Here is a 121,019-nt window from a genome sequence, read left to right as displayed (position 1 = left end):
TTATAAATTTTAAATGCTTTAATTAATAAGAGATTTTAAAATGTAGAAGGTTAATTAGACTGGATGAATTATAATCGCAATTAGCCTAATAAATCTTCAAAATATATAGTAAATTTTTAATTGTACTAAAAATCTTATTACAGTTTTAGTAAATACAAACAGAATTTCTATTAATTATAAGCTCATTTGCCTAATTTACTTAACATTACCCATTCATTAACTAGGTATATCCTATAGGTACTGTACGTCCAAGTGATTATAAAGTAATATCTACTGTATTTCATTATGTAGTAATGAGTTTTCATTTTCACGTGCCCTGTCACGTGACAGAAGATGGGCGGAACTACTTAAAAACCTATTTGGAATTTCAAAAGTTGCGATTCGGCAGGGTCCACAATGAGAAAGTCCGGATAATGAGGGACGAGAGTGACCGGACAAACAGTTTACCGAGACAGACCACCCACGAAAAATTCTTGAGATCTCTGACCTAGACTCGAAAGCAGGTCCTTCAGAACAACAGGCCAACGTCTTTATCACTAGTCATCTTTTTAAAAGTGAAAATTTTTAAAATTTCAACTCATAATTTTAAATTATAATTTGATTGGATGAGCAGTTAAAACGAAGTTTCTTCAAATGTATTTAAAATTCTTATATTTTTGGTACTGTATCATAAAAAGTTAACTTTTATAAATGATAATTATAATGATTATTTTGTGCTTTTTCACATTCGTTTCTCTATATTCATCCGCGCATTTATATAAACAAACAATAAGAAAAAGCTTCGAAATTCTCTGCGAACATGATACTCAAAATAAACGTGTAATGGATAAATAATGGAAAAAATATTGATTAAGGACAAGTGATAGTATGACTACTAATACGAGTAATTTTCACATAACTTCATAATGGAGGAAATAAATTATTTCTTGAAAAAATAGCGATTACAATTTTTGCAAAAATGTTTTCAAAAGTTTAGTATCATAGAATTGAACGAATGAAAGAAATCTATGAGTATCTAGACCATATGGAGTAGCGGGTTATGTTCTTTTGAGGCCCTAGACACAATTTTGTTATAAGGCACTTTATGTAAAAGTTTTTTAATATTAAAAACAGAATAAAATCTTTAAATAATAAAATGTTTTTAAAAGCTTTTTAAACGTTCACTAAATTTTTAGAGGCATATTATCTTTTTGCCAAGTAATTTTCGCGGCCCTCGAGACGAAAGGCACTAGGCGCACGCTTTGGATAACACGCCACTGACCGAAGGTCTGGGTGCTCAGGAGGTCGTCCTTTGATGCTTTAAGGCATGTACAGTCTTTTGAAGCCTTATAAAATAGAAAATAGTATGAAAAAAATAAGTTTTGAGCACTTATTTTATTCACTTTTCAGATAAATTGACTAAAAAACAACGTACTAACAAGTAGTTATAATAATTTTACTTTATTATTAATTATAAAACCCATTGTTAATGTATTCTAAACGTATGTATTATACTTGTACCCGTACAACCTGCAATACAACATTTGGCCTAAAGTGTCAAATTTCAGAGCTTGAGGCCTGAAGGCCTTGAAATAAAACGTTGCCTTTCAATTAAAACAGGTTTCTCACTTCTGATCTACATAAATTTGCTTCAAAATATCGCAGATGATCTCCAGCATTACTAACTTTATGCTTTGGATTTAACTCAATGGAAACGAAAATTATTGTAAATAGAAATTTTAAAAATACATGCAACATATCTATATTAAGTTGCAGTGTAATATTTTAAAATTTTATAAATTACATGTAATGAATGTAAATTAGAATTCCAAGAAAAATATTTAATCAGCATCTTCCGTTTTACTATAATTAAAAAATAAAAATAAAAAAAAATTGCGTAAAGTTAACGAGAATTATATACCCATGAAAATGAAATTCAATACTAAGAAATGAAGATGATATCATTACAAGTATAAATATAAATTTTTGATTACTCATTATTTGTTTCCTCAAACATAAGTTGACAGTTTAATATATATAATAATGAAATATTTTTACAAACTCACCTACTGTAATGGTTTTAATTTGTCACATTAAATATATAATGAATTAAAGCCTCTAACAGTATTATATTTCAATGCAGTTAAAAGTATAGTCGAAAACATACATTTATATGAATATTATTATATTTTTTCAGATGTAGATTAGATTAGAATTCTCCAAAAATAATAAAATAGCAAAAAAATTCTATTTAGGAAATTAGCGCGAAATTTGAAATATTACACAGTTTTGTAACATTGTATAAAAAGTATAGTTATTCCACTTATATTACATTAATAAGTATAATGTGATATGTATCGTAGCATCACAATTCTAATGGTGAGGTCGAAAATTCTAATTCTAAGGTCGAAAAGTTTTAGATATTAACAATATCTCCGAAAAAAAAATTATTAGTGTTATCTATAACTACGTAATCTCAAATAAAGCAATACAAATTCATTTGAAATGAAATATAGCGAAAATATTTGTCGAAATGATTAATTTCCGTTGTAACGAAGTGCTGTAACGATAACCTTCGCTTTAATCGTTCGATAATCGTAAAATATTCATTTTTTAAAATAATTAATAGATAAAAAATTAAATTTTAAACGATTATTTAAAATAATTCTAGATATCAACATAATATTTTCTTTCAACAGCATCAGATTAATGTAAAAGTAATCCTTATTCGCTCTTTCGATCTTAATTAAAGTTTGAAAACAATTTATAAGCAAAATCTTGGATTGATTCCATTAAACGTGTTCTTTTTTTCATTTTGAAAATGGCAAAAGTTAAAAATTTTCTTAAAATATGGTTTGAAAGCGTAAAGGTCGCTCTTTTCTATCCTACATTGGCTCCGTTTCACTTTACACGTGGGTGCTATATTAATCTTAAATGCATTTAAAATAAGATGTAGAATAAAAAATATTATTTAAGCGTAATAATAATATGAATGCAAACTAATAGAATCAGTAACGGAAATTTTTTTATTTATTAAAATACAACTTTTATATATATAAATACATATAAAATATATATTGTATATTGATTTTCTTCAATAGTTGATACTCGCCAACAGAGGGCATTATTTTGATGTCTATTGAAAACTTTGTGATCTGTGAAGCGAAATATCGAAAATAACAGAAATAAAATGATTACGAATAACGAATAATTTAATTATTTATTATCGTAAAACGTTTGTATGTAATTATAATACAGGTAAGGTATTTAAATATGTTATAATTTAAATTAGTAGTAATTTTAACCATTTATTAGCTTTTTAATGTCATAAATATGTTTAAATGTTGTAATAATTCATTTTAATTAATATAAAATAATATTTTATAACTCGTATAGAATTAATATTATTTTTAATGCTTTACGAACGTGTCCGCTGAGGAATTTTATTTTCGTAAAAAAAAAAGGAAAAAAACATTAAAAATTCGAAAATATAATTTTTTTCGTATTTATTTAAAATACTTTATATTATTTTAGCAATATTTAAACATATTTTTACTTTTTATTAACTTTTAAATAACATGTGTCGGAATACAATGTGGCTTATTGATTTTTAAAATATAATTTAAAACGAAAATAATTTTTTAAATTGTATAAAAATACAATAATAATAATAACAAAGAATACATAAAAAATTATTTAAATAAACTTTAAAAAAGTCCGGAAAATAAACTTCCTCTAATTATACATTTACTTTGACTTGTTCTGTTTCCGTTTCCTGTTTAAATTTAATATTTTGTAACGAAAGTTAATAAATAAATAAACGTGTAAAACTATTTTACACGAAAAAATGAAACTTGTTGATCGAGTATAATGCGAATTTTATTTTATTTTTTTTCTCATGCGAGTATAATTTGCATGAAATAAATATTCATTACAAATATAGAAAAGTTCTCATTCGTTCGACTGTTGAATATTGCCTTTAGTCATGTAATCATTTGTCCAAGTTGTATTTCGGTAAGTTGTGGCTTTTAAATATCCGAAATTATTTTAAATTGTTAATCTCGAACCAGAAAACAAATATGGCGTTTAATGTAAAACACTATAAATTTATAAAAATACAAAAAGAAAAGACTCTTTAAACTCATTTTTTTTCCATAATATAATTTTAGATGAAGTTTCGTTGAAATAATTGTTAATATTTACATTATCGATGTTACAGTTTCTTATCACACGTGGTCATGTTTTTGATCGATCGATTTATGATCTTGATCGATCTTTGAATGCTTTGATTGAAATGAATAAATAACATTTTTGCTGATTCGAAGTAAATTTATTATTATGTAATGTAGTTTATATAAACGGTAATTTGAGATAAAGGGTCTATTATAAGAATATGAACTAGATTTTTGAAATAATTATACAAAATTATGTATAAAATATAGAAATGTATTTATGAGATCAATTAGTATGAGTAACATGAGACTAACTAGTATGAATTTTATCTATATCTCTTGTATGCATGCTTGGAAATTCTTGTGCTTCCATGTAGCTTTGCCTGAATTAGATGTCTACTATTTGTATATGTAAATAAATATCATTTTATTTGATCAAATGAAACTACATGTCAGTGCTGTAGATCAATATTAATATAATTGTTACATTTTTTCAAACTAAACTAAGTGCAATATCAGATATAGAATTATTATATGTAGCAGGTGATTATACATGTATTATAAATGGCAACATACTCATATTTTCAAGTTAAGGGAAGTGAATAACAACTAAGTCTTGGCACTTGATTTACAGATCACTTAGAAAAGTCATGTATGTTCCACAATTGACTTGATTGAGAATTAGAAACATATTGAGCATGGATTTTTAAAAAACACAAATGTAAAGAAAAATTGCAAGGTAAAATACAAGTGTGTCGACTTCAATAAGTTTGTCTCAAGCATAACAGCTGTGCATAGTGAATACTCAAGCAGAACCCGAAAACTTCATTCTTATTTTATTACTTATTTTTTGTAGCTTTTGAAACTTATTCTATAAATGACTTGTGTTTACAACTCTGTTAATTTATTTAGAATAAATAGAGTAAAAAATTTATTCACTTTTGTGTTTAGGAGCAGCATCACTTTTGAAGCACTTAGTGATGAGATGAATTTTATGAATAACTTTGTATAGGCTTCAGCCTATAGCCAAGTTTTAGAATACTGTAATGTAACTAATTATATTCAAAAATTTTTTACAAAATATTTAACATTTTTTTTAGAAATATAATTTTTTGATTTTTTCTTAAGAGGAAAAAGCATAAAAATTATAACTATTTTTAATCGTAAAGTTTATATGCATTTTAAATAAACATAATTTTTAAACATGATGTACAGTACAGGTATATAAATATGATATGAGATGAATTTGGAGAACTTTAAATTGAAATATTTTGAAGTTAAGCTAAATTTTTGAATGTGTAACTTTTTATTATTTATATTGTATTGATATTTATAATGCAAATATCCACTAGGAATTTGACAGACTTGGTGATTTTTCTCCATCTAAAATATAAAAATATATTTTAGATGGAGAAACTGAAATATTATTTCTGTAAATGTATTTTAACAATTTTGTTCAACAGCTTATGAATGAAATTATTAAAAATTTAAATTTATTGCAAAATTATTAGTATAGAATTTAATTATTGTGGTCAAAAATATTAATAATATAAAAATATAATAATAATATCTACTTACATATAAACTTTTACTTTTGTTTTCATTTTTTCAAATCTCACAAATGTAATTAACATATTCTAGACATAAAATTGTCATAATACAAACAACATACTTAGGTATGACTTTTTAAAACATTAGGATATATGAGTAATAAAATTTTGTCGTGCATCTTAACTTCTATTATCGATAGCATATATAATCTTGTTTGTAATTATACAATTAATTTATAAAACAAAAAGAAAATAAATGCAAAAATTTGTTATAAAAATGCTTGTGTATATCATTGAAAAAATAATAAAACATTGACATTGAGATTGTAATGAAGATATTCAGGTAGTGTCGAATAGACTTTCATCAGATAAAAAAGTTGCATCCACTTTGTTGAGAGATTCAGATTCAGACTGATATTAACTGGAAGTATTGGAAACATTTTTCATTATAGGAAGATATTTAAGTAAAGCATATCCTTGCATAATTTAAAATAAAAGACTATATGTATATTTGAATATTTGACTCATTAATAATATAATCACTATTTTATGTAAATTACATTATTAACAATATTAAATCAAATCCTTGTATTCTATCAACGACCTAGAAAGGAAATATTTCAGAATTTATAATGAGCTTAATCTAGTTAATTCTGATATTATAAAATTAGATGTACTTAAAGTTATATTATTCTGTTATTAATTTACAGTTTTTTTAGATAAGATATGTGTATATTTTACTTATTGAAATAATTAAACTTTAATTATACATATCACACCCCGGCAAGAAAAGTGACACAACTCAAGAAATGGCAGTTTTGAGATTATGTCATTGAAAAATATGTATGAAGTATTCACAACAAGTGTCACATTCCAATATTCACAACAAGTGTCACATCTCTATCTTGAAAAATAACAAAGTTATGTCACTTTTCTTGCTTTTCTAATAACTCAAAGACCTCATATATATTTAATTAAGATCCAATTGTTGCTATATTTCAATTTGTGCCTTTCTATTATTGTCGGGTATGGTATTAATGTCTAGTAGTATCAGGGATAGAGATTGTAAAGACATCCTACATAAGAAGATCCTGTATTTGGCTACATGAATTAAAGGTTCTTATTTTACTAAACTTAGTTTCTTTGTCTATATACCAGACGCACATATCTTAACAAGTTAATAAGAATGTTTGTTGTTAATTATTTGATCCCTTAATATCAAAGTGTAATGTTTTATATACAAATGTCTAACAATAAATTCAGAAAATTGCATCTTTCTTAAAAAGTATTATTGGAAGTTACTGAGTTAAAGTCATGTTGTGTTTAAATTTTTTATCTAAATCAAAATAATATTTGTAAGAATAGTTTGATATAAATTTTGAAAAATTCTAAAATTAATAATAGAGACTGACTTTTAGATAAGAGACAGTTATAACTTTATTTCATTGACTATAAAATATATTTAATAGTTTTTAGAGATTGACATATTAAAATAATATAATTTTGTTTGTATGTATGGATAAATACGAGTTTTTACAATAGAACATTTAGTAAATTTATATACAAATTGCAAAATAAAGTGCAAATTATAATTAATTAAAACATGTTATAGTTATAAGTAATTTTGATTTATTTCTAGAATTTATTTTAATCTGAAATTTTTACTAATAGATTGAATTATGTTTTTAATATTTAAATATCTTGAGTTTATTTTGATAATATATATAATTAATTATTTATTTAAAATTCCAAATTAGTGTTTTAAATTAAAATGGAACAGAAGAAGATAAATGAAAAATCAACTATTTCTATTCTTTTCGTTTCCTTAATAATTGATTTACTTGGTTTTACTGTTATTTTACCTCTTCTGCCTTCATTATTGGAATATTACAGTCAACATGATAAGGTAGGTTATAGATTAATTTTATTAATATTTATGTATAATTATTATTTTAAAATTTCAATAATTTAAAACAAATAAATATACAGGGTGGTCACAAAGTTCTGTACATATTGTAAAATAATATAACAGTAAAGATAATTCATCTAATATGATTCAGATTGTGGTAGGGTAGATGTACCGGTTATGGCCAGAAAACAAATTTAACTTAAAAATATAATCACTACATATTCAAATCTGTCCAATGAAACAAACTTTTATTGTTAACTGTTTACACAGTTAACAATAAAAGTTTGTTTCATTTGTGATTATATTTTTAAGTTAAATTTGTTTTCTGGCCAGAGCTGGTACTACACTGGCTAAAACTGGTACATATACTCTAATAGAAAAACAACTAAAACAGCTTTTATTCAGATTTCAATAGACCTGTACATGAGCACCATTAGTAGCTTGCAACAGATCCAATTGACATTCAGTTGCAAGCCTTACATTATTGAGCATGTTTGAATTTGATAATTAGTATGGCATTAGCAATTTTGTTTTTCTGAACAGCTAAATGGGGACCTGTACAATACTTGCCGGGATGAGATGGAGAAAATCTATCTCAAAACGTCGACCAACTTTTCGTTGTTGAACAGCAACCAAAATCCAAAAGTGGAGCACTCCAAAACTAAGAACCAAGAACTTAATAACTGAGAACGTCACATCCTTTTTCTGACGGTTTTTATACGTTTCTTTTGAGTCCCAGATCGAACATTCCGATAGGTCGATGCCGACTTGTCCCCGCTCTCCAATTGGTCCCCCCCTCGTTACGAATTGTAACAAGATCGGAACCCAGATCGTGGGATGAGTCAACACTGACTGAAAATTTGATTCCTATCAAAGATGTTCAATCCAAATACTCAAATTCATCTATTGTTTCAACCTGAGAAGTCTGACTTTCTCGGAAATTTCTACAAACATCCTTTTGTGGACATAAAATATTCATTTTTTGTTTTTCCTATTTTTTTTCTCGTTTGACGGTTTCTTTTTACAACATAAAATTATTTTAATTATTATTATTATTAGTTTCTATTTAAAAACAAAAGAAAATTTTCTTTTTCTTTTTTTTGCACAAATTCTAGACCCATTTTCGAAGCTTCACAATTGTTTGGAAACTGCCTGAAAGTTTGGCCCATTTAAAAAAAATGTTATAAACAGAAATGTTTTCACGTATTGTGAGACCAGAAAACTGTCTTTAAAATAAAACTCTGTTTAGATATTTAAATTTTTATTTCAATATCTAAAAAAGTTCATAAAAACTCATGAATTCAAAAAATTATACACATTTCAACTATTTTTTTTTTAACAATTTTTATTATAAGTATCCAAAAAAAAAAAAAGCTGGACCCCCTTGCTCTGAAAGTGTAATTACAACACTGACATTCATTTTGGAATATAACAAGATTTCAATTAAATTGCACTTCCTGAAATTGTGGAACAATAAACCAAGTCCAACTCAAATTGAGCATTTTCATTGACTGTTTTTTTGCAAAAAAAAAGAGGCAGTGATTTTGTTGTGAAGCAATCCATATTAGATATCCACCTTTGGTCTATTACAAATATGTTCATGTATCATGTGAGAATTTGTAGTGTCTAGGAAGTACTGAAATAATCCCGACCTTAAGTGGGGTAAGAGTGTCTGAGGACCTTACAATATAACACACCTGAAAGCCAATAGATGGATGAAACAATTTATAGCAGTCAAGATACATGTACAGTACATACAGCAATTAACAGATGATAGCATCTTGATAGTTATCGGTCAAGTATTGATTAATAATGCCAAAAAAATTAATAACATCATACTCACTTACTAACTAATTACAGGTCCAATAGTTATTTTGCAATTACAGTAGAGTGTCATTTATCCGAAAGCCAGTTAACCGAAAGCTTGAGTTGTTTGTCTGTTGTAAATTACAATCACAAACTTGCACTTATGGATCAGTGGCTGCTTCCAAAGGAACTGGGTAAATGGTGGGGTGGGTTATGTAAAGGCTTTATTTCTATATATTTATTTTGTTTCTACAAAATAAAGAAATAATTTTTAACGATACAATAGCCTTGATTATTATTATAAAAATTTTCGTTAGGCTTAAAATCGACGAAAATTCAACACGAAGCAACACGCAATGGAGAAAAATTTCAACATTGGATAGGTTAATATATTTTTTCATACATAATCGGTTATCCGAAAATTAGTTATCTGAACAACCCCAGTCCCCAATTGTATGTTCGATTGTTTTGTTAGTTGACTGATTCGTGCAACTACAGTCATTCATTGTTCAATGTAAAATTTTCAACATAGCTTCAACATAGCTGTCTTTGGAATGTATATTTCTAATGATGAGCCCATCAACCTAATTTTTCAGGGTTGTGTTGGTAGGCTTAATGCATTTGCTCTATACTCTCAGATGACACAGATGATCAGCCACTGCAAGAGTGATCAGTAACCAATTCTGTCTCATTAAAATTCTACAACCAGCTCTTAATGGAATTAATGCACAGAAGATCTTTTTCATATTCTCTCCTATATTATCTCTGGATAGTAACCACTGATTTTTGTCTCAGACAATTGCCCCATTTCCTGTAATGTCACCATTTTGCTTTCAGATGGCTTTTGACACCCTATGTTAATAAACCTGAAAAACTGAATTATTCTTCTCTTGCTGCCAACTGTATCATCTTAGGTCAATTAATTTTTCTCATATATTGTTTCAATATGTGTGAAGGACTTTGTGATTACCTTGTATATATTATCATTATTAACATTACATTACTTTTTAAATAGTAAATTTTTAAAATTGTTTATTTGATTTAATTGTATAGCAAGGTTTATATCATTGGATAGATGAAAAATTAAGAATTTTTCAAGATTACGTAGGTTTGCCTAATGAATTTAATAAAGTATTATTTGGAGGTTAGTATCAGTAATTTAATTATATCATATTGCATTGTGTATTATGTTCAATTCTTAAATGTATATCAGAAAAATATAATTTATGAAACAATTTATAGCAGTCAAGATACATGTACAGTACATACAGCAATTAACAGATGATAGCATCTTGATAGTTATCGGTCAAGTATTGATTAATAATGCCAAAAAAATTAATAACATCATACTCACTTACTAACTAATTACAGGTCCAATAGTTATTTTGCAATTACAGTAGAGTGTCATTTATCCGAAAGCCAGTTAACCGAAAGCTTGAGTTGTTTGTCTGTTGTAAATTACAATCACAAACTTGCACTTATGGATCAGTGGCTGCTTCCAAAGGAACTGGGTAAATGGTGGGGTGGGTTATGTAAAGGCTTTATTTCTATTCTAGCAAACTAAATGGTTCTTCTAGGAATCTTTTAAAAATCTGGTTAGTAGAAGTTTATATATCCAAATGTCTTCATTTTAAAATCTTTTTTTCATGCTTATAACCCACAGGTTATCTGTATTTAAAAGTCAATTTATGGGATGTTAGGTTATGTGATGGGATGAGTTGTTTGTCTGTTGTAAATTACAATCACAAACTTGCACTTATGGATCAATGGCTGCTTCCAAAGGAACTGGGTAAATGGTGGGGTGGGTTATGTAAAGGCTTTATTTCTATTTTAGCAATTTTCTGCAGGTTATATGTCACCATGGGGTTATATGCCTGAAAATGCAATAACAGGATTATAAATTCTCCATGTTCCTCAATTTTGGAAATTTCTGAATTAAATGCTATAAGTATCAATATTATTAATTTTTGTTTGTGTGGCAGTACATCTATATTTTTTTCTGTATGTATGTTTCCTTTTTTTCTGCTCCTGTATTTTCAGTCGGAATAGCTTGTTTGTTCCTGTTTCTTTGTGTAACTATAACTCTGGGTTGGCTCCCCTTTTCTTGTCTGATTGTGAAGGACTGGTTGGACGAGTTTTGGAGTAGCCCTGGAAAACAGAGATGAAAGGACAGGACACCTTTGATTGTGTGCTCGAGGAGAAAGGACCTTTTGGACAAGAGATAAGCCTGGTTGAATGTGAGTTCCCTCTCTTAGGAAGAGAAGAATTCCGTGGGCCAGCGAATAAGATTGTTGAAGAAAAGCACATGTGTATGTTATGTTCATCAGAGCCATAACATGCACATGGAGGATGAAGACAAAGAATCACTACAGAGCTAGTGGAACTGCGTTGAGCGCCACCTGTACGCAGGCAAAGGAAACTTTTTCGGGAAAACACGAGCGTCTTTGGGTTAGATACGTAGTGAGACGCGGTGCTTGTTTTCTGCCTGTGATAATGAACCACAGCTTTCTGCCACACAAAACTTCAAAAAATAACTGTTGTGTGGTCGGTTGTAGTGTTACCTTTATTACTGCGCTGCCAGGTACAAAGTTTTATTTGTTCCTGCATGAATAATAGGCCTACCCCGGGACGAAAGAGAAATGGCTGACTGCAATTTAATTCCTGAAGTTAATTACATAATGATGTGTTGCATTCTAACCAATCTCCAATCTCCTGTTAACCTTAGTTGGCTCTATTTTAAATTTAGTTCTCTAATGTAAAGTTTAGTAATTTTCTTTTTTTATGTTATTTTGTTAATCTGACAGATATTAATTGGCATATGATGTGATATTTGAATTTACAAGATCTGTGGAAGAAAGGAGTAAGAAGCAAAATTAGTATTTTAAGGAAATGAGGATAAGAATTTCCCTGTTAATATAATACTATTAGCTATTGCTATGGTCCTTATTGAAGTTCGTAACCTCTTTTCTAACCTTTGTATCCGGTACTTCTTTTACTGTCCAACAACAAACGTTTTTGGCCTCACTCGAGGTCTGCTTCAGGTTAATCGAACAAAAGAACACACAAGAATTGGCTTCCAGATTATTTGAATTAATCCTCGAGGAACTTTTAGAATATATTCGAATCTAATTTTGAATATACGCATGCGCTATGTGGCGTTGCCGTTTTTGTATTCTTCGCATACGTAACGCCATGCGTATGAAAGGGCGTTGCCGTCAAGGACAACGTCCTTTCATCTAACCGTCAAGGACTCCACGGAACTAATAGACCTATTAAGGCAAACGCAGCTAACAGATGGGGCACACATCACAGTGTTGGACTTTGTCTCATTATACCCATCGATAAAGTTAGAACCATGTTTCTGCGCTCCGAGGGATCTCCTCTTGACCAAATGCAGAACACCAACACATCGTAAGCAAGCCCTCGAGCTGGCACATCTCGTGTAATAACTCCATATTTCAGTTCAACAACAGAGCATATATACAGAAATGTGGGGTACCTATGGGCAGCCCGCTTTCAGGCGACTTATGTGAACTGGTCATACGTAAATTGGAACAAACCGTCATACCACAATATAGGTCCAATATAGTTATATATAAAAGATATGTGGATGACGTATTTATCCTGTGGAAAACGGAAATGAACATCAATGATTTTTTAAGTCGCATGAACAACAATCCATACGGGTTGACCGTTAAAATGGACCAAATATCTACCACCAATGCCCACTTCTTGGATATCAACATTAGACTAAATGAAAGAAGGATTGAAACAGGTATATACTTATAAACCTGGCTACATCCCATGGTTTATTCCAGCAAAATCAGCCGACCTGTACACATATTTTAAAATTGCAGCTTTCCGCGCTTTAGTTAGAAGGGCATATACACACCCTTCCAAATTGGAGGATACTAGGATGGAGCTACAGAAGATAGAACGCATCGCGATAGCACATGGGTACCAAAAAGAACTGATACGAAAGCTAGCACGAGTCTATTCCAGACCACGGGATACGCAGGGTACAACCATTACGCAGGCGGATCGGATTCAGGAACCGGCCAGCCGATACACGGTGGTAGAATACAATCGGCGGTTACAGTCCTTATATAAGGAAATGGCAACCAAAACTGGTACCAGAGGGGCGTACAAAAGGTCCCAAGATATATATAAATTATTGTGCAACGCCAAGGACAAAATGAACCCGCTTCGAGCTCCAGGTGTATACAGTATTCCAGTGAGAGATGACAGATTTGGGCGTGAATTGGTATACATTGGCTCCACTAAACGTTCCATCCAACAGAGAGTCAAGGAGCACAGATACAATATAAACCATGCTCGTTGCACCACCGCCTTATCCACCTACGCCACCGATCCAGAAGTCCACGCGGACCTATCCAACGCCAGGCTGATAAATAGAGCCTTTCAAACGGAGGACATCAGGGCCCTCGAAGCCCTGGAAAAATATACAGGGCCGGCCGAGTAGGGAAATGCATAAACTTTAAAGACAGCAATGCCCTTTCATATGCATGGCGTTACGTATGCAAAGAATACGAAAACGGCAACGCCACATAGCGCATGCGTATATTCAAAATTAGATTCGAATATATTCTAAAAGTTCCTCGAGGATTAATTCAAATAATCTGGAAGCCAATTCTCGTGTGTTCTTTTGTTCGATTAACCTGAAGCAGACCTCGAGTGAGGCCGAAAACGTTTGTTGTTGGACAGTAAAAGAAGTACCGGATACAAAGGTTAGAAAAGAGGTTATGGATTAAATAAACCGGTAGTCAGACTAGTAGATTGGGTGGCTTATTGAAGTTCCTTTATATATATGATTAGTTACAAATTTCATTATTTACCATGAAATAGATATATAGTTTACTTCTTCCACACCACCCTTTAAACTGTACAAAATTAAGAGTATAATAAATATCAGAATATTAATACTGCTCAGTCCCAATGATCTACAGTCACTTCTCAAGTTACGACCATTCGCACTTATGATGAAAAAGTTTATTAAAAAATTTTTAAAATGTATCAATTTTTTATAGGTTTTGTGGAATATATATCATATGCATATATATCTTGCACGCTTTTGGCGATTGATTGCGTCTCTTTCGTTTTGTTGTGTAGTCAGTTACCCTTTGCGTGTGCTTGTGTAAGATGGCTAAATGTTTTGTTGAAGTACAGTCACTTCTTGACTTACGACCATTTCGACTTACGTCCGAAGTTGCGGAACCGAACCCCGTCGTAAGTCGAGAAGTGACTGTATTGACTAATGCAGGCATTACTTTGACCTTAAACTGCAGAATGTATGTATATATTATTAATTAATATATACTTATAAATAATATATAAATTTAGAATTTATCAAATTTCTATTTATTAAAATATAAATAGTTTTACATGTAACATACAAAATTCATACAGGATAAATTCATATGTTGCGAGAATGCTATTATTCCTCAACGACAATCAAATGAACAAAATGACGAAACAAAAGTAACTGAAGTACTGAACTTTAAAATTATCACATTGAAAAATCACTGTTAAGATCGTCATCATCAGAATCTTCCTCACTAGAATGTTTTTGTATGGTTGAAGCAGATGATGGTTTCCAAGTGTAACATTTTATCATTGTTGCTTTTAAGAACTCGATTTTGTAGTTTAATTTTTATTAAATTTAATTGCAAAAAACTATGTTCAACTGCTGCACTTGAATGAGGAAGCAATAAAAACATCTATTTACTGCCAAAGTAAAGTAGAAAAATATAGAAATATAGAATTAAAACGAATGTTTTGAAAGGTACTAAATTGAAAGAAAAGATATTAGGATTTCATAAATAGTACTAGGAAAATGGTGTTGGGTATCTTGGTACTGAAACAAGTAAAAAGATATTAGATTAGTACAAAAGTACTAGGTGAAACAACACTGGTGCTGCCTTTGTAGTTCCGATTCTGTTACCCGGTGTCGCCGCTAGAGGCGCCTCAATCTAGTTTTGCCGTTCCTTCCACTAGCTCTATTGAGGACTAGAAAGGAAATCAACAAAGATATTCTACCTTTCAGCTGGGTATTAGAGATCTGGAATGTCTTTTCTGGTGCAAATACTTCTCTGACTAGAGGAATGTTTCTATCTGTTGTTGTCCAGAACTGTTCTCACAGTATTGTCTAAGTTGCCATCTCCTGGTACTGGTTGTTTTTGTACTAGTTGTATGTTTGATAGTAACATTTAATTTTAGTTTAGTATTAATAAATAGGGTAAGCTTATTTATATTAATAAAGTGGTTGTGTATATCAAGTTTGAGTTTGTTAATCACAGTTAGTAATTTCAGTCCTAGATGAGTTATTTGGTTGAAATCACTGCTGGCTGACATCCCAGATCTTGTAGAGTATTTTTGTATGTGTTTTGTTGTTTTTAATAAATTTCTTGTATTTTGTGTACAAGAGTGTATTAATTCTTTGTCCACAACCTGTTATGAACTAACTTAATGTTTCACACGTGAATCTAAGCAACAATCTCAAAACTTTATTTAAAGACTTTATCTTCATCTTTGAATATATAAATATAAAAAATATGTAGTCAATAAAATATTATAGTCAAAAAAGTTAGAGCTACTTTATTTTTAAGCTATGATTGCAAATTAAGATAGACTTTTCTGTAATATGTTCCATATTTTGTTAAAAATACTGCTTAAACTATTAATAATACTAAGAAATAACAAGAAATATTTTTCTGTTTTTCATTGATTCTCATTATTATTTATTTAAACCTATTACATAGGTTAAATGAATAGGAAATTCAATGTCTCCTTTTTAATTATACTGTTTATTATTTATTAACAATTCCTAACATTTATTTGAATTTTTTATATTTTATTAACTTTTAAATTAAATGTATCAAAGATTTTAAATATTTGACTTATTTAATTTGAAAAAAAAATATAATCTATATGCTTATAATCTAAAATTATTAGATTGATACATGACTTTTACTTTCCCAGCTGTTATAACAGCAAAGAAACATAACATAACATGGGAAATCATCTCAAATTTTTACTTTCCTATTACTTCCCTGGCCGTTTTAATGTATCATGGATTACATGGGTATTCCTGGCTGTTATAACTTAATATTATAATCACATAGTCTGAACTGATTATGGTGTGCAGATAAACAAAACAAACAAAAACAAATGTTTTTGAATGCCTACGTGATTAACTATATTCTGGGGGTGTGGTGAGTGGTTGTTTAATATTGTAATCATGTTGTATTTGACCCTCTGGGTTTTTCAGTGGTGTGTCGTGACATTTGATGATAGGGAAACTGTGTTTCTGTAAGAAGCTGACTTCCAGGGGCAATCAGTTAATTGCACATCAGGTTGGAAAACACTGCTCTAGAGCAGTTTTTCCCAATTTTTTTTGTGCTATGTCCCACCTTTCTAAAATTTCCTTTCTAAAAAAGCCTTTCTAAAATTCTTATCCCCCAACATATATGTTGAACTCTTTTGGAAGGTCTCTTGTTGTCGTGTTCGTTGAAGTTTTTCTTGCACTTAATTGCCACACTGTTTTATTGTAATCACGATAAAACCCAATCCTTTCATCAAAGTCTTTTGCACTTTCCAGTCATTGCCAAACGTGACATGGAACACCACAACTCACATCTGCCCACTTTGAGGTCCTTTCTCCTCTTTCACCAGCCTCAGGGCCTTGTTCATCTCTTTGTTCACAGTGGTTCCCAGAATTGTTAATCCCACCCCAAGGGAAAAGGGTTATAAAGGGAAGTTCTAGAAGGAAAGGGAAACAAAGAACAAATAAAATTAAAACTAACTTAAATCAATATTTACAATAAATATGGCATACAGTGGCTATACGGTTAACTTAAACTCTGGATGAATCCATTTTCGAATTGCCCCCCTTAACAATCAAATTGCCCCTCTGTGGGGCGTGGGCCCCATGTTGGGAAACACTGGTCTAGAGTCCATTCGTATTTGTTTGTTCAATAAGCCAGTAAAAACCATAGATTTCTCTAAATGTATTTTAATAGATTACCTGATGTACTTAATAAAAAGTTCAATGTAATTACCTGTTATTAGATTCAATAGATTCCCTATGCCCTCTAAATACCAATTTTTGCTTTGATAAAAAATGATTTGATAAATGATGGTAAAATTGTTAATTCTGGTGATTAAGTCCCAACTCTGTATATTTGTAACATATTTCACTTTTAAATGTGTATCCTGTACGGTTATAACTTTTAATAATATTGTATGTGTACCCCACATTGTCAACACATGTGACCACTCCCCCAAGTCAACTGACATCTGGCAACCATCCTTACTGTTATATAATGTTTACAATTTGTGTCCACTTGGATAATGGTTTGTGATGAGGAAGGTTGATCCTTCCACACCCTACTTGTAGCATTACTTCATAATTTACATTGAAGTGCATTGTAAGTGTTTTACGTTTTTATATTATTGTTTAAGGTATACCATTGTCATGTTTTTAATTCTGTTTTATTTGAACTAGCACTGATGAGGGCTTGCAAATACACTGTGCCAACCCAAAATGCATTTGTAGTTTGTTCGAAAAAATAAAAATAGTTTGCTGACCAGTCTGCTGTGAGATAAGTCTACCAGTCTACACGGTTTATAGAGACTAATCCACATTATGGTAACATATAACATCTATTAATTCAGATATATCTATTAGTCGTAACTATTTTCGTATAATTTTCAATACTTATTTTATATTATTTACTAATGTTAAATTCTATTTTGCTTTGATTTCCAAATTGCTTCAATTTTACGAAAGAATCGATGTGACATTTATGATTTTCATGTCTTTTGCCAGCTTTACTCAAATTATTTAAATCATCAAACCCATTCTTATTCCATACACTAATTTCATTTGAAAATAGGCAAGGCCAACAAAACAATTTTTGCATTTTTATGCATTCACAAAGCCATTTTATGTCTTCATAAATTTTGAAAATGTTGAACAAATTTTTTTGTTGAAGTATTTATATTTAATTTAGGCATTGGTCTTTCTCTTTTAATAATGTTTTCTTTTTCATTATATGGTCTTGAGCCAAAACTTTTTAAAATAAATTTTTAATATCACAATTACATTCTAAATCACAAACCTTGATATAAGGGCTAAAATTAAAAATAAAATTATAAAAACTTACTTGGTGAAATAAAATGTGTGGTGGATATACATGCCTGGTACAAAATATTCTTCAATTGTATGAATATACTTTTAAAGAAAATTATAATTAAATATTGTTTTGTAAAGAAATGCACATAAAAATAACATAAAATCTTCTTTACTTTTTAAATCTTAAAACAATCCACTTAGTCAAATAGTGTGCCTCCCTATGAGTGGCTAATGATGGAATCAGAGATGGTCCTGTAGGTGTGCAGTGCATGTAAATTTTAAATGTTTCTCATCATAGCTGTAAAAATCTAAATATGTTAAACTTAATAGATTGTCTGTCATTTGTTTTCTAACTAATTCGTTTTAGGATGGAAATTTCTAAAATTTACAACTTTTTAGTCACTCTCATTGAACTGGAAAAACTTGTCTTTATTACATCTAATATTACCAAGAAATCAGTCCCCACTGTATTTGGCTATTGATTGTTTCAGTTAAGCTTTTAAGTGAAATTCTGGCTCTTTCAGCAGGATTTTATTTATGTCCCTAATTCCCTAATCTCTTAATCATTTAACTACTTCTTAAGTAGAAATAAGTTGAAACTGGTTACTTTGTACTTGAATATTTTTAGTCTTGGAAAAAAGTGGGGAGACATTTTTATGACAACAGATACATAAATTTAAGGAATATAAATTCTACAGCTTTTTTGTACCTTCTGCATCTCATTCATTAAATTTGGTTGTAAATGATGTTGCCAAAGTAACAGTTAATTTTTTAACATTGTATAAGAATTGTACACATTTTTTTTTCTGCATCTGCAAGGGTCTGAAGCCCTCCTTTCTCTTTTATAGTAGTATCGCTCTTTTTATAAACCTCTTAATTGTATGTAAGAATTTTAAGGAGGCTTTCCAAGGTCAACAACCGCAACGATCTCTTCGAAATAATTGTTAAAATATATTTCATCAAGAAAGAAACAATTGTTTGTATTACGGTAACTCAATAGACGATAGAGTCAACAAGACGGGAATGGGCGATGTTCTTCATCCCTCCTTTGGTTGCACGTGACACGTGGCTACAGCATTAAATCACCTAGCTCAACTGACCTAGCTTGTCATCGAGAGTGACATTTGACATAAACAGTACCGAGATTGTTGACCAAATTGAAGAAATTATCGTCAACTAGATGCTAATTGATGGGTGAGAGCTGTCAAATCTATAGAAATTTATATTTTAAATTCACCTCTGCAAAGTACTTCAGTCTATAATTTAAACAAACATCTCAATTGCCGGCGTCTGTACTAGCTAGATCCAGACATGAACACAAAACAGGTGTGCGTATAAATCCTGACAGTATGACAGTTCTCACCCCCTTGAATTTGATATAAAAAGGGCACGCACCCCAATTAGAGAGGATGATGTCAGAGACCCCAGACCAGGACTGACCAACTTTCATCCTCCGTCTCTTCGACACTAATTGACGCTGACGACAACAGATAGCGAGGTAATTCGTGACTTATTAAGTAGAATCAGTTGATCTAGGTATAATTTAGAATAGATAGAGAAAGGGGATTAAAAGCCTTTCTCTGATCACGAATACGTATGGCGTAACCCCACTAACCGCTTTATTAGAAATTCTGTTAAGGAATATTGTCCTTGCTATTATCTCTATTATTATTATTATTATTACTAGTATATGTATCCTTTATATGGTTAGTATCTTAAATATGTGTGGTTACTCAAACACGGCTGACATCTTATTGACTTATCCATGACCTCCCACTCGAGACGTTCCTTTTTTTTTTTTTTTGCCCTCCTAAATTGCCATCCACTGACCCTGTGAGCGGGACTCACCTTCCCGTCATCGGAAACTGGGTAAGCCTCGTCACTTAACTCCCGATTCTCATAAATTCCCTTATAGATGGGACATACTAAATTGTAATATCACTAGTTTAACCTTGAAATTGAATAAAAGCAGAATAAATATATCAAATATTTTAATGGATTTTTTTTAAAACTCCTGTCAACTATACAGAATTATCATAAAAACATACCAGTAAATTCTTATCAGTTGGGTTAAGTTATAAATCTACTCACGATTCATATAATGGGGCGAGGGTGGCCAGATATCTAGCAGGCAGGCGGCTAACAGCCCAGAACCGGTCCTGAATAGAATCATTGGAAGTGTTATACGATATTTTGGTGTGTAGCTTCCACTAGTTAAACCATGTGAGGTTGGTGCTCTGTAAAGTACATGCACAAATGCCTATAATCTAGCTGTTTTACACCATTCAAATATTTTTGCCATGGAAGCTGTCTGTATTCAACAATATGGTGCATCCATTGGGAATATCTATATATGAATTTATATTCAAATATATAATAGCAATCTTATTGTTTTTCTCACATATAGCATAGAAATAATGTGGTTATAATCAAATATAAATTTTAATTAATTCAAAGTACATTCAAATATGAAAATAATTGTACAATGTATATTTATATTTTAGAAAATACAAGGAAAGCGGCACTTCCACTGCTTCCAAGGATGGCACGCCACTGGGGTTTTTTGAATTATGATGTTTTGCAACCTCTTAATCCAAAAAAAATAAAAAAACTGATATCCAACACATTGTGTTTGTGTTGGTACCTATTTCGTTTAATATCTCAGGATGGAGTAAAGATTAAGAAACAAAATATGCATGGCAACTTGTATATAAGGGCATTGATGCTATTAAGTTTTGGTGGTTAAAGGTTAAGAGAATGGGGAGATAAAGGGGGTCATGTCATATCTCAAGTGGAGTCATATTTCATGCAGATTTTACTCATTATTATCATTTACAATTTTTTATAAAACTCATCCCTACCCTTAAAATTAAGCTTTTTGCCATTTTGTAATAATTAATATTATAAAAAGCTTTTTATAACAAAATCTTATAACAGATGGCACCACACACAATTTCATTTATTATAATTAATGATACAAAGGTTATATTTTTAATAAAATCTCATAACAGTCAGGAAAGTTATGCAACTCATTACTGGATTTTTTTGAAATTTAGTTATAAAAGTGAATTACATTTGCTTATTTGAATTTAATTCACATTTTATTTTCATTTTTAATAGGATTTATTGGATCAATGTTTTCTTGTCTGCAATTTTTTTCTGCTCCAATTATGGGTGCTTTATCAGATGTTTATGGTCGTAAGCCAATTTTGTTACTCAGCATGGTATGTATATTTTTGGTACTTTTTGAAAACTTTAAAGATTAAATTTTATTATTAGATGCAGGCCTTATTCTAAGGATATTTTCCTATTTCACAAATATCAGTTTTGTTTTGGCCAAGTCAATAAATTATGACCGCAGGGTCGGCACCTCTTTGATGCCTTGTCAGGACTGACACCACCATGTCTTTCGGACACAAATTTCGATGGCCGTTACATTATTTATCACACAAGTGGTCGTGTTTGCATAATTCCGGATTTAGAATGGAGATAGATGGAAATGACCAGAAGTAGTACACTCCACAACACTTAACAAAAATACCCATTTATTGATGGATATTATTTACAAATTCTACGACAACATTTCACAAGCTTAGCACAATTGCTAAAAAGAGAGGGATAAACCTATTGCGACTCTGACCGAGAGAGAGAACTCAGTAAGTTTGCGAGATGATAAATACCTTAAAATATTCGTAAGTCCTAGACGTATCAATGCGACGTAGTGAAAGTTCAGCAACTCAGTTCGGAGAGTAATCCCTTTTTGTCTTCTTGGGCAGTGGCGAGCAACAACAGCTGGAACAGCAGGTTGGAACACACACACTTTAGGAAAAGGTTGATGACGACTGCTGCGGATTGTCATTACCCCTTCCCTTTTATTTGGGAGGCTCCTCCTGGGTTTTTTCCATGACTTGGTTAAGATTTTTAGTATTTTAGGACCAATAGTCAAATGTTCACTCGGTTCCAGGTGACACATTGAATGTGTTACCTTCGATAGGGAAGTAAGTCCGTGGGAAACAGTTTAATTGTCTTTAGAATAAGTGTTGTTTGAATAAATTTTTGTCAGGCCTGGGCTCACATCATCCTAGCATTAATAAACCTGTTTTAAAAGACATAAATGAAAAATAAGGACAGCAAACTATTATATATTGTGACATTGTCAAAATGCCAGGCTGCAATTTTTCATCACAGTTTTCTCAATTTTAGTAGTATCTTGCCCATCTATCATACTTTTCCTGTTTAACAATAGAGTAATGCAGGTAATCTAACTTTATTCAGGAGAAAATTTTTGAATTGAAATAACATGACTTCTGGTCCAAACCAGAAGTTTGTATATAGTTAATTGAAGCCTCCTGCCACTAAGCTTTCCACATCTGATCTTGACTTTCATCTATCTAACTCCGTTCTGGAGTTTAAAGAAGAATGAACAGATACAGATGGATGGATGCCAGTGGAAATTTATAGGTCTTCAATTTTTGAAAATTGCAGCTCAATAATACAAATCTTATATCTGTATAATTATTTATTAATTTTAATCATTGTTCAATTTTAATTATTACACATGAGCAGTAACACTGTGCACCTGCATGTGATATAATTTACAATACAATTAATGCTTGGTTGTGGATTACAGATTTAAATGATAATATTGATGTGGCTGCATAAAAAACACCTATTGTATATATTTGATACAAACGGTAAATCCTATCAATGTTCCTTATGTAGTGCTTTTTTGTGGACTAAATAATATATACACTGTAATTTAGGTAAATATTTTTACTTTCATATAACCAGAAGAAAGAAATACTTATAAAACCCAGAATTGGACAGCACAAATACTCCCGACTGAACAATTTGAAATTCCATTACATGTTTTTGTCTAGTTGCACATTAGACTTAGGTGTATACACACACAACACCTAATATTAATAAAATTTTAGTTATATTTATAACTAGCAGGTAAGCCCAGCATTGCCTTGGAAAACATAACAAACTTTAAGTTTTATTAGATTATTTTGTACTTCTAACCCTTCTATTATATTAGATTATAGTATTTAACCTTTATAATTATATAAATCATTTTATTAAGAGTTTGTCACATCAAGTGACCAATATAACATATTTAAAAAATTCTTTAAATTGTGTACAGTAGAGAAATAAAGAATTTTTAAAATGTGTTAGATTGGTCATTTGGTGTGATAACCCTACATAAGATAACTTTTGTAGTTATATAAATTAAATACTATAATATATATGGTTTTCACTTTAATGTTTGTTAAAGATTTTGGTCATTTTAGCCTACTGTTGTCATGTTTATCATGATACTCATATGGTATGAAATGGCACACTTTCAATGGTCAAGTAACAGGAATTGAAAATATGATATCTTAAATTTTTTATAATGTTAACTTTAAGAAACTGCACCATTCACAGCCAAATACATAATTCAAATAGTAATTTGCAACAAATCAAATTTTGCAAAAAGGACCAAATATTTAAACTCAGCACCGTCAAAAACCACTTAAAACATATTTTGTGCTTGCTGGTCCTTTTAAAACTTTTTATTATGTAATTTTCATATTCGAATGCCACCATACCACTGGGTCCAATGGAAAGAAGGGATTGTTGCAGAAGAGGGTTGAAGTAATTCAACCAAATGTAGTTGTTGACCTCCTCTCAGAAGAGAGGATGGTCAATGACTAGTAATTACTATTGGTAATGATTCATGTTGGATAAGTTCTGATGGCTCTGCATGTGATCAAAGTTGCTAACCTTAACATTCAAAAGATTTCATATGACTTGTTTAAATAAAAAAAATATTATAAAAATGTAAAAGTAATAGCTTTTATGTGATAATGAAGTGTTTATATTTTTTCAACAGATTGTATAAACTATGCAGGAAGTATGTCCTCATAAATATCATGTTTATAGAAAAATTATTAGAATTAGTTTGGTTTATTTGGTTATGGCAACTTGACATGTGAGCAATGTGAAGTTCAGAGTTACTTGAATGACGACAGGATATAATACAAAGAACAAAACTTTATTATTGAGTACGAACATAAGATATTTTAGAATGATACAGGTTCCAACTCTGAGGCAAGTCCCAAAAAAAAAGTTTTTTTATGACAAATATATTCAAAATTCATAATAAAAATCTTCATTACAGTGCTTTAGACATCCAGAGTTACCCAATATACTGGTTTCGAATTATGGTTTGGAGCATTATCCATCAGTAATAGAGCTTTTGGTTCAATTTTTTAAAATTCACAGTAACATTTTACAGATGGACAATTTTGAAAAATGTCTCTAGTAATCCAATATTTCTTACTAAATTCCCAAATCACAAGTAAACTAGATCTTAAAATTTCTTTCATGGCTCTTGGAATTTGGAATGATACACAAACGGTGGTTTTAATTTAAAATCACCATTGGTGTTACTACTCAGAAGAAGAGTGAAACAGTCTTTTGCAACTTTGAATTCTGGTGCTTGCTTTTGTTTGCATGATATAAATGTGTGCTTTGGCATTCTCTTCCATCTTGTCAACATTAATAACTAGTTCTAGACGATAATTCCCTCTTTCAATTATGGCTTTTAAAGTTGCTGGAAAAGCTGAAGCAGCTGCAATATCTGCACCTGCTGCTTCTCTTTCGTGATTTGAACGTTATGGAGGTTGCTTCTTTTTTTAAATTTATCAAACCAACCAGGAAATGGAGAAACATTTTTACATTTGGATTGATGATGAAATCGAATGTAAGATGCCACTAAATCAGCATTAATCATGCAAAAGGCCATGAGTATTTTAATCACATTCAAAATCAAAGAGAGAATATGAATGAAAACTTTCCAGCTAGCAGAGCTGGAAAGTTTTCATCATCAATCCAAAAGTAAAAATGTTTCTCCATTTCCTCTAAAACATTTCTTCTGGATTCAATTATCTTTGTTACAAAAGAAGTTGTGGTTGTGATTGCTGACAACTTAATTTTCTACTTGTTTTTTTAAAATGGTTTGTATAGTAGAAGTAGACAAATTTAAAGTGGTTTCAATGTCAACTTGAAAACTGTTTTCCAATTGCCTCAGCATCTGCAATTTAATGTTGAGCAAAATGCTTTTTTGTGTCATTTTTGTTTTAACTGTATTATCTTTACACCCACTCATTTTCAATAATTTGAAAAATTGTAATACATTACAAATACATTAATGAAACTGAACTAAATTGAATATACCATATTTACTTGCATATAAGACAAGGTTTTTATTCATTTATCACAGCTTCAAAATCTTAGATCGTCCTATACGTGCGATTCTTTGCATTTTTGCAAATAATTTTTGTGAACCGTGTATTCTCATTTCTTATTGGATGCTTATTCTCTTGTATTTAAAAACAAGTATTTTATCTGGGTCGTTTGAATCATTCTTATGTATGTTGTCGGGAATAAAGATGAATAGCAATAGGAAAAGCAAAGCTTTTGAATTGAATTTCAGATTGAAATTCCAAAATCACACGAGAGCACAATATAAGTTTTAATCCATTCCCATGTGAAAACATGATTATTCAGAAATCAGAATTTGGAGAAACTCGCGTGTAATTGACGAAGAGTGGATTTGACTGTTAAGAATTGGCAAAAAAAGGTTCCTGATTGCCCAGCTTTATGTGAACAAATTATGTTGTTGATTTTACAAGATTTTTCCTTAAAGTTTAAAATGCTAGTAATTTTTGTGGGACAATGTGTGCATTTATGTTCATTTGATGTTTTATTTGTGATTAAAAGAAATAAAATTAGAATTGTATTAATAAAACTAATTTTTTTTTGTTTTGATCTTTAAAGTCACACCTTGTCCTATATGCAAGGTCATCTTATATTCAAGTAAATACAGTATATTAAAATTTGTACGAGGATTAATTTTTAATGAACAAATAGAATTTTTATTGATTTCCTTACATAATAATGTTGATGATTACAGCACATAAATTAATAATGTTTTATGCAGCATTCCAAATCATATTGACAGCTTGGACACTGTTTCGCTGCTAATGAACACAATGTATGAAAACAAATGCACCAAACAATCAGATTTAGGGGAAGTACAGTGCCACAAAAAATTGCCACCTTATGTGATTGGTTTATATTTGGGAATAATCATATACTGTATATACAAATGAATGAATGAAATGCAGCAATAATTTGAATTACATAAATTTTTAGCTTTTTTTTTTTTACACTTTGAGCAGACTGCATTAAATTAAATCAGCGTTAATCAAGGATGTGCTAAATGAGAACTTACTGTACCATATATGTGCACTGCTGATTAAGCTGAAAGAGCTAAACCACCTCATAGCTCCCAGTAGCCATGGCTCTGTATAAATGTAGTTATTGAACTTGTCATATTCTCTGTGGGATAAAGAACAATCATGATAACACAAAAAATGCTAGGTTTTTTATTTTTTGAGTTAATTTATTTTTGCTTCAGACATAAGAGTTTTATCACTTTTAGAAAAATAACCATGAAATACATACTACCAAAATTGAAAAGAATCGTTGATATGTTTCTATTCTAATTTTTGACTGTTGTCTGATTTTTAATTTTTGCTATTTCATGATTTTGTTTCTGTATTGAATAAAATGTATTTAATTGTTTATGATTTTTAATTTTCTCCATTATAAAACCTAATATAAAATACTATCAAATTTTAATATTTCAGTTTGGCATTGCAGTTTCCTATGCAGTTTGGTCATGCTCTAATAACTTTGGGCTATTTGTTTTAGCAAGAATTATTGGGGGTTTGAGTAAAGGAAATATCACTTTAAGTGCTGCTATAGTAGCAGATGTTTCTGACTCCAAATCAAGAGCTAAAGGAATGGTGAGTTTAAAATTTATTTTTATTTAATTTTTTCTTTCATACTATAGACATAAACCTTAAATTTTCAATGAAAATGTTTTATAGGAGTTAATATAATTGAAATAACAAACATCAGAATACGAATGTGTAGAAATCACACTCTATGCAATCTAATTTGATTATTAAAGCTTTCTTTCTGATGACAAGCTATACTCAAAAGCATCTAAATATGGCTTAATTTCTCTTGTTTGCTATTTCAATTGTATTAACTCCTATAAAGTATTTTTCATTGAAATTTTATTTTTGTGAAGTTTTGTTTTTTTAAGCAAGTTAAGTTTAGATAAATTAAAGAATATATTTATTTTAATCAACAAATAATTTTCTGAAATATTTTGTAGGCATTAATTGGAATTGCATTTGCAATTGGTTTTGTGATTGGACCTATGATTGGAGCAGCATTTTCCATTTGGATTGGACATCAGGATAAAAAATTTTTTGTGATTCCTGCATTATTTGCATTAATACTTGCAGTTTTGGATATTATATTTATAGCAATATTTTTTGAAGAATCTCTTCCTGAAGATAAAAGGGTATGACAATATATTACATAATAAAGATTTACAATTGTTCTAGTGATTCTATAATGTGCAGGTTTTTATAAAGATGATAACATAAAACTATTAAACTTATTAAAATAGTGAAAGACCTTTATGACAAGATGTGTGGTAATCCAATTCCAATCTGATCTAAATTTTTTGATTTTTCATGGAAAAAATTGATAAATTATTCCTCATCTTCATTTATACTGATTGTTTCAAGTAGATATCTATTAATAATAATCAAAAACTGATGTATTTGTTGGATTACTATGCTTTAGTATTTTTGTAATAAATGAATTTAATCAATAAGTTGCATACTCATGAAGAAAAAATACCAAACGTGTGCGTGTGCATGTGCACACACGTTTGGTGTTTTTTCTTCATGTGCACACACAACTTACATACATATATATAGGATATCCAGAATTTTCAAATAGTCATATCTCCATTATTTATCATCCACTTGTAGTTGTTCAAATGCCATTTTGTTTCAATGGCTATTGCTGCATCAAGTGTATAAAATTGGCTTAAAACTGACAACTTAAAAACTAAAATTTTATTTCAAAAAATATCCAATTAACAATCCATGGTGTCAATGGAAAATTGTTCATGAAGACAAAATAAACCTAAAATAGCAAAAATTTTTACTAAAATGTGTGGATAATAAGACCAGTTTTGACCTTAAAAAGAGATACTCTATTAAGTGGCCCAAGTGTTCAATGTACAATGCAGGAAAAATGCATTTTAGAGGTTAACCTCAATCTGATATTGCTAAAAACAGAGATACTGTGAAGGCATCAAACTGCTTGTGTCATTGCATACTTACATTTTGCAAGGATTTTCCCATAGAAAACACGATCCTAGGACCGTGTCTTCCCAAATCTCACATCACACATTTATTGACTACTACCACTGATGATTTGTTTCATACAAAGTGACAATAGACAGTGACATGTGTTAGGAATGCTTTATGTAGCACCCTTAGTGAACTTGGCATGATCAATCTGTAAAATTCTTGAGACAAAATGTTCATCTAATGAGAGAAATTTAGTGTTCTCTGAGCATCACCACTCAATAGACTCTGCTGCCTGAGCACTTGATACAGATGGTAATGGTGTTGTTTAAGCATCTCCCAGATTGATGCCAGAGATGGCAGCCAGAGAAAATGCAGATTTTGGACAATTGCATTTTCTCTGGCTGCCATCCTGACAGTTATCAGATGTATTCAGATTATGTCAGAATAGCTTCCTTGTTCATAAATGCTGGAATATGATAAATGTTAATAGGTATGTCTCCAGAAATTGCCCAATTCTTCTGAGATTCTCAATCACTTTAAGAATCACATGAGGACAGGGTTGTGGAACATCATAGTATGAGAGCCTAGCATTCTGCCTGTTGCTCTTATATTGTGTCTACATGTATCATACATAGTAATTTGAGTATATGTGGCATAATATAGAACTATAGTATTGTATTGATTTGCAGATTGCTAGTCTAGTTATTTTTTTTCTGCTCCTGCATAGCACTAACAGCTTAAACTCTACCCCTATCGTACTGTCAATGCCAGGACAAATCATAGTTTTGTGAGATACTCAGGATCATTTTATCAACAATGGAATACAGATTTTTTGCTATATTCATTGCACATGGTGCCTCAGTTGTTTATTGATGTGTATCTTACTGTTGTCTGGCAATACAATCTTTTTGCATGTGTCAGCCTGAAGTTATCTCTGAAATGTCATTGTACATTGAACTCACAAGCAAGTTAATGGGCAACTCCATTTGGGACCATAAATTGACCTTATTATCCACATTTTAGTCAAAATTTTTGCCACTTTGGGTTTTTTTTTTTTTTTTGAACAACTCTCCCATTGATATCATGGGATGTTAATTAGGCACTTTTTTAAGATAAAATTTTTATTTTTTAAGGGACCAGTTTTACACTTGATTCAGCAGTAGCCTTCACCATTGAAACAAAATGGCATTTGAATAACCACAACCAGATAAAAATAATGGAGATATGTGACTGTATTTGGAATTCTGGACACCTTGTATCATGATATCTATATAATTATTGCACATATGGCATATCCATTCATACACACAGGCAGTTCATTTTTAAATGTTTATATTCTTGCAAAAAAATCACTTTGAAACAAAAAATGAAATTATAAAGCAAAGTATAAGATATTCCAATAAACCACTTTATTATTGAAGAAAAATACAGTTGAATCTGTTTACCTCAAATCTCATGGAAATGAGAAAAAAAATTCAAAATAAACAAGGTCTCACGATGTAGAATAAACAGTAATATGTTAATAGGTTTGATTGGAGGTATTGGAGGTATGGTATTTTATTAATACAACAGTAAGTATGATACATATCTGTATTAGGTATAAATGAAATATTTTTGACAGGCCTTAACAGAAATAGTTTGTCAATAGTTTCTGATTCTTGACTTTCTTCATCCAATAAGAAGCAAGCTAAATTTGTATCCAATTAGAGAAAAGCAACATTAATTACAACTATGTACTGTATTGCAAGAGACGTTTCTCAATTTATACTATTAAAATGTAGTTGCTGAACATTGAATTTGTAATTGACACTTCATAGTTTGATAGTCCATAGTTTGAGATAGAGGTTTTGGAGAAAAGTATTTGAGATAAACATGGAAAATATATTGAATTTAGGCTGTAAATGTAGGGAAAAAAATAAATTTTGAGGTAAAGAGGTTTTGAAATAAACATGTTTTGAGATAGACAGGATCGGCTGTATATGAAATAAATGTAACAATGAATGTGATAGAATATGATTATAAAAACATTGCAGGAAAAGCAGTGTTTTCTCTAAAAGTTTTTGAAATGATAACACATTTATAAAATTATAAATATACACCCATATAACATATGTCCATGAATATAAATATAATATATATGTAGGGACATGTCTTTTATGATATTTCAGTATGATTGTCACTTCAAATAGGATGACAAATATAAATCTTTACAGTTACATAAAACATTTACAGATATTTCAATATCAATATTCAGCAAGGATATATAAATATATATATATTGATATATATTATTTTTTTACAGGATAATTTATAATAGTGAAAAAATAAAAATTTATTTTATATATTTGTTCAAATAATCATATTTGAAATGTAATTTAACTTACATATAATCTTTGGAATGTATTTAAAATTGTGAACTTGTTTAACACAAACTGTATATATGCTATACATGTATAAAACTTTGATCAAAATAAATAGCAGTATGCTTTTAAATTTACTAAGAATTTTTTATCAGGATTCTCACTCCCTAATTAAAATAGACTTTCTGGTCACAGATTATAATTTTGCAGTTTTCCAGTGTTAATAGTGAATAATAATGAAAAATTAATTTTATCTATTGAACAATTTTAGAATTTTTAAAATTTTATATAGAACTTTTCTTCATTACTGTACTTATCATTTTACTCAATTCAATTAGCTTCCTTTGGCTTAATAATAATAAAATTACACTTTAATAATGATTTATTCCAATACAGAGATGATTTAAGACAATTGCCTATATTTGTGCACTAGATGAAGCATTTAAATAAAAATACAATTTTAAACAGTATTTTATGAAAAGGAATTGAAATGCATAGCTTGCAATACGTTGGAACAGCAATGTAGTTAAATTTTATCATATGCATCCTCTCTAATAAAATATATGAAAATATTTCAGATTTAAATTTTAAAGGTTTTTCTGTTTGTAGAGTTAGATATTTATATTTTTCATTCAGTGTAAGAAATTACAAATGAAGTAAAAATATTATTTTTGTATTAAAAACTGTTAGATTATGCTGTTATTATATACATTAAGTGTGATTAGATAAAAATAATAATTTTTAAAATTATATTGTTTTTAAATAATAAATAATAAAATTTGAAAATTTTCAGTAATTGTTACATGTTTTAATAGGCCAAAAATATTGGGAGTGGAATTATGGAGGCTTATAATTACATATCTCCATCATCATTATTTACTTTTAAACCTGTACAAAACATCAAAATTGAAGGTAATATTAGATAGTTTTTCAAAAATAATACTTAATATTTTCAATATATAATATGTGTAATTTTAATAATTAGATTAAAATTTTATCATTTATGATATTTTAATAATATATTTAATGTAAGAGTTATAGAATGTATTCATTAATTTTCCACATAGATCCTATATTCATATCTTGTTAACCTTTTGTAGCTTTGCAAAAATTTAACGTACCACAAATGTTTTCGGTCCACCCTAGGACCTTCTTCAGGTAGAATTCTATTAGAGATCCTTTTTCTGTGTGTTTCCACTCTATTTCCATTCCCGATGCGTTCCAATTTTCTTTCGAACTTTCTTTTGAATTTAAACTTATAACGATGTGCGTGTGCGTCGGCAACTATAATGCCGGGTCATACATAGCCCGCCACGCCCTCGAGATTTGCTTTTCATCCTTAAAATTGATTGAAAGACCTTGGTGTTCTGCTTTAAAGATTTCCAATGCCTCCAAATTTCTAAGCTGGTGAATCTGCTGAGTTTGCCGGATTACGGTCGCCTAATGTAATTCGGGTGTAATGCCGTTTTCACTGGCATATATAGCTAAGGCAGTATTGTTTTTCTTCTCAATATCGGTTTTATGCTCACAGAGGCGTTGCCTGAGCATTCGTCTTGTAGATCCGATATATACAAGATCTGTATCAAATTGATCATCTTTGAGCGGAATTTTATACACCCCCAGCACTCTTTTGATGTCTGCTCGATCTTTCCCTTTCCTTAGCATGGTGAATATATCTGGTTTATGCCTGTAGGCTATTTTTGAATCAGTATATGCCTCAATTTCTCGATATAAGGAGTGCATATGATGCTCATACGTTATAGTAATACAATGGGGAGACGTATCTCGCTATGGACCATTTTCTGGAGCTCTACCCAATTGATCTTCGAGTCGGTTTTCTTGCTTGTCTGCTATTTTAAATATTAACTTTTTGTTGTAGCCATGGTTTTCAGCAACTTCTGCTATTCTTTTTATTTCCCTCTGCTTGTCTTGTTCTTCATTACAGTGTGTGTGTGTGTGTGTGTGTGTGTGTGGATTCTTCTAGTAAGTGCTCTAAAGGCTGCCATTTTGTAGTCATACGGATCATTAGAGTCGGCTGGGATGTACATCGAGATAGCGCTCGGTTTACGGTATACCTTAGTATCATATCTGTTGCCATTAAAGGTGATACTAATGTCTAAAAAGTGAGGTTATTTATTGCTTATTTGTTCTAACTCAATCCTAAGACCATATGGATTGTTGTTCGTACAGCGCATACATTCTTTGATGTTTGGCTTTGTTTTCCAGATGATGCATACATCATTAATGTATCTTTTATATATTTCGATAATAGAAAGGAACTTAGGGATGATTTTGGCTTCTAAAAGACATACCACAATTTCAGCCAAGTCCTCGAATAAGAGACTACCCATAGGTATTCCTCTTTTTTGAAGGAACATCTTCCCTTCCAATTTGTTACATCTCTTGCTTTCAGTTGGATGGGAACGTTCCCGTTCAACCTAGCAACTAGCCCTATTACTATATTTTACGAGGTAGGAGCAATTTTGCTTCCAAGTTACAGCAACGAATAAAACACGCCCACCAAACAGCACAACAGTATTAGGAGCAAGCGGCAGAAACAAGACAAGCACAACACCGGCAACAGAATAAACCTCTGCATTATAACATAGGAGACAGAGTGTTATTGAAGGAAGTTGTCACATCCCAAGGACTAAAACGGAAGTTAGCGCCCAGGTGGTCTGGACCGCATCGTGCCATCGAGGTGCTGGGTCCCATCAATTTTACAATTGAAAATATACAAACCAAGTGGAAATTAAATGTGCATGCCAATCACATCAAGCCAACAATCGCTAGAAAGGAATTCCATCTCCATGAAGCATTGTTACTCAATCAATCCGACTTACCGTCACCACCTGAGCCTATTACTACTGAAGTTCAGCAAACCCTGTCGATTGACCCTTGGGATGAATTTATTTTGAACTCGATACCGATTCAGCCAGCAGAACTTTTAGAGATGGAGAGTGAGAGTGAGGTTTCCGAAATGGAAACGGAGGGAGAACATGAGATTATGCCCCCTTATGCCCTCCAAAGCCAAGGGCTAGTCATGGATCAACCTTGGGTTATGCCTCGGCCTAGCTGAAGTTGAATACCTAGATTTATTTCTTCCATCATGAGTTGATCGTTCTCCCCTTAAGCCTCGAATTAACTATTCACCTTAGCGATAACACTGTAATGATGTACCGAGCATGGAAATAGGACAGTCGGAATCAATCCGTAAACTGATATCCTTATACATAAGTAATCTACTCCTAATTTGACCCTCAAATAGGAGAACTATTGCATCCCTCTCCCAACAATCTTGATGTTAATAACAATATTTCCCTGTTCTAGGGAAAGAAAATCGGCTGTAGAAAACATACTCTCTCCAAGCAACAACCCTCTACTCTTTAAGCTCCTCCTCCACCCAAACGAGATAATTTTCCTCTGACTTATTGTCATTTTTCTGAGCTTCCACTGTACAACCTTGGAGGACCCCCTCTGAACCTCAGAAATTCACCAAAGGCGTGATTTTCATCCACCAGGAAAATTATTTAATGATCACGAGCCACTGGACTCTAGTTAATGATTTCACCTTCGATCATATCGAAAGACAAATCCAATTCATCTCGCAATCTCTTGACTATTTAGAGGCCCTAAGCAAACGCCCTCTTCCAAACAACGATTCCCACCTAGCTGAATGGAAATTCCCTACCGGAGGATTCGATTTAGTCAAAACTACCTTCTTCAATTACCTTCGCAATTATCGGGAGCTTGTTGCACTAGTCACCTTAAAAAGCAATCCTAATAGGAAATGGGACTTGGTAGATTTTGGAGGAAAGGCTCTTAAATTCCTCTTTGGAATAGCTACCTCCAAGGAAGTTGAAGCCTTAAATGTCAAAATTGAAGCTATAAAATGACGCAATGAGGGAATAGTTCATTTACTATGATCATAAACTACCCTTCTAAATGAACATCCTTCTATATTGAACATCAGCAAAAACAATCGCCACCAGATTTTCATTCTATACAGACGCGTAGAAAACTTTGGCGAACTAATGAACGTCTATCATTATAATCTCACTTATGAAATTATTTTACAGACCATTGAATCCTTTGTCCAGGAATTACATTTTTGTGAGGACCGGAACCTGGTCCCGAACACAACTTGTATTATTTCGCACAATATGGCCTCCCATGAGAAATGTTAGAAAAACTTAAAATATAGACAGGATATTCATCCTTCCTCCTTCAGAGAGGGCTTCCTGTCTCTCTGGATTCAAACCCTGAGTCACGGAGAGTTAATCATCCCCCTTTATGATTGGTGCTTGACTATAATGTGATCCAGGGTATATAAAGGAGGTAAGAACAGCAAACGAGGTTGCTGAAGGAAAAGAGGAAACGCTCGTCTCGAGCCAGCAAGATCAAGAACCAAGGGCCAAAATCTGCTGCCGCCAAAGCCCACCAATGTGCCGCCATCGACCTCTCCTCCTGCCGTTATCTCTGACCAGTCAGACGACCTGTTTGAAGTCCAATTCGAAGACCTGAACAATCTATTACAATGAGATATCAATACTAGGAAGAGGTATGACCCCGAAAGCTGTAAACTCTCTCTCTTAGCCCCGCTGTTAGGAACCGGACTATTTGTATTAAGCACTATCTCCAATAAACCGTTGTTTTGTTTACATGGAGTTGATTATTTGAATATCGCCTTGATCTTATCAACTAACCCACATGCTTCCTCCACTCGACCTGACAATTAATTACTTAATCAGAATATCAGACAAAATTAGCCATCTGCGACAGTGGGCGGATCTCTCCCCAACCTGTGGGCCGACAGAAAGGAGGTACGACTCCGTCTACCTCCCGGCATACCCACATTTTCAATTAGTGGAACTACGCAAAGCAATTAATATTTTAGAACAGGGACGATTAAGTACCTAATTTATTCCTCGCGAAATTATGATACATATGCTCTGGGATATACAAACTCAACTTCCGGAAGGTTATGCTATGATCGAACGCATCCAGCCAGATACTTTATTCAAATATTATCACTGGATTACTACAATCGCTATAGCACTCCCACGCAAACTGAGGGTCTTTACTAAGATACTGTTAATCAACCCTAGCGGACCTTTTGATATGTACGAAACTGAATTTTCCCATGTATATCCCCGCATTAAACACTTACATACAATTCAAGACCAAACATCCTGTTATTGCCATATCTATGGACCGACAATCTTATATGCTATTACAACACCATGAACTAACCACTTGTAAAATCACTCACCTCCCTATGTGTTCCTTGGATAGCCCTATACTATGAGACCCACAGCAAAGCTGCAAATATTTGCTATTTAGTGGCAATGAAAACAAGGTCAAGGACCTTTGCACTCAACAAATAGTCCCACATTTTACCCCAATCTTCAAGAAAATAGACCAACAAGGGACCTGGATTTATTCCACTCCTAAACCTCTTACTCTAACCATTAGATGTCCCACTAGATGCCAGAAATCATACTTTTTGTCAACCACCAGTAAACTAAATGATATGGGAACTATTACTCTCCTTAATGCATGTACAGGCTATTTACCGGGGATTATCCTTACCTCCCACTTCCACTTCCAAAAAGAATCAACCTTACAAGTTGATATAGGCCATCAATTAGTCGTCCCCCAAATCAAACAAATTAGCAACCAAACAGAAGTCTTACTCCTCCAAAAATGTCTTAGGGAACCGCCAACCCAAGAAACATTCAAGTTAACTTCCGAGGATTTCAAAGAAGTAGACTGTGCCTTATCTAATGTCCAATATGATCTTGACCATTTATTGCATGCAACAGCGGACTCCTCTCCAACAAACTCTTCCCCCTCATTAATTATTCTACTTACCAGCTGTTTTGGCATTACGCTATTATCAGTATGTTTTATATACAGTTGTCGCTTTTATTTATGACACCACTGAGGATGCCTAGCCACCCACTATACTCAAAGGATTAAGACCAAAGAGCACCCCCTCGACAAAATAACAGTAGAAAGTCAACCTCCTGGGACATCAACCTCAGACCCCTTGCCACCGTGAGTAGTACCAAATCAAACCAAACAAACCCAACCCAAACGATCACCTATTGTACAATCTTATTAAAGGTCCATCCATATCCACCTTAATTGAAGTGTTTATACCTATATATAGTAATTTTCTTTTAATCGCGCTTCTTTTATAATTGCCCGGCTACAACCTTATTTACTTTACTTATAAAGTTAAGACATTATTATTTGCTAATCTAGGTGCATCACCTCACGTAACTTTTTCCCTTTCAGACATGATGGCCTCCCTCAAACACAATGATACGTTAACTGCTCTCCTAAGTTGTCCTATCTGCTACAACTTGGTCCAATCGCCCGTCTTCCAATGCTCTAATGGACACATTGTTTGCTTGGCCTGCAGAGCGTGTATCGACACTTGCCCTACCTGCTGAGAACCTCTTGGCCACATTTGCAGTCTGGTCATCAAGCAAATAGCTTCATCCGTAAGAATTCCATGTGTCTATAAAATTTTCCGGATGTCCCATGTGGACACCTATTCATCTTAAGGAGGACCATCAACAAACCTGCCAATTCAAGCCTTTGGAGTGCCCGTTCCTAGAAACGAATTGTTGTTGGGAAGGAGAATGAACTGAGCTTGTCTCCCACATCAAACAATCTCATCCCCTGGTTCAGCGCTTTTCGCGATCCTCCCTCTTTTTCTTAGGAGTCCATATAACCCAATCTGCCCCTCAAACATGGGCATCTATCTTGGCTTGTCATAACCAGCACTTCCTACTCTGTGTCGTTCATCGACCTAAGGAGGTCCCTACATATCTCATTCACCTCCACCGCTTAACCCCCCCCCCCGAAACTACTTTCTCTTACTATCTCGCATTCCGACAAGGCCCCTATTTTTTGCAATGGACCTTCTCCGATATCCCTGTCTACAGCAACAATACCACCCTCCTCTCCACCCCGTCCCACCCTCCACTAGAACTTCAGACTAATATAGTACACTCGTTTTGCACACAATAATTTCAAATTTTTCTTGTCTATCAGTTCTGAATAACCTAACCCATCTGTTTTACAGATGACTGCCCCGATGATTGGTGAGAACCCAGAATGTCCCCATCACCTCCACCCCACCAGGCTGACCAGAAGTCGATTCGGCAGCACTTTGAGCTGCCCTTAACTTTGCTCAAGCCCAACGATTGAAGAATGCAACCCCGGCCACGATTGTCCTTCCAGTTGGACACCAATGTCCACCCGATCTAAGGCTAACTCTTCACAACGAAGTGGCGCTAACCAAAGCATATTATCAAAACCAAAACCCCACCATTACTCCCTATTCCAACCAAACACCTCCACTTCCGGCCTCAGATGTGGCACCACATACTCAACTGCCTCACTCTCGTCATAACTGATGATCACGACCCTAACTCAACATTCTTTTTTCCCCTTTTATAACATATTATATTCCTTTTGTCGTATATATTTCATTTATTGTTATTCCCAAACTTCAATTATATACAGGTAACCCCCATATAACACGGCACTTCTATAGCACGGATTTGCTGTAACATAGTTCTAGAATTGGGACCATCCCCCGTATAACACGGCACTTCCATAGCACGGGTTCACTCTAACATGGTTCGGGAATTAGGTAAAACCTTTGTACAACATGAAATGTAATAAAAACTGTTACCAGCTGATGATGCTCAAGCTGAGATCATCATATAGGATGAATAATCCTCTGGTAAAATATTTACTTAAATAATAAATAAGTATTTTAGCCATGAAAAAAATCTACTGTATAAAGCTGATAAACCGGATTCTATCAATGTATGCCAAAAATGGCCACTAGGGACGCCCCTAGCAAGTATTTAAATTAATTTAAATTAACAATATAAATTATTTTATATTTATTTTATATTTTTACAGTATAATATTCAGTATATTGTTATTTTTATTTGTAATTTTGTATGCCCCGATGCCTGGCATTGGGCCTTTCAACTTGTAAATAATAAATCCAATTTAAAGAAGGATTTAACAGCATGTTTCTTAATTCTTGGAACCTAACCCCCCCTTTTCGCACTAGTTCTTTGTTTCATATAACACGGATTCGCATAACACGGCAATTTTTTGGAACGAAACTCCCGTGTTATACGAGGGTTACTTGTATATATTATATATTTTTTTATGTTATCCAACTTGTTATTATATATCTATGTATCATTTTTTTCAAATAATATAAACAAATTGCATTTATTCTCAATGACTTTCCATAGTTTCTTTAATTATTTTAACAGGTTATAATAAGCAACCCTCTTGCATACGCGTTCCTATTCCCGAGAGATAGTATTCTAATCTATGTATGTAATCCCATACCTCAACCCTCCAGGCCCATGAACTTTAATCAATTTACTTTCTATTTTAATACCTATTTTTAAATACCAAGACAGTGCTAATTCCTAAACTCAATGGAAGGATGTAGCCTCCCACAACACTACCATTGTTCACCCGAAGACTGATATCCCCAAGATTTCCTCAATTCACTCAACAATAATATTACCTAGACTTAGTAAACACTAGTATTGTGTGTTTTCCAAAGACACTTGGCAAGTTTTCTATCAAATATCTTTATTCATTCTAGTTCAACTAGAATGAATAAAGATATTTGATAGAAAACTTGCCAAGTGTCTTTGGAAGTCACTAATACACACAATACTAAGTCTAAATTATAGAACGAGACACGGTTTCATCAAACAGAATAATATTACCACCATCCTACTTCACATCACCGAACGTTCCGAACTTACCTGAGAGACATTCGCTGACCTCGAAAATAATCCTCTACCATCAAAAATCTAACAATGTACCTTCGGCCAACAGACCAACTTCTTCCGTAAAACAAAGGAAGTTTACAACCACGTATTTCCTTGAAAGAAGAACTCTTAACCTCTCACCCAGGACGACCAATCAAGCAACATTAACTACTACTCAACAAGAAGAACGAGAGTACACTGGACTCTTATAAACCAAACCACATTTTTGTTAATACTATTATTAAATAAATATCTTCCTCTATGTCACTATAATTACAAAAAAAATTGTTCCGCGTTTGATCAACTGGTCTATGTTAATACTATTATGTTTGATCCAACCAAATCTTTTAAATTTATTCCATTCAATATTAATAATATAATAAACTTACCCTATTTCCTAATAAACTTTATTAAAGAGAGAGTAGTAATCCCAGCAAGAAAATCGAACCCATACCTTAGAGTACAAGTTTGATTTAGAAAGGCCGATGTGATGTGAGGGGCCAAACCGAACAAACCCCAAACCTCGGGATGGACAGACCCTCAACAAACCCCGAACCTCGGGATGGACAGACTCTCAACAAATCACCTCGGTAAGAATCCATATCAGAAACCTGATCGAAAATAAAACGGATGTTCATCCTTCCTTCTCCGGATGTCGCTTCCTTTCTCAGCAAATCTTAAACCTGAGTCACGGAGAACTAATCATCAATAATCGCTATTGACGACAACGAATCACGTGACTTAAGGTATAAAAAGGTGGTGATGAGTAAATAACGGGGTCATCTGATCATCAGTTTGAAGTGCCCACCACTATCGAAGTTCTGCCACCACTTACAACAATACTCTTCAAAAGCCGACGATCTTTCAAGAGAATATTCCAATGCCAGGACGAGGTATGACAACCAAATTTCTGTAAACTCTCTCTTGGAACCCCCGGTTAGGCGCTGCCAATTAATAGATATCGATGTTAGAATTATATTCATCTATTTTGTCACTTAATAAATCTTGTTTTATTGTTTAAATGGTGTCATTTATTCGAATATCGCTGCTGCCTTATTGATGAGTCCACTCACTTCCGCCACTTGAATGAACAAACAGTTAAACCCGACATCTCGGGACAATTCAACTCCAGACCAGAAACCACTATCCTTGACAGTGGGCAGATCTCACTGACCTGTTAGCTGAGAAAAGGAGGTACAACTTTGTCTTACCTCTCGGTACCCACACGATTGAGTTAGAACAAATGAGCAATAAATAACTTCACTTTTTAGACATCAGTATCACCTTTAATGGCAACAAATATGATACTAAGGTATACCATAAACCGAGTGCTATCCCAATGTACATCCCAGCCGACTCTAACAATCCATATGACTACAAAATGGTGGCCTTTAGAGCACTTACTAGAAGAACCCACACACACTGTAATAAAGAACAAGACAAGCAGAGGGAAATAAAAAGAATAGCAGAAGTAGCTGAAAACCATGGCTACAACAAAAAGTAGTGAAGACAAGAATTGATATTGATACTACCTAGAACAGCGTTTCTCAAAGTGGGCGATAACGCCCCCTTGTGGGCGGTGAGTAAATCTAGGGGGGCGCTGGAGGCAGGGTACTGAACTGTGACCAAAGGCAAAAGTTGGGGTCACTGACAGCCGTTCCCTTTTCTCTGTTAAACGGATAAGAAGAAACATTGCGTTTAATGGTTTCCAGATGTTGAGAACAATGTACGGTAAGGGCACAAAGTGTGAGATTCATTGGAAATATTCTTAGGAAAACTTTTCTATCATTTCTCACACAAGAGAAAATGAGTTAGGGGGCGTTGGGTATAACTTTACGGACAAAGGGGGCGGTGGATCGAAAAAGTTTAAGAATCACTGACCTAGAATAATATCTAGCAAGATAATTCCTCGAGTATCTCAGAAAAGTAGTGATTGTGACTTTTCTTGTGGATATACTATTTCCTTGAATTATTTTGGTCTCAGGAAGCAAATATGCTTGAATCGTTTTTTTTTATTTCAGATGCATAATGAGAAATCCTGGATTCATCATCAGTAACAATCTGAAATAAAATGGCCTCTTCCATTGCTCAGAATTCTGGAACTCATCTGACAATTGTCATTAATTTAGTTTGTGTTTACTAATTGTGTCATTAATTGTGTTTTGTGGTCCAGTTGCTAAGACTTACAATTGATACAAACTTTCAAAGATTCCAGTATTTTGGACATTTCTCTCATTGATTTCAGTTATGATTAAAATATTTAAATAAACTAAAGTGCCAAAAAATTAGAGACACCTACCTAATAACATGTAGCTCCTCCCCGAGTGTGAATGACAGTGGCTACACAATGTGCCATAGACTCTGCAAGTATCTGAGTTGTTGCACAGATATTTTAATCCAAACATGTTCAATGGTTCTCTATAATTCAGTTGCATTTGTTGGTTAGTTCTACAAGGCATCAAGTAATGTTTGTACGTGTTCCATAAATGCTCTGCGGGGTTTAAGTCTGGAAATCAAGGTGGTCAAGGGAGTAGTTGAAAATCTATCAAGTGTTCTCAAACCACCTGTGCCCTGTGGAGAGTAGTATTATCCTGCTGGTACAAATCATTACCTTTGGGAAACATAGCAAGCATAAAGGTGCAAAATGTCTGTCACAAGATTGGTATTTGCTGCACCTATCAAAGTCAATTGCAGTATCACTATTAATCTCTGTTCAGGCCAATAGAACACACTCCAAACCAGGACAGAGCTGTCACCAGCTTGCACAACACCTTGATGACACAATGGATTTGTGGCTTCATGTGGTTGCTGCCACAAATGAACACGTCTGTCAGCTCAAAAAAGCCGAAAACAAGATTCATCTGACCGCAACATTGCACCAGTCATCCATTGTCCAATTTTGATGTTCTTTGGCTCAGGTGAGACACATTGCCTGATGTCTGGGTGTTAGTAGTGATACCAGAGTGGGTTGGTAACTACCAAACCCCAAAGAATGCAATGTACAAGGTACAGTGCATTGACTGATGGCAGCACCTCTGTTGAAGTCTGATATGATTTGGTGCCAAGTTGATCTTCATTCCATGGTTACTAACCTGGTTAGCTGCTGGCAGTCCTGTTCTTGCATCAGCCATGGGTGCCCAAACTGTGCAAATGCTGCTGAAGGCTGACTAAAATTTAAGTATTCCTGGTAAAACCTTGAAACTGTTGCATGAGAAAACCCAAGAGGACTGTCCACCTCACTGACAGAGTGACCCATTCTTCTTGCTCCAACAATCTGTCCATGATCAAATGGAAATAAATCCTTTACAAGGCTTATTGCTACTCTAACCAAGCTGACACATAACCAATAAGTATCATACCTATTGGTGTCAAATGCAAATGTTTCAGCTAAAAGCATTTTTCCTGTAGGTGGAAGGTAACAACATTACATGTGCTGCTGTCTCTAATTTTTTAGCACTTCAGTTTATAAGTCATTGTCATTTAGCAACATCTTTGTGTTAGATGCAAAGAAGAAAGATTTGTTTTCTGCTGTCAAGAATTTAGTCATTCATTGGTTCTGATAGTTCTCACTAGATGTAACTATTTCAACAATGTATAACCTGAATTTTCTCAGCATTGTTACAAATCTACTGTAAAGCTATTCATTTTCTGAATACATTCCTGCCGTACATTGTTAAAATAACTTAAATTGTTGATGATAACCTATATATATTGATATGAATATTTTATAGCATGACAAAAAAATTACAATCTAAATTAATAATAATATTTCATTCTGAAAAAGAGGAAAATGTGTGATAAATCATATTGACTAGCCTAATAGTTTCTGATAAACAAAATATTTTAAATAATCTTTTTGTTAAAATTTTTTTTTGTTTATTAATAGGTTCTTTTTTAAGTTGTTTCTTTTATCTAAAATCATCTATTTAATTTTTTTGCATCCAAACAAATTTCCTAAAAGAACTAATTTACTGAGATAATAACTTTTGAATTTCAGATCTCAGGATATTACAAAATGTGGGCTTTATTTATTTTATATATTTATTATTATATTCTGGCTTGGAATATTCTCTTACATTTCTCACACATGTACGTTTTAATTATACAAGGTAAGTAATAAAATAAAATAAAATAAAATAATTTTAATACTTATATAGCTTATAAATTCAAGAAAAGCTTACATAAATTAAAATTATATTTTAGTATGCAACAAGGAAAATTATATTTTTTTAGTGGAATAATTATGATGATAGTACAAGGTAAGTTGTATTAACCTTTCATATGTTATAATATCATTTAAAGATATGAGACAGGATGAATTTATTCTGAATTTTATGATAAACTTTTAAAATAATTATTATAGAAAATTAAATCACTTTTTAAAATTTACCAATTATTCCTATATTAATATAAAATTATTTTAGCATAGCCATATAGTTTCAAATTGCCTTTGTTTGTATAGTTTGAAAAAGAAACTTATCTTACCAGAATGCAGTAATTGGTCAAATAGTATTTTGATAATATATAATAAAATATCTTATTTTTAAGATTCACTAGAGACAAATTTTACTGTACCTGCTTATATCCAAAATGAAAAATTAATGGCATCTTTCAAATTTGAGATTACTCACTTGTATTAAGAATAAGAATTAACAGAACTGCTAGCTGAGAAAAGATTTTCTCAAAATTAAAAATTGTTAAATATCTTCTCATTCACTAAGACAGCATTGGCATTTTTGTTTTGGATAAATTTCCAAATTGCTACAATTTTAGGAAGTTTCACTTAGTTTTGTAAGATTTGATGTATCCAATTTTATATTAATTTCATTCAGGTTTGGGTTGTTTAATATACTTACTAGTGTTTCTCATTTCCCGGTCTTTTGCTTGTCCCATGATTCCGGGATAAAAGTGAACTGTTTCCCGGGATAGAATTAATTATTTTTAAGATATACAAAATATCTTGAAATCAAATGATATAATTATTTTTTATTTTTTAAAGTAATTTAATATGTTCTGCAACTTCCAAAAATATCATATTAGTATTTCTGTGTAAGATATATTAAAAAAATATCTTACACAGCATATATATTAAAAATATATCTTTGAATTATGTCTAAATTTTCACAAACAGAAAAAATTTCTTAAAGTTTGCTGGACACTGCATACAACAATAACAACAAAAAAATGTTTTGAATTGAGTTGAAAATTTAAAAAAAGGAAGTTAGATCAAACTTCTAACTTAAAAAGTAATTTTTGTTTTAAAATAAAACATAATACAAATATTATTGTAAATTTTTATAATAAGATTTTAAAAAGCAAAGGTGGTCAGTACTCAATCACTTAATCTGGTTCTTATTTAACTAATGAAAAGCCTGCTACCAAGAATGCCCTTTCTGATTCAATTCACATGGGTGGAATCATCTTTAATGCATTTAAGAGAAGACAGATGTGTTTTTCACCTGTAGCCTGGAAGATTTCTAGTTCAATTTTGAGATTGTAGTACTTTTTTTGCTCTCTAGTATTCTTGATTTGTCTACCTCAGCTGCTTTAATAGAAACATCAAGCTTATAGCCCAATAATTCGGCAGTTTGTTTGTATTTAATAATCAGGTTTATGAAAAAAACTTAATACTTGCAGACTTCATACTTGTTTGTATCCTTGCCCAATTTGCACAACCTGGTGTTATGCAGTTATTGAAACTACTGGGCATGGTTAAAAATTAAGACAGCATAAGTGCAATTATTCCAGATATTACAGATACTGAAAAGTTAAGAATTTTCAGAGTCCTGCCACAAATAAGCTACATATTGATTATTGACCATTTATGACATGCCATAACGAGCAAAAATTTTAAAAACTAATAAGTAGGTTTAAAATTAATAAATACAAATGTATTCTGACAGTTTATGAGTTAATTATACTTTCTATGTGCAAAATTTCCTCAACTTTAACACAAAATAAGAAAAAAGTGAATTTTTAAGAAATATGCAGAATTTCCTGGGTTAAAAAAACAAGCGTGATCTCAAGATCCTGTTTGAGAAACCCTAATACTTACATATTAAACAACCCGTGTCTTTGAAAAAAACCGTTTTGTTTTATCTTAGATAAGCAAAATTATATTTCGGCTCTTTGTTTTTATCCATCATCATTGGTTTCATTGTTGATGATATATACTTAAGTTGATTGTCTTATTGAAATATCTGAAAGAGCTTTAACTTGGAGATTCCAATTGCAAAAAAAAAAACTGCAAATTGTACCTCAAAAATTGAAAGTGATATCTTTAACCTCGCTCAAATTGTTCGAATAATTCTTGCATCTTTGGCCACATTTCTCCCCCTTTTTTTAGATGAAATATCAGTGCAAATATCTCTTTTGTCCTATTGTTTTTTAGCCCTGTACTAAATTCTGGTAATGGTTAAACATATAACATCAAATTCAAGCTGATCTTTACTGATTGAACCATGTTTCCAATCTTGTATTGTAGTAACAACTGTGAAATTTTATTGTGCTGATTAGAGACCAGTTGCTTTGCTTTTTTGCTTCTACTATGTGAAGCAAATCCTTTGAAGCAATATTTTCCATATTACTGTCATAACAGGTCTACTTTTATTTGTTTCCATTTTTAGTTTTTTGAATAACAATGTCACAAAAAATAAGCAACTCCATGCACTGCTACCAATGTGATTTGGTAGAAATTTTTTTAAGATTAATAACAACCAATTAAAATGCATTGATTATTCATAAATATATGTAAGAAATAATGTAAATCTTATAACTAAGGTCTGGATTTTTGGGTGCAGTTTTAAAATGGATTGGGTGCTTTTTTCTCCGTTTTGGGTGTCAGTTTGGGTGCTTTTAAATGCTGTATTATTAAGACAAAAACCAACAAAATGTACTATATTTACAAACTACATAATTGTTTATTGCAATTTAGACATAAAGATGAGCATTGTATTTTACAACAGTAACCATTTCAATGTTCTTAAAAGTGAAGTTTTCTCGTTTGGAGGATAGAATGTCTTTACATAAGGAAAAAGATTTTTTTTTGTCAACCGAGACTAAGGGGACATGTTTCAGTTATACTCAGAATTCTAGTTCAGTGCAATCCAGAATATGTTTCAAATCGGGATTTTTTGATAAACTAGATTTGAGTTTGTCCAGGGCAAAACTGACCAGTACATCAAGCGCCTGACTTACAACATTCCACTGATCTGCATTTCAGTTCCACATCTTTCCAGCTCATTGATTTTATCCACCAATAACTTGTATGAATGCATGGAGTAGAGCTCTGTGGTCACTACTGGATGAGCAACCAGTTTCTCAACACTGTTGATGGCTGCAGAATCACCAGGAGGAAGTTTGTTGATAAGCGCATTAATTTTCTCAAAGTTCTCGCAGTAGAATACCACACTGTTTATTTAAGACCCCCAACAGATGACCAAATATTAGAGTTTGTTGAGTTTGTATTTTCAAGTTGATACATTTTGAACAATATTGGTTGTACATAGCACCTGGTCAGTGGTGCAATAAGAATGTTCAGCATGTACCGTTTTGTGGAATCAGTTGTTTCTTCCAGTATAAACACTACAGGATTATCTCCAACAACATCCAGGTGCCCTTATAAATATATGCTCGAAATCCCTCCTCTTTTGTTTACATTCTCTATGCTTTTCCAAACTCATGTCGCCTGATTTTCATTTCTTGGTGTTTCACATCAACCGAAATCACATAATCGCAAATGGAACAGCAAAGAACTTTTCCATCTGTGCATACGTCTTCAACTTATTTGCTAAAATGTTCAGTTTAGATGCGGACAATTTTGCCATTTTGTAATGTTGCCTACACCAAACAAAGGAAATTGGAACTGTTGTGCTCACAAGTCAGGGTAAGGTGACCTCAATACAGAATTTTCTAGATTGTTCTTTTCTTAGAAAAGAAAGCATGTGTTGCAGATTTTCAGTGAATCTGTTTACATTCTTAAAACAACTCTAAGGCTTAGTTATTTAGTCCAGAAAATTCTGCTTTACCCCCTTTTCTCTCAACAAAAGAAGAGAGTAAGCTAATTATCGTATTTTTTTCCTCCGCATACGTGGTCTGATTTAACAAATTTGTTTTTTCCCCTCAAGTGAATGAATAAAACCACCAAAAAAAGATAATTGTCAACATATTCTTTGAAAATGTAAAAAAGGGGGGAGTTGGGTGCAAAATATATAGTTTGGGTGCTAGTCACTGTTTTGGGACAGGTTTGCAATTTGGGTGCTAAAATTTGGCAATGCGTGGGCCTACTGCACTGAAACCAACTTAGTTTGTCTTTTTACACTTTGCCCCTTTCAAAAATCAAGTTGGTGAGGCACCCAAAAATCCAGACCTTACTTATAACTTATGACTTAATGTCTGATTTTAAGTGTCTGTTAAGAAAAGTTTTACTATATACAGTATATACAACAGAAAGTGAATGGAGTGGTGCAATAATACTGCTAATATGTACTGTACATGATATTGTCTGTATTAAATTTGTTTTATGTTGTAATGTGGACTGTATGATGGTCAGATGGCCAAGCAGTTAAAGTTTCAACTGCTAATCTGGGGATTCAAGTAGATTGTAAAACCTGAAAATTCATTTGATTCAATTACTTGACTGATTCTAAAAACTGGATAATTTAATAATTACAGTAATACCCCGAACTTACACAATAGGTGGGACCGAGCGATTACCACGTAAGTCGAATTCGTGTAAGTCGGGGTATAATTTCGCATATAAATACATACAAATTATTTTTAATTGGGGCCGGAGACTAAAGAAAACAATAATTTAGAAAAAAATGTTTAATAAAATCTTAGATAATACATATGTATAACAAATTATATTATTAAAATCATAAACTGAAGTTATTTTGATGTAGAAGGCTTCGTAAAATCTAACAAATTCGTCTGACAGCTCAAAGATTTTTTCTCCCGCAAAATTTCCTCGTAGTATGCTAATAATTTTTTTATTTCTCATTTTGTAGAAGAAATGCGCTCTTCGTTGGAGTCTATTTTCTAAAATTTGTAACCACTTTTCAATTGAACTCAGGCCTTTTGTCAAGTTTTCACAGCTTCAAGAATTTTTTCTTTACCTTTTATAATTGTTCTGACCGTTGATTCTGGTAGGTCAAACTTCTTTGCCAATTCACAAATTTTCATTTTTGTATCGAAGTCTTTAATAATGTTATCTTTACATTCCAAAGATAAAGTGTTTCTTTTCTTGTTTGATGCAGAAGAATCAGTTCTACTTTGTTTGGATGACATAGTAGAGTCTCTCAAGTCTCCATAGATATAACAAACACAGAAATAAATAACACAAAATAAATTGTAGCTATGTGTCGATTCCGCACGACATGTCCGAACATGTAAGCTGAACAATAGTGTGGAGGGAGTGAGTAATCAAGAGTTGCGTGGCGCTCAAATAAAAGACGAATTGACGAGATTTGAAAATCACATAACTCCAGGTTTGTGTAAGTCAGGGTAGCGTAAGTCGAGGTATTACTGTATATTACATGTAATGCATTGTGTGATCAAAAGGGAGTAATTCTCATGACTTTTAATAAAAAAGAGAAAAATTGAAAATGACACATATTTAAGTTAATGATAATATTTATGACGTCAAACTATAATACAACAAGAATAAATATGAGCAAGAAAACTTAATACTAATAAAAATATATATCAAACTATTTAAAATGCCAAATAAAATAAAATAATTAGGTACAAAAAAAACAAACAATAAAAGATTTTTCCCAATTCGAGACTTAAAACTAACTTGTGTAATTTTTTTTTTTTTTTTGAGTTAATATCTCTTACAAGTTAAGCACCTAACCATCACCAAAAGAATGCCAAAAAATTCTCTATCCAGGAGTAGATCACCTCCTGATACTTGAACTCTTCAACCTTGCTTTTGAGAGCTTCATCTCATCTGTTGAATTGGTGTGTCATCTTTTATCTGGCTTATGATGATGTTACAAAGTATAGATCTGCATTATCCTATTTACATACTTGCACACTAACAATTTCATTTCTTCTTTTTCAAACAGTCTTTTTCTACTTTTTCCAATTTATGTTAATCTTTTCAAAAGTCAAACTTTTTCCATTTTATTACATTCTGGTTCAGTGAATTATTTCCGAGATCAGAGCCTTATTTCTGAGATAATTTTTAGTTTAATTTTGAATTTAGGAATTTCTTTGGGATTTTGGGAGTTTCCATCCTTAAAACATAATAAAATCTTTCTGAAAAAGAAAATGGTAATAATAAGTAAGAATAACAGTTGGACTTTGACTCCTTACATACATCCATACTATAACGAAAACAGATTTTGATTTCAAAAAGCAGTTGATTCTATTAACTGATGATTCTATGAAGAGTGTGACTTAAGATATTATAATGAATATTGGAAGTTTGTTTAATTTATTTGGGAAGAGTTTAATTTTAATTTGTAAAGGTATATATATTTAATTTAATTTTATTTTTATAAATATGATGCATATTTAAAGAAACTGTCATCATGTTTCATGTTATATGGTGTAATTTAATATCATATTAAATATGCTGGCATATTTTATCTACAGTTATGAAAGATAATGTGTTTAGCTGACTGAGTATATTTTTGTATTAATATGACTATTTATTTTGGCTCTGGAAAATGAGTTCCTACAGGTTAAAAATATTGAAGATTTTATGTTTTTGATATTATTTGCTCCAAATAAAATAAACAAGTTTTTAAATAAGATATTTAAAGATGTATGCCACTACATACAAAAATGTTCAAATGTTTTGTGGTTTAATTTCAGAAACTAACTAAAAACAGCTTAGTATAATTTTTAATTATACTAAGATATAAAATTTAAATAATAAGAAAAGCTTAAAAGAAGTAATTTTGTTGAATTTATAATATAAAAATCTCTATTCAGAAAAAAATATTTAAATATAAAAAGCACTAAGATATATTAGCTTAAAGTTAAAATTGTTTGAACAGGGAAGCATCATTTGAACTCTAGGTAAATTTCTCTTCAGTTTAACTTCAAATGTTTCAGAGTTTGAATTAATATTCAAACTCTGAAACATTTGAAATATTAATGTTATTTGAAGTATAAGGTACTATCGTAATTATTTATTATTAATTTATATAAGTAAATTATTTGTTGTTATGTGTATAATGCAGAATGTTGACTGAAGGGACAGAATATTTGAAAACACTCAATATTTAATTTTTCATATGTAGGTGGATATGTAAGAAGAATTAGTTCTGGAAATGAATCAAAAACAGCAGTAATAGTGAGTAATTTTTGATAACTTTAAACAAAATATAAAATGATAATATATAAATTTATATTTTTACAAGCAAAAAATTTAATCTTTTTTTATTATTATTATTTATAAATGTTGAATATTTTATAATTTTTAGGGTCTGATGTCAATTATTCCTTCATTTATAATCATTGGAATTGCTCCAAATCAAGCAATATTATATTTGGGATTAGCAATTTATTCATTTGGTAATACTTTGCATATTATTTTATTTAAATAATATGAAATGTTTTATGTTTGTTATTGTAAATTCATCTCTTTCATTTTTATTAACTTAATATAGATTCTCTTAAAATATTTTAGCATCTGCAACAGTTGTTCCATGTTTAACAGCTATTGTTTCTTCTTATGGATCAGCTGATCAAAAGGGAGTTATCTTGGGTATATTTCGATCATTAGGTGCTTTAGCAAGAGGTATTGGACCTCTTATTTCAGCATCAGGTAATATTTTAGTGGTAATCTTTTACTGTTATTAAATTTTAATTTTAAATATGCTCAAGAAGACTTTAATGATTTTTATATTATTTTAAAGAACTGAATTTATTTAAGTATTAGATACTCATGAAAGATACAACTAATATTAAATACTAAAAAATTATTTTACTTCAGATGCAGTGCCGTCTTTAGAGGAGGGCCCCAAGGTTGTAGGGGCCCCTGAATCCGAAAGTAATAAAGTTACAAGGAAAACAAATAGGTTACTTGAAATGAAGAAACCATTAATAATATGATTGAAATTACTCCTCCAACACGTAGTGTGAAGTGTTGAGTACAGGGTGAAAAATCTCACTGGTTAAAAAAAAAAAACAAAAAAAAAGTCAACAGATTTTCTGGGGTATGTTAAAAAGGGTGATAGCACGATATCTGTAACCAGTCTCACCCGTGTTAGCTACACCAGCGACCCCTAGGTCTGTAATCTAGTATTGATTCTGTTTCTTCATGGGGGAGCCCCCAACATTCTTCTGGTCCAGGGCCCCTTACGTTCTAAAGACGGCACTGTTCAGATGACTAAATTTTATTTTTATTTTATAGATTTTCTTTACTATTCTTGTTTTATGTCTTTTTTAAATTATAAATTAAATACCAGTAATTAATATTTTCAGCATTTTGGTTATTTGGTCCAGTATTGTGTTATTGTAGTGGAAGTTTACTTTTGATTATACCGTTTCTGTTGATGATGAGAACATCTCGACTATTGACTCAAGAGAAGATAAAAAGCAACTAATATTTATTCTGATATAATTTTCTAAATATTTACAATTCATCACATTGTATTTTAAACTAAAATGAATTTATAAAACTTTAGCTATAGTTTCTTATTATCATGAATAGAATTGCTCAAATTTACATAAAAAGTTTTATAACTGATATTTCTATATAATGCTTGTTTAGAAAAAATTAGAATTTAATGGGATAATTAAAGTGTGAACAATATACAAATTCTTCACAATCTAATTATATTATTTGTTTTTGTGATTTGAGAAAGTCAAACTAATTAACAATCTAAATTGTTGAAAGAGAGACAATTAACTGCCATGAGATCAATTTAAACTATCAAATTTTGATAAATATTTTAAAACTTGGATATTAATTAAAAATCATCTGGCATTTCAATTTTTGATGATTTGGATTGTTAATTAGCATCTTTAATGGACTTTTCCCCATAATTCAAGTATTCTGTAAGTTTTTAAAACTCATTTTTTATATATTGAGATATTATTGTGATATTAGTAATGCTTGTTTTACTAATAATTAGTTTGGCAATAACATTGCCAAACTAATCATTAGTAAAACAAGCAGTACAATTTGTTAAAAACCCATATTTTCATATAAATAAAAATATGAAATGTTTGAAAATTTAAATTTATATCTTGACTCATATTTTTACACTTAATATTTTTAATATAGTTTATTTATTTATTTATTTAATAAATAAAAGTTATGCAAAGATTGAAAATAATTGACTGAATTTTCAATCTCTACTTTGAATTTAGAAAATCTCTTAAAATCTCTTAATATCTTTATCAATACAGTAGAGCGTTGTTTATCCAAATCAATTGGAGACTGGGGTTGTTCGGATAACTTATTTTTTGGATAACCGATTATGTACAAAAAAATATATTAACCTATCCCATGTTGAAATTTTTCTCCATTTTTGTCACTTTGCATTGAATTTTCATTGATTTTAAGCCTAACGAAAATTTTTATAATAATAATTGAGGCTATTGTATCGTTAAAACTTATTTCTTTATTTTGCACAAACAAAATAAATATATTGAAAAATATAAAAACAAAAAAAATTATACTTTAGAAGTTAATCTAGTATCAAAAACATTCGATTCAGCATGACACAGTCCAAAAGCTTTCGGTTAACCGACGTTTCGGTTGATCAGCTTTCAGATAAACGACGCTCTACTGTACTTTCAAGAAATAAAGTATTTGTATTTCATATTATTATATAATTGAGAAGCATTCATTTAATATATACTTCTCCTTAATTATTGTGTTTGAATAAAATATATACTTTATAATGATTGTTATCACATACTTGCCAACCTTATATTATAGTTGAGGTTGATTTGATAGCTAGGAAAGTCTAATTTTGGAATGCAAAAGACTGAGAAATAAAAAAACAATTTATAGAAAAATTGCCTGTGAAATTATTTGTAGCACTTTTTAAGCATTTATTCAATTTTCATTTTTATTATAACAGTAATACGTTTACAATATTTGCTTTTCCTAAAAACAAATTATTATTAGTAAAAATTTTAATACAGAGTAATAGTACATTATACATAATAAATATTATATAAAAAGTTCAGACATAGCTAAATTTTAGTAAACAGGTCCAGTAAAGCATTATAGCTTCATGATGCCTAGGCAAATTTGAATTAGGAGGCCTCATGTAAAGTGTTGACTTTAGACAATTTTTCTTTGGGGGAATTTTTTGGGGAAATATTTTATTATAAAAGACTGGTTTGGACCCACTGTTGGTGGATAGAAACCAATCTTTTATGAGAAAATATTGGACCCAGGCACAGGGCCGGATTTACCAATCCAGGGGCCCTGGGCACAAATTCGGTGGGGGTCCCCCCTTTAAGAGTAGGCAAATTTGATGATTTAGAGAATTTACACAAAATACTGTACTCTCAATTAGATTTGAACTAGGAAGTTGTAAATTTCATTTAAAAATAAGGTTATTGTAAACATACATATATTTTATTGTGTAAAACTAATTATTTTAATTTAACTGAAAAATACCTATGTGAAATTTTTTCCCGAAATTTTCCGATGTTTCATAGGTTTTTTTCCCGGGTTTGGTTTTCTCTGCCTGTTGCCCTCATGATTAGGCCACACTAGGCTGTCGCGGTAATAGAAAAAAAATTATGTTTAAACATAATTTTTTTTAGTTTTGTGGGGGCCCCTATTTTGTGGGGGCCCTGGGCATAGGCCCCAAATGCCCTTATGTAAATCCGGCCCTACCCAGGCAACTGTCCTTTTGCTTATAGGATAATGTGCCACTAAACCAATTAACCAAGAACACCAGATTTAGTGTTAAAAACACTGAATTAATAACATTGATTATTCTTTGGGTGTTTTACTTTTTTTTGTCCTGAGGGCACTCAGAAAGCCCTCTTATCAAGCTTGATATATCCAAGATGAACCACCCCAAAATTCCTGGGGATTTTTGACCCATTGAGATTTGTTCCTGGGTTTGTCAGAATGGTAGGCTCACACTTAACCACTCAGCCATTCATCTGTCATCAATACCAGGCATTCTATTGTCAAGATGGTGGTGGAGTTAAGAAAGAACTCAATTTATTCTTTTAAAAAATTATAAATATAATTTTTAGTCCTCTACATACCAGGTTGAATTATTTACACTATATATGTAACTTATAAGATAAAACGATTGTTATCTATTTTTCCTTTCCAGCTCTTTATCTGAGGCTAAGCTATTTATATCAATGGTAAACAATTTTTAAAATAAAATATAAAAATCCTTACTTATACTATTGTATTCATTTCTCTTACACATGCATTTCAATGTCAAGATCCTCTTCAGTATAATATTATTTTAGTTTTACAATATCCTCTGCAAAGGTCCAATGAAGTGATGTACCTAGCCTTGGCTACACGGTAATGAGCTCGGTGGGGGTACCACTGGGTAGCAGTTGGGCATCATTCAGCATTTAGATGTTGGTAATCTACGCATAACCAAATTCCTCCCTTCCTTTTGACCACACAGACAATAGGGTGAACATACTTCGACATATTAGGCTGGATCAACCCTGCTCCTAACAATTCTTCTATAGTTTCTGTAATGCCAAAGAGGTCCAATAAGGTGCAAACCGTTTTGGCATCCACCCTTCCCTCAGAATTGTTTTGTGTGTTATTATGTTTGTTGTCCCTGGCTTACTCCCAAACACTGAATGGTACTCCTCCAATATATTGCGAAGAACATTCTACGCTGCCGCAGGGAGATGTGGAGGGACTTCACTAACTTCCCTGTTTCCATGCTCTTGATCATTTGACTGCTGTGTCAAAGGGGCTTCTACTACCTGCCCAAAGTCGATATCTGAGTCAAATATTACACCGATGGCACAGATCTGATTGTGGTACTTCCAAAGCCTATCTACATGGACCCATTTTGTCTTTCCATCTAACTTCACCTTATACCTACCTTCGTGTTCCCGTTTTTCTATTATGGCAGACCCCCCAACAGTCATCCAATTTGTTATCTGGATGAGTCTTCCTAATCAAGACCATATCTCCTATCCAAAACAACTTGGACAACCCTTAAGTTATAGTGGCAGCATCAGCATCGGATTTAACAATCAGAGGCTCATGGGCACAAATAAGGTGGGGGCCCCCCTTTAAGAGTAGGCAAATTTGATGATTTAGAAAATTTATACAAAATACTATACTTAAAAAAATATGTTTTCAAAAATTTTACTTTTGAGTATTAAACACAAGACTGTGTTACTTATTAAACACTTGGCTTTTTCCACTTTTATTTAGTTGATATGGGTATGGGTACATTTACTCGTTTTGGGCATTTTGTCCCTCTTCAGTCAAGGTTAATTCCTTGTACACAAGGGCGCGTGTATACAGCACAAGTTCAAATATGCAGAATGATAAAATGACTGCAACAACTGTATAAAATCCATGTTCAATTTGAAATAAACGTAATAAATTCCTTATCTTCTTATTGAATGCAATGAATATACTGATGAACTTCATTCTAGTTTCATCTTGATACAACACAAATTTGAGAAACACTTTCATTACATCTTCTACAAAATTTTACTTATTATTGTAAAGGTGTTAAACCTTTACAATAATAAGTAAAATTTTTGAACTTGAAGCTTAAAACATTCTTATAAATTCATATAAAATTTAATTAAATAACACTTTATTTTATAAAATATAGACAATATACGTTAAACGTAATACAGTACATTTAAATTAAATAAAGCAAACTTATAAAAATTACATAAAACATTTTCGTGCTTTTTTTATCTGGAAGTTAACTTTACACCAGTCAAATTTATATATATGCAGTAGTTAAGTATATAGTAAAAAAAAAGAAAAAAATAATGTTTAAACATAGTTTTGTGGGTCCCTGTGCACCGGCCCCAAATGCCCTTATGTAAATCCAGCACTGGGCAGCATACAGCTTCTGTTTAACATCAGCCTGTTCTGCCGCGATCTTACTAACTGCACTTAATAAAAGCAGTTAATCAAGCACATCAAAGCAATTAGTAAGAACTGCTTTGATGTGCTCAACTAACTTCCCTACATATTCCGTAGTCTTAGTGTTAAGACTGTTGGGAGGAGTTACTTTCCCTGTCCACATCCTTTCCAAGATTGCTAGTGGTCTCACAGGCACTCTCCCATATAACATCTTGAAGGGTGATACGAGTATACCAGTAGTCTCATGCGGCACTTCCCTATATTCCCAAAACAAGAAGGAAATGAATTTATCCCAATCCCTTCTTTTATCTGATATCATGTGGCTGAGCATGTTCTTAAATGTCTGATTCCACCTCTTGATACTCTCGTTTCTCTGTGGATGTTCTGGGGTAGAGAACCTAATGCACACTCCTAGCATTTTGGTCATTTCTCACATTAGTCCAGCTGTAAAATTAGTCCCTTGATTGCAACAGATAAGCTCGGGAAAACCAGTACATATGAAAACTTGCAAGAGGGCTGAACAGATTAGAACAGAATTTTTAGATCTGTTGGCTAGCCAATCCAGAATTGAGCTGAGCTTTCTATTGCATCTGCCTTGGTTGGCATACCTGACTCGACTTGTCCAGGATGACTTGCCAACTGATCCTTTCCAGAAAATGTGTTCTGACAAGTGAAAACTTGACTTAGCTTGTCACTACATGATAGGTCTCCTTGACACTTAGCGTTGGATAAAGAGTCAGAAAGAAAAATGTAGAGAACAATTGCTCTATCTTATAACATATATACCAGGTGTATAAGCTTAAATCCACTGTTTTTTAGTCAGAAAAATGCATGTTTTTTTCATAGAAAGCAAAAACAAATTTATTCAAAGTACTTCCCTCACTACTGACATATTTTTCCATCTCTCAGGCAATGTGTGGATACCCGCCAAAAAAATTCCCTCTCTTTCGAAGCAAACCACTCAAGTCATTTTTGGACATCTTCGTAAGAATCAAAGAGCCACTCAGTGAGTGTGTGGCTTATCAACAAAAACAGGTGATAGTCAGAACGGGCCAGGTCTGGTAAATAAGCAGGATGAGATATCACCTCCCAGTTGAGTGTCTCCAAGTAGTTTTGGACCAATGTTGACGCGTGCGATGGTGCATTGTCATGGAAGAAAATCAGCTTGTCATGTCTTTGCTGATAATCCGGCCTTTTTTCATGTAGGGCATGATGCAATTTGATCAGTTGTTGGTGGTAGCGGTGGGCATTGACAGTTTCACCAGGTTTCAACAGCTCATAGTAAATGATACCCTGCTGATCCCACCAAACGCACAGCATCGTCTTCTGTCCAAAGTGATTTGGTCTTGGGGAAGATGTTGATGGTTTTCCTGGATCAACCCATAATTTCTTGCATTTAGGATTCTTGAAATATATCCACTTTTCATTGCCAGTTACAATCCAGTGCAGAAACGACTTTCTTTTTTGTCTGACGAGTAAGATTTTGCATGTGTTTTGGCATCGCTCCATCTGCCTATTGTTCAATTCATGCAGCACCCATTTTCCGATCTTTTGAATCTTTCCCATGGAATGTAGACTCATGGAAATGGCTGGTTGAGTAACACCCAATTGCTCAGCAAGCATTTTTTGCAATTGGGTATCATCTTTGCCCAAAAGAACCTGCAATTGATGGTCCTCAACCTTCCTGGGGGGATTTTCACATTTCTTGTCGCTCAGGTTAAAATTGCCATCTTTGAACTGATGAAACCAATCTCTGCACGTGGTTTCTGATAAAGTGTTATCACCATAGGCTTCCACAAGCATTCAATGTGCTTTGGCAGCCAATTTCTTCAAATTGAAGCAGAAAAGTAGAGCTTGCTGCATATGCTCTTTTTCTGGCACAAAACTAGACACGGTTACTAAAGGAAAAATGTATGTTGTTGTATGACATTGCTGATGATGTGCACCAATTAATGTTGACAGATGTCAAAATCATCAAAAAAAAAGTATGGCATCTCCATAGTAGCTTAATACGCTCACTTACGCCATCTATTAGCAAACAGCAGATTTAAGCTTATACACCTGGTAATGTAAATGAGCTATTATTTATTTTGACATTATCACAATGCTAGACTGTAATTTTTTGCACAATGTTCTCAATTTTAGTAGTGTCTTGGCCCTGTACATCATACTTTTCCTGTTAACAATAGTCATGCTGGTCATGTATCTAACTCCCTTCAGGAGAAAAATTTTGAACTGAAATAATGGGACTTCTGGTCAAAACCAGAAGTTTTTATAAAGGTAATTGGGGCCTCCTGTCCCTAAGCTTTCCAAATCTGATCTTGGTTTTCATTTATCTGTTTTTGAGATTAAGGAAGCAATTTTTGAAAATTGCAGCCAAAGAACAGTGTTGCCAGACTTTCAGATTGGCTTAATTGCACCAAAGAATGGAAGACCTTCTACAGGTACTCCTCTACTTACAATAAAATCTCAAGAACATAACCTGTTTGTAAGTCTAAAACTAACCTAAAAAGTACATTTTTACACAGAATAATCATTTATTGTTAGTGTTTGAACCTTCAATGTACTTAATAGAATATTTTATGCTTGTTTACCCACTCACTACTGCTTAGTAGCAGATGTTTCAGACATGATTTTTTTCTCCACCTAGCATACTTAGTTTTATATTGTCCAGTTTAGTTTCCATGGTAATAAGGAAACACTTCTTGCATTTATCTCCACTGCTAGATTTACTATTACATTTTAGATGCAGTTTTGAAATGCTGTTTATAATAATTGCAAACAGTAGTGAATAATGCTGTTATACCATCATTACCAACTTCAATACCACCTCACGAGCAGCAATGGAACCTCAGAATTCACATGAAAATGACATACATAATAGAAATAAACCCACATTAATTATTTATTAAAAATTTATTATTTATTACTGGCCAAAGACTAACTTCAAGGCAAACTTTGAAGTTAGTCTTTGGCCAGTAATAAATAATAATTTTTTTTCCTGCTGTTCATAGGGTGCTGAACAGTAGAACTTCAGAATTTAAATTTTAGATGTACAGTCAAATTGTTCGTAAGAAGGGGAGCTACCTGTATATCTACCACATTTTGAGACAAAGTTTCTTACATGACAATTTTAGAAATTTTGAAAAAATTTATTTTCTTAATTTAATCAAAAATTTAAAACTTTCATTGAAATTCTCATGCATCTGACAACACCAAATTCAAAAAAAAAAAAAAAAAAAGGTAATGTTAGTGTGGAAAATTTCTAAAAACCATTCTACAGATAAACTTGGGATTTTTAGTATTGGTCATAAATCCATGTTTGTGAAGACAATACATTAAAGATGTTATCTCAAAAGAGCAGAGAATTTCTCACCCAGGCTGACAACTGCTTCTAAAGACAGATTCTCAGCCTGAAAGATGGAGAGTTGACAATTATTTTAACTATGTTATCATATATACTCATATACAGAAAGTATCAAAGCAAGTATAGAAAATGATTTTCTGAGAAAATAAATAGATCAAGTTTTTTTTAACTTAATGAAACAATTCAAATAATTTTCCTTTATTTTTAGACATTTCAATGCAGTTTAATTTAAGTCATTTTGTTGTTGGTCTAATATCTATTTGGGCATTCAAATTCTTGAAAGTGTTACCATATATTGAGTATAATTTCTTCATATTCGAAAGGCCTTACAATAAGTTCTGAAATTTTACAAATAGGTTTTGATTTTGTCTCCAACACACAAGCAAAATTCTATTGATTGGATGAAAGTTTTAAAACAATTTCTTAATAGTTTCTGCAATGTGATTGTTGTTCAGTTTTATGCAAGTATAAAGTGAAATATTCAGAAAACTCTAAATTAATATTTCATGTGGTAAAAACGTCACTCTTCTAGGTTTATTTCTTAATAAAATTGTTTGAAATATATTTGTTTTTCTTGAAGATTATTTATATAAAAACTTTTAAATGCAGTTTTTATTACTTTCCTGGCTCTGCTATACTTTTCCTCTGTTATATATAACAATCAGTCAAAAAATGAGCCACCAAGATTTTTGTTTTTGCACTCAAGAATTGTCAAGAATTGCAAAAAAAAATATATATATATATATATATTTTTTCTGTATGTATGGATGTTAGTGTTTGTGTGGTTCCATGTTTTTTGTCACCCTCTTTGAAGCTTAATAACTTCTGTTTTTTTTTGTTGAAAATTACTGAAATTTTGCAGGGGTTTGTGTACTAGCAGTATTGATGCTATTAAATTTTGGTGGTTAAAGATGGGGGTGGGGAGATAGAGCAGGTTGTGTGTCATATTTTGAGTAGGGTCAGACTTAATGACAATTTTACTTGTTATTAGTATTTACAATTTTTTATAAAACATATTTCTACTCTCAAATTTAAGCATTTTGCCATTTTATAATATTTTATTAAAAGACTTTTAATGTTTTTAATTATTGTAACAGATGGTGCCAGCAACTTGTTTCTGGATTTTTTAAAAAATGTTTTAATTTTTATTTTATTAATTAAAATTATACAGTCTTAAATATAAAAATTATTTTGTTAAAATATTGAATTTTTTAAATGGGAATATTCATTTTATTTATTTGAGAAAAAGTTTTTAAGATGTAATAAATCTTACTTGAACACGTCTCCAAAGAGTGTTCAATAAAATAAATATACTGTATTATAAATTAAAGCTTTAATTTATAAAAGTCTTTGAATATTTTAACAATCTTTTATGAACTGTTTTCTTTATAGTGAAGATTTATACTTGTTATAAAAATGATTTAACAGCAATTTATTTTTTTTGAAGATTTCTTTTATTTTTAATTATATTTTCAAGAATAATAATTGTATGATAATAAATCATATTAAAAGACTACAATTTAAAATATAAAAATATATCAGCAACTGATATTAAGCCTCACAGATTTTTCAATAATTCTATTAAACCAGGCTTGGCCAATCCACGGGCCGCATGCGGTTCGTCACGTTAAATTGTGTGGCCCGCTAAGCGATATTATATATCTATTAAAACTTTTGTTTCCCGTTATGTGTATACCGAAACAATTAAATAAATGAAAATTTGCATGTGTCATTGTTATAATGTGCAAGTGCGAGTACGAACTCTTGGTATAACAATAAAATCTTATTCGTTTTGTATTTGTTTTTACTTTTTTAAAAGCATTACAAAAGTTTGCCTAAATTGTGGCCGTAATGTTACGCGTGATCAAAGTAGCCCGCGAAACAATTTGGGTTGGCCAGGCCGTATTAAACGTTACATAAAAAAATCAAATAATTGATGGGTATTTTTGTTTTAACAAATAAAAGTGAAAGGATTTGTCAATTTTTTCATTTCTTTATATAATTTTTAACAAAAATGTTGACAAATATAAATTTCGACATTGAGTTATTTGATAAAATAAAGTGCTTTATTTATTATGGATTTTAGATTATATTAAAAAATACAGAATTAAATTAAATGCTGTTTTAAATTCTCTCTTTGTATTCCTGTACTTTTTAAATATACTTTTTGTTGGCTGTAAATATACTCAAAAATTTTTTCACTTATTTTTAAACGTATATTGGAAAAAAATGTTTGAAAATTTGAAGACATTTTTAATGCATACTATACTAAATTTCTATTTAATATAAACACATGTGTCTATTTAAATAATTAATTTGTAATCTTCCTTTTTTAGCATTGGTTGTATTAATAAAAATATAAGATAACTTGAATAAAAGAGAACAAATATTAAGGTTAAAGATTTAAGTTCAAGGTTGACAGCATCACAATAGCTGTTTGATCAAAATCTTAATATATGGCTTTGAATAAATGTTGAAACAATCATTAATTTACATATATAAATAAATTGATGACAATTTGATGTATTGTTATATGAAGTTAATTTCTAGGTGACATCATTTCTCTCTGTACTCTATACCAGTGCAATGAATCAGCAGTAATCATTTGGTTACTTTATGAATCAGAATAATAATTTTACATTTCAAATATATCTTAACACTGATTTAATTTGTTTATATCATTTATTACTGAAAAGAATCTCATTAAGTTGTTTTCAAAGTATTTCATACATTAAACAAAATATTTTGAATAATTTATTTTTGCATCACATAAAGAATGCGTAAATTTTAAATTATTCTATAATAATTCTATATTAATTTTTTCATTTTAGTATACATAGACAAAGATCAGGTTTTCATATCACCATGTTAACATTTTATATTTTCTAATAATGGGCATGTTCAATGAACAAAATGTATGTAGTGCTTTAATAGCCTAGCACTGTTAGTTTGGCTAGATGTGTTTGGTTCCTTAACTGACAGATGTATAGTAATTCAAAAGTGTAATGTTAAAAAATTACAAATATAGAAGTTACCATATATAAATGTTTTTGTTCTTCCACACTCATGGTTATATTGAAGACTTGTTCCTTGAATTTTAAATTTGTGTTTTCACTCATTTTTAAGCACAACGGTCGGAATGAAAAAATATGCCGAACTAAAATGCTCGATGCAGCAAAGTAAATATCCACTCGAACAATGGCAGATTGCTTCGAGAAAGCACTGACAGAGTGACATCGTGTAAGAATAGTTTAGCTAGAGTGCCGTAGTGCTGCTGTTTTCTGAATGTACCCAATTGTTAGAATGAAATTCCAACAATATTTCCTTTAATTTTAAATTCCCCAGCCATTAATAAAAGATAATTCACGCAAAAAAGACAAGTAAGTAGACACTGTATTGTGTATCTTACAGAGTTGCAAATATTGTATTATCTGTCAAATTGTTTTCAATGCCTGTATTCAAGGATATGTGATGCAGGCACCTGAGCTCTCATCTTTACTCTGTCCTCACTTTCATCCCCTGAACTTCACACCTCTCTCTCTTCTTTCATCTCCTTTCCCACCTCCTGGTCATACCTCTGAGTGGTTCCAGGAGTCCCCCCTCTCTCAATTAAACTATTACACTGTATTCAAGGATCAGCTTATATTAAGGAAGTTTACTTTATTAGAATTACCTCAAATGCTGCTTTGAATAAGTATATAAGATGATTCTAAGTGGATAAAGATGTTCAGGTTGCAATATTAGCTATATAACCTGAATATTAATGTGACCTTATATTAAGTCTTCCACCGATATCCTAAACTTGGCATGGTAACTTGGTTCCCTTATGTTATTGCATGTGAATAAATCTGTGATTTAAAGGAAGACATTAAATCTTTATATATAATTTTGTTACAATTTTATTTTATTTTTAAATCAAAGCATCAAAAATATATCAAGTGCCTTGAGATTAGTATAAACTGATTATAATTTATGTGTATATGCAAAATTTAAGTTATATCAATATAATTTTTGATATACAGTAGAATAGGTTAATGTTGCTTACTTTTTAAAAAGAATTTACACCATAATTTTAAATGAATTTAATTTTTATTAATAATAATTATTAGTGCTCCTTTTCTAAAAAGTTACCGCCAGTGCTACATACTGGCTATGATACTTTTTTGTGCTATCTGCCTGTATGGCATACCAGCACACCAATGCATTCAGGCTGAAACAGAGCCCTGGTAATAATGAATCTCATTGTTATCACTATTTGGTGCTATAATTGTCAAAGCAATATTATCCCATTAAATTATTTTTTTCTAACTATAGCTCATAAAAAAATATTTGTAAAGATTGATTTTTATAAAACATTGTTATAGAATGTATAAAAAATAAATCATCATTTATTAATTAATATTAACCGAGATGATTGATTTACATGTCATCATATGAAAATAATTTGGCAAAAAATTATTTTAAAATCAAAAATTTACATGCAAAAACTATTTTATTCTACGAAAACAAAGCTGCCTCTGTAACAAAAATTATTAAATTAGCATAGTATATATGTAACCTTCCTATAAAAAACTACGATTTAAGTTTCGAGCTATTATAATAGTTTGTAAAATTTTATTTTCTGCAACTATTTTTTATTCTTTAATTTACAGTTGTCTGTAGTAAATATTTTGTGTCAGGAATATCTATAGCATATATTTTTGTATTAAAAAAAAATTGTTTTATTTTACAAAATTCTGTAAATGTAATTGTGTATTATTTATTAAATTAGACAATTTTTAAATTTATAACAATTCATTATTTGTAATGCATTTAACTTTGTTTTCCATATATTTTGTCTGTTAAAAAATGTTAATTCTATCTGCAATAGGAATCAGATATTTTTAATTACATGTGATAAATTAAGAATTATTGTAAAAGATGTGATTAGATATTATTATTTAGTTATTTAATTATGCTAGAGGCACAATTTTATTTTCTACGTATTACTGTTTTATTTATTATTTATTTAAAACATTACATTTTAAATTGATGTATAATGTAAATTGCATAAACATTTTGAAAACCTGTTCTTGGCTATAAATTTGGCATGTGGTTACAATTTTTTGTTCAGTTAAATGCTTTACATTACACCAAATGCTCTTTGTATCTGGTCTTTGGGACCTACCAGGTAAATAGATTCTAGTTGCATATCTTTTTTTTTAATCATTAATATCATATTCACGTTTATATTATCAAAGCATAATTATGTATTAGTAGTATGTGCAATTTATCATTTGCCATAGAAAAAACATGTTACCCAATAGTATTGTAAAGATTAATGGCTAACAAGACCAATTCTTTCATTCTATCTTATTTTTTTTCCAGCTAATTTGAATATATCACACAAAATTTTTTTAGTAATTATGACAGTATTAATTAAATTTTATTAATGGTCAGCAATAAAGTAATATTAATGACTAAGATGATTACTGCCAATAGCAATGTCCAAAACAGATGATAAATGGATCAATTAATCACTGCAAAACACATGAAATTTTTGCTAGCATACCTTAACCATGGACTAGTCCATCCTGAGTGGATAGATTATAAATTTCAGTTCATGTAATTTTAGGGATATGGATTGATTTGAATCCAGATCCTCCACTGGCAGATACTGACACCCAGAATGACAGCAGGTTTATTAGAGCAAGAGCTTTTATTTTGATTGCAATAAGTCACACAATGTGTATTTCATTATCTGCTAATACCTACTACTACTACTACTACATATTTAAATTAAATACTTTAGTGCAATTTGTGTTTCATCTGGCAAATTAAAACAATTATGAAGGAAAAAATGTTTCATGTCTGAATTTATACTCATTTAAACTGAATTTTATGAAGCTATAAAAAGCTAAAAATTACAATAGAAATATTTTTTAGACTAATTAATAATTATGTAATTAACTGATTAAAGTTATAATTTGTTAAATAAAATATTTGGAACCTTTTCCTACAAAAAAGTAAAAACAAGTTTTAAAAAAAAGCCTTGTTAATAGAAAGAAAAAAAATTGATGGTGTGACAAAGAACATAACTGAACTAATTTGAATGCAAATTATTCATTTAAACTCAGTCAATAAACTGGTGAATCATCAGTTTACTGACTTATCGCAGTTATTTTTTAAACTGAAAAATGTAAATGTAGTATTTTTATACATTTAGTTTAATATGTAAATGTTTCCTGCAGGATATGATTTATCTATAAAAAATTTTTTTGAAAAATTCACATGACTAACTCCTGGAAGAATGTTTATGCAACATTTATATATATGTTGATTGTATCATTTTTGATGCACATTTATTTATGGCAAGTTTTTCTTGTAGTATACAACTACAGTATCAGCACAACTTTTTTCAATAGGGTATTATGTAAGCGTATTGTTTTATATGATATAATCGAAAGCTTTTGTAATGGGTTTAGGTTAATAAATTTTTTAAATTAGAGAAAAATGTTTCGTTTATAAAATTGTTCTTACACACTTGTTTTTTTTTTAATGCCTCCAGCGTAAATTCGATATACGCAACATCTAAAATTATGCAATACCTATTTTGACCTTCGATCCTGAAGGAGGAAGTTAGCAATAATGTTGCGTTGTTAAATTTTTTTCCTCCCAAAACGGAAGTGCGTTAAAGAATTTTTTGGTACAAAACTTTAACTTGAGGGCTTTTTCATAAAGATTTCACAATTTTTCGTGCGAAAATAGGTGAAACCGAGTTTCGTGCCATCGCACTACATCTGATGTAAACGAGTCCACTTAAAACTAAGGGGGAAAACCGTAGACGGGCGAGACTCAAATATGCAATGACAACATTAATATTTGATGACGACACGCGCAGCCGTTTAGAATAAGTAATTTGTTAATGATTATATTATTAAAATCGGGAGGTCGACAACTTTTTAAGAAATAAGGGCGATTTACAAAATCCATGCATTGACCCTAATTTTTACGGGTAATTACACTGTTCAGCATAATTGTGAAACGGTAAAAACCATTTTTTTATAAATGGCTTCCATTAATTTATATTCGCCAACAAAACTTGGATAATTTGTGCTTAATGTTCAAATTTAAATGAGATTGATTTTAAGCTTAAATTGTAAACAATGGACGGTAAGGCGCCACGTTACTAAAATTCCGTAGATTGTAAAATACGAACATGTACCTTATTCGGCAGTTTTAATATTTTGAACAAACAATTTGTTTATATGCGATAAAGATTTGTTCATAAATTTGCCGAGGAACGTGAAAGAACTCGACAAGCCGTTTGCCATCGAGCGCAACACATTGCGACCACCTCCGATACATCCTTATATGGCAAAAGTGCGGGACGAAGAGGAAAATTAGGTTGAGTGGGGGAGTGAAGTGGCGACCCTGGCTACCGGCTTGTCTCGTGATGTCATAACGACCCTGGGCAGAGTGCCAAGGTCATTTCTACGTCATCGGCAGGTGGCATTTATAAAACGGATTACGGAGAAATCGGACAAATTCCAAATGTCTGCGATTCACGCTCAGTTGTCGCCCGCTTACAAACTTCCTCTTACCAAAAGTTATCAGGAACATCAATTGGAGAAAGTGTTTCGGGAAAATAAGAATGTTCATCCTACTGACCTCGTGATACTAGCGGCCGAAGTCGGATTAAGCCCCAGAGAAGTCAAGGTGGGTTGATTTTGTTACGTGTCAAATTCCGTACGTTAATTTATATACGAAAACAATACTACTAAACAATAAACAGAGCCATTTTAATCGAACATGTGTTCGAATCATTTGTAATCGAACATTCGCGAGGTTCATTTATAATGTAAAAAAAATTAAATTATTTAAAGTGTAGGAAGACATTTTAAATTCAACTTATGCACTCTAATTTTTCAGACATGGTTTGAACATCGACTGGCACGCTGGAGACAGTCCCAGGGTCTTCCCGCCAATGGAAAAAATGTATACGAATAAAATCACACATCACAAGTTACGGAAAAGCGAGACTTTTTGTCATCCCATAATTTCAGCTATTTCTAAACTGTATATTTTGTAAATAAAATTATCATTGAAAATCGCGGCCTTTTCTTTTGTGTGTATATAGAAACAAAAATTTTGGCAATAATTTATTAAAAACAGTTACTTTATTTATGCTGTAAAAAGCCAAGTGTTTAAACTAACCATTCTCGTTTCATTTAATCGAAACAGGTTACTACATAAAAAAACACCAATTAAGAACAAAGTATACTGTCACAAAATGACCGTGCAGATGGTACACTCTTAATAAAACATACACAGATCAGAAAAGAATGACGGTTGTTTTTTTATTCTGGAGATTTTCTTTCGTCTTCGGAATCCGCTGGACATTCGGGAGATTGATCTTGTTTGTCGCTTAATCTAGTCTGATCGTTTTCTTGGGGAGAATGGGAATGAGAATGGGATCGTGACCTACAAATATAAAATACGAACAATTATTCAAGGCGGCACGTAATTATTATATGCATTCTTAATAAACTATTCGCAGATATTCCTTGCATTTATAACTTATTTTAAGATCTGAATGTAAATGGGTCGGTATTTTTCATTCTAGTTTAAAGACACGAACTATTATTTGCATTCGTACAAAATAAAAGAACGGTTTTAATATTAAATAGTTATTGATTTATTCACTCGTAATGTAAAAGCTCCCATTTTCCCTCCTTTCTAACTGCAGAAAATAATAATTATTTTTATAAAAGAAATAAATTAGGTAAGCCCTCATAGTCGCAATTTTTATTAATCAAAGGTATAAATATTTGGGGTCACGGTTCTTAGGGATTCTCTCTCTCATTAATGTTCATTCGTTGGAAATTTTCATCTTACTTTCAAATACTAACCGACAAATAGACAATTATATTATGTTGGTCCCTGTTTTTACTGTAGATAGTGATTAGATAATTTTTCGTTTGTAAATAGAGAGAAACATTTGAGAGTATTTTTTCTAAATTTTTCCTTTCTAAATTCAAACTTTTAGTTCAAAACATTTTGAACAAACATGTTCGACATTTAATCTTTTGAATTCAATCGTTTCGGCTAATTTGAGAGAACACTATTTGCTACACAATCATTATTTTACAGGAAACATACTGTATATATTGAAGTTGCATATAAACCTAACACTCCAGTTACAAATAAAGATTGAACTAAAATCAATTTATATTGAATTATTGAATCCCGAAATTAAAACAAAAGTACAGGCAAGATGTATGTATTTGGCAATTTCGGGATTATTACCTTTTTCATCTAACTTAAGATATAATTATTCTTATTAAAAAATTTCAATATCTTTCTCCAAACTTTTTACAAATATCTAAAAATTACTAGTTGATCTTTCTTTAAATTTGATTTTAATCAATATTTTTCAAAATACGAATTGATTTATTGAAAAAGTCAATTTAAAGTATATTTAATTTTATAATTTTTTTTGAATATTTTGTTTTGTACAGTGTATAACAAAATTATGGCCTCGTTCCATTTTGTATTGTTATATGATCAAGAATAAATGCAAATGAAAATGTTGGTAAAACACCAATAAAAATCAATTTCACTGTAACAAAATGATAGCCGATATAAAATAACGTAAAAACATTACACAGACGTGTAATAATAAAGCAACGCTAAGTTACGCAAAAATCAGCAGCGGGCATGAAAAGTTGTTACCTGCTGAGAAAGGAAAAATAGATGGGCTTAAGACTTCGAACACTCCAAATCGACAAATTGTACATTCACTTGGAAACTTAGACAGTAATTCGGAATTATATGCGAAATCCAGATAAATATGGACCAAAAAAAATTCAGGATGTCACCCAAGACAGACATTGGTTTACCATCCATATTTTACACCAAAGCTCTTTCTTTAATCCAGATGTGCTGTTTGGAAACTTGCAACCCACTTGAAAAACCTTCTTGTATGGTATTTTGACATCACCACAGAAAACACTGAATACATAAAAGATAAGTACTAAATTACTGAAGAAGCTATACTAAAAGAAACATTGAGCTATCTATATCAGGTACAGCCAAATTGCAAAATCATTATAAATAGGCACGCAATTTATAAATAGGCTGCAATTTTCCATCAGTCATGTCTCCTGAACCAATCAATGATTCAACATAATTTTTGCAGACGAAAAGAAATGGAATCTAGGTGGGCCTGACGAATGTCACCACTCGTACTGACACGATCTCTGCAAGAACACCCATATTTTAAGCTAAGACAGCAAGTAGTAATATCATTTATGACTGATTTTTCAATGTCGAACGAATGCTGAACATTAAGATATGATTAAGGAAAAATTACTTCCAAATTTAGCTATCATATCAGGAGATAATCTTGTTTTCCAGCAGGATAATGCCAGCATCTGTAAAATCTGTTCTACTCTAAAATGGTTTTCCATTCATAATGTGAAGTTGTTGCCATAGCTAGCACTTTACTTTGTTTTCAATTCTATTGAGAATATTTGGGATGAAATGGTGTACAGTCTAGTGCACCATTTCACCCTGAGCAATAGAAAATATGAAACTGTCTACAAAGATAGTAGACAGTTTCATATTTTCTCAGCTCGGCTCCAGCAGGTCGTGCTATGAGATAATGTCAATATCATCATTGCATAGTCTGATGATGTCAATGTGCAAAAGTTGTATTGCAGTTATTCGAACTAATGATGATGATATTTCTTATTAGTTTTACATTTTTATCTTAAATTTTACAATTATGGTAACTATCTATACTTTTGTTACACTCATAACTTGACCGTTTGTTTATTAAACTATTTTTTTTCTTTTATTTTTATTTAGTTATAAATATTTTAGCTTTCTGGCATGTTCTATAGTAACAATGCTTTTTAGTTTTCAATACATTGAAGATAAAAAAAAAAACCAGACCAATTCAATGTGGCTATCATTTTGCTACAAAGTGTATTACTTTTACATCTATTACAAGATAATCAATGAGAGATTATTGCAGAATTAGGGAAAAACATTTTCAATAAAGAAGAAATCATGAAATATTTCCAACTAATGCAAAATTGCATCTACAATAAATTTCAAACTGGGAAAAACAGAACAGGATACCTTCTAAACTACCATATTTTACGGACTATAAGACGCACTTTTTCTTCGAAAAATTGCCTCCAAAATTCAGGTGCGTCTTATAGTCCGTAAAATACAGTATATACAGGTTAAGTGATATTTTTCAATGACAATTCTAGAGCAGGGTATATGACAATGCAGATCACACACAGGAAACTGTGGTAAACAACCTCAAAAGTTTTGTTTCCCAATATTACTTAATATACAAGGGAAATTATGACTGAAAGACTACTCATTTGCAATTACTGTACTATTATTCCTATCAGTATAGAAAATACTAAGGGATTCAAATTATTATATCTGGAATTATCATCTTAATTATTTTTTAAATAAGGATATATACAATCTAGCCCCACAATGTTTCTTAATACAGTGATACCTTGTATTCCAAACATTTTGGAGTTTGTTTGAACTTAGGGTATAATTTAGTGAATGCTACATTCAATGTGTGTACTTTCAAACTGCATGTGCAGTGACATCACACACTTGCTGTATAAATGCCATCTATTGTGCACCTGTCATCTCTCACTCTCAATGTGAAAGCATCTCTTGCATTACACTTGTGCTTTCAGTGTTTTTTCACTGTATTTTTTGATGTTTGATTACATATATAACCATGGCATCCAAGAAGTGTGTGGAAGCAATGAAGCCTAAAAGGAAGGTTGTTGTATCAATGATTGAGATGAAAAAGAACTTTTTTAAAACGTGAAAGAGGTACTCTGTTCTCAGTTCACATATGGTGGATTTGGTCATCATGTTTAAGATGCTGAAGTTAGCAGTGTGCACCATCTTATTAACAAGGACATGATGAAAGCAGAAAATGTGGCTAAGGAGATTGCACATTATTGAGATGGAAAAACACCTCCTAGTATAGATAAATGAGAAGCAATTGGCTGATGATATGTCCAAGAGGATAATTTGTGAGAAAGCTAAGCAAGTTACATAATAACCTTAAGAAACAAATGATCACATCTCACTAAAGTACAGTAAATACTGTATAATAAAATGCAATTTTCATTTTATTATACAGCATTTTTGGGTTTTATGTATTGTTTTCGCGTTTTAAATTATTATTTAGGACATTAAACTTTCATTTTTATCTTAAACTCTGTGTGTGTGTGTGTGTGTGTGTGTACATGTGCACACTATTTATCGAAACAAGTATTGTTTAGATCTGGAAACACATTAATTCACTTTCTATTATTTCTAATGAGGAAAATTGATTTGAACTTCAAATAAGCAAGAGTTTAAACAGCCTCCTGGAATGAAATTCAGAGTACAAGGAGCCACTGTATTAATTTTTCTAATTTTAATATCAACTTACAAAAATTCTATGAAGTAAACTCATAAAATTGGTTAAATTGATGCTAGAAGTAATTGTCACCCCTGACCCCTCTTTGCAGGTGCCAGTTAAGTATTCATGCCATTGTACAATCAGGCATAAAAGTATACAGCTAAACACTTGAAATATGCCAATAAAATAATACATTGTACATTAAATGCTTTCTTGTATAAATAACTTTCATTTTAAACAAAAGTACATCAGCACAGCATTAAACAGCAAAAAAAATTTCCTGTAATTAACAAAATTAATTACAGATTGTTAACTTTTATTATGATAAAAGCAAGGAAATTCTTAGCATTACTAAAACTTTTAGCAACAACATTGTTATGTAAATTATAACATGCTCTTGGTTCAGATACAATGCAATAATCACTAATAATGATCAGTAATTTTTGCCTTTCCTGTAATCAAGTTTCTACTTTTATACATATACTTATATCTAAAGTAAAATTTAGATCAGAAATAAAATAATAGAAAATTTTTAAAATATTAACAATGTAAGAATAAGAATGTAGAATTACAAAACTGAAAATAATTATCTTATAATTAATTTTGACTATACTCTGTATCCACAATAAAATATAGTACCAAACAATGATGAAAATTATCATTAGATTTTCTGCATAGCATTTGTCAAACATTATTTTGTTCATTATAGTACATGGTATTGTACAGTACATTGATACAATTCAACAGCTATCAACAATACTTGACATTCAGTGTGAACAGTGAGAACAGTGTGAACATGTTTTGGAAAATGACGACTGACAGTATCAGTGCACTACCACCTTTGGTAGATACTACTACTACTAGTTATTCTAAAACTAATTGTAAAGAGTTTATTATTTTAGAAAACAATCAAAGCAAGTCAGTTGTCCTCAGTCTTCATGCATTAGAAAAGATAATCTGAAAGATTGCAAGACTGGTTGGCACATCTTTGCAATAAAGATGATAATTTCTGATTAAGAGTAGCCACATTGTACAATTAAAACAACAAAGATCAAAAAAATGTTTATAAGATGAAAGGTATGTACTGCAGTTAAAAAACTAACTACAAAAATAATTAAATTTTTTTATAAATAAACCAAAATATTCTTAAAGTACCATATCTTTAGTTCAATTTTATAACCAGATAATAAAATTGATCAGAAAATACAAACTATGTATTTTGAATATATAACTAGATTATTTTTAATTAATTTGCAAGAAGCACCTCTTGCAAAACTAATCAAAGCCAAGTGGTGACAACAGTTTAATATATTTGAAGTAAATCATCCATGAACATTTGAGGTTCCAACTCATGAGTTGAATCTTAATCCCGAGTTGTGATTTAAAAAACCCCCCCTTACCTCTTCATCATATACAGAATACACCATGAAGAAGCAAAATTGTATGTCCTTTCATTGTGAAAAAACATCATGGACAAACAGATCAGAAAGACTGTTTCCAGAAACAGCAATGATTGAAGACATTAGAAGTCACAAAAATTTAAGCAGCTAACAATTTGATGATATAAATATTGTCAGTGTAAATAGTTGTTGTCCATGATGATAATCATGGAAAAGAAAAGTTTACTCAATCCTTCGTGTATTATAATATATAAGGAAATGCCACATAATGATGTAACTTATTCTCAGTTTTGGTTAACTATGGAAAGAAAAATATGCACTTTCTAACACTTAACAAATAAACCAAAATATTTTAAGAAATTAAAATTTTGTTACTTTAATATTTTCAATTATGTAATGTCAAGTCAGATGAATATGAATATAAATGTTATTTCTTACTCAAAAGAGCATTTCTGAATAGTAAATGATAAAAATGAATTTAAAAAATTCAATTACCAGAAAAAAAAACTTTCGCAAAACAGTTAGTTTACATATAGCCTCTAAAAGCATATGAACTATTTTTCTACAATTAATAGGTGCATTTTTTACACTTATTGCAAAATATGAAAAGTCTAACTAGTTTCATTTTATTTATTTTCAAAATGTTGATTCATTTAGAGTTATTTAAATTAATTTAAAATTTAACTATTTTAAATTTTAAACTGTAAATTATTATTTATTTATTTATTAAGAATAAAATTGATCCCTCATGGGCAAATTTTTGCTTTAAAATTTCAACTGTAGATTAAATAAATAAATGCCCAAAAATTTCAAAGATTAAATCATGAGATGTCTGAATCTAAAATCATTTGATATCAAATGATTTCTTAATTGAATAATCAATCACTTTTAGTTCAAATGAATCCACTACTAGTTTCTAGAAAATAATTAAGGCACCAGTCAAAATCTTTATGCATATATCAAAATAAAGCAGCTATAAACTACAATCAGTATGTACGTAAATCATAAAAATCACGGAAGAGATACAGATGCTTTCCATTTAAATACAAAAGTAACATTTTAAATTGCATAAAATTACACCATATTTTTCTTAAAATGTTAAATTTAATAAACTAAACATCCAATGAATTGTATTCTTATCTACATTTATCAATCAAACTTTTTACACTTAATTTTGATCTACTTGAATATATACAGTGAAAACTGCTTAATACATTGCCACCGTGAAGATGTGTGTGGATCATCTGTGGTTTATGGGGTGTGTTGGTAGCTCATCCAGCCCAGGAAAAAATGCCTTCCTACTCAGAGTGAGGAGAAAAACCTAGTTTGGGTGTATGATCTTGTAACACACACACACCTAAGATCGTCTTTATTTAAAATAAAGTAGTTGGTTATATTACATACATATATTACGTAAATAACTATGCCAATATAATCTACGTTTTTTTTACATAATTGTTCTCTCTTCAAACTAAATACTTTCCATATAACATTACAAAAACAAAGATTAAAAATTACCTTATAATTTCTTGATACTTTCATTATTTAAATCTCTCAACTGTACCCTATTTTTTCATCACAAAAACTTTGCTTATATCTAAAACTTACTTTTATAAATAGGTTGAAAGTTGAAAACTTTTTCATTAGGTTAAACATTTAAATGTTTTAACTGTTAACAACAATAATTTTTAACTTGCTGCAAATCCAAAAAAATTATGAAAACCACGTAGAAAGCAAAATTTTTTTATACAGCTGACCTGTCTATCTCAAATCTCATAGGAACTTAGGAGGGGGACAAATGAGATAATAGAGGTTCCTACAGAGTAAACAGTAATAGGCTTGATTGGATATATAGTATTGTATTAATGAAATTGTAAGTACAGTGCATACCTGTATTAAGTATAATTAAAACATTTTTGACACACCTTAACAGAAATAATTTGTAAGTAGTTTCCGATGATCAATTTTCTTCGACTAACAAGACACAAGCCAAACTCGTAGCAATCAGAGAAAAGTATTGTTAGTTGTAGATATGTACTGTACTGTAAGAGACATTATTTGAATACAATTTACGCTAAGAAAAGGTAGTAACTAAGCTTTGAATTTTTAATTGACACTTTGGTCCATAATTTGAAGTATAGAGGTTTTGAGAGAAAATTATTTGAGATAAACATGAAAAATATATTCAATTTAGGCTGAAAATGTAGGGGGAAAAAATCAATTTTGAGATAAATAAGTTTTTGAGATAGACAGATTCAATATAATTGTAATATGAAGATAAATGCTTAAATTAAAATATAGCAAAAGTGTTAGAATTTAAGCTGTACTATCACTGAACTGAATTTTTCTGAATAATTTTTTTAATTAAATAAGATAATAGTAAAAGAAATCTCAATAAAAATTTTAAAAATTTAACTGAAATCTATATACTGTAGTGAAATATACAATTTCAGTAATCTTGACTTCTTAGTTAGATGATAAGTTCATGGAGAAGGAGGGAAAACTTATATGTACAAAATTAATATAAATGTTATGTAGAATTATTTATTGCTGATTATAAAATACTTTTATTTTACAATCACAAAACAGTTTATATCATACTGACACTACTTGAGTACATTGAATATCCTTAAGATTAAAGCTTTTAAAATACAGAACAAAAACTATGAATATTTAAACTGCCAGATATTTTTAACCCTTCAACCTTATATATTCTTTGCTATAGAATCAGAAATATATGCATAATAAATAGGATAACATTATTTCCACATTAGAATGAGTGCTTATTTTTCTTAATAAATATGACTAAATATTTTTCTTTTATTAAAGTTTCAAAACTGAAGAAAAATTCCATAATAAAAATTTATTTAAAAATGAAATTAAATTTTAACATTAAATCAAATAATAATAATTCTTTCTTCAAGTTAAAAATATTACATTTAACAAATTACTTTTAAGAAAATATTTTTTTCCAAACTACTAATGCCACCTGTTTTAGCTACAAGATTATAAAATTTGACATTTCTGTTCATGTGAATTACATCAATATTATAGCCATATAAATAAAGTCATTTATCATAATATGAAATTCATTTTTGTTGTGAAATTTAAAAAATATATAAATGGCAAAAAACATTTAAAACAATAAAGTCAAATTGTTTTTTCTGAATTAATCTCATGGGATATTGTTGAAAAACGGCAGAAATGTTTAACAACGATAAATGTTACCAGCAAAGGTAAATAGACAAATTAAACTATTTTAAAGTATTTATAGGATGTTTAATAACACTAAATAATTATTTTTAATTAGCATCATGTCTCCTACCATATGATAAAACTATCTCATACTTTAGTTGAGGGAAGTAGTGGTTTATGTAAATCTGAAAGCAGCTTGAAAAATTATTTTTAGAAAATTTACAAACCTATTACGCTGTTGATGGTAGATGATGTCATGGAAGAACAAATCTACTCCTACAGAATTATGATAAGCTATTATGAAGACAAATATATGTAAATTCTATAGACACTTCACATCACTTGCAAAAAACTTGAATAATTAAATAATTTTTGGATTAAAATCATGTTTCTTTACAATGTTATTCATAAATGCTTAAATAATCATTATTTTAATAAAATACGTCATAATTTTAACCCCAAACAAAAATATGAAGTTTAAACCGATCTTCTACTCGCCATGCTAGACATAGTGAATGCCATTATCAACCTTCTAGAATTGCCAGATGGCAGCACTTGAACGTCCGACATTCATGTTTTGGGCTGAAAACGACGGCCACAACCTCTCTATTGCAGAAGCAAGCAGTAAAACAAGTCTGGTTTATATAGATCCAACACCATCAATGATGTAAGCACCCCAACCTTTATTTCATCTGACTTGTACTCAATAGAGGATGCAAACAGTTAACAAAAACAAATTTTGTAATTTTGAAATGGCAACCTGCCTTCACTGTTTACCTTAAAATTATTTTAACTATAAAAAACATTGTTCTTAATACACAATCCAGAATTCCAATCAGTTGACTGATGCTACTGTGTGAGTTAGCATGCTTAATTGTGGATGTTGAATGTATTCTTTGCTCTACATTATTTTAGTTTAGTCTGGCCACGAAACAGGAACACACAGCGTGTACATTGAAAGATAAACTGGACAAAGGTGAAAGTGCAATGAAACTGGCAGTAGAGTTTGGAGTGGCCAAGGACACAATAACCAACTGGAAAAAACACCGCATAAAGATCTAGCAGTTTTTTTGCTTCTATTTCAGAAAAATCAGTTGAAAATTGACAAACACAAGACCCTTAACGTTTGATAAGCTTGACGAAGCCTTATTCACATGTTTCACTCAGGAAAAAGAAAGGGGAATACACCTTAAATGGACTTCTTGTCAGAAAATTTCCTCTCTCTGCTGACTGAAACATGGTCGGATTAGTGATGTTCGGACTAGCAGGACTCTACTGTATTGAAAATAACTGGCTTGTATACATATTTGACATACAGAATCTGAATGCTAACATACTCCAAATCAGGCCTGACCAACTTATGGTGGGGAGTGATCAACTTTCACAAGTCAAAAGCACCAATGATCTACTCCACATTTTTGTTTCTCGAAAGCTTAATAATCCATCCTAATGAAATCATTCTGCAAAACATATAGTAGTGGTATTTATACATGGCAGAGTAATTAACATTCCAGTTATCATGTTTAGGTAAAGAGAGTAAGATATAAATTAAACATTTTTTTTTTGTTATGGTAAAAAATAAAAAAATTGCATCTTTGTCACAAATGTTTTTGTTTTTCTTTGATACACTCATTTTGCACTGAACTGAACTGTTTATGGTATAATAAAACAATTTCTAAAATAACAACATACAGTTATCCCTCATACAACACAGTTTTGCTCTAACACTGCTAGAGAATTTGGGAAATCCCCCTACAAAATATCACAGTTTTTAAGTGCAAACTCTGTTCAATATTTTTAAAAAAAATTCAAGTAAGAATCTATGTTGTCTCTAATTTTTTCATGAATTTTAGAACATTAAAGTTTCAATTTGTTCTCTGCCTTTTATCAGGTTTACTTTAATGAAAACTGAAAGCTAGAATAGGGAAGAAAAAAATTGCACTACCAACCAGGTGTTGTTGTTGTTGCTTTCAGACTTTAGTCTTTAAGACTCACTGCAGTGGTGTATACAGAGAGGGCCAATGGGTCCTAGCACCCAGGAAAAAAAAAACCAGTAAATTTTCCTAAAATCTTTTCCCAATTAAAATTCGTTTTTGTTATTTATATTGTGTGATGTCTTCTATTTGTACATTAGTTATGAATTAACAGTCACATAAGGGGGAATTTTATTGAATTCACATTAAAATTTCTTTTTTCATTCAATTTCATTCACCAAAGATTAAATCCTAAGTGCACCATTGTCACTGTGTTTTGTTTTTATATTGTCTTCGTATTTAGTAACCTTTAAACATTTTTAGGTAAGTGGTGTTAAACTTTTTTTAACTGTAAGTAAGTAATTGTTTCTAAAAATGACCAACAAAATATAGCAATATCTTGGTACTCAAACACAAATTCTGGGAAAAAAGAAATCCCTTGGTATTCAACTAAACAAATGCAACCAACTAGAATAAATCTTTGATTAACAACATATTTTTATTTTGTCATACATAAAAATAAAAAAATGAAGATATTGCTGATTCTTCACCAGAAAGACCAAGATTAACAAAAAAGCTCAGATGATGATGATACTTTGTAAAAAGAAAAAGTCCTTGTTTAACTAAAATTAATATTAACACATAATATAGTATTTTAAATTGTGATTGTTAATTAATTATTGATTGCTTTAATAAATATATTTCTCTTAGTAAAGAAAAAGAATAGTGTACTTTTTTAACTTTTGAATATATAAATGTTTTGCTGTATATATAGATAATATGACGAATTTGGATTACAGAGGCTAAATTCGTCATATTATTAACTTTTGAAACTTAACCATATGTTTTTCACTAGTCCTTTGTTTCGTATAGCACGGAGTCACATAACATAGCACTTTTTTTGGAACATAACTACCATGTTATACAAGGGATAACTATCTAACAGCAATGACTCAACACAAAGGGCACCCCTTCCTTCCATCTCATAGAACAGTTACAAGATCTCTCTATGAATAATATGGATTTAATATTCCTATTAAAATTACAAATATTTTTTTTTGTGTTCTAATGAGCCATATTATCTGAAATTGACTTGGTGGCCATACCTGCTCTAGATTAAATTATTGACATTAGCAGGTATCAGGTATCATTTAATATGTTTTGTTTTATAAATGTAAATATTTAAATCTGAAAAACAAAATTTCCACTTTTGCCATTATAGCCTATACTAATTGTGTACTTTAAAACAGTTTATGCAATACAGTGCGAATAAGATATTAAATCAGTTTAAATTTTACAAAGTGAATCAATTTAATTTGCTTTCCTAAACAAGCTTAAGTCAGTTTCTGGCATCATAAGTTTTCTGAGGTCCAGTCTTATATTCAAAACATGGCAGAAGTAAATACTATAGTATCTAGAGCAAATGATCCAAGAAGAAAGTTTAGCTATTATTAACTATTTGAAAAGAGAAAATTGATGATTTATGTAAACCTAAATTTAAAAAAAGAATTAATGACCCAAGGAATCTGGATATGTAAAATGATTTTAATTCCCAGTGTAAATAATGTAATATTTATCACTGACTAAAAAAATAAAAATTGATCACACTGAGTTCTTTTTAATACATATATAAAAAAAACTTTTGCAAAACCTATCAAATATCAAAGTGTCTATATAAAAAGCTTTTCTAACCAAACTGTAGTAAGCAGCATTTTAAGCTCTGTTGATCAATTTTATGTTTAACTTTTATTTTACAATATTTTAAAATGATTCATCTCCAAATACAATATAAATTAGTACTCTTAATACACTTAAAGATCACTGCAAGGATGATGATGATCATCTTATTTGCAGTGATTTTCATTCTATTAAAATATTAACTCAGAATTTCATTAAAAAATTATCTATATTTACACTGAAAGTAATAATTTGGACTTTGGATTGAAGCCAAAAATACAAATAATTTTTACTTATTTATGGTTAAAAATTTATTTTGAGTTACATAATTTACTGAACAAAAAAATTTACATATTTCTCTCTTTAAAGCTATTACATCATCATTTACACTAAACTAGCGTTTCTCAAAGTGGGCGATAACGCCCCTTGTGGACGGTAAGTAAATCTAGGGGTGCTAGAGGCAGGTACTGAACAGTGACCAAAGGCAAAAGTTAGGGTCACTGACAGCTGTTCCCTTTTCTCTGTTAAACTGATAAGAGGAAACATTGCATTTAATGGTTTCCAGATGTTGAAAACAATGTACGGTAAGGGCACAAAGTGTGAGATTCATAGAAAAGTTTTCCTAAGAATATTTCCAATCCTTTCTCACACAAGAGAAAATGGGTTAGGGGGTGTTGGGTATAACTACATGGAACAAAGGGGGCAGTGGATTGAAAAAGTTTGGGAATCACTGCACTAAACTAATGATAATCATACATCTAAACTGCACAAATACCGTTTAAATGAAATATTTTTCTTTTAAAATTTCTTTGTAGGTCAATATAATTGTTTTAACACTGTTAAAAAGTGATAATAGATAATTTGGAAAACTATGTATGAAAATGTTCTAAACAATTGTATAGTACAGTACATATTAAAAAAAGTTTTTTTTTATAACTTGAAGAAAGAATTTTTAGGAACAAACAGAATTAATAAAAAATGTTAATGAAGTAAAAACAAAAGAAAGTCATTAACAGTATTAGTTTTTTAGTGACTTGGTAAATTAAAGCAAACAACTCATTGAATCATGCAATATTTATGAGAAAACTCACACCTAGCAGGAACTGCTTGATGTCTTCTAACCTTTTAACAGCAGTCATTCAGATCAATAGGCACTTCCAGCAGTTACACTAAGATCAAGAAAGGGGAATCTGAGTGTTTTCTTCTTTTTTAAAAATCATGAACAATAACCCACAACTGACAGTTGTTTAATGAGATCCAAATAAGATTATGAAGAAAAACATAACTATTAAAGTTATTTCTAGGCTTTCCAAAAATTCTTCACTTTCTAATACTAAAATTCCTGTAAGTCAAGTGATATAACCACCACATACAAAATTTGTAAATTAAAACCTATCCTCAATTTGAATCAAAAATTGTAAACTATAATTTAAAATGGGATTTTCACAAGGTAACATTTTAAGACAAAACTTTTACAAATGATTTATAAAATTACATATAATTAAAAATACAAGAAAAGACATTAGATTTTACACCTATTCCCAATAATGAAATAAAACATTCCCATTTGTATTATATATGCCTGTGACTTATTTAAAAGATCTAAAAAGAAGCAACTATCAAGTGCTTTTACTATTAAAACCAATAAAATTAGACACACAATTTGAAATTTTCAGGAAAATCACCACCACAAGTTTCACTCAGATTGATTATAATGAATTTTATATCACTGATCAAAAAATATTCCTGTAACAGGAAATTACTTTAAGTCAATATTTTCATATTATATTTTTATTATAAGATATGATAATTTATTCAATTTTATAAAAATATTTTACTAACCTATGAGGAGAATGACTATGTCTTCGCCTGTCTCTTGAACGAGAACGAGACCTAGGAGTACGAGATCGTGATCGACTATAAGAGTAGCGACTGCGCCGTCTTCTGAAATAATTCAAACAATTTCTCTTATTTTCAAACAGTGCAATATTTTAAATATAGCATAAAATTGATTAACTATCATCATATATCAAATTATATATATATATATAAATATAATTTTATGATGTTAATCATCACTGTTAATTTCAAATTCAATATTTTTGAAAATAAAAATGTTTTCATCCATTGAAATGCTTGATTTATAAAATACATTTATTATTATGTAAATATTAGCACCATAATGTTCAATAAGTAAAAACATTAGTAACCTTAATCAAAAAGTTACAAAAAACTTGTAGCCTCAGTTTGACCATCTTCAGCATAAATGTAAACTGGGGAAGGAGAGAAATGTAATTTTTAAATTTACAAAATAGAAAAATAAAATGTGTTCTCCATTTGTAACCTAAAAAATAAAGTCAACATCCATGTTTTTTCTAATACCTCTTCAAAGACTGTCACTATAGCTGCTGTTATCCTTGTTACTAGTTTCTATGCCAATAGCAATTTCAAAACCACCTCACAAAAATATTGAAAGATTAAATCTAGTAGCCAAGATGAATATACTATCAGTTCATTCTTCCCAATCCACTGATTGAGAAAGCTGCATTGCAAGATAGCAAAAGAGATTTTTATTTATAGTTATATTTAGCTATTTTCTATTCTATTTCAGTTATTTTGAGTTCTGCAAATTGAGTTACATTAAACCTCAATTGCTATCTCAATACTTTCTGGCTAGTACTTCATTTGCATAATAAATGGCATTGTAGTCCATTAATTTTGGTTTAAGTGATTAAAATATTAAATAATACTGTATTATATACAGTAGAGCGTCGATAAGTGGAACGTCGGTAAGTGAAATGGCCGGAAAGTGGAACGATTTTCAGTCGGACTGTGTCGTGCTGAATCGAATGTTTTTGATACTAAATTTACTTCTAAAGTATAATTTTCATGTTTTTTATATTCTTTGATATATTTATTTTGTTTGTACAAAATAAAGAAATAATTTTTAACGATACGATAGCCTCGATGATTATTATAAAAATTTTCGTTAGGCTTAAAATCGATGAAAATTCAACACGAAGCGACACGCAACGGAGAAAAATTCAACAGGAAGCGATACGCAACGGAGAAAAATTTGAATATCGGACAGGTTAATGTATTTTTTCGTACAAAGTCGGAAACTGGAACAAATCATTAACTGGAAGGACCCCAGTCCCCAATTAGTTCCACTTATCGACGCTCTACTGTATTTTGTAACCAGATAGTAGGAGAAACACTAGTTAGGAAACATTTGTCTGATGTTCAATATTCAAATTAACAGTATGTGAAAGACCATTGTCAAACTGATACAGCAAGCTAGACTTCTCTCCTGTTAGTGCATAGCTGTGGAATTTTAAGTGATTAATTGAACTGATGCTGATTAAGGATTTTTCTTCTATGCTGTTTTCCCTAAACAGGTCAACTATTTGAGAATTTGAATAATTGTAATTTTGTAAATAATACTAATAAGCATTTTGTTGTTGTAAATATTGAATTTGAAATTTGTAATATATGAACTTTATACTAACTATTGTTGAAATTATAACTTTTGTTTTAAAGTCAAAATAATACAGTACTGGCATTTATAGCTTAATAAAGTCTTTTTTTGATATTTTACAAAAACTGGTTCAAGAGTCATTTCCTTTTGACATTTTGGAATTGATGAGTAATCCCTAGTATGTTGGTGTGCCATCTTGCTAAAACAGTATCTACGGTTGAAACTCTTCCAACTGATATATCACAAAGTACATCATGACCAAGTACATGTTTGATGCTGTAATTGTGGGTTTGTAAAAAAACTGTATCTTACATTGTACTGTACATGATATCTATTTACCTTTCCAAAGATATAACAGGTAACTTCATCTAAAAACAAACTTCAGCTAATCACTGTTTACATTTATATGTTCAAGATATCAGTCACAAAAGCAGAACAACCTTTGATGGTGAATCTTCGAGTCCACATGCCATATAGTAAGCATACTTATCTTTAAAAATGTTTATGCATACCAAAGTTTTAGATTTTAAATAATAATATTTAAAGAAATGAAACAAATAAACCTTAATTAGAATAACTATAATGAAGCTAATAAAAAATGTATGATATGATGATAAACCAAAAGAATAATTAAAAAAAAAACAGGCAATAAACCCAAATCATATGATACAGTATGTTACATGCCAGATGATTTCTCTTGATAGTCCACTTTGGGCATATATACCACCCAACCTAGGCAATAACCTGGATCCAAGGTTTGTAGAATTTGCACTTTGTATGCATACATAAGGTGTGTTTCAAATTTATACGGACACGAAAAAATTAAAGTGAAACACAAATTTGCTGCATTAAGTGACAAATGTTTTATTAAAAATAATATGGATTTACATGTTTCTACACTGCAAAAGAAGAATTTTAATCAAACATTAACATTTTGTCACTGAAAATAATGTTTATGAAACTCTTATACAAAAAAACTGTTACATATTTATCCGGACAGGTTTCAAATTGCAAAGTTTTCTTACAATTTAATGGCCAATGTAACCACCATTTAACTTAATTACATTAAATACTCAATTAGGCATTGTTTCAATTAGATTCTGAAGGAATTCAATCTTAAGTTTATCCCAAGCATCTGAAATTGCTGCCTTCAAATCATGAATTGTGGAAAACTGCTTTCCATTGGCATAAACTGTACGAACCATCATCCCCCAAAGATTTTCCATTGGATTCAGGTCAGGGCTTCTAGCAGGCCATGTCATCAGATTAATATTTTTACGTTTAAACCACATTTTTGTTGATTTAGAGGCATGCACAGGGGCATTGTCTTGTTGAAAGATCCAATTTGGTCCAGCTTCCAATAAATGATCTTCAAGCATGCCTTGACACTTCTTTGAATTCATTCTTTCAGTTATAAATGCTAAATCTGTGGTTCCGTTGAATCCAAACACACCCCACACCATTATTGATCCCCCACCTATTTGGCGTTTTGAAAAAATTTGTTTTTCAGTTCTTAAATCGTGCCAATAATACTTCCAACTGTCTGGACCATCTAAGTTGAATTTTTTTTCATCACTGAACAAAACTTCAATCCATTCTTCGGACCATGTCATGTGTTTTTGTGCCCAATCAAGTCTGTCACTTTTGTGCTTTAATGAAAGTGGTGGCATTACGGCTTTTTTTCTGAATTTTAACATTGGAGATGTATTTAAAACTCTCCACACTGTTGTGCTGCTACAAGGCAAGTCTAATTCTTTTTTTATTTTTCTTACTGATGTTTGTTTTGTGGAGCAAACCTTGATGATTTGTCTACAATCTCAAGGAGTAAGCTTGGGTTTTGGACCTGTCTTGAATTTTGGTACATCCTTGCCACGTCTTTTTGATAATCACCAACAGTTGATTTTGGACGATTTATATATGCTGCAATTTCTCTTATTGACTTGCCTTGTGATTTATAGGCATCAATCTTCCCTTTTTCATAATCAGATAAATTCTTTGTTCTACCCATTTTAGAACGTTGAACAACATAAAGAATTTGTATTACAATTAGATATGTAAGCTAATTTGCATATTTCAATGCTTGAAACTAAACAATATTCTGTTTAAGTCATAAAATGAGTGCCTGTCTGGATAAATATGTAACAGTTTTTTTGTATAAGAGTTTCATAAACATTATTTTCAGTGACAAAATGTTAATGTTTGATTAAAATTCTTCTTTTGCAGTGTAGAAACATGTAAATCCATATTATTTTTAATAAAACATTTGTCACTTAATGCAGCAAATTTGTGTTTCACTTTAATTTTTTCGTGTCCGTATAAATTTGAAACACACCTTAATTATTTATGTAAAACCTTAACCACTGTCCCCCTAGAATGCCAAGTTCATCTGAAGTATAAAGACTAGATTTGTAGAAACTGCACTGGAAAACTTCACACAGTCTTTTCATTCAAAATTGGTCTCCCAGTTCTTCTGAAGTCCAACACTGCCAATCGCTTTAAACTTTATACACCAACCTTTAATGCCTTTTTATCTGGTGATTCTAATCCACTCTGTCGTCTGAAGTTTCACTGAACTGTAATTGGTGATTCTGTTTTGTGAAACCACAGACCATATTGAGCTTTCTCCTATAAAGATGCCATTCTGATACATGCAATTGCAGCATCACCTAGATCAGGGGTGGTGAACCTATGACACGCGGGTCAGACACTGACCCACGCAGGCTTTTTAAATGACCCATGCGTTGATTTTTATAAATTTATTTTTTATATCATAAAAGAGAGAACAGACAATCAAAAATATTTAAAAAATAAAGTATGGAGCTTACATTAGCGTCCGCTACTCATTTTTAGTAGTTTTTTATATGGCAAGCAGCCTATCATCTGACCACAGATGGGTCCAATTGACAAAGTCGGCGCTTCCTTTGTTTTCCCTCTGTTTACAAGTCAACACCTTACAAGTGGTATATTACCCGACTACAGTGGATCCAATTGACAAGGTCGCGCTTCTTTTGTTCCCTCTCTGCTAAAAAGCCAATACTTTACATAGTAGATATTTCCAAGTGGACATTGGCCAGCTGACTTTCTATTGTGTCACAGCACCTGTGCATTCATGACAGTTAGCTCATACATATTCGTTGCATCGTAGAACGGGGAGATGTACCAGCTCAGCTCGGGGATATACCAGTGTTGAACTAAACGGCAGCCTTGTCGTACGCGTCTAGAAGTGTTTAACCCTTAGCCTGCCGTTTGCCACGCCCCTTTATTTTGTAAAACGGCCAAGGTCAAAATAGGTGAATCAGGCAATATTATTTTAAAAATTCACTAAAAATTAAATTATTATTTTATTTATATGAAAAAAATTACATATATTTAACAATATAGTTAGTTTTAAATACGACATATTTCAATAAAGTTTGTTTGAAACATTTATGAGAAAAAAATAATAATATATGATAACTGACATTCAGACTTGAAAATTTGTTACTATTTGTCAAAATTAACATTGCCTGCTTACTTCATTCTTATTGTCACTGAGCCAGTACAACGTAGAATATTGTTCTGTACAATTTGATATAACATTTATGCATGTACGTTTATTCGTTGTGAAATTATCGCACATTATATCAAACATATGTTTAAAATTTGAACTTTATTCTGCTTTCAACTAATATAATGAACTAATATACTTTATTCATTTTATATCAAACAAGATTATATATTTTCGTAATAAACGTATGATTACCAGTAGCAATAGATGTAACATTTTCGGATATTTTAAATTTAAAAAATAATTAAAAATTAAAAAAATATATAAAATATCAGAACTGAAGGTCATAACTTGAATATTGATGATGCATTAACATATTATAGCTGAATAAACTTCTTATAGCATTAATGAACTTATTATAGTAATATTATTGCATAGATATGCTAAAAATAAAATAAAAAATGATCAGAAAATGAAAAATTAAGGAAAAACTATCGATAATTAAAAGTTTTTTTAATCGACAGAACACCACCTGAACAAAAATATGTAAAACAGACGATAAACTAGACGATACCATCAAGTGCTGACACCTGTTGTCGATAAATTTTATAAAAATCGATTTTTAACGGGGTAACGATGAATCGGTACCCTGGCCGTTTTGCGAAACAATTAGGGTAACGATAGATCGGTACCCTGGCCGGGAAAGGGTTAATAATTCAAAATTATTATTTTTTTATTATTAAAGTTTCTCATCTACACATGCATGTATATCAGGGATGTTAATAAGAAATTTTTTCTCAAATTATTGTATACTAAATATAAATATTTTTAGTTGTAGTCCTGTACTATGTCGGTGGTTAAAAAAATAAAAACAAATGATACAAGTTCCAGACCATATCAAACAGAATGGTCTGATAAATATGGTGTGATTGAAAAGAATAGAACAACTTTGTGTCTAATTTGTAATGAAAACGTTATATCACGTACTGTACATACAATGTAAAAAGACATTTTGAAAAGTTGCATTCTACTCTCAGCCTTTCAACATGTGAAGAAAGAAGAATATATTTTTTACAAAAGAAAAAAGAGAATCATTCACAAACCAGTGTTTTAGAAACTTTCTTGATTCCAAAAAATAACATTACAGCTGCTCGTTTTCAAGTTGCCCATTGCATTGCTCGCCAGGGGAAACCTCTTTCAGAAGGAAAGTTTGTAAAACAAGCGTTTTTAGAATGTAGTGCTACTTTGTTTGCAGATTTTTTTAAAAAAAGGACTTGATTATAAAGCGTATAAATCAGTTACCAATAAGTCGCAATACAATTAAAGATCGAGTAATAGAATTAGAAAGAAATATTTTTTCGCAAATACATAATGACTTAAATTATGCACAAATGTATTCAATTGCTTTAGATGAGAGTAATGATGTAAATAAATGGTTATGCACAATTAGCAGTGTTTGCTCGATATAAATCTTGATATTTTTAAAGAATTTGATATTGCATTTAAAGAAATGGATATTGACCTACTGAAAATTGTTTCTGTAACAACAGACGGTGCACCCAATATGGTGAGGAAAAACATTAGTTTTATTCAGTATCTTAAGCAAAATATTACACATTCTCTAATTGAATTTCATTGCATAATACACCAGCAAGTTCTATGTGCAAAGCAAGGTTTAAAAACAGTTTTCAATCTAATGCCAGTTGTAATAAAAGCCATCAACTTTATAAATGCAGGAGCTCTTAATAAACGACAATTTGCCCAATTATTAGAGGAAATTCAATGCCAGTATTCAAGGATTTTGACATATAACAATGTTCGATGGCTCAGTTGCGGTCAAGTTCTTAATCGGTTTGTCATTTCATTAGAAGAAATTAAGCTCTTTTAACAATGTTTGGGTCCATATATTCGTGTGAAAAATTGTTTTTTTCGATGAATTTTGTAAAATCTACCAACAGAAGTAAACTTGAAAATGAATTGACTGCAAAATGCATTAAATTGATGAATACGGAATATGAACCTAATATTAAGACACTATCTGAAAATAAACAACAACAGATTTCTCATTAAATATACTTCAACTTTATTATACATACACATACCTGTAACCATATCTATTAATAAATAATATTTCATAATGTATATGTGATTTTCTTTATTCCTTGTTCATTCAAATACTCGGTGCAGGGGCGACTACCGACTGGGCATAGTGTCACCCGGTGCAGTAATTCATAGTATCACCCCATTGATATCAATTTTTTGACGTCAACCTTTATTTTTTGCTCTTCACTTGCAAAAGTAAAAGTTGTAAAACAAAAAGGAAACGTAGACTTTTTAGAGGATTTTAAAAGTGAGAAAAAAAAAAAAGTAGTTATTACCATCCTCCCTCCTTTCCATGTGACGTCACTAAATTAGTGACGTCACATGGAAAGTACTAAAAAGCTAGTACTAAAAAAAATAATACCACGAGCTAGTACTAAAAAAAAATAATAAACAAAATTTGACCCACTTCTCAAAAAGGTTCGCCATCCCTGACCTAGATAGTCTAGGCCAGCATTTCTCAAACTATGAATCGTATTAAAATTTTAATGGATCAGAAAATGATACTACTTTCCACAGAAATACTTGTAATATCTGTATTACTAAAATATTCTCTAAGAACTAGGAACAACAGATGCATCTGTTAAATACTGAAAATCTTTTAACAACTTTTATTATTATTATTATTGTCATTCAGTAATAAAATTAAAATTACAGAATGTGTATATATGAAATTGATTTCTCTCTTCTATTTTGAACATCGAAATTGATATTTTATGCAAGATTGTAGTCAAAAAGCCATTTAAGTTGCAGTGGTTTTAAAAATGTTTCCTTGTTTATTCAAACTTTTAGGTTTATTGTCATACATAACAACAAACTATAAAAAATAAATAATGGATGAATTTTAGCACAAGTGAATCAATAAATAATTTTTAGATTTTTTTTGGTATATACAAAATGAAATTGACAAAATACTCTTAATCTGAAAAGTACATTTTAAAAAAGGAGTTCATTAAGTTTATAGGAAAAGCTTGTAATGTTTTTACAAAGTTTGTAATGTTAATACAAAGGCCTACAACGAATACTTGGATGTTTACTTCACATTTGACAACTTAAATGAAGCAATTCAAAGAACAAAAACCAATTCAACCCCAGGTCATGACAATATTGCTACAAAATTCTTAAAAATGCTGTCTAATAGCTCTAGATTAAAATTATTCAATCTCTTTAATATTATGTACAAAACAACTTCATTTCCCGACTCTTGGAACACAGTTATTTTAACAATGCTGTATAAAAGGGGCGACAAGTCCTCTCCAAATAACTATAGACCTATTGCACTGTTATCAACGCTAAGAAAATGCTTTACCTCAATGATGGCAATCAAATTCCAGCAATGGATTGAAGTCAATGACTTAGAAGTTAAATTTCAATATGCCTTCACAAAAAATAAAGGAACTGAATCTGCTATTTTTTATTTTACTAATGACAATTCAATTACATCTTACAAAAAAACATCAGAAAGTTTACGCCTCATTCATTGATATAAAAAAAAAGCTTTTGATTCAATCTATACTCCTTTACTAATAAATAAATTAAAAGCTAGTGGAGCTAGTTCCAGATTCACGTCTACAATAAATAAGCTTTATATAAATTATACTATTAAAATCAAACAAGGCAAAATGCTTTCCCTTTCGTTAAGCCTTTCATGTGAAGTGCTTCAGGGAGACCCCCTGTCACCGTATTTATTTAGTTTCTATTTATTGGGCATCGACCCACTTTTTAACAATCCTTCCAATGGCATTGAAATAAATAATAGCTCTTTCCATTATATTCTTTTTGCCGACAATCTTGTCATATTAGCCCCAAATAAAATATCTTTTCAGCGTAAAATTAATCAACTCAACCATTATCTCAAATCAATCTACCTTGAAATAAACCCGGTGAAAACTAATATTGCCATTTTTCATAAAAATAAAAAAATTATCTGATAAAGTTACAAAAATTTATTATGAAAATACACTACTCCAAATAGTCAACGATGTCAAGTATTTAGGAGTCGTATTCGATTGGAATTTAACTTTCAAAACTCAAATGTCAAAATTAAATATCAAAGTTAAACAGACAATTGATAATCTCTTATTTCTATGTTCAACAATGAAAACCTCAAATTTAAATATCCATCTGAAACTCTATAACACTAGTAAATCCTATCATTTATTATGCAAGCCCAATTTGGGGCTTGGATTATTTATACAATCTTGAACCTCTGCATATTTACTTCCTTCGTAAGTTAGTCCAATTAAAAAATACAATAGCTGGATATGCCATTTGTCATGAAACAAGTCATACTTGGACCTTTCCTCATCTACTAAAATGAATTATAAAATTCTATTACAGACTCAAATATAAAAGTGATAATAATATTAGATTTTTATGTCAAGAAATGGTAAAGCATAGTAAAAACGATAATAATAAGCAGTTATGGCAATATAAAATTCGTAGAATATTAAATACATTCAGAGTATCAGAACTACTGTTTACAGACTCAATCCAAGACTGGAAATATGGCTATTCTCTCTTACTAAACTCTGCTATATCTCAATCAATTAATAAAGACCAGCTTTCTCTAAACCAAAGCAATTACCATTCTTGGTATATCAACATACTTAACATCCCCTCTTCTCAATCTTATATGTGGCTACCAGTCGACCTAAATGTAAATTTTTAATAATTCAATTACGTCTCAACAAATATCCTCTTTTGGTTAATAGAATTTATATAAACTTCTCAAATACTCGCTGCCAGTTATGTCAATCTGAAGATTTTTCTGTGCTCCACCTTCTGCAAAATTGCCAATCTCTAAATAATCTGCGTAAACAATACGATATTATAAATATATGTAACAATAGTTCATCTCTTGACTTTAAAAATAACTTAAATTATATCAATAGAAAGGATGCTTACAAAATTTATATGACTGAAAAAATTCTCTGTAATATTTAATTATTTGTTCTTCATTGCTGATATAAATCCTTAATAATGCATCACTAAAGCACTTTATATTTATGCTGCTTAAATACATCAAATAATGTTATTGTTACTCAAGTGGTCCTGTTAAGCCATGATAGTTTATAATTATTACACCTACATGTATTATGTATTACAATCATGTAAACCAAAATAATAAATGATACTGTAAAAATGTATTCCCCTTTTTAGGGAAAATCTCCCTTGGAAATAAAATTATTATATCATATTATAATAAACACTGAAATTGTAGTTAGTTATTTGTTACAGACTGAAATTAACCCGAACTCTTCTTAATAGAAATATAGTCAATGTTACAGTTCATAGATAGAAGTTATCATCAATAATGCTTAATTTTATTTCATTATATAATATACAGTGACTGCAATTTTCCAGGTTTTTCAAAAATTTTATATTATTAACATTTGGGTCATGGAACCATTACAAATATATTGAGTAGTACGAGCAAGCACTACCCAATATATTTGAGAAATGCTGGTCTAGGCAACACCACCACAAAAAGTTCTAGGAATCAGCCTAAATTATGCCACAATTATCATATTTATACCTAGCATTGTTTTTAAACAACAAATTTTTGTAGTCAGGGAAAGATTATGGCAATACCTTGTAATAATCAATAAAGCACAACGTCAATTATTTTATTTATCAAAAAAGTAATAATTTAACTAAAATACTTACCGACTATAGCCTGGGCTCCTATCTCTGTAATAAGGAGATCTGCTTCGAGAACGCCTGCGGCTACTTCTATAATCATCATATCTACTTCCATAATATGGCGAGCGTGGTCGACGAGGACCTCTTTCTTTATTTCTCATTTCAGAGGGAGCTTAATTATGAAAATTTCTAGTTAAATTCAATATAAAATATAATGTATAATGAATTTAAAAGTTTGTAACAAAAGAAGCATTGATGACCAAATATAACAAAGTGAGAGAAAAAATCTGGACCGGGTTTAAATCAGCATAACTTTTGAACTCAAAAAGATAATTTTAAAATCTTTATGCTAGCAATTACATCATTACACATGCTGAGTTAAAGCAGATGAAGTTTTTGGACATTCATGAGTTGGTTTGGAAAAATGGCTTCAAAAAAGGACACATTAAACATAGCTTCGTATGTGATTTTATTATGTTTGTCAATGAGTGTGATGTCCGGTCTGTTGTGGTAAATTGTTTTATCTATGATTATGGCTCTGTTGTTGTACATTTTGTGTGCTGTTTTCCAATACTGTCTGTGGAATGTATTTGTAGTATGTTTCATGGATGTCTAATAATTTGTGTTTGTTTGCAAGCTCTTGGAGTATCATATTTGATATTTTCTTATTATTATTATTGAAATTATCATCAAAATGGAAGAAACATTTGTTTTCATATTTATATATTGTAATGTAAGTATTTATTCAGTAACATTATAATTTATGACAAGACCAATCAACATGTATTGCTATCTACATACTATAATTTGTAAATTTATCCTAAATGCTCAGTCAGACTAAGCAGTTAGGATAAATTACCATGGCCCAAAATCTTTTCTATTGGTCTTTATACCTTGGTGAGTCACTAAATTGGGGATCACTATAAAATAAGTCTATTGTATTAATCACTTATAGAACAATCTTCAAAATTTATTTCAATAATATATTATTATTATATTGTAAATTGTTTTATCATGGTCACATTAGAAATGGATGGAACTGAAAATATAAAATAAATTTCATTGCATTCACAGTTGTATGAATAACAAAGCCAAGCTGTAAATATTTAATTTCTAAATATTCCAAACCTTATAAATGTTAAAATTATATATAAATTTCAATATAAAAGCACATGTACACTCTAAGAAAAAACCTAATATAAAAATTAATCTTTATATGCATATATAGTTATTCCAAGTTTTCCAATTTTCCACAATCTAATAAAAAAAAAAAAAAAAATCAAAAATTTTTCCTTTTCTTTTATAAATGTAACTTTCTGGCTAAAATCAAATAGAATAAAACAAAAATATATTTTACTGACTGACATTTAAATACATTTACGTTTTTGACTGAAAATATATAACTAAATATGTCAAGTGATTGGGATTTTATCAGGTTTTTTCCTTAGATGAAATTAAACAATTCAAAAAACAAATTATCATATGAACAAAGATTTCACTTACTTTTACGATCACCTTGAGCAAACTCAATCTCCAATTCTCTGCCAAAAAAACGTGTACGATCTAATGCATATATTGCATCTTCTGCATCTCTAACATCTTCAAATGTATTCTGATGTTAAGGATTATTTTTATGCATAATAATTATAAATATTAAATGATATAAAAAAGTTTAAAATTTTTCATTTACTTTATTCAGTTTATAGTTAACATTGAAAGAGTAAATTAAGTAAATCTTTTAAAATAAAGACATCCAAACAACGACTAAAAATAATTTCAAAATTTAACAATTTATCCTAGTATAAAGCAAAACAAATGATATAATAATCTCTTTTTAGTAAATTGTTCATAATCTTTTTCATTATTACATAATTCTGTATAATTTATTCAAATTATGCATTTAATATTTTTTTTAATATGAACTAACTCATTCACACATACTAAAGTAAGTTAGCTTATAAACTGGCTTAATTTATAAGCAAACAAAATTTTTTTTTGTATACTGTAAAATGTAACTTTATGTACTATATATCAAATACTTTTAAATTCATTAGTTATTTTAAGAATGTTATCTGTATATGCAACAAAATATGTTAATCATAGAAACTGTATTGAATTTAAAACTTAATAATAATATAACCTAATCAATAAAAACTATTATTATGAAATGTGTATAATAATATATAGCACAGTATCTGAAATTTCATTGATTTGTATGCTTTTTAACATTGTTGTATCACAGCACTAGATATTACAATTTAACATAAAATTAAGTCAAATTTAGAGTTCCCTATTTACTTGCATTGGACATTAAAAATGCTTTAAGAACTTTTGTTATATTTCAATTAATATATATATATATATATATATTTATTTATCAGTTTAACAAAAACAAATCTAAAAATGTAATACTAGTTTACACATCATGTCTAATGTTTTAGTTATCTGAATATTGTCAATAATTTTAACATATTGAAATTTCTACATAGTTTTTATCAAACATTAAAGATGATCTAAATAATCCAATGTGTTAGTTGCTGAATTCTTTGTTGCTGTAGTACAATGTATCTTAATAAAATGATTGTTCTAGTGCAATAATATAATAAAATACAAATGTCTTGAATGTTATCTGAAATACTATAAAATTTTTAAATTTTGAATTAGAATTTAATTATTAGTAACTGAATTTCATAATGATATTGTTTGAATTACTACAATTATGTTTTACAATCTGAGTTATTGCTTATAAAATAGAAATGTTAGAATATGGAAATTATAAATGCCTTGATACAAAATTTTATGTCAAAACATTGGCAATTTCTCTAATTTCTCAACATAAATTATTTGCAAGTATTAAAAATAAGATTCTTTGGTTTTCAAAGTAGCTAATAGCTTTTTCTCAACTGATAAAAGTTAAATTGTATTATTTTGTGTTAATTTAACAAACTTGAGCATAAGTTCCTATATACAAAATATATGCAACCATCCTAGGATCATTAAATGAATATCACTTATTTCATTATAATGGAATGAAACAAGATTTGTAACTGAAAATGGTATGATTCATAATATTTATAGGAAAAAGCATCAAACTGATAGCATTTCTTCTTATATTAATGAAATTTAAGTCCAACTATTGTACTATGCAATTCAGTATTTTTCCATTTTAAACAGGGACTGGAAATTGACATATGCATGAATTTTTTTCCTAGCATCATCATCATCATCATCTATTGACTTTTTAAACATTTCTGAAACTTAAAATAAATAGCAACAGCTCATTTTTCTAAGGTTAACAGTTTAGAAAAAGTACACACAGAAGCTAAGATCAAATATTGTCAAAGAAACATGAATACAAAAGTTACATTATTCAGTAGTCATTGATGATATCAGATTTTTAGTAAGCTTAGTTAGCTGAGTATTTAGTGTGCAAACAGATGATTTACTAGATAGACAAACTTAATTTTCTTTTGTTGAAAAATTCTTAAATACTTCAAAGTGCAAAGAATAAACTAATAAATATTTTATCAAATTCTTTTATCATCTCAAAATTGTTATATTGGAAAATCTCATTATCCTAATGTAAATTAAAGAATTGGGAAAATTTCTAAACTCAGAATTTATCTCCATAAACTTGAAACTAGCATCTTCATTGTGTTATAATAATAATAATAATAAAAAGAATTATTCTTGTTTTTTAAACTTGAAGTAATCATGAAACCATTTCATTTGGCACAGATATCTAGCAGAAGAGAGACCAAAATTTAAATATAAATAATATCCACAAAATCTGTGTTTGCACATCAATTCTGCTTTGTGACATAATATAAATTAGTAAAACTACTACTGTTTTACTATGTTAATCAAATCATGAATATTAAAGTCCCAATGAGAAAAATTCACATAATTACTTTATTTCTAATTTTTGGCAAAAACTTGTATCAACCAATGAAAAATATAATTAACAAATTTGTGATATTGCTATATTTCTAGCATTGAATTTGTAAATATTTGAATAAATAGAATATAAATAGCTAATTAAAATATATATTTTCATAATTATTTTTTATAGCATCATTTATGCAAATCACACAATGGCTAAATTTTTCTTAAAATTGAATTTTTTTAAATCCTGGTTATTCAGTTAATGTAATATAAAATTGAACATTTTAATTAAATTTTGTATATATTTAAAATATAAAAGTAAAGTAATATTTATAACCATTTAAGTATATAGTTCATTAATTAATTATTTGAATAGTTGATTATTTCAATAACCAACTATCCATATAATTAAATCAACTATATAACAGTTGCCAAGCAAAAATACATTCCAAAAACTGCTCAATTTTAAAATGAGAATTCAAAATTTCAGAAGTTGTGATTAAAATAAATACATACAAAAATTACTAAATAAATGTAAATTATAATAATATTAATTTAATAATTTAAGTAAATTGTTAAAATACTGACTAAGATTTAAACAATTTTGTCAAAAGCATTAGAAATAGAGTAATTCTTTTAAAGTGAATTTTGACATTACTTTAAACATTATCATTTGAAAACAACAACCAAAAATACTTGTGTGAACTAATGCCATCAAGAATTTTTATATGACGAATATGGATACAGCAAATTTCATAATTATTTATTGTAATAAAATTTCTTAAGTATTTACTTACTTCTTCTTTTTATGTATAATGATATATATTTTATTTTGTGAATATTTTATAAAAATAAAGATATGTTGTTACTTAGATTTAATTATCATTTTTCCCTTATATAATCTAAAATTTATCAAAATGCAAATTTTTACATTTTAAGATATTATTATTATTATTTTTAAAACACAGTGAATAAGTTCTAAACGACCCTGACAGTCAATAAAAATTCAAATATAAATATATAATGAATGTAGCAATTTAAAAAAAATTTAAAAAGTAGAAAATAAAATTTATAGAAAAATTACCAGAAAGGAGAAAAAATATATATATAGAATCAAAATTTAAGATTAAATTTACTTACAATCATGCAACATTTATCTAATTTTCTGACAGTTCATATTAATAAAAACATTCAATAAATATAATAAATCTGTTGAAATCTGTCTTATGTGAATTCTGAAATCAGATATGTGCAACAGTTTTAATAACTGCAAATATGAATTACATTTTGAATTCTTAAATGAATTATATTAGAATGTTTGGATATGCACATTTTTTACTAATAAAGTATAACATTTTAATTTTTTTTTTCTACATGGAATATATGATTAAAAGTTGATTCATATTGATAGGTTTAGATACAGTAGATTGTTAGCAACCTGGAACCAGTAAGGGTTGATGTTAATCAATAGTTAATCTTAATGAATATTATGCAATTTTGGCCTAAAAGTTATACTAAACAGATATATTTCACTGTATATTTTACTATAGGACAGTAATTTCTATTTCCAGATAAACCAATCTCTTTGACAATAATCTTTACCAATATCACTTTATATATCAAAACACCACTGAAAAACAGTTGCTTATCAAGTAAGAACTAATCACTTAGTACACTACCTACACATGTCTACTACATGCCTAAGTCAAATTAAATAACAAAAAGTTTATTATTGTTATTATTATTATATTATATTGCATTTGTAGGCATTTTTATGCATGAAATACAGCTAAAAAGAAAAAAAACTTTGTGGGTCAGGAACAGATTAATCCATTTTATTTTGTTTGTGAAAAAATTTGAGTTTTTTGAAGGGAATCTGTTTTCAAACAACTTTTAGAAACAAATTAAGTTTGAAAACAGAGGTTTGATTAATTCATTTTTACTTTCCCAGCTCTGTTATATATAACAGAGGAAAAGTATTGACAATCAGTCAAAACATGACCCTCCCAAGATTTTTACATTTTTCTACTTCTATAGATGTTAGTATGTGTGTGGGGGTACAATTTTGTTCACCTTCTTAATTCCTGCACTTTTTGTCGAAAATTTCTGAAATTTTGCAGAGGACTTATTCTACAATTCTGTATTAAGGTCTTTAGTCTACAATTCAAATTTAATCCTTGTTGGTTAATGTAGAACATTTCTTTAAAAAAATCGTATCTATAGAATGTTTCTCTATCTTTTAAATGATTGATAAATGGAACAACTTGTAACCTCAAGAGGGCCACTAAAGGTGACCAAAAACATTTGTATTTCTAAATAAAGTCGCTGGAATAAGTACAAAAGGTGTCATTGTGTGCATATATATGTATTAGGGAGATTAAGACAAAAATTTAACAGTATCAAAGGCTGAGGGTGTGGGAAGATAGAAGGGGGTCATGTGTCATATCTCAAATAGAGTTGGACTTATTGGCCTCAAAATTAAAGTCTCTGCCATTTTATAATAAAATATCAACAGATGTCACCATGTGCAATTTTAAATGTTGCCAGGGAACTTAAGCAACTTGTTAGATTTTTATCTTATGATTATTAGAAAGAAATTACAAATGCAGAAACAAAGTCACTCGAATATCTAGTTCAACAAATTTTAAAATATGCACTTTAAAATGTTTATATGTTTAGTATATTACAGAGCTAAAGTAGAACAAAATATATAATGTTTATTGAATTTACTGTTAGTGTCTTTGATGTTATACTGACAAACTACATGATGACATTTAAATTTTATGTATAAGATTTTTTAAAAATTATGCTTTAAAAATATATTTTATATTCATCCAATATACTGTAAAAAATTAATATATTTTTCTGAATGAATATAAAATTAATATAATATACTTTCTTCTAAATATAAACTATATTTTTAAAGCATAATTTAAAAAACATTCAGAAAAATATATTAATTTTTTACTGTATATCAGATGAATATAATATATATTTTTAAAGCATAATTAAAAAAAATCTTATACATAAAATTTAAATGTCATGTAGTTTGTCCACTGCTTATCAGTAAGTATAACATCAAAGACATTAACAGTAAATTCAATAAACATTATATATTTTGTACTACTTTAGCTATGTAATATACTAAACATTTTAAAGTGAATATTTTAAAATTTGTTAAACTAGATATTCAAGTGACTTTATTAGAAAGACTTCGCTGAATGCTCATTTTTTTAAATACATTGGTCAGAATATTCACCCAAAGAATGGATCTAATTAATCATAAAACAATCATAAGAATACATATACATATTCAAAATATATAAATCATACTGAGTAACAAATAAAATTATTTGCTATGTAAGCAAATTGCTATTATGTTGAACAGTAAGATAGTTAAAATAAATAGATTAATGTTTAATAATAAAGATATAGATAATTAATAAAAATAAATTATACTAAAACAGTTTAAAAAACAAGTTCATTTGGATGCCTTATATAAAGTCAACTATAAAACAAAAAATAGCAATATATCCAAAAGTATGGACAATCAAACAGAATTTGAACAAAAGCCCATTAAACTACATGAAATCAAGACACAATTGTAATATTTGTCAGTACATGATAATGGAATATTAAAAGAAATTATAAATACATAATTTATAATCTTGAAAAATGTCTAATTATTTAATTTATTCCTTTTTACTGCAAATGAAAAAAATCATCTATGTAAGGTTTATTATTAACAGTTATAGTAATTACAAAAACTAACTGAATATAATCATTATATAAAAATATAAAATCAGGGTTTTCTAAAGTATGGGGCACTAACTTGAGGAAATATGAGATTCTTCAAAAAGGACATACAATGGAAAAAAAGTATCTAATACCTTTCAAAACTTAGGTTTCCTGATTTAAAATACATTAACATTTCAATATCATCTTTCTGTGAAGCAAGACTTTTCCTGTAGTTGTTAAAGACAAAATATCAATTTCTCAGCTAACTGAGAATGAAATGAGTGGTAGTATCATTAATGACATCATATTTTGATAACTTCATACCAAGAAACAACCTGTCCTGTCTGTCATATGAATTATTATTTTTACTCCATGTGTTCATTCCTTTTATTTCCATTATATTACAAAACATAAATTTTTAAAGTTAAACAAGTATAACACTTACTACAAAAATAATAATTTAGATTATTTTACAAGATATGGAATGAAAAATTTTTCACAAAAGAGACGCTACCACAAAAAATTTAGGAATTATTGGTATAAATGAAATATAAACTTTTTCAAAATATTTGTTGTTATAATTGGATTTTTAATATGAAATTTGCTGTATCATTTAGCATGTAATGTTTTAATTACTAAATCCAAATATGATTCCAGATTAAACTTAATTTTAAAATGTAAGACCTAGCCACACAAAACTCTTCCAAAATCCACAAACTCCATCACCAATAAATTAAAATTAGAGTGTACATGAAAAGCATATGAGTTTTCCTGAATAAATGGATATGTTTTGCATGTTCTGTGCACATAGCTGTACAATACCTGAAACACTTGACCTTTTTTTCATCCAATGAAGCCCTTGCTTGTGTTTCAAAATGAATGACTTTTTCAATTCTCTTTTGTATTTCTGTTGCCATGGCTTGAAACTTTACATGCTTTGGAAGACATAAACCCTTGCCATGCAAACTTAAATGAAATTAGCTGTACTTGACTGGTGTCTTTGTACATGGGATTCAGCTCTTGCTTGAACCCTTGTTTCTTTCTCCAACGACTTGAATCTTTGTTTTAAACCCATTTTGCCTTTAGTTACTTGACATACTTGTTACTTTCTTGGATGTCAATTCTAACAGAATAATTAAAGATAAATTGTTAATATAGGTTAATCAAAATGAAATTTAAACACGACTGATAAAAATGTTACGATAAATGGTACAGTGATAGAGCAAGGTGCAGAAAGGAGACATTTGTAGTTTTTTGCACAAAATTTAAACTATTTATATATTTTATAAATTCAGATAAACTGAGTTTTTTAACTTTAAATTTTTTTTGAAAACTTATAACTAAAAATTTTATTACATATATGTTTTTGTTAAGTTATTAATTAAATTCTAAATAAATTCTTCACCATGGGTTAAGATTTTTAACATTGACTTTCTAATAATAAAAAAAAAATATGCATTTGGACGGTTCAATTTTGCTAAAGGATATTGAATATAAGCAAAACCCCTGGTTCTACGGGTGTAGTAATCCAAAGGTATGTAGACATCAGTTATGGGACCATATTTAGCAAAAAGACTTCTTAATTCTTCAGGTCTGAATCAAAATAAGCAATTGTTTAGAAAACTTAAATAAGAATTTTAGATTAATGTATGATGGGAAAAAAAAATCAGCATTAATTTTGAAATTAAGGATTTTTTAAATGCCCATTCATAAACTCTTTAATTGATATTGTTATAAAATGGATGTAATATGAAGAATAGCATTCAAAATCATTTACATATATGTATATACAGAGCAACAAAGATAATTTACAATCTTTTGTGTTACACACTAAGACAAAACTGTAATATCTTTTAACAAAAATTCAAATTAATGATAAATTATTTAATGAAAAGCTATACAAAATAAATACATTCTAAGCAGAATTTAGTAAATTTACTAGATAAAAAATATAATTGCTATGGTAGTACACACTAATCCAAAGTGACTATTACTTGAGGTTGTTCGGATTACTCGAGTTATATATGAAGAAAACATCAAATAGAACTACAGAATTGAATGAAAAATATATACTATATATTTATATATACTTAAAAGCTTTTTATACTATATTTGATATACATAATTACATTAAAATATGTAGTAGATATCAATTTTATTTTTTAAAAACAAATTTGTATTTTGATTTCTTTGCTTTTGCTCAAAATATCTAATGGAAAAATAAACAAACCTGGTATAGATTCAGCACAGTGCATTGCATTGACTATTGAATTTAAATACTAAATCATTAAGTACTCGTAACTATTATAGATAATTAAAAAAATATTTATATCCATAGAATAAATATTTTCTTCTCTCACCCAATACTATTTTAAAAGCTCAATAAAACTTAATAATTTAACTAAATAAAAATTATCTTTTTAAATATATATGTATCACCAAAGTTATAATTTATTTTACAAAAAATTAAAAAATACACACACAGTGATTGACCAATTATCAGATTTTTTTTAAAAACAAATATTTGATATTATAAGATAGCTAGCATTTTGTATAATATCTCATTTTGTTTTCATTATTGCATACATTGCTAATTAAGCTTCCTTAATACTTCGTTTAGCAAAGGTAACAAGTACCACCAAATCATCTGGTTCACCAGCAGACACAAAGGTGGATATTTTTTGAAAGATGAAACCGTTTTGATCAACAATCTGAAGTTTTGGTATGTATAAAAAAGTTAAACAAAGCTTTTAAAAAAAAGAAAGAAAATCTGTTTTATTTCAAAATTATTTCCAACAATATTTAATTGTTGTTTTAATTGGACCTTCTCGGGTTGAAATAAAACAAAATTTTCACTTGTTGATCACAACTGAATCTGGTTTATACATTTTTCAAGGAAAATGAAAAAAATATCAATAACTGAGAAAAACATGCAAGTAAAACTACTTTCAAAGTAAATATAATTGTCACAAAAGAACAGCATGGCAAAAAATTAACACTGCACAACTGAATTTACATATGTAATTCTTAACAACAAAGTTCCAATTTACTATATTCGAATAATACAGTAATGCCTTATGACATGAGTTTAATTCATTCCAAGACCAAGCTCATAACTCAAAAACTCGTACCTCAAATCAATTTTTCCCATTGAAATTAATGAGAATATTTCAATTCATTCCAGTCCCCTAAAAATCACTCTTATTTTCCTAAAACTCACCACTATTTTTGTATTTATGGGTTTCTTACAAGCAAAAATGTGTGAATAAACAAGAAATGTAGTTTACAAACAATAAAATAAAAGAGAAAAAACAAATTGTAAAGAAATAAACTTTCCTAAACCATGAAGTTCAGATGAGTCATATGCCATCTGGCAGAGGAGAAAGTGGGGGGGACAACTATGGCTAGCCTAGTCTAAGCTACCAAAGATTAACTATCACTTAATTTTTAAATGTTTTCTGCTTTTTTTAAAACTTTGCTTTCACCTAAATAAATTTTTGTTGCACTGAACATGTGTACTGCAAGTGGAAATACTCTCAAAGCTTGGCACTTGCCACACCAACTAGCGTATGCTTAACTGAAACTTGCTCATATGTCAAGGCAAAATATCGGCCAAACTCCAGCTCATGTCTCAAAAACTTGTATGTCGGTATGCTTGTATCTCAAAACATTATTGTACATAGAAAGAAATGTAAAACAGTGAAATAAGGTCATACTTTTAAACACATTAATCAAGTTTTTTTTGATGGATCAGCTGTCTTCTTCCACAGAAATTTCAGTCACGTTAAAAGAATAAAGACTCATTCTAAATGTTAGCTCACACTGACAGCAAACAGTGAGAGTGATTAACCTAAAATGAATATATAATTTGCTCTTCCATCTTTTTAATAACCACTTAAATGACATTTAAGTAAAAAATCATATAATTGAAACCAATTATTTTAAACTGAAGCAAGTACAGTGCAAAAAATTTTTAATGTATAATTGCAAGAAACATACATTGTTAAAAATAAAAATATACTGACAAAACAAGTAAATAAATTTGCAAAAATAGCTCTATTTTTATAAAATATGGGTTCCTCAGTATGCAAAAGAAATACAGTCGACACTCGGATAACTTGTCACCATTGGTTAAGTAGTCAGTTTCTGTGGTCCCAGCCGACTTACACAGGCATTAATGTTAAAAAACTCCGGTTTACTCGACACTGTTTAACTCGTCACTACTGGATAAGTCGACATACTTTTGCTGGCCCACACACTGATAAGTCGTCACCCCCTCCTGAAAAAATGAATTCACTCTGCACGTGTGGTGCGAACTCATTTTTTTTTTTTCAAGAGGGAGAGTCTATTTATTTATTAATATATATATATATATACATACATATTAATAAAAATGCCTTAATATGTTATGTATTTCTATGTATAAAATAATAACAGATAAACAAAAGAAAATATACAATCTACATCAACACCACACCAGAATCCAATTTTGCATTTTCTCACGCTAGAGGCATTAAGAATCCTTAGACGTTACTTGCTGACAATTGCAAAGATGATGTTTTCAAGGTGTTCATGATCGTTGAAAAAGAAAGTCGAGACAGTTAAGTGCTCAAAACAAACAACACTAAACAAATTTTTCAGTTTTTCATCTACAGAGTAATTGTAAATGGAGGACACAATGTATTGTAAGCCTATACTAGTGTATAATGCACTATTGTATTTTCCTAATTGTAGTTTTGTGGGTTTTTTTTCCAACTTCGCTTTAGTCGTCATATTGAATAACTCAACACATTTCCACTTCCCCTTGGGGTGTCGACTGTATTTGTGCATTTTTAAAATAATTTTTCAGAATGCATGGTAAGCAGTACAAAATAAAAGCTTAGTTATTGCTGTTATAAAAATGCTAAAAATAGCCCATCCCATGGCACTGTCAGGACGCATTTCCATTTCAACTTTTTTTCCCTCTATTTTGTTTTTATTAATCAATCATACAATTGCATTAAACTTATACTTGGATATGTATGTGATGATATGCACTTAAAGCGTTCATTTAATTTAAAAAACTGTTAATACAGTCAAACCTGTTTTTATGCGGTGGATAGGAACCGCATAAAAAAAAAAATAGCATGAAACTTCACGAGTGGCTATAAAAAAAATAGTTTTTGCAACACAATTAAAAAAATATTTTTTTAATGCGGTCAATAGGGACCGCATAAAAAAAGTCTCACATAGAAAATAACTCAAAACCGTACAAAATAGAATTTATTGACAACAGATGTCAGCACTTGACTGCATCGTCTCGTCTATCGTCTGTTTTACATATTTTTGTCCAGGTGATGTTTTGTTGACTTGAAAAATAAATTATTTCATTTTTTGCATATTCATGCAATAATATTACTATAATAAGTTCATTTATGCTATAATAAGTTTATTTAGCTATAATAAGTCAACGTGAGACATGACAAATCGCATGAGACTAGTCGCTAACTATACCACACAAATAAAAAAAATTGCAAAAAAAACCGCACAAAAAGAGACCGCATAAAAACAGGTTTGACTGTATTATCAGTTTTGTGTTGCACAACAAATAAAAAACTAAAATATAAACAAGCTAGCAGATGAGCCTGGCATTGCCTGGGCAAGAAATTGTTTTAAAATCCAACATTTTTTGATTTTGAAACGATTTCTCATTGCTTTTGCTGTATGTGTGATTAACTTACCATATATCTCGATGGATAAGACGACCTTCAGATAAGACGAGGTATAAATTTTCGTCAAAGTTTTATGGTTTTAGCATATATCTGTCCTATAAGACAACCCCCGAAACTTCGAATAAACAAATTTTATTTTCTTGCATCTGGCAGCACTGCCTTGCGATTGTTGCAAATATTCACACTGATTCGGGCATTCGGGTAATGACTGACTATTCACAAAAACATTCTGTGGGCTATTCTATTTTGTGCACATACCCTACTCTCTTCTGATAAATAATTACGGTTTGTCTGTCTTTTTATAATGGTTTTAATTTATATAAATTTCAATCAAATTTTTTTTTTTATATCTGTCGTATAAGACGACTCCGGATTTTGAGGGCCATTTTTTATGACTCAACTATCGTCTTATCCGCCGAGATATATGGTATATCTTTCCATTACATTTGGCAGTTTACTACAGTAAATGTCAATTATTATAATTGTGAATATTACCATTAGTTGTATATTATTATTATTATTATCATAATAATAATTGATAAGTCCTATAACATATAATAGCCAACTGAAAAGTAGATAACAATTATACCATGTCATTCTAATAAAAATGGTCAGAATCAATTTAAATTCATCCAATTACATAAGATGTTTATTCTTAACACATTAAATATTCATTTTAATCCTATCCTCAATACTTTGTTCAGTATCATGATTTAAATTTCAATTCCTAGTTGTTGTTACTTCATTAATTTTATAAGTTTTTCTGTTATTTTCAGGTATTGTTGAAGACTTTTCTTCATTACTGTTTAAAATATGGTGCCACTTAGCTTAATAGAAGAAGCAAATAAGAAATGCAAAAATTTGACCCTCAAAGATAAACTTGAAATTTTAAAGTACTAAACTAGAAGGAAGTCTCGAACACAAATTCATGTTAATAACAACCACATGGCTTTTTTCCACCTTTATTTAGTTGACTCAACTAAATAAAGGTGGAAAAAAGCCATGTGGTTGTTATTAACATGAATTTGTGTTCCAGACTTCTAAGAATAATACAACACGGTTTCACAAAATTCAACAAGTACTAAACTGCCAAAAATGAGGCAACAAAGCTGCCATAGGAATGTAGAATATTTTCCCAGAGCATAAATTTTACATATAAATTTCTTCAGAACTATTGTACACCAGTAGACAAAATAAAACATTTTATGAATCAATTAGTAATAATTACTACATAGTTTGAAATATTCTAATTAAACCATACAAGTGACAAAATAGCTTACCACAATTTAATGCACAATAATAAACTAATAAATTAAAAATTTTTAACTCAGAAAAATGCTTTAATTTAAGCACATCACCATAGAGTAATACATACAAACGTTCAATTATAAACTTGATGTAATACCATTAGAAATAAAATGGATACCATAAGGCATAATGGTAGCCATTAAAAATAGGTTATTCATCCATGGCATCATCACCAATGCCATGGATGAATAACCTATTGTTAGCATGGGGTATTGATGGTTTTTTTAAAATCCAAAAACAAAATGTATGCCAACAATGGTCAAGTAACTTTTTCTGAAAAATTATTTAAGAAAAGATCTATTTTTTTGCAAAAAGGTAATAAATTTGAGTTTTGACTGACTTTTCCTTACTTTTCTCTTTTTAATAAAACCCATTTTATACTATTTGTTTTTTTTAATTTTACAACAAATTTTACAATATTAAAATTTATTTAATGTATGTATATAAAATGATAAAACTTTAGGTATTTAGGTATTTAATCAAGGCAATTAGTTTTTAAGTGCAGTTCATTAATTTTCAAATTTTTCAAATGAGAAACAAACATTTCAGTTAATTCAAACTGATAAAATTTCTTCCATTAAATAGTGTTAAAGAGATTTTGAAATAAAAATGAATTTTCTTTTTAAGATCACAAAAAAAAAACTGAAAAAGGAAATCAATTTTGCTCAGTTTTGGTATTTCAAAAAAATTCAAATCATGATTTGGTAAGCCAGACTAATTCATCCCTCACTTGCCTCTCCATTCATATTATCTGTAAATGCTTAATCTTAAACAAGTTACTTAGATAATGAACATTCCAATTTCACTTTTAAAACAGGCTCTCCCTTTTGGTAAATTTGCCCAATTAATGTCTATAGGCTTAGTCAAGATACTACTCCATGTTACTAAAATTTTTGCAGCTATTGCCATAGTTTTCTATGACAAATTTCTCTGAAATTGCTTTTATTTCTCCTAAACCTAGTTTGCACATTTGGACATGTTTTGTACCTATGCTGCTGTACAGAAAAATTTCATCGCCAGTTCTGTACAAGATTTCAAAAAAAACAAAATAAAAATCATCAGCAGAAAAAGAACAAGAATATAATTTGCAAGAGGAACTAACCTAGAAAAGATAGCAAAACTAAATTACCTCGGATTTCATAATGCTCATTAAAAAAAACCAAAAACAAAAAAATGCATCTGTTAGACACAAGTGTATCATTTAAGAAATTAATAAGCTTTTTAAGTTACCTTATTTTATAAGATACACCAATATTTCAGCTCAGAATATTTAGGATTAGTAGTAATGGTTTTTAGTGTATTTAAGCCATACTGCACCTTCTGCATTCAGCCCCAAAATTTCTTACTGTATTTTGGTTAAAAAAAGTAAAATTAGAATGCACAATTTCATTTATCAGGGAGTTAAGAGAGGAGTTCAAAAGAAGTCATTTACAATTAACATTTGTTCCATCTCAATCCCTTTTTTTCAATAAAAATCATTAAAATTCAACAGGAACATACGCTAATAATAAAAATAGTGTTTTATTAAACAATAACTTTTTATTGAGCTAGACAAATGTACTATATGGTACAAAGGCAGTTTGGGAAATTTATTAGCCTACTACAACTTCACATATAAGATGCATACATATTTTTTGAAACAAAAGTTGTATCTTATATGCCATAAAAATATGGTAACTATTAAATTTATTTTAACATGGTTTAACAGTTTTAAATTACAGTAAAACTTCTCTAACTCAAAGCTCCAAGGGACAGGAAAAACTTCAGAGTTATAGATGATTTGAGTTAGCTAAAGAAAAATAGAGTAAAAAATGCCAATTCTGAATAGATTTGTATTTTTACCTCTCTTGCATTATATAAAGAATCTTTGATAGTTTTTTTAACACCCTGTGTAAGTCCTTTCAGCAAAATGTTCAATGTTACTAATGGAATTGAACAGTTTTGCAGGTACATCTATGTTGTTTGAAAGTTGTAGAGTAAATACTGTTTGAAAATTTCACGAAAATCCAATAATTAAGATCACTTTGGATAAAATAAATATTAAAATTTGACTCAGAGAATTGAAAGTAACATAAATCAGTGTCTGGGGACCATGAAAAACTTCAACTTTGAAAAAATTTGATTTAAGAAATTCAAGTTGAAACATTAAATTCCTATGCTATTCCATTGAACCTATCAAGTGCTTCATTTTCTTTGAGTTAAAAAAAATATTTGAGTTGCAGACGTTTGAGTTAGAGAAGTTTTACTGTATCCGATTCAATAAAACTAGAATTTTTGCTGATGTAATCTAATTGCTTTTACAGCAAGATGTTATAACTTGATTATTTATAAATATTAATTTGTTATAGGTATATGCTAGTCCCAAAGTGATTATAACAAACAGTGACTATTATATATGAAATTCCAATAAGGCAAAGTGAAAGTAAAACAGAAGGGAGGAAAAAAATTTTCACAAATCAAAACATACAAGAATCGTATTTATTAAACAAAATGTAACAAAAAACTTAGTAATTACTAATAAAATGTTTTCTTCAATCTGAAAAAATCTGATGATTTGAACATTTATAGATTATAGAACAACTTCCCATTCCTATTGTAGTATTTTATACAATCGATTAATGATCACTTCTAAAGCATTCTAAAATTAGATTTTGTTAAACTTATTACTGCATAATAAGTTTAAGGAAATATTTTTCAAAAGAAATATTGATAAATATCTTTAACTTTTAATCTATTAAAATAATCTATTTTTAAACAAATTTTTATTTTACAATACTTTACACAATTAATTACTAATACATATTTATGGTTATTTTTAACAGTTATTATTAATAATAACTAGTACAAGTTTTTAATGCTATTAATTTTAGAGTGTTTAAGAATGTTAAATGTTAAATGTTTCAGGCAAAAATAAGTCATATTTTAACCTATATTAGATTTTTTTAATTAAATATTAACACATTTACTGGATTAATATATCAATTATTTAAATTTACATTTACAGAAACTTCAAGATCTGCTATTAGTTAGAACATTCTTAAACTTTAAAATTTTCTTTATATTTTATATTTAATATATCTGACTAAAATTAAAAATAAAATTTTAATTATTTTGGTACTCTGTATATACATTGTATTTACATTTTTAAAATTTTATGATTGCTTCATAATGTGCAACTCAATTTATCCAATCCAGATCTAAATAGTAAAAATCCGGATATTATAATTACTATGTACAGATCATAATGCAATACTATGATGATAAACTTTAAATTATACAATATAGGAACTCTGCATTATATTTGATAAATATTTAAAAGTTTACATTAAAACATCTGTAATAAGTTACTTATAAAATACTGATTCTTAACAAAAGTTTTTGAATTTGTATATATTCAAAAATGTATAAAAATGGATTTTATATCTGTATTTCAAAAAGATATATATAAAATAGTATCACTGTCTCAAAATGCAACTAAAGTAACCATACATATAAAAAAATCGCACATTACTAAAAAATATTAATAGGATCTATGCATAAATGAAATAATACATCATATAAATTACATTAACGCAAAATTAAATGATTAAAATTTTTTTATCAAACATTCAATATGGTCTATTTTAAATTATTATATTCATACTATATAAATAATTATGCTTATAATAATTGAATTTTGAAAATATATATTAAAAATAAAATTGAAAAATCTATAATAATTTATTAATATCTTATTTGCTAAAATGTACGATGAGATTTCTCAAGAACAGCTTTACGTTGACAACATCCAGTTGTTATAACAACAGAGAATAAATTTAATTAAAACTATACACAACTTTGAGATTACTGCTTTGGTATAAAATTCATTTTAAAACACTCAAATTTTTGTCATAATCATTCTCAGCTTTATCTGAATTGCTTAAAATGTAATATTTCTGGAGTTTGTTTATAAATCATAAGAAATTATGTTCCATGTTTTCAATATTAATCATAGATTATCATCAGAACAACAAATCTTTTTTATATGTATAATTATCATTAACTGCTACACACGATATAATCAACTATTCTTTTTAAGTGATCTCTGAGTAGCTTATTTTCTTAAAACATTCTACATTTTTAATTACCATGTAGTTGAACTACATGAAATAACATTTTAATATTTGAGTTTTTGCCAAACAAACTGACTATTTTATCACATTTCTATATCCGTTTACAAAACACCGAGTACCTTTGTGTCCAAAATAGTTTTCAATCAACGAAGAAACATTTTGTCTACTTTCAAGTACTTTAAATATGAAATTGAAGGATTATCATACAAAAGTATTTGTAGGACAAAGATTTTATATGTAACTACTTCATATAATTTTTTTAAAATTATATATAGGAAGACAGTATTTCTATATCTACTAATATTTGCAATATCACTATAATTTATATTTTGTTTCGTTAGTTCTAGTAGTAATCAAAGATTGTGTTTAGTTTATGTCAAAAAAGATTGCATTTGTTCAGCAGTGTTACCAATGTATGTAAAAATCATCACGTAAGGAAATGCCATAAATTTCAAATTACAGCAGAGCCCCAGAAACTCAATATTCCATAAAACTTGTCATGTCATTTAAAAAGAAAAAAAATACAACCTAATTTTTACCCTTATAACTTAATGCTACATCAAGTAAGTTATTCACTGGCAACACTTCAATAATAGCATCAATTCCACATGTTAATAAAGAATATAACCCATTTTTCCAAGGTGCCACTGAAAAATCCTTCTACTGTATTCATTTATGAGAACTATATTTTAGTGCACAATGTTCTGTTCATATAACTAGAAATAAATGGCCAATTACTTTACTTTAATTATTTTTTGTGTAAATATTTGGATTACTAATTCAAATCAAAATTAAAATAATACATAAATATTGCCAAAATTTATATAAACATATTTCTGACTTGCACCTTACCAAAATTTAAACTAGCATATTTCATAGATTTTAAATTTCAGGAATTTTTTTTAATATAATCATACTTAAAATACTTTATTTTTCTTTATAAATACAAAAAAAGCATTCTATATTTTGATAAATATATTAAACATTAATCAAATTAATTGTCATTAATGAATTTTTTAGGGTTTTGTCTTAAAATAATATAGGATAACTAGAAATTCTCCCATCAAGTATGGAATATTTTTTATAAGGAAGCAGAGATTGAGGAATTGAGAAGAGCTTCAAGTCGAGCTTGACATTGTGATACTGTTTCTGCAGCCCTTGACAAAGCCATTCTTACTCAATGTTACTCAAGTCAGACTTCACAGTCTTCAGGGGTCTCAGTTGTTCTTATTCTTTTAGAACCAGAATTTACCTGACCAATTTTACTCTTATACTTTCCCTTAGGCATTTTTTTTGACAAAATAGCAAGTCTTTTTAATTCATGTTGATTACATGTACGTTAGTTAGATGTACAGTACATATTGTACAATAACACTTTCTAAATAATGGACTCATTAGATTGTTACTTCTGATTGGATAATAAAACATCAGGTAGTCATCATGGAAAGATTTTTAAAAGAAATCTGTTATAGAAGTGACACAATGAGGCTATCTTTTTTTAAAGTTTAAATTTAACAAAGTAAGTTTAAAATACACCATTTGTCAAAATATTTAAAAATGCAATTTAAGGTAATTTCCCTCTTGAATCATGAACATCACTGCAATCACCAATCCAAAATCTACAAAATTTATTCTATAGCTAATATTTTGCAAAAATAAATTAGTCCATACTTTCTGCCAGAACATAAAACAAATATAACCAAAATTTCATCTGAATTGGAGAAAAATTGAGGAGTTAAGGAATTCACACATACAGATGACAACTTTTATATTAGTAATGATAATATATAATTCATTTTTTTTTAAATTCCTTCTACCACATGGGCACAGAATGGAGGTCTTTTCATGCCTACAACAAGGTACGATGGTGTGAGGGACAGACAATCCTCCAAAACATTCCTGGGAATTTTCAACAATTTTCATCCAGATTCTATCCCAAATCCCCAGAGAAGTGGCCTGATGTCTTTACTGCCTTGGCTATACAGTTCGCTTAGAGATTTATTATTTGTTTCTCATATTTCACTCTCCATCCTGTATGGCATTAATAATGTTCAACAAGGATTTGGCTAGCTCAGTGAGGGTCATTGTGGGCTAAAATATGACACACACACACACCCTGACATACTGGGATAGATGGCACATGAAAAATTCTGGGAGTTTTGCCCATCCAGATTCAATCCTGGATCTTCAGAATAATAGGCTGATATCTTTACCACCTCAGCTTGTCAGAAGCCAGGAATTTACTTGTGATCTGTATCCAGGAAATGTCCATTACTGTTCTAGATGAGTGGATGACTGACATCCACTCATCTAGAACAGTAATGGGCAACATTTCCTGGATGCAGATTATAATTCCCAGCTTCCAGTAGGCTGCATCTATTTTTTCATATGGAGTTGCAGACTAAGCCTGCTGAGTACCAACATATTTGATAACTTCAATACACTAGGTACTACTGATAAAATAACATGATAATAATATGCAAACTACTGTGGTAACATAGTTTTTCATATTTTTATTGGTCAAGTTCAGTTTAAATGTTTTTCACCATGAATATCAGCTTAATTAGGGTTGCTTAATGGCTTAAGCAAGAAAATTATTCTGCTAAAGTCTTGGGGTCACATAGGGTATACAGGCTGCTAATAACTGTTGTAGAAGTTAACAATTGCAAAATATAAAACCTGAAACTTATATTTTTCAGTGTTTTTTAAATATTTTTTCCAATCTATTTATGGAAGATTCTCATGTTAAACATTATATTTTATACACAGGCAGCCCTTGACTTTTGCACATTTTTAAAAATTCAAAGTTTTAAATATCTTTGTCAATAATGAAAAAAATTTGCTTCCACGCGGAATGCTCATACACTACAAAGTGCAGTAGCTCGCTCTTCGTTCTCGAACACATTACTTCCTACAATAGCGGACTTCTCAGAATCCTAATCACTACTGTGTTGTTCCGAGCAAGAGGTCAAAAGTTTCAGTCTTGCATTAGAGCGTGCGTCAACGTGTTGTGTGTTTTGCCAATTTATTTGTTTATGTTAAATATTTTCATCCTTATAAACTGATAAAAATGAGTGAGAAAAGGAGAAACTGCAGTGTTGATACAAACAAAAAGAAATTAAGGACTCCTAAACTTCATACGATTGATACAAAGATAGAAATAATTAAACATTCTGAAAATGGTGAATCTTTTGCTTCAATCGGACATTTGTATGATGTAAACAGATCTACAATATGTTCAATTTTGAAAAATAAGAGTAAAATTAAGGAATTAAGCATAGTAATATAGGTAACACTACAACAGACCACACAACAGTTATTTTTTGAGGTTGTGTGTCACAGAAAGCTGTGGTTCATTATCACAGAAAGAAAACAAGCACAGTGTTTCAGTACATATCCAACCCAAAGACGTGTTTTCCCAAAGCAGTTTGTTCTGACTGCGTACAGGTGGCACTCAAGTCAGTTCCACTATAGAAAACAGTCATTCAACTGGTTGAAAACATTTGGAAAAGTGAATAAAAAGGCTGCATTTTTAAAGGTTTCTGTATTACGTAAATACAGTTAGAGAAGAGTACTATACATTTAATGTCCATCTGACTGCATAAGATTGAATTTACTATCATCATTAAAGATTACGGTTTTCCAGCAATTTGGTTAATGTTACCTTAGGTGCCAAGATGGCAGCTCATCTCTGAATCCAGCAAGGAAACAGTGGGTTGCACTTTCTAACCTAACCTATTCTAATAAATTACCATAATTATTAGCAACCAAATTATTAGAATAGGTTAGGTTAGGTTAGAACGTGCATCCCACTGTTTCCTTGCTGGAATTGGAGACAAGCCACCATCTTGGCACCTAAGGTAACATTAACCAGTAAGGGTAAACAACCAGAATCTTTATTTACACTTTCCTTTGCAAATTTCAATTGTAGCATTTTATTCTTCTAAGGTTAGGCTTTTTTTCGCTAGCTTTTTCATTTTTTAGCACTCTTCCTACTTTTTGGTCTTACTTTTTTTCCTAAATACTTTTCAATTTCACTAATTTACTATGAGTACTCGGCTTGGGATTTTTAGGACCTTTTCTTATAATCCATCTTTCATCATGCAGTGTAAATGTCTTTGGGCTAAATCTGTGCTTTGATTCAATTCTGTTGTCTTGTATGCTAAATGTTGCAAGTTTGTTAACCATTTCAGCAATCTGTCACATATATTTTTTGTTTTGATGAAAAGAAATATAATTAGTTTTTGCTTTTCAATTATAGTATGAAACCCCATCTGGATGCAAACAGCAAATATAATCATAAATACACAAATATGATGGATCTTGCAGTGTGTAATACTCATAACTTACAAGACTTGTCAGCCTCATTTTAGTATAAATTTGATAAGAAATTCTGGTAATTGTATATTATATTTAATTACAAAGTTAAATAATCAAAATAATAAAGCAAAAAATATCCGTTACGCACACGAAATAGAGCGAAATCTTGGATATCTTTTCTAATAGGCTAATATATTCGAAAAATGAAATTACGCAATTTCAATTGTGATTTAAAAAAAAAGACATTATAAATACGTCACCATTAATATTCTTACCTTGTACCATCTGGTACATTTCGTACAAATAAAGAAGAATTTGGAGGTCTCGAATAACGAGACATTATACATCGAATTTTGCCGTAACTGCAAACAAAGAAAGCTCGAATGCCAAAATGGCGAAAGTGAACTGCACGAGACGACGGTATAGTCTCGTACCCAAAATTAAATAAATAAAATTATTTTAAAATTAAAATTATTACAATAATATAATATTTTAAATTTTTTTAATGTATTGTGACGAATTTAAAACGGAAAGTTTTAATATTATGTTAAGTTCGTGCAATATAACAAAATGAAATGAAAAGAGAATTCATTCGGTTTGCTAAATACGGTTTTATGAATCGATTCAAATCAAATATTCAGAATTGATTATTATAACTAATCGATCTTATTTGTAAAAATTATTTATTATTTTAAAAAATTGAAACTTATAAAATACATAAAAGGGAGAATAACATTCATTCGGAGGGTGAGCTGAAAATATATCGATCAGAATTCAATTTTCCTTCGAAGCAAACTCTTCCTCGCTTAAAATGCTTAAAGTGAAAAATAAACTCGTAAACAGAATAAAATTAAGTAAGACCCAATTACACAAGGCTAATTGCTGATCTTAAAAAAATAGGTTCTAGATTTTGACCACGATCTATTGCTTCTAAAGTATTGACCAACGGCCGGATGGCCGTGCGATCAAGGTGGTAGCCTATCGCTCTGGGGATCCGGGATCAAATCCTGATCGATTGAAAAATTCCCAAAAATTTTTCGACGGTAGTCCGGTTTGAATATGTCGGGATCCGTCTCGCACCACCCGGCCGGCCCATTGTGGGCCTAGTCGAACCCATAATGGGCTTGCTAAAAGAGGTCTTCTTAGTGCCCATCGGGCAGAGTTAAAAAAGTTTCTATATATAAAATAAAATTAATGCATTATACTACACATATAAGACAATATTTTTTATATGTGCAGTATATATTTTCTTAATGTTTTCACAGTGAACGATCAAACACTTCGAAGACGTAAGCGCCAAGAGCGACACCAGCCAATGGGCCGAGGAGGCAAGATGATGTAAATTGATAGAGGATGCGAATTGTATGTAGGCAAAATAAAAACGATTCGTAAAGTTTTAATCATTTACTATGTACCGAAAAAGAAATATCTTAATTAAAACATTTTTTTAACTTACAAGAAGCCTAAGAATATTATTTTATTTAAAACTTATGAGGCGCTAACGCCTACAGTCGCCACCAGTGGGCCTGGAGAGGATGACGTCAGGTTTCGTCAGATCTCCGCGCCTTTTTCGACCTGCCACGAGACAGTTCAGGTGTGTTCGACAAGACCTCAGCTACCTCCGACTAGACAAAGGATTGCAGCGGCTAACGACCGATCAGGGACGACAATTTGAGTCCCACCTGTTCAAAGCACTCACAGCGCTGACAGGTACGTCGAGAATCCGCACCACCGCCTTTCACCCAGCCGCCAACGGAATCATCGAGCGATTCCACAGGCAACTCAAAGCAGCGATCAGGTGCCACTCTTCTGACCGCTGGACAGACGACCTACCCATCGTGCTCTTGGGAGTCCGGACCGCGTACAAGGACGACATCAACGCAACCGCAGCCGAGCTGGTCTACGGACAAACGCTGCGCTTGCCCGGAGAATTCTTTGTCAACAACAACGACAACACAGTTGACGCGTCCGATTTCGTCTCCTATCTCCGGGGCAGGATGAGACGACTGCGCCCCGTCTCACCGCGCAAGCACGGCAACCACCAAACGTTTGTGTTCCACGACCTACAGACCTGCTCCCACGTCTTCGTACGCCACGATGCCATACGTAAACTTCTACAGCCCCCATACGATGGTCCGTTCCAAGTACTCCAGCGCTCCGACAAAACGTTCAGGATTAACATCAACGGCAAGGAGGTGACGGTTACTATCGACCGCCTCAAACCAGCCTTTGTCGCCGACCCTACAACTTCCGTTCCAACCAGCACGGAAGAGGGACCCCCACCACCAACAGACTTCGAGACGACCCAACCACCCGTCACAACCCGCTCCGGGTACGCTTCAACCTGAAGTATCGTTAACACTCGCGGGGGAGTACTGAGGCGCTAACTCCTACAGTCGCCACCAGTGGGCCTGAAGAGGATGACGTCAGGTTTCGTCAGATCTCCGCGCCTTTTTCGACCTGCCACGAGACAGTCCAGGTGTGTTCGACAAGAGCTCAGCTACCTCCGACTAGACAAAGGATTGTAGTGGCAAACGACCAAAGCCTACACTTAGCATTTAAATAATTTTTTTCAAATTTCTAGGGGAGGGCAGCTGCCCTTTCCTGCCCCCCTTGGCGACGCCCTTGGTAAGCGCAACCTAGTTTTGAGGTGTTCTAAATACTGTGTAATTCTATCAAATCAATTTATTACTTAATAAAAAAATACTGATCAATCAATCGTTTCCTTAAAAGTAAATCTCTAAATTTTTACACGAATATTATATCTGTACCTGAGACTTGAAGAATGCATTTCTTTTTGAAGGCTCCAAGAGCGCGTTTCTCGCGTCTGTGTTCTGACGCGAGAAACGCACTTTTGGAGCCTATTATGTTTATAACAAGTATAAGACCTCCCGGGATCTCCGGACATCTCTTCTCGCAGCCATCGTTGCCATACACAAACAAAACAAATCGTGTCTAACCAACGAACTGACCGCGTAAGGATTTCCGAGTTTTCTTCGTGTGTTTGATGCTAGGTTCTCACCATATGTTACAGAAAGAGAAACGATTAAAACCACCGCGGATAACTAGCGAATTCCATTGACACGGTTTTTCTCAAAAGTTTTTTAGCGTATCGTTGTGACTGTAGAAAATAGATTCCAACATTTATAAATCATTTGCTGTTTATCAGATTATGTTAACTGCTGCGTTGACGTAAGAAAAGTATTAATCCAAATCGATGTGAATGATCAAAAATATTCACTATGTAAATTTTTTCTGTTATGTAAATGTCATCGGCATTTCTTATTTTCGCTATTTTCTGTTGCGGTTCTGTTCAAATGGAAACCGATCTTAACACCTAATTATGGACTAAATTCTTATATAAAATCTGCCCGGGAAGCATCCCCTGACAAACCAAGTTTTATTTTATTTATGCTAGTTATTTAAAAATACTTCTAATTTTAATTTATTTGTTTAATAATAGCTGAAAAGAGGCCGGATGGCTGAGCGGTCAAGGTGGCAGCTTACCGCTCTGGGGAACCCGGAATAGAATCCAGACGGGTCGAAAAATCCCCAGGAATTTTTTGGGGGTTGGTCCGTTCGGATATGTTGGGCCCCGTCCCTCACCACCTGCCCTCCCCATTGTGGGCCTGGACAAACCATAATGGGCTTGCTAAAAGAGGTCCTCTTAGTGCCCACAGGGCGGAAAGAATTGAAAGTATTAAATTAATTTTACTGAATTATCAACTATTGAACATTTTTTATTATTTTGTAATTATATTACATATTTTAACTAAGTTTTTGTTAGAAAATCTGGCTGTTTCATTGAGGATCTGGCCAAATCCTTAGTGGACGTTATAAAATATAAAGATTCTCTTAGTTCCTGCTCTCGATTCCCTCTTAATCTAGTGTTATTTATATTTGTTTTATTTTATTTTCCTTTTTTCTCCGAAAAAAGCGAAAGAAAACAGCAAAACAACAACAAAACAGCTAGACTATGGCCAGACGTAACTGTTAATTGGTTCATCGTCACTGATTGCAAGAAAACATCGCATAGCACTACACAGGTCCTTTTTTTTTTTTTTTTTTTTTTAACTCTTTCCGCCCTGTGAGCACTAAGAGGGCCTCTTTTAGAAGGCCCATTATGGGTTCGGCCAGGCCCACAATGGGG

The 121,019-nt window shown here is 30.3% G+C and overlaps 2 protein-coding genes and 1 long non-coding RNA gene across 4 annotated transcripts; 2 read left to right on the top strand and 1 right to left on the bottom strand.

Moving 5' to 3' along the window:
• The first annotated feature begins 3,135 nt into the window (after window positions 1-3,135).
• On the top strand, window positions 3,136-53,201 carry LOC136982435 (major facilitator superfamily domain-containing protein 10-like). 2 transcript variants are annotated; one of them, XM_067278924.1, is made up of 13 exons: window positions 3,136-3,237; window positions 7,459-7,607; window positions 10,470-10,560; window positions 21,691-21,794; window positions 27,273-27,431; window positions 27,809-28,000; window positions 31,981-32,077; window positions 43,997-44,108; window positions 44,203-44,258; window positions 51,255-51,307; window positions 51,438-51,528; window positions 51,644-51,781; window positions 52,441-53,201. In XM_067278924.1, exons 2-13 carry the CDS (start codon window positions 7,473-7,475, stop codon window positions 52,560-52,562), a joined length of 1,350 nt encoding a protein of 449 aa, XP_067135025.1. In that variant the 5' UTR covers window positions 3,136-3,237; window positions 7,459-7,472; the 3' UTR covers window positions 52,563-53,201. The 2 variants fall into 2 exon arrangements, with proteins under 2 accessions (XP_067135025.1, XP_067135030.1); XM_067278929.1 differs by lacking the exon at window positions 52,441-53,201 and having other exon boundaries at window positions 51,624-51,732.
• A 10,995-nt stretch (window positions 53,202-64,196) lies between these two features.
• LOC136982429 (uncharacterized) lies at window positions 64,197-68,491 on the top strand. Its single transcript, XR_010881892.1, has 2 exons — window positions 64,197-68,099; window positions 68,313-68,491. It is a non-coding gene; the product is annotated as an uncharacterized lncRNA (long non-coding RNA).
• A 50-nt stretch (window positions 68,492-68,541) lies between these two features.
• On the bottom strand, window positions 68,542-117,303 carry LOC136982418 (serine/arginine-rich splicing factor 12-like). Its single transcript, XM_067278910.1, has 6 exons — window positions 117,145-117,303; window positions 102,907-103,011; window positions 95,299-95,402; window positions 93,820-93,967; window positions 82,928-83,029; window positions 68,542-68,864 (listed from the first exon to the last, which is right to left on the bottom strand). The coding sequence occupies exons 1-6, from the start codon at window positions 117,207-117,209 to the stop codon at window positions 68,741-68,743; spliced, it is 648 nt and encodes a 215-aa protein (XP_067135011.1). The 5' UTR covers window positions 117,210-117,303; the 3' UTR covers window positions 68,542-68,740.
• Window positions 117,304-121,019: the final 3,716 nt, after the last annotated feature.

Source organism: Centruroides vittatus, unplaced genomic scaffold (assembly GCF_030686945.1).
Source record: "Centruroides vittatus isolate TY-2023 unplaced genomic scaffold, ASM3068694v2 contig_1168, whole genome shotgun sequence".
NCBI lineage: Eukaryota > Metazoa > Arthropoda > Arachnida > Scorpiones > Buthidae > Centruroides > Centruroides vittatus.
The sequence above is the reverse complement of the archived record's forward strand: the minus strand, read 5'-3'. Positions and strand labels throughout refer to the sequence as shown.

Excerpts from the sequence above, each read along its gene's own strand:
- LOC136982418 (XM_067278910.1), bottom strand. The coding sequence starts at position 117,209 with ATGTCTCGTTATTCGAGACCTCCAAATTCTTCTTTATTTGTACGAAAT. Across the intron at positions 83,030-93,819 it reads AGGAGCCCAGGCTATAGTCG|AAGACGGCGCAGTCGCTACT; the intron begins GTAAGTATTTTA and ends GAATTATTTCAG. Across the intron at positions 68,865-82,927 it reads CATAGTCATTCTCCTCATAG|GTCACGATCCCATTCTCATT; the intron begins GTTAGTAAAATA and ends TTATATTTGTAG.
- LOC136982435 (XM_067278924.1), top strand. The coding sequence starts at position 7,473 with ATGGAACAGAAGAAGATAAATGAAAAATCAACTATTTCTATTCTTTTC. Across the intron at positions 7,608-10,469 it reads ATTACAGTCAACATGATAAG|CAAGGTTTATATCATTGGAT; the intron begins GTAGGTTATAGA and ends TTAATTGTATAG. Across the intron at positions 27,432-27,808 it reads AATCAAGAGCTAAAGGAATG|GCATTAATTGGAATTGCATT; the intron begins GTGAGTTTAAAA and ends AATATTTTGTAG.